The sequence below is a fragment of the Danio rerio genome, chromosome 3 (genome assembly GCF_049306965.1).
Source record: "Danio rerio strain Tuebingen ecotype United States chromosome 3, GRCz12tu, whole genome shotgun sequence".
Classification (NCBI taxonomy): Eukaryota; Metazoa; Chordata; class Actinopteri; order Cypriniformes; family Danionidae; genus Danio; species Danio rerio.
In genome coordinates, this window is record NC_133178.1 from 18,042,270 (window position 1) to 18,186,448 (window position 144,179).

General features: G+C 34.5%; 5 protein-coding genes and 1 non-coding gene across 9 annotated transcripts in view; 5 read left to right on the top strand and 1 right to left on the bottom strand.

Moving 5' to 3' along the window:
• Positions 1 to 24,168, top strand: part of smarca4a (SWI/SNF related BAF chromatin remodeling complex subunit ATPase 4a) — a 36,083-nt gene extending 11,915 nt beyond the window's left edge. Inside the window, exons 9-34 of one of the 3 annotated variants that reach the window (XM_021469728.3) lie at positions 81 to 254; positions 1,309 to 1,476; positions 1,592 to 1,642; positions 2,554 to 2,684; positions 3,553 to 3,607; positions 4,447 to 4,556; positions 4,662 to 4,809; positions 5,197 to 5,360; positions 6,578 to 6,644; positions 6,743 to 6,853; positions 6,931 to 7,173; positions 9,232 to 9,345; positions 9,588 to 9,695; positions 9,780 to 9,866; positions 9,964 to 10,010; positions 10,091 to 10,257; positions 12,877 to 13,040; positions 13,750 to 13,977; positions 14,083 to 14,160; positions 16,129 to 16,347; positions 16,778 to 17,040; positions 18,619 to 18,724; positions 19,276 to 19,377; positions 20,427 to 20,562; positions 21,080 to 21,216; positions 23,505 to 24,168. In XM_021469728.3, coding sequence (XP_021325403.1) covers positions 81 to 254; positions 1,309 to 1,476; positions 1,592 to 1,642; positions 2,554 to 2,684; positions 3,553 to 3,607; positions 4,447 to 4,556; positions 4,662 to 4,809; positions 5,197 to 5,360; positions 6,578 to 6,644; positions 6,743 to 6,853; positions 6,931 to 7,173; positions 9,232 to 9,345; positions 9,588 to 9,695; positions 9,780 to 9,866; positions 9,964 to 10,010; positions 10,091 to 10,257; positions 12,877 to 13,040; positions 13,750 to 13,977; positions 14,083 to 14,160; positions 16,129 to 16,347; positions 16,778 to 17,040; positions 18,619 to 18,724; positions 19,276 to 19,377; positions 20,427 to 20,562; positions 21,080 to 21,216; positions 23,505 to 23,537 — 3,411 coding nt within the window. In that variant the 3' untranslated portion in view covers positions 23,538 to 24,168. Of the gene's footprint in view, positions 1 to 80; positions 255 to 1,308; positions 1,477 to 1,591; positions 1,643 to 2,553; positions 2,685 to 3,552; positions 3,608 to 4,446; positions 4,557 to 4,661; positions 4,810 to 5,196; positions 5,361 to 6,577; positions 6,645 to 6,742; positions 6,854 to 6,930; positions 7,301 to 7,403; positions 9,346 to 9,587; positions 9,696 to 9,779; positions 9,867 to 9,963; positions 10,011 to 10,090; positions 10,258 to 12,876; positions 13,041 to 13,749; positions 13,978 to 14,082; positions 14,161 to 16,128; positions 16,348 to 16,777; positions 17,041 to 18,618; positions 18,725 to 19,275; positions 19,378 to 20,426; positions 20,563 to 21,079; positions 21,217 to 23,504 lie in introns of those variants that run through there. The other 2 variants (NM_181603.1, XR_012397681.1) reach the window with 2 other exon arrangements.
• A 17,265-nt stretch (positions 24,169 to 41,433) lies between these two features.
• ldlra (low density lipoprotein receptor a) lies at positions 41,434 to 66,038 on the top strand. 2 transcript variants are annotated; one of them, XM_005163870.6, is made up of 18 exons: positions 41,434 to 41,656; positions 47,087 to 47,209; positions 47,820 to 47,942; positions 50,436 to 50,813; positions 52,318 to 52,440; positions 52,530 to 52,652; positions 53,920 to 54,039; positions 54,288 to 54,413; positions 54,494 to 54,665; positions 54,772 to 54,999; positions 55,889 to 56,007; positions 56,093 to 56,232; positions 56,316 to 56,457; positions 56,554 to 56,697; positions 56,789 to 57,004; positions 57,133 to 57,213; positions 63,575 to 63,738; positions 63,834 to 66,038. In XM_005163870.6, the coding sequence occupies exons 1-18, from the start codon at positions 41,599 to 41,601 to the stop codon at positions 63,864 to 63,866; spliced, it is 2,613 nt and encodes an 870-aa protein (XP_005163927.1). In that variant the 5' UTR covers positions 41,434 to 41,598; the 3' UTR covers positions 63,867 to 66,038. The 2 variants fall into 2 exon arrangements, with proteins under 2 accessions (XP_005163927.1, NP_001025454.1); NM_001030283.1 differs by lacking the exon at positions 63,834 to 66,038 and adding an exon at positions 62,069 to 62,338 and having other exon boundaries at positions 41,599 to 41,656; positions 54,892 to 54,999; positions 63,575 to 63,744.
• A 12,802-nt stretch (positions 66,039 to 78,840) lies between these two features.
• On the top strand, positions 78,841 to 97,540 carry kri1 (KRI1 homolog). The gene is given in 19 exon segments (NM_001002041.1): positions 78,841 to 79,014; positions 80,241 to 80,317; positions 80,660 to 80,765; positions 80,851 to 80,953; positions 81,176 to 81,230; positions 81,728 to 81,777; positions 81,919 to 82,009; positions 82,108 to 82,185; positions 82,608 to 82,714; positions 83,044 to 83,176; positions 83,285 to 83,380; positions 86,602 to 86,772; positions 87,899 to 87,974; positions 88,467 to 88,585; positions 88,702 to 88,873; positions 91,873 to 92,003; positions 94,665 to 94,729; positions 94,885 to 94,980; positions 96,879 to 97,540. Coding segments are annotated over 19 exon segments (2,298 nt in total). The 5' UTR covers positions 78,841 to 78,938; the 3' UTR covers positions 97,375 to 97,540.
• LOC137490809 (Z30 small nucleolar RNA) lies at positions 92,059 to 92,157 on the top strand. The gene has a single exon (XR_011010870.1). It is a non-coding gene; the product is annotated as a Z30 small nucleolar RNA (small nucleolar RNA).
• A 714-nt stretch (positions 97,541 to 98,254) lies between the features above and the next one.
• Positions 98,255 to 106,315, top strand: spc24 (SPC24 component of NDC80 kinetochore complex). Its single transcript, NM_001024440.1, is given in 6 exon segments — positions 98,255 to 98,287; positions 100,044 to 100,237; positions 102,354 to 102,498; positions 103,961 to 104,065; positions 105,567 to 105,643; positions 105,737 to 106,315. Coding segments are annotated over 5 exon segments (609 nt in total). The 5' UTR covers positions 98,255 to 98,287; positions 100,044 to 100,062; the 3' UTR covers positions 105,844 to 106,315.
• A 975-nt stretch (positions 106,316 to 107,290) lies between these two features.
• Positions 107,291 to 110,736, bottom strand: s1pr5a (sphingosine-1-phosphate receptor 5a). The gene is given in 2 exon segments (NM_001007316.1): positions 107,291 to 109,623; positions 110,669 to 110,736. A coding segment is annotated over 1 exon segment (1,200 nt). The 5' UTR covers positions 109,419 to 109,623; positions 110,669 to 110,736; the 3' UTR covers positions 107,291 to 108,218.
• Between the last annotated feature and the right edge of the window lie 33,443 nt (positions 110,737 to 144,179).

Genomic DNA, 144,179 nt, shown 5'->3' on the forward strand with positions numbered 1-144,179 from the left:
AACGTGTGCAACACACTCTAAACCCTAAAATGAAGCAAAGGTAGTAGTAATGAACAACTATTCTCTTGCTTTGTTTGTAGGAGTATCTCAACAGTATCCTGCAGCATGCAAAGGACTTCAAGGAATATCATCGTTCCATCACCGCAAAGATGCAGAAGTTGACCAAAGCCGTAGCCACGTACCACGCCAACACTGAGCGAGAGCAGAAGAAGGAGAATGAGCGTATCGAGAAGGAGAGAATGAGAAGGCTTATGGTGAGGAGAGATGGTCTTTCTACAGCCTGTTTTTTGGAATTAAGATGCGTTTTCAGTAAACTGAAATTCACATGTTGTGTCTTGCATGCTCAAGTGATTTTTTTTCTAATGGAGACGTGCGTCAAGCATGTTAATATCTAAATAGTGATTCGCTTTCCTGCAGAGCAGAGTTTGAAACGTCTCAGATTTTCAGAATGCCGCAAGCGCACCATGCACCTTGTGACCAGAACCAACCAATCAACTTACACATTCTGTTGTACAAAATTCAGTTTTTTTTTTTTTCAGTGTTTTGAACACTGAACTGACAGTAATACAACAGGCTTAATATACCATTTAACAATAGCAGTCAGAGGAAAAACAACTAACATTTGATATTTATACACCTTCCTTAAAAGATAAGTAGAATAAATAAAATAATACAAAAAATAATAATACTACTATCAAATGTATAATATTAATAATAAATCATTGAAAAGTACACATTAAGGCTTTCGAGACATGCACAGTTCAATTTAGCGATAGTTTAAATTCAACTTTTCTTCATGTATAAAACTTTTATCAGCAAGAGTTTGTCAGTGGTGGTGCCTTTAAGTGTGCAGCTAATCACTGTTAATCAACACTTGTTAATCAACAACAGACTCTACAGGTAGACAAGGTCTAAAGCACATTTAAATTGTGATGGATGATGTACACCTTGCCTTTTTCACTTCCTTGTAGACAAATATGTATTGGCCCGTTTCTGCTGAGTCGTACGGTCACCTTTATCAGGCTTGCATTTCCACTGCCAAAAGGGTACCATTGGCAGGGTGTACCACAAAATTCAGTCAATGTCATTCTCGCTTGAGGAAATGTCAAAGTAAAGCTGTACGAGTTGTTCACGAGTGGTTTCTCATTAGGTGCTTTAAATAAAATGTATTATTATTATTAATATTATTATTATTGTTGTTATAAATATTATCATGGTTTTGATTTGACAACTGCTAACCGATAGAGTAAAAACTGTTAGATGATTTAAACGTCTGAAGAAAGTATCATCTGTTTGTGTTTCTCCCAGGCTGAAGATGAAGAGGGTTACAGGAAGCTGATCGATCAAAAGAAGGACAAACGTTTGGCGTACCTGCTGCAGCAGACCGATGAGTATGTGGCCAATCTCACAGAGCTTGTCAGAGCTCACAAAGCAGCTCAGGCCCTCAAAGACAAGAAGAAGAAGAAGAAAAAGAAGGTGAGAAAATGAAATGGATTTGGAAAGGCTGTGTAATAGAATCTAAATCTTGATGTCTTTAATTGTTTGTCCAGTAGAGAGTGAGATAATACTGTCTGTTTTTTTCCGCTCTCAGAAGCCAGAGAACGCTGAAGGTGGAGCTCCTGCGCTTGGTCCTGATGGAGAGGTGAGATCTGGAGTTGTGTTGGCTGGTCATTTAAGTTAATCTGTCTTTAGTGACAATTCAACCTTTAAAGCCAGGTTTTAACTACATTATATCAGGTCAAATTTGATGTTGGGTGTAGTGAATAAATAAAAAAAGCAATAAATTACCTGAATAATTCATTTCATTTGCCAAATGGGAAAAACAGGCTTTAGATTTCACCTCCGAAGACATAAATTATGATATCACTCAGTTGCTCTAATTTTATAACTTTTTAAAGTGTTTAATGAGTAATTAGGGCTGGGGGATTTGGCCTAAAATTAAGTAGTTACAGCTTTTTTGAGAGATGCCAAGGCTGTGCCGGACTGTACACGTGTGCTTGACAGAAGTATATTATAAGATAATTTAATAAATATAAGTCATAATATAATAAGTATAAATTAGCCATAACAGAGCGGGGTCACGTGACTCCACACATGGTACTAGGGAAAATAATTTTTAAAAATTACCTGGAAAAATTAGTTTGATTATAGGTTCCCATTGTTGATTTCAATGAATCACCCAGCCTTGAGAGTAATTAAATGAACACCAGTATAGCATATACATAATGAACAGCAAAATGTATTTAATATTTTTGCTTTTTATTTTTTTTATAACTTATTTATTTGTAGAATTACTTGTTTATATAAGATGTTTTTATCAGAAATGCAGTATCATCATTATAGTAGATATTGGTGCTACATAATGCTTCTGAAATGGCATGAATTCTTGTATATTAGAATATTTTATATTATTTAACCCATAATTTCTGTTCTGCCATTTATGTAAGTCTTTGAATGCATATAACTGGAAATGATGGAAATGTATTAGTCAAAAACAGTGGTAATGTTGTGCGCTAATCTAATACTATGTTTTTTTTTTTTCTTGTATTATAGCCTCTGGATGAGACTAGTCAAATGAGTGACCTGCCGGTGAAGGTGATTCACGTGGACAGTGGGAAGATCCTCACTGGCATGGACGCTCCTAAAGCTGGACAACTGGATACTTGGCTGGAGATGAATCCAGGGTGAGAGAGACACACTTTGGCAATTTTATCTAAATGGGTTATTTCTTGAGTATCTCATATAAAAATTGTTGTAAAGAGAACGACTGTTTTTTTTTTGTTTTTTTTTATCCAATAACCCAAACAGTATTTTTCTTGAATATAAAGTTGTAATAATAACAGTAAATTGCTGAAATTGGTCTGTGTGTAAATGCAGGAGAATAATTGCTGGTTTGAACATGTCTCAGATTAGCACGTTGCAAATTTGTACATGTTCTCCAGCCAATCAGATCCTTCTGATGCTGATGATACATCCTCAGATATTGTCACATAATTCTTCAGAAAAAAATTTATTACACCGATCAATTGTTATTTGTTTTTCATCATTAATTATCAATACTAAATAATTGAATACATGTTGATAATAATGTTGAATACAGTTTATTCCTGCTTTATAGTTTTGTGAAAACTGATCCATTTAACATTTTAGGATACTTTGAAAAGAAAGTTCAAAATAACAGAATTTATTTGAAGCAATCTTTTTTTTAAATACTTTCACAAATTATATATGTTTTTATTTTAAATGTAATATGTCTTTGATTATACACAAGTGCATTTGTGCAAAGTAAATATATATTTTTAATGGTACTTTTTTACAAAGTGGCAGTTTTAAACACTGATGATAACAAATGTTCACAGTCATGCATCACTAAAGACTGTAATAATGAATCTTTCTGCCAATCATCTTTCTAGCGTTTAACCCATATTTTTGATCAGATGAATGCAGCCTTTGTGAACAGGCTTTTTTTTTCTAAAGCCTTTAACATCTTGCTTTTGATCAGTAGTGTACAAGAATGGTTTGGAGTCATGCTGATTTGTTTGTTTTCTGTAGGTACGAGGTGGCCCCGCGCTCAGACAGTGAAGATAGTGGCTCAGATGAGGAAGAGGTGCTTATATCGGTGTTTTTGTTCAGAGTCTCTTAAACATGCTGCTTTCTGCAAAGGCTTTAAATGCACTTGAAAAGAAAACTGTTTATACGTGTTGTTTTTTGTTTTTTGCTGCCTTGAGCTGTCAGGAAATAGGCCATCAACAGGATAAGATTAGTAGCTAGTTAATCTTTGAGATAGTAGTGCCATGACTGGATAATTATAATAAATGGCTTTCCTAATAAACATTTTGAGCTTCTAATATTGGTGGCCAATATTAAATATCAAGATTTTAGTTTTCCCCCCAAAAATAAATGTATATTTGTTGAGCCAAGTAATAGTGTTCAGTAAACTATGTATATATAATGTTTATTATAGCGGATTATATATATATATATATATATATATATATATATATATATATATATATATATATATATATATATATATATATATATATATATATATATATATATAATTTAAATGATTATATATAAATATTTGTTTTACAATATTAAATTAAAAATGTAAAAATAGATTAATGTTTGTCTAGTTTGGTTTAAAATTCTTTATTAATTCTAATTGTGATTAATTTTATATATTTAATCACAAATTAATTGTAAGTGATTTGCGAAATTGTTTAGATTTACTTTCATTAGTTAATTTAATTTAAGCTATTTCTATATATGTATGTTTTTTCAATTTACAAATTAATTTTATTTAGCACAAGTTATATCTGATTGTTTAGATATTTTGCAATTTATGACTTGCCATAATTATGTGAATGTAAAATGTAGAATTAACAATGTCTCAAGATTTGTCCATCTTACTGTATGTCCATCTATTTTGATGCTTTAAAGGATGATGAGGAAGAGCCTCAGCCCTCTCAGGCCCCGACAGAGGAGAAGAAGGTGATTCCTGATCCAGACAGCGAGGATGTTTCTGAGGTTGATGCTCGTCACATTATTGAGTGAGTCATTGGATTTAGCCTGGCTACATGAGCTCTTGCTCATTTAATCATTCTGTTGTCATAATTGTAGTTATAAGTGAATGAAATCCATGATGTGTCTTACAGACATGCCAAGCAAGATGTAGACGATGAATACGGGAACTCTGCATTCATTCGGGGCCTGCAGTCATATTATGCTGTGGCCCACGCCGTCACAGAGAAGGTGGAAAAGCAATCGAGTCTGCTAGTGAACGGGCAGCTCAAACAATATCAGGTAGAAAAAGATATATTACTCTACAGTTTTTACTTTATTACAAACATGCTCTGTTTTAAAAATGTTTTAAACTAATTCCTGAGGTGCAGCTGATCACAGAGAGTTGGAACAGATCTTTTGGTCTCAGTGTCTTTGCAAATCCTATTCTGTGAACACGTTTATATGCATTGTATGCAACCCCCTCTACCATTCAGTGTGACCTTTTTTTCGACGTAATGCTTTTCTCTGAAGATACGTAACTTTTTCAGTTATTAATTATCATCACCGATCTCAGTTACCACAAAAGATCCCAGAAAATACTAAGATATGGATATAAAAACGAAAAATACACAGAGAGATTCTTGTTAATCTGGTGGCTTGTGCTTATTGCTTTCGTTCCGTCCACAGATTAAAGGTCTGGAGTGGCTGGTGTCTCTGTATAACAATAACCTAAATGGCATTCTGGCTGATGAAATGGGTTTGGGCAAAACTATCCAGACCATCGCACTCATCACCTACCTCATGGAGTTCAAACGCCTCAACGGACCCTTCCTTATCATCGTCCCCCTCTCGTAAGTCACTGGAGTTGCATGATACCAGAGGAAGAATTTGACAATATTTAGGTTTATGGATGAACGAAAAAATGTAAAAATATGAATATTCTGTAAATTATCGGGGTGATTTGTGAGTGCGTCTAGATCAGAGATGTCCAAAGTTGGCCTATGATAACCCATGGTTTGGCCCACTATCCCATCTGAAAAGAGAGGAAAAATGGGGGAGGGGCAGGGGTATGCCTTTAATAGAGATTGTCATTTCTAATTTAACACAATCTTTTATTTGTTTATTTTATTGTTAAGCTACAAAAAAGAAAGCTTGAATTAAATATTGGGAATGGATGAGATTTATTTAAATGTGCATTGAACTCAATTGTGTTATAAATAGAATTTATGTTAGTTTGTTTTCATTGTAATACGTTCATTATAAAATGTAAAAAAATTAGGGTGTATTAGCTAGCCCAATACGTTAAAGTCTATTTATTTATAAATATTATTTCAAAGAAATTGGGAAATTAGTCTTATAAATTTACTATCGGCCCTCAGATCTAAATTGTTTGTTTTTTGGCCCTTTATAAGAAAATATTTGGGAATCTCTGATCTCGATGGCAAAAAACAGTTAAATAAATCCAAATACATTTTTATGGGAATTAGGCTTTCTAGAATTGAACAGTTTTGGGTGTAGTAAGGATTTTTTTGGCATGTATTGTAGATTTGATGTTATGATTTTAGTGTCATTCATTTAAAATTGTTATTATAGTTAATAAAGTATTCTATTTAAATAGGAAATTTATTATAACTTATGGTATGTCATATACTATATTAGCACACCCTGTATATATATTTTCTTTATGGTATATTATGTACACTTTGCATTTTAATCTCAAGCATTTTTTTCTGGACAATAAAATATGCTGTGTAGAAATATTCATTATACACTTTTCCATCATCAATAGTGATATTTATTTATTTACTGTGAGCTGAGATGCAGCAAAACGATAACAAAATGTTCCAGTTATCCACATGATACAGCTCTTTACCCACTATGATTTGGGGTAATATTAGTACTTGAGAGGCAGTGCTCACCAAATATAAAATAAACTTGTATTGGGTCACACTGGGCCTGGGATATCTTTATTTTTAGCAGATAATCATGCACCTCTCTTCAAAAATAATCAACCCATGGGCATTGCCAAGATGCATGAATGATTAGTGATTTTTCTGTTGTCTTATAGGACTCTGTCGAACTGGGTGTACGAGTTTGATAAGTGGGCTCCATCTGTGGTGAAAGTTTCTTACAAGGTGATTTAAATCAAATGCTGTAATACAAAATAAACCACAACCGAAGAACCCTGTAGGATATTTAACACATTTTTTTTTTTTGCTTATTTTCATCTTAGGGCTCTCCTGCTGCTCGCCGTGCGTTCCTTCCCATTTTGCGCAGTGGCAAATTCAACGTACTGGTCACTACTTATGAATACATCATCAAAGATAAGCAAGTGCTGGCCAAGGTATTAACCTGACCTTTAATCATTAATCATTCTCAGACCAGTGTTTATTCAGTGTCTGATGATGCCTTCTCTTCCAGCTCCGTTGGAAGTACATGATCGTGGATGAAGGTCACCGCATGAAAAATCACCACTGTAAACTGACTCAGGTATTAAATACGCACTACCTGGCACCCCGGCGTGTGCTGCTAACTGGCACTCCACTGCAAAACAAGCTGCCCGAGCTGTGGGCGCTGCTCAACTTCCTGCTGCCCACCATCTTCAAGAGCTGCAGCACCTTTGAGCAGTGGTTCAACGCGCCCTTCGCCATGACTGGAGAGAAGGTAAAATGGTTTTCACAACAATAACAGTAACTATAAGGATAATGTGTTAAAGGGGCCATATACTGTATTGGTTTAATAAGTTAAAATGTTCTCTGATATCTACTTAGTAGGTTTATGGCTTCAGAAAGTAAACAAAAGAAATCTTCAGAAACGCTTTTATAAGCTAATTTATTATCTTAAATACCCCTAGAATATCTGCTCTACTCAACTTTGACCTGCTGCGATTTCAGACACTCATACACACAGAGCATGATGCAAGCTGAACACAGACAAATATAACCCAATCAGAGTAACCTTAACCTATTATGCTCACCAGATCTGTTGTGGGTAAAAACTAAATTATGATTAAACTTGACAAAAGAGAGTGAAAAGAGAGATGTATTGCATTGTATTTTGAGCTACATTCAAAGAGAAAACAGCCACGATTCAATATCAGCTTCTGTATGAACGGATGACAGTTGAGGTGAGTGATTTGACAAGATTCAAGAGTCTACATGTGTTTGTTAATACACATATGCTTCACATTTCACAATAAACATGATAAATTAACAAAAGATGTAACCAAGCATACCATATGCCTCTTCAGAGTGGAGAGGAATAAGTGTATAATCTGTAAATCTTGGATTTTGCATCCTGAGGCGAGTTTTAAACATGTCTTATGCTGTTTGGCGCTTGTGTTTTTACAATAAAAGTCCAACATGCATAGGAAGTGAAATACACACTTAAAATAACTAAGGGAGGAAAATGATCACTGGTATCACTAGAAAACGTTTGGCTTATCAAACACAGCCTGAGGTGTGCATATTAATAATTTCAGGGCTTTTGTTTGCTCTCAGAGCTGCAGGTGAGTTGTGTTCTCTTGATTATGTCAGTTGCTCATCAGGTCAGGATGAATGACCTAAAGTAAGGATGCATGCAAATACAGAAGACATAGCTCATGAGTCTCGTCACAGTTTGTTTTGTCTTCTGATTGGCCCATTGTTTACCTGGGTTTTACACTTGTGGAATTGACATTAATACGATGAAACTGGTGTCTGAGGCACACAGTATGCCCATATCCATATATTGATCGTTTATTATTTTACTATGCCTTGGTATACCCAGATTTTCATCATAAGGCACCTTTGTAATGTTAATTTTCAGCTTTTTAGAAGTGCACACTGCAGTTTTGTCATCTGCTGCTTTAAAAAGTTGCACTCAAAATGGTCAGTCTCAGGATTGCCAGGTTTTTGCAACAAAACTAGCTTAATTGCCAGTCAAAATTAGCCCAATAATATCAAAACACAATAAAATATGCCACTTTCCATTTGTAAAATGCATATTTGACATTGCTTTATGAATCATATATGGTTTGTTCCTTGAAAATTACTGTATATACGGTATATTCCAAAGCATGCTAATAGGACTTTTAATTTGCCAGTAACCTGGGTTAAGCGCTTCCGCTGAACTGAATGCAACTGCAAAATCAGCGTGTTGAAGGGCTGTTTTCTTTAAAAATCAGCGATCTCCACTAGCTGAGTGATATCCAATATGAAGTGGATCTCAGATTTTCTTTTATAATATGAGCATTTATTTTACCACAGTATATTCAATTTAGCTTCTGCGCTAACCTGCCGATTTTTGTCTCATTTTACACTTGAGCTACTAAATGAATGCCATAGTCTATTTAACTAATTGTATTTTAATTACATTACAACATCAATGCTGTAAAAGATTGAAAAAAATGGAAAAAATTCACAATAACAGGTCACCGGAAGTTTACCAGTATGGGAACAACACTAGCTTGGCATATACCCTATTAGTGTTTTAAAGAAAAGAAAATTGACAGCTTACCTTAAACATTTGCAACTGGAAAAAACTACTGAAAGTGATTTCAGCTATATTATTTAGATGTGTAGTTAACAATTGCAGAACTTGATACTGTTTTTGTTTTTAACATGCCTTACGGAGATATGTTTGTAGTTGGTTCATTAGTACATTTAAATGAGTGAGAATAAAGTAAAATTGTGTTAGTTTTTGTGTCATTTGGAACATTAAAGTTTTGATCTTGTAATAAAGGTGGACCTAAATGAAGAAGAAACCATCCTGATCATCCGTCGTCTGCACAAAGTGCTTCGGCCCTTCCTGCTCAGGAGACTTAAGAAGGAAGTAGAGGCGCAGCTACCAGAGAAGGTTTGTTCTAAGCAAAAGACGTTATTTGTATTCATTTTAATTAGATTTTTTTCCCTCACTCCCTTTTCCTCCTCTTTCGTAGAATGTTTACAGCATACTCTCTTTCTCGTTTATGCACTAATGTAACAAAACCACAGTAAAATGTGAAATTCAATTCTACAAGTAAAGGATTAAATGCTTTTTTTTTTTTTTTTTGGCTAAATCTCTACTACACTTATGTATGTCTGCCTTTTTGCGTGTAGGTGGAATATGTGATCAAGTGCGACATGTCGGCTCTTCAAAGAGTGCTGTACAGGCACATGCAGGCTAAAGGAGTGCTGCTCACTGACGGCTCTGAGAAAGACAAGAAGGTGACTAAGAAATGCTTCACATCCAGAATGTGTCTAGATGGTTCAACATCCATTTCTAGCATCTCATCTTTCTGTGTGTTACAGGGCAAAGGGGGCACTAAGACACTGATGAACACTATTATGCAGCTGAGGAAGATCTGTAACCACCCGTACATGTTTCAGCACATTGAGGTGATCATTTACTCACACATACTCTATTTATGAATTCATTTATATCCTGTTTGTTTATCTGTTAGTAATGCATGCATGCGTGTTATCTGTTTTGCAGGAATCTTTCTCTGAGCACCTGGGCTTCACTGGAGGCATCGTTCAGGGGTGAGCAGAACTACTTCTCTTATAATAAGAACACCTTTGTATTTTATTTGCATCTCATCATGTCTTCTGGTGTTTTACAGGTCTGATTTGTACCGTGCCTCTGGTAAATTTGAGCTGCTGGACCGCATTCTGCCAAAGCTCCGCGCCACCAACCACAAAGTGCTGCTCTTTTGTCAGATGACCACACTCATGACCATCATGGAGGACTACTTTGCTTACCGCAACTTCAAATACCTCCGCTTAGACGGTAAGTCATGTTCCTTGTTATTTAAGGTCATTAATAGTTCATTTAAAAGCATCACAGGGCCACCGCAGGTCCTTAAAGTCTTCAATTAAGTTTTCTTTTCAAAGGACCTTAAAGTCCACATGAACCAGAAGCAGAGGCTGTTAATGTCATTTCATTTTATTTTTTTCTGTATTGTGACGCAATTCCTAGAGAAACAAAATATTAAATGAAAAACAAGTGAGCATGGCTTTTTGTTTCTACTCTGAGCTGACTAGATGTGGTAAAGTAGCCATTTTATTCAGGAAGATCTGGAAAAGGGTTTTAGGAGAGTTTTACAAACTAACGCCCGACTCACTCAGTCATCAGTGTCAACGCATCTCGTTCACTTTGAATGGGTGACGTGAAGCATTGCCGAACTTAATTATGGATCCATCGCCGCTGCTTCAGTGGCATTGCTTGCTGCAGGAGTTTGGAATTTCTCAACTTTTCAATCACCAAGCTTCGGTCTATCAGATAATTTTATGCAAATACCCCAGCTCGTGCAGTTGCAGATTGCGGACTAATTTCATTGGCTGATTCAGCTATCTCGATCACGTCAGCCCCAACTTCAGACACGCCCTTTGTCAAGCATGAAGTTTCTGAAGTTTCGTGTAAATACACGATAACCGACGACAACTCTTCGCAATTTCTTTTTGTTGTTATAGCACTGTCAAAACTGACAGTTGGAGGGGCGTGTTGAACTATGTTAACCACACCCATTACCTCAGACAGAGGTAATCTAAAAATGTAACTGGAAGCAAACAGGAAGTGCATTTTCAGGTTTCAACTAGTTTACAAGAGCAAACAATTTTTTATTCTTCATGACATGCACATGAATTGTTCACCACAAAACTAGCAATGTGTGCTAACAAAATCTATATGATTAGTTTTAATTTCATGAGTACTTAAAGTCCTTCACATTCGATAGGTCTTAAATGTTTTATTTGCATTACCACAAAAAAATCACTGTATTTGTTCGATACATTAATATTTATGATCATTGGACAGACCCTTTTTTTTCTCTGGTAGTTGTGTTTTCAGAGAGAACTAAAGTAGCCAATCAAACCGTTCTTAGGCCGTACTCACACTAGGTACAGTTGCCTCGAACCGGGCCAAAGCACGCTTGTCCCCCCTCCCGTCTCCCCCGACGGCCCGCGCTCACACCATATCGGGCCTCGGCACGCTTACGTCATCGCTGCTGCGCTGTTCAGAAGCGCTCTCTATGGCAAGCCTTTTTAGCATTTAAATCTTTGTTCTGACTCCATAAATATATTTAGAGATATCTCTAATTATATTTTGACTAGTCATAATTATAATTCGACTAGTCAGAATAACAATTAGAGATATCTGCAATTGCAATTGTACTAGTACGAAATCAGATTGGAGATATCTGCAAATATATTATTACTAGTCATATTCCTCCATTGAAAAATATTTGCAGATATCTCTAAATGAGTTTTGACTAGTCACAATTGTAATTAGAGATATCTCTAACTGAGTTTTTACTGGTCATACATTTGGAGATGTCTTTAATTCGTAATATTTAGAGATATTTACAAATATATTTGAAGATATCTCTAATTAATTTACTAATAGTCGAATTACAGTTGTAGATATCTTGAGTTGGATTTTTGACAAGTCAAAACTCAGAGATATCTGCAAATATTTTTCAATGGAAGTCAATGGAGGAATATGACTACTAATAATATATTTGCAGATATCTCCAATCTGATTTCGTACTAGAACAATTGTAATTGCAGATATCTCTAATTGTCATTCTGACAAGTCGAATTATAATAATGACTTGTCAAAATATATAATTATATCTCTAAATATATTTATGGATAGTCAGAACAAGGTTTAAATGTTAAAACGGCTTGCCACACGCTCTCACTCAGCAGCACAGTGGAGATTTCTCTAGTCATATCCTTTCAGTCGTTTGTTATGCAGTGACATGCAGTCAAATATTTCGCCAAACAGTCCTTAGGGATGCGGGGACACGCAGTCAGATATTTTACCGAACAGATCCGCCACTTTTGGCGCTCATAAATAATCATAAAGCTCTCGTGCTGCAGGAATGAGGTCTGCTGAGGGCGCGCAGCTGGCGTGCAGTGAGGAGTTTGCGTCTTTAATAAACTACGGCAGTTTGCGATCACTGAACAGTAAGAATGATTAATAAATCCATATCAAACAGTCCCTTAAAAGTCACGTCTCGCTTTCGGTTTCGGGCTTTGGCGCGTTTCGCGCTCACACACAAGCGTACCGCGCCAAAGCCCAAGTGTACCGCGCTCAGGCACACCTCTTCCAACCGGGCCAGGGCCGGCCAAGTGAACCGTGCTTGAGCCCGATTCAGTGCACTCACACTTCTCAAACGATCCGGGAAACGGGCCTGGGCACGGTACGGATGGCATAGTGTGAGTAAGCCCTTAGCTATGAGTCCTGATGTAAATAATATATCTATCTACATGTATATTTGTAGCAGGTTTGGTGGTCTTAAATTGAATATAATTTGCTATTAAAAAGTCTCTAATTTATCTTGATAAACTCTGAATCAAGTTACAGTCCATTTATCACGCTAACTTCTTTCATTTGTCATTGTAGGAACCACTAAGGCTGAGGATCGTGGCATGTTGCTGAAGAACTTTAACGATCCTTCCCATCAGTACTTCATTTTCCTGCTGAGCACCAGAGCAGGGGGTTTGGGGCTGAACCTGCAGTCTGCCGACACTGTCATCATCTTTGACAGCGACTGGAACCCTCACCAGGTACAATACTGACATTTTTTGAAGTTTTGTAACAGAATTGATTGTCTTATATCTAATCACTGTAAAATTGTAATATTCTGACGATTTCGACTGTTCCGTTTATTCGATTTCATAAAATGTTCGCATAAACGTATAGTAGCCATTAGTGTTTATTAATTTCGTTATGGAATCCTATGGAATTTTTTGTTTAATACAGGAATCAAAACTAAATTGTAATATTGAGATGATTTTTAAATATTTTATTTATTAGATTTAATAGAATATTTGAATAAATGTAGAATAGGTGTTAGCTTACAAATTTTTCAAAAGCTTTGAAAAGTGCTTATATTTTGGATAAAGTGCTTAAAACTGCTTGAAAATGTTAATATCAAATGTTCATGTTTAGAACAATTGTTCATTTGTTGCTTTCATAATTTACTTGATCATTTTCATTATAATTTAATAATTTACAGACTTAATGGTTAATAATCAAGTAGCCAATTTTAACAACAAGAGTAAATTAGAGCAAACGAAAACATTTTCAGAAATTAAAAATGTCGCTTTGAATAGAATACTATACTGTTCAACACTAAGATATATCATCTGATATAATGTGATGCTAGTCATGCCACACTTGTTGGGGATAAACAAACAAACCTGAAAAGTGCTTAAATTTGACTTCATATTATTCAGTGTCTCTGAACACCTCTTTCTTTTGTCTATCTGATAGGATCTACAGGCTCAGGATCGAGCCCATCGCATCGGGCAGCAGAATGAGGTGCGTGTGCTGCGTCTGTGCACTGTGAACAGTGTGGAAGAAAAGATCTTGGCTGCTGCCAAATACAAACTCAATGTGGACCAGAAGGTCATCCAAGCCGGTATGTTCGACCAGAAGTCCTCCAGCCACGAGCGCAGAGCTTTCCTGCAGGCCATCCTGGAGCACGAAGAGCAGGATGAGGTTCGGATTCTCCTCTACAATGCACTGATTTTGATGTCTTGATAAAACCATCTGCGTTTCCTGTAGCTAACATTCACTCTTTCTTTGCTTTTTGTTGCGTCACAGGAGGAAGATGAAGTACCTGATGATGAAACTGTTAATCAGATGATCGCCAGAAGCGAGGAAGAGTTCGACCACTTTATGGTCAGCAGTGCTGCTTTTTTTTTTTCTCTTTCTTTCTCTCGTTCTCTTTCTTTCTTTTTAATTCTTTTCTCTTTCTTTTTTTCCTGTCTTTCTTTTTTCTGTTTTTTTCTTGTTTTTGTGTTCTTTCATTTCTTTCTTCTTTCTTTCTTTTTACTTATGTTGCTTCAGTGGCGTAGCACAAAAAGCAGAGGCCCCCCTGCAGGGATCGCTGACGGGGCCCCCTGATGAAGGGAGGGGGGGGGGGTAACGTCATACGTCAATTTGCATTGATCACTGACGTCATCACGTTCTACCGTTTCTGTTTGTTTAACAGCCTATGGTTCATAAAGGGGTATTTATAATTGCACTACACTTTATATAAGCATGTTAATTTAACTAAATTTATTGCTGTTTGAATACAGTATGTCATTATAGATGTGTAGTGAATGTGCAGTAATCTCTCATATGTAATAAACTCAGACAAGTTCAGAAACTGTCACTAATATCTGTGATTGTGAACAAGAAAAGAATAAACGGTCCAATTAAATTGTTAAAATAAAGTAGAAGTAGATCGGTTTGACTGTACAAGGGAAATACCTTCACACTGCCTGTGCTAAATCATTTGTCGTCGGTACGCAGAGGGGTGATCTGCTCTCGGGCTGCAGGTGGGAGAGGCTGCTGTTGCGGACTGACTGAGCCGCCTGTCAGTGCTGTGAGGCGGGGGAGGGGCCGGCGGCATCACACGCAGCTCGTTGAGAAGAGTAGGGACGGTACAGTATGGAAAAATGACAGTCTAAAAAAATCTCCAATAACACAAAAAAAGTCGCTAGATTTGTCGCTAAGGGGGTCTGAAAAGTCGCTAAATCTAGTGACAAAGTCGCTAAGTTGGCAACATTGGCGGCAAGCAATCAGAATGAAGTAGTCCACCGCTTGAGAAGTGTTCAGAGATCACAGACGTGTGAACTTTGGTTCCGACCAGAGTTGTTCCCAAGAGTTTGATTATTGCGTTCGCCGGTGGATTTTTAATTATTGAAAATCACGACGACGCGGGGCCCCCTAATCACGCAGGGCCCCCCCGCGATGCGTGCCCTGCGGGCCCGTCCGCTACGCCACTGTGTTGCTTTTTGTTCCTTCTTTCTTTTTTTCTCTTTCTTTTTTCTTTCTCTTTTCCATTTCTATTTTCTTTCTTACGTTCTTATTTCTTTTTTCTTTTTCGCTCTTCCTCTTCTTTCCTTTTTATTTTTTACTTTTACTTTTTTGCTTTTTTTCTTCTTTCTTTTCACTTTTTCTTTTTTTCATTCTTTTCTTTCTTTCTATTTCTTTTTTTCTAATTCTCTTTTCTTTTCATTATTTTTTCCTCTACATATTTTTCTTTCATTTTTTTCCTCTTTCTTTTTTTTTCAATCTTTTTCCCACTGCTTTTTTTTCTTTCTTTCCTTGTTGTTTTTCTTTTTGTTTCTTTTTTCTTTCTTTCATTTTACTTTCTATTTTTTACTTTCATTCTTTTTACTTTTTACTTTTTTCATTCTTTTTTTCCTCTTCTTTCTTTTTCGTTCTTTTCCTCTTTTTTCCTCTTTCTTTTTTTCTTTTTTATCCTCTTTCTTTTTTTTTTCTTTTTTTTCTTTTTCTTTCTCTTTTTCCTTTTTAATTTTTTTATTTTTTCTCTTTCTTTCTATTTATTATTTTTTCGTTCTTTTTTCTGCTTTTCTTTCTTTATATTTCTTTTTCTTTCTTTCTTTCATTTGTTCTTTTTCCCTCCGTTTTGTTTTCTTTCCTACTACTTTCTTTCTTTCTCTTTATTGTTCTTTTTTCCTTTTCCTTTCTTTTTTTTGTTCTTTTTGTTTCTTTTTATTTCTTTTTTCTTTTTCATTCTTTTCTTCTTCTTTCCCTTTTCTTTCTTTTTCTTTTTTATTCTTTTTTTCCTCCTTTTTCCTTCTTTTTACTTTTTCCTTCCAAAATCAAATTTTTCTCCTCCTCTCCAAAAAAAAGCGCATGGATCTGGACAGGCGACGTGAGGAGGCTCGTAACCCGAAGCGCAGGCCGAGGCTGATGGAGGAAGATGAGCTGCCCACCTGGATCATGAAGGACGATGCTGAGGTGGAGAGGCTCACCTGTGAAGAGGAAGAGGAGAAGATGTTCGGCCGTGGCTCCCGCCAGAGGAAGGAGGTGGATTACAGTGACTCTCTGACAGAGAAACAGTGGCTGAAGGTAAATGAGGAATCGCCACTACATTGTATTGGTTCTTATTAAGTCCAGTGAAATTAAAATAACATTCTATTAGATGCTAGTATCATACGTTATTCAAGCATATCTATAACTTCTGCCCAACTTCAGTTTCTCATAAAATCTTGACTAATCAAATTCTGTCTTGTATCTGACATGCCCTATCCCCTCCAAGACGCTTCTCATGTGCTTTTAATTTGATGCGCTTGAGCTTAACCTTTCACTGGCAGAGCTGTGATGAAACAAAATGCTATTGGCTGCTTTTTTAAAAGGGGAGGATCTACCGTCTGGCCCTCTTTTAATTTTTCAGATAAGATTACGTAAAACGTTGAATAAAAACATACACATTCCAAAGCATTTCACGGGACCTTTGAGAAATAAAATGTCAAATGTATTGATGTATATACATCTACAGGCCATCGAGGAAGGCACCCTGGATGAGATTGAGGAGGAAGTGCGCCACAAGAAAACAACCCGGAAGAGGAAACGTGACCGAGATCTTGACCTTCCCGGTCCGGCCACACCTAGCTCCAGTGGGCGGAGCAGAGATAAAGATGACGACGGTAAGAAGCAGAAGAAACGCGGCCGCCCTCCTGCTGAGAAACTCTCACCCAATCCTCCATCACTAACCAAGAAGATGAAGAAGACTGTGGACGCAGTGATCAAATACAAGGATGGGTTCGTTACTTCGCTATTTTTGCTTTCCATCACTGTCATTACATTTTTAATTAGAGAATGGTTAATCTATTATTTGGTGCATCTTGCATGCACATTTGGTACAAATATGTGTTGTGAAATTTGAGTACAACATTTCTATTGCAGTTATGATCCATGTGGGTCAGTTTGAAATGAATATTGTTTACAGACAGGTGCACTGATTTAGCTGGTAGCATTGTAGCGTAGTTGTCTGTTGTCCTCCAACTTCGCTTCCTGTCAGTATTTGCTTCCATCATAATAAAGGGAAAAAAAATCAATCTTTAATAAAATGAAAAAAAAAAAAAAACATTTATTGTCTCAGGAGGATTACTTTTTGAATATATAAAGTATTTAATACTATAAAAACAAAAAAATAAAATTACTATATTTACTCTTAAATAGTATACATTATTGTTATTTTTATGTGTCCAATTTTTTTGTTGTTGTTGGTGATTACAACACTTAAACATTTGCAGTTAATGTAAAAAAAAAAAAAGTATTTTCTTTTTTTGTGTGTTTACATTTTGGGTTATAAAAATATAATAATAATTAAATGGATTAGGCTAAGAATTATTTATAAAAACTCGACACATAAAATACAAATTGACCTTCATTTTGTCTTTTATTTTTTGGAAACTCATTTTACACATTGGCATGGTCTCGGTTTCAAACCACAAAGATGTTCTTGTTGATGTCAAAGCAATGTGTAAACTTTGCATTATGGTTATGTGACACATCAGTGAGTCTGCAAGTTTGCTGAAAACATATGAAGCTTTTGGCATCTGCTGCTTTATTCTATCTACAAGATGGCAGCTGAATCTTCCTATAATTTTAAATCAAGCTATGTAAGCCACAAATCACCTTGATATTTTCAGTTGCCATTTTTATTTCTAACTATTGTTGATGTGCAATGTCATTATGCATGTAGCGTCGTCTCAAATGGAATACTAACGTTTGTTTTACTAAGAGAAAATTCAAACCATTTCTCTGACGTTTGATGGTTGCCAAATTAGTGAAACAAATGACCAAACTACCAAACAATACTTACCATGAGTAAAACCGTTTTCACCATCGGGAGGCAGTATAATCACTCTCATAGGAGAATTAATATCAAATTAAATAATCCAACATCAGTGGCCGAAAGCTCTGCCCCTTCTGCTATGCTAGCAAAGCAGCGGTCGTTGAGTGCATGAAGTGTCCAACAGTCAACACTTAATTTTAACAGTTGAATAAGTGCATCATCTGGGTATTTAAAGTACTTATTCTTGTTAGAGTTTTCAGTGTGAACACACTACTTACTCTATTTAAACAACAAAATGGTGTAGAATAGTGTATAAGTATGCGATTTGGGACGCACCTATTGTCTATTGGTGTATCACTAGATTGTACCTAAATTTTTAACACTATACAAAGGCTAAACAAACACAGTCCTACCAAAACGATCCAATAGCAAATAAAAGCAGCATTTGCAGGTTTCCTAAGGTATTTTAAACATTAATGTACATTAGATTTAACTAAGCTCTTTCTATATTTCTTTCTTGTCACTGTATTTCATCACAGCAATGGGAGGCAACTGAGCGAGGTGTTCATTCAACTGCCGTCTCGTAAAGAGCTGCCCGAGTATTATGAACTTATCCGCAAACCTGTGGACTTCAGGAAGATCAAGGTTTGTCAACTTTTCATTTGTAATAACTAACGGATTAGATTTTACTTTGGGTCTTGAATAGTTTGGCTGTTTCACAAACATGGTTGAGAACTCTGGATGTTTCATTATGTAGTATTTTCTGATTTTTATTTAGATTTTAAACCTGAAAGGACAATTCTGACAATGTTTTAGGGTGTAAATCAACTCTGATTTATTCAATTATTGCATTAATAGAGTTATAATACGAACGCTTTTCATGAATTGGTTAATGAATGCAACAAAATATTTGGTCACACTTTATTTTGAGGGTCTGTTTGTTGAATTTAAGTTACATTGCATCTACATGCCAACTAATTCTCATCAAATAAGTACACTGTTAGGTTGGGGTTAGTGCAAGTTGACATGTACTTGCAAAGTTTCTGATAGTCAGTTAAATGTCTGTTGAAGGAGCAGTATCAGCAGATATTAAGCAGACAGTTTACTAATACTTAATTGGACCATCAAAATAAAGTGTTACCATATATGTGTGAATAAACATTTCAGTGTTAAATCCTTCTCTCTGCTGTACACAGGAGCGCATCAGGAGTCACAAGTACCGCAGTCTGAATGACCTAGAGAAGGACGTTATGCTGCTGTGTCAGAACGCTCAGACCTTCAACCTGGAGGGATCTTTGGTAATGTTCATCATACTCTTTAAGCCACAATCTTATTAAACACCCATCAAAAATACCAATTCGACCAAGTTTATTGTCTTTGTGCAAAAAAACTGATGTTTTTTGTGTAAAAAGATGAAAAATGTGTAAGTGTGTAACTGTCTTTCACACTGAAAAAGTTTGCTCTGGCCACCCTGGCGACAACGCTGTCAAAAATTTACAGATTAATATTTTTCTGATCCCATAACATAACCATTAATAGTTGTTTTGGAAGATTTAAAAAGATGTTTACCGCTCCCCCAGTGAGGGCTTAAAAATTTGCTACACTGATCTCGTATTTAGAGGGGCTATCACAGTATATCAGCCGATCAGTTATTCCCGCATAAAAAAATCTTGTTTTATATTATGAAAATGAACTTGTGTCATAGCTCACTGCTAGAAAATTGACTTGATTTCAACTCTCTTTGGCGGCCGCACTAGCGAAGATGTGCAACCGCTGGTTCCCATTGAAAATGAATGACTTCCGGCTACTTTTTTACGCTTTTTGTGTGCTTTCGGCTATTTTTCTGCTTTCGATGTGAATGCGCAGTAAAAAAAAAAAAAAAAAAAAGAAGTATTGTGTTAAGTATATCTGTTTTTGTACACTTTATTTTTTAGGTTTTCCACATTTTAAAATGTTTGTAACTTAATTTTTTTTTATAATAATTCCTTCATCAAAACACATTGTAAAAAATGCTGTGTTCAACACAATTACATGATGTTGTGTCAACAAAAATCGATTACTTAACCTAATAGAATTTACAAAAGTGGATTGAATATAAAACAATTAAGTTGTCTAAACTCAACTCGTTTTAAATAATTAGTTTGTCAATTTTTAAATGCATAAAACTTTAATTGACATTAATTTTCATCTTTAGTTGTTGTATTTAAGCTAAACATAATTGAATATGGCGCAATAGGTTATAATATAATGTTTTATATAAATGTTTTTTCCATCTACTGCATCAGTGTCTTTAAATTGGTACAAGCAACCTAAAATCATTAAATGAGTTGAGGGTTTGACATTTCAGATCTACGAGGACTCTATCGTGCTGCAGTCTGTGTTCACCAGCGTGCGGCAGAAGATCGAGAAAGAGGAGGAAGAGAGTGAGGGAGATGACAGCGAGGAGGAAGAGGATGATGTCGATGAAGGATCCGAGTCTGAATGTAAGTTGACAATAATGGTCTCCATTCACCAAATTGTTATGACTCATTTCAGTCATCAGCATTTAAAATTTAAATGGTATGAACATTTGAATTTATTTATGTATGTATCATATCATCTTTGCATCAAATTACAAAAAACAAATTACTGCTTGTGCGAGGCATTTGTAAAACAGTGTATGGGCAGGACAGTAAATGTTCTCTCCTGGTTGCCGTTATCGATCTCACACTATTTGTTTCCTATTTCTGAAAGTCTTGCCAAAACCATCTGGGAGTTTTGCTTTCATTTTTTTCAGCAAGTAGGATTGTAAAAAAAAGATTTGCTGTACTCTCGTATTCACTGCGCTCTACGTTTACTCCACTATAAAGACTTCCGCTACTGAGAAACCCAGACAAGTGAAAAGGGTCCATACTGCTACATGAATGAATCCAAATATTATCTGATTACAGTATAAAACACTTACAACTCTAATTTATATTAAGCCCAATATTAAAATATTTGTTTGTGTATATATTACAGCTCGTTCAGTGAAGGTGAAGATAAAGTTGAGTAGAAAGGACAAGGCGGAGAGAGGAAAAGGACGACGCCGAACCGGACGCAGCTCGCGGCCTAAACCTGTTGTTAGTGATGACGACAGTGAGGAAGACCAGGAAGAGGTACTTGAGAATAATCAATGATGATGATGATTATTATTACTGTTATTATTAATATCATTAATATTACTACTACTAATAATAATAATGATAATAAAGGAAAATATAATCTACATACAATACAAAAGTAAACATTAGTTTCCTTCTTTCTATTTTTGTTTTAACCCAAGCCCTACCCCAAGAGCTGAACAAGAATAATCAATGAAGAATAATTAAACTTAAAGGGAAAAAGTACACACACACACACACACGCACACACACACACACACACACACACACACACACACACACAAGTAACTAAATTTGCATTCAATTCAATGAAGAAAATGTTTTGACTCTTTAACTGCTCTAGCTCTTCAACCCCTTAACTCTTAGAGTTCACACCTGAAATTATGACGTATACGTATTAAATGCGGTTTGTTTGAAGTTTTTTATGAGGTTTCTTTTAAATTTGTTATAAGGCAGTGGTGCTCAACCCTGTTCCTAGAGATCGACCTTCCTGCAAAGTTCAGCTCCAACCCTGTTCAAACACACCTGAACCAGTTAATTAGGACCTGAACAGCACTTGATAATTATAGGCAGGTGTGTTTAATATAGGTCTCTAGGAACAGGGTTAGTTACGCCTGTTATAAGGTTTTGACCATTTAAAAAAAAGGTCTGTGTTCTAGGTAGTTAATAAGTTGCACTACTGTTATTAAAAGACATTTACACAGCTTCTTTTGTGAAAATAAATTGTTACTCTAATGTTTTTGAAACAAACTTATATTGTTAAAACACTGTTTAACATTTGTTCACTACTGTTTTTAACATGAGGACACTGTTACACTATAAAAAAAAAAAAAAGTTTTGCACATCTGGTGACACGGTGGCACATTTGCCTCATAGCAAGAAGGTCGCTGGTTCGACTCCTTGCCTAGGCCAGTTGTCATTTCAGTGTGGAGTTTGCATGTTCTCCCCTTGTTGGCGTGGGTTTTCTCCATGTGCTCCGGTTTACCCCACAGTCCAAAGACATGCGCTATAGGTGAAATGAATAAACTAAATTGGCTCATACACTCATAGTGTATGAGTGTCTGTGTAAATGAGTGTCTATGGGTGTTTCCCAGTAGTGGGTTGCAGCTGGAAGGACATTCGCTTCGTAAAACATCCGCTGGAATAGTTGCCATTTCATTCCTCTGTGGCGACCTCTGAATTAAAGACTAAGCCGAAGGAAAATGAATGATTGAATGAATAAATGTTGCACTTAAGTTTTTGAGAAAAAAACAACAAGTTTACATCATTTTTTTTGTGAGAAGACATTGTTACACTACAGTGCTTGAAAAAAGACACTATTACACTGTGACTACTAAAAATATATCAGTGCACAACTGATTGTTTAAAGTAACTATATAGTATAAATACTGTTTAAAATTCTAAAACATTGTTAGACAACAGTTTCTGAAACCTTAGTTTAAGGTTTCTATTTTCCGTAGAGTTAAAAAGCATTTGAATCTGTCTCGAGTTTCAGGAAATTTTACATAAGTTCTAAAACAAATTTAGTGGTATATGAAGAAATTTATTATAAATAATGTTTCTGAAACTCTTAAGATATTGACTTCTTTCTACAGAGAAAATATTCTTTAATGTGTAAACTTTAGAACAAGTTTCCAAAAATGATTTACTCTAATGGGACAAAGTCAGTTATAAGTGACGGCAAATTAAAACAAAGGTCATGATTTCAGCCTTAAATACTCTAGAAATAAATAGTAGTCATTTTTTTAAATGTGATTTCATAACTAGTCCCATAGAGGGTTAAAGTCAAATGAGATTGTGCTTTTTTTTTCCAAAGAGGGCGGAGCTACAAATGCCTGTGCTTTATCATAACAGTAAAATTGTGTCATGTCATATCTCTGTAAAAATGTCGAATGAAGTGTCAGAAGAAGGCAGTCTATGGAGACTACAGTGTTCATTTATGCATCCTAAAAAAAGTTTTAAATGGCCGACAGCTGCTTCACACTCGTCACTAATGGGCGGGGCTTTCTCCCTCTGACATGTACAAAGGGAGAATAACAATCAAAGTGTTTCTGCAGACAGTTTTTATCCAGTGGGATTATAAAAAAAATAAATGAATACATTTCTACGATTAGAGGCTGGCTGTATTCACACACTTTTGCCCCACAAATGTGTTTAACCCCTTATAAAAGTGATTTTTGCATAATGGGTCCCCTTTAAATGAAGAATAATTTAGTGTTTTGGTTATCTGTGGTGTGAGCAGGGGTTTATGCTTCGTCTTTTGTCTGATTTTTATCTTCCAGGAGCATTCGGCTAGTGGCAGCGAGGAAGATTAAAAACCTCCTTCGAGATGCCTCAGGACCAATCCCGTCTCTCTGCTGCAAAAACGTCATTTTACTTCAGATTCAGCACGCCTGCATTTCAGGGGCCTAGTTTTATCCTAGAACAGCACATTTTTAGAGACATGACAAGTATACGAAACGATTAAATGAGAAAATGACACTATATAAAATGCAGAGAGAAAAATGGCCCCTTCCATTTGCATATTTAAGCAGACGAAATCTTTATGTATAGCAGGACAGTTTAAGCGTTGAGCATTTGGTGTTACTTTCCACGTTTGTTTTTATGATTTTTGATTTCTCAAGGATGTGACATAAGATGGACAGATATCTGACAGACCAGACTCAGTGGACCAGTAAGAATGGATCATGTTTCATTGTCCTCTTATTGTTTTTAGCTGTGTGAACGTCACCCCCTTTATCCCCCTACACACCCCAGAATGCATGCTATTTGTGGTAAACGCAGCCAGTTATTTCTCTTTCCGTTTTTCCTCTGTTTAAATTTAGATTGCAAACAGGATTAAGGTACTTCTAGTCAGGAGGAATGGGGGAGAATAGGGTGTAGGATTCTGTACTGTGTCAGTGTCACTGGATTTACAAAATGCACAATAAAGGCATCTCAGAATTATTTCGGCTTCAGAGTTTCTGTTTTGACCGTGTTTTTGAAGTATATCAGAGTATTAAAGGCAGGGTGCGAGTTACAGGAGGGTTAGGGGGGTTCTGACCAAATTAATTAAGGCTTGATCCTCCCTAAAGGAAATCAAAACTGTTTAAATAGTTTGCTCTGATCTGTATCTTAAATAATGTCAATAATTGAAAATATTAAAATGTAAATATACTTTTGACCACCCCATAATGGTTTTTTTTCGATGCATAATTTCGCCAATCAGTCTGTGCGAGAAGCCATTCAACAGTCTGAAACTGCAGATCAAGAGGACCTAGAGACTTTATTTCCTGTAAAATAGGTTTGTATCTACATATACCTTAAAAGTAAAGTAAAATTAGATGCAGAGTTTGACCTACAGTAACCTCTAAAATAGCTAATCAGAGGTAGGTTAGGATACACTAAATATCCCTCAAAACACTAACCACTTCAAAAGGTTTTATTGATATATTAGGTGTAATTGTAAATGCATACATTCTCATTGAAGCATGTATTACAGAAACCAACACAAACCTGCGGAAAAGGTTGACTCTCCCGATCGTCAATGTATAATTCGCACTTATTAAAGGGATAGTTCAGCCAAAAATGAAAATTCTGTCATTTATTTATCCTTTATTTGTTACCAACCTGTCTGAGATTTTTTTTTTCTTTGTTGAAGACATACTGAAATAACGTTGGAAAAACACAGCCATTGACTTTCAGCTGTGTTCTTTTAATTCTTACTATAGATGTCAATGGGTCCTTTTTTCAATGTTCTTCAGAATGAGTGAATAAAAAAAAAAATTGATAACCTTTTACAATCACTTGAGTGTGAACTAATGTCCGTTTTCATTTTTGGGTGAACTGTCCCTTCAGAGAAAAGAGTACAGTCGTAGTTCCACATCGTAGTAACGGTACATTTTAAATACAACAAAATATTCTTCTTATCTAAGAACAACACATATGGCTAGAATCTTGCCTTTGTCAAAAGGGTTAAACCCGGTCCCAGTCTATAGCGAACATGTTTGTCTCAGTGAGGAATCTTTCCATAACTGCATTTTTAGTGCATCGTATACGTTTGAACACCAGGCGGTGCTGTTAGCCAAACCTAATCAGCCTCACCCTATATTCTATACACCCTGTGCCCGAGTGTAAATCTTCACAAAGCCGGCTTCGTGTATTGAACTCACCTTGGTCAAGTAGAAACAGTAAAACTGAGAGAGAACTGAGGAGCTGTATAAGAATGCAGATCAAATGTTTAGAACGCGACGTCACTGGCTGAGAATGACGTCAATCCCAGATGCCGAAAATAACAGATGTAATATTATAGAAATTTCCTATAATTCAAGTGTTTTTTGATGTAGGTTTATAGTAGATTTTCTCTATTTTCTTGAGCTAATATTTAATATGGAACTCTTCATAAATATTGTGGAAAGTTCCAAAAAATTATACATTTTGAACAGTGCTGTAATTCAAATGATCAGTCATAAATGCAAAACAATGTTTTACCAATTTATTCACCAATAATGAGCATAACTGCAACAAAATTCAAATAGACAAATTTGTCCTAAAGATAAAATTAGATCACTGCAACAACATAAATTCAGTTTGTTTATAGCTATAACAACAATATTTAAAATGTAAAAATCATTTATTTGTCATTCCAATGGTTTTCAATGTACATGCCGCCTTCCGGTTTTTCAGCCAGTTTCTTGAACTTTCGCTCTTAATCAGGAGAAACTTTTGGAAGTCTATAAAAGCTGTTTGGCATTTTTTATTTTGGCCGATTAAACAAATACGAACAACATAAAACAAACATTTTTAATGTTCTGACAGCGATTCCTATAAAAAACACTTTCTGCCCTTCATCTGAATTTCGCGAGTCATCAATGACGTCATGTGAAAACAGCCTATAGTCAAAAAAACATTGCATTGATGATTTTTTCATGCTAAAATCATTCAATATTAACTAAATACCATGCTTAAAATATTGCACAAATATCCTACAACATCAAAACTTTAACAACTTTTCATATAAAGTCCATTGGATATAACTTAATTTGCTTTTACTTTAAAGGCGATTCCTACGCTTAATAGATATATTTTTATATTATATTGTAAATATTTTATTTTTTTAGAACCCTCCTATTTCAAACCTTCCAGATTCAGATGCTATCCATTTCAAATAGTGTAGTGGTCCAGGGTCACTCCTTAATTTGTGTGTGTGTTTATATAAAAATGTCGGTAACGCTTTACAATAACAATACATGAATAATGCTGTATGAATATGTAAACTAAACGTTACTTTATTATGAATTAATGATGAGTTAATGTATGCGCTAATCATAAACTAACTTTAACTACAACGTGACTTAATTGGAATAAAGGCACCTTAATTACTTATACATGACTTATACATGTACATGTCGTTAATTAATGCATTATTAAGCTAAATGTAACCAACACAAAGTCATAAGCTGGTAATGTATAATTATGTCATGACTTTACTTGGAGGGGCATCATTAACTCATTCTTAACTACTCATGAGCTCTTGTGTTTAAACTGTTGATATTGACTGAACACGTTTCTATTGTTATTCAGTGTAAACGCACTAGACAAACGTGCATAAGAAGCTTATGAGTAGTTAAGAGTGGGTTAATGACCATGTACCCATCCAAGTAAAGTCATGATATAATTATACATTAACATACCATGAGGTGATGATGGTTAAATCAAGCATAAGTGTGGTAATTAATACATTAATTAACAAACAATCATGTACTAACAAGTATTTAAGGTAGCCATTATTCACAAATGACTCATGTTGTAGTAAAAGTTAGTTCATGAACATGCATTATTCATAGTTAGTTCATAATCAAGTCATGTTTAGATTACATATTAATATATCGTTATTCAGGTATTTTTATTGTAAAGTGCCACCAAAATGTATTTTATAACCTTTTGTTTATTGTATACATTGTCATTTAAATTATATTTACACATCATTACACCTCTGAACTTCTCTGAACATCTCAGAGACAAAAACATTCCATGTAAAATTGTGATATTAGTTGTGAAATATACCAGTCAGGACAACAGAAGCAGAGCAAAATATGCCTTTCGGAAAAATTAAGTCCAAAAGTCACATAATAATAAATGTACAGTACAGAAAAAACACTGTAACTCTACCCCAACATTGGCTGAACTCCATAAATAAGTAGCTAGACAGGAAGATCCATACTGGAAGAAGTTGAGAGGTGAGCTGAAGCCTGAAGGAGCCACAAAAGATTAGTGTAAGAAATAATAACAACAATGATAAACATTTTCTACAATTATTTATCTGTGTCATTCTCCATTTTTCTGTATGTTGGGCAACTTCACCCTGAAACACACAGGTTAATTTAAAGTAAGATTGTGCTACAAATAATCCATAGACAACCGATATTCCATTGTGCTTTATTTTTATCTCACATGAAAATAATGCTACCCTTATTTTACATGCGTTTCAATGTGACACCAATATGACAAGCAGCATATCTGTGGTGTTTTTAATGTATTTAGATGAAATGATCTTCGTCAACATGATGACCATTTGCACTCATACTCGTATTTCAAAACTCTTGAAGATGCTATAGTTGTGTGGACATTAAAGCATGACCTTGTTTTTCTTGCAAATGGTACCTTACTGTACGGGAATATTTAATGTATCTTAAAGAACCGGAAATTGCTGAGACTCTTATTTCAGTGTGTTGATGTCCTTCCAACTGAAATGGAATATTAAGTAGGGACGAGGCTTTCCTTTTCACATGTCATTCCTTCATAACAACTGTAAGAGGGACGTAGTTAAGAAGATTGTGTCTGAAGCTGTCAAACTGACATAAACAGAGATGAACTGACCCTCCAAACGCAGAAGAAAATGTTCAGACTTTGATTAAAGATTACCAAAACAAACTTTTTTTTTTTCAGTGGCACAGAATTATTGTTTACCTAAAAAATAACAATGTGCACATGCAAAATAAACATTATACATTTTGATTTCCTGCATACTTTAAGTAATTGAGTTAATTAGTGTTCTGAAAGTACACTCACCGGCCACTTTATTTGGTATATCTTACTGGTACTGGGTTGGACCCCCTTTAGTCTTCAGAACTGCATTAATCCTTCGTGGCATAGGTACTGGGAATATTCCTCAGAGATTTTGGTCTATATTGACATGATAGCATCACGCAGTTGCTGCAGATTTGTCAGCTGCACATCCATGATGCGAATCTTCCTTTCTGCCACAACCCAAGGATGCTTTCATGTTGTTGACACCAAATTCTCAGAAAAGTCTACCATCCAAATGTGGCAGCAGAAATCGATACTCCTCAGACCAGGCAACGTTTTTTCAATCTTCTATTGTCCAATTTTGCGAAGTCTGTGCGAATTGTAGCTTCAGATTTCTGTTCTCGGCTGACAGGAGTGGCATTCGGTGTGGTCTTCTGCTGCTGTAGCCCATCCGCCTCAAGGTTGGACGTGTTGTGTATTCAGAGATGCTCTTCTGCATACCTCGGCTATAACAAGTTGCTGTTGCCTTTCTATCACCTCAAACCAGTCTGACCATTCTCCTCTGACCTCTGGCATCAACAAGGCATTTGTGCCCACAGAACTGCCGCTCGCTGGATATTTTCTCTTTTCCGGACCCTTCTCGCGTTCTGATCAGCGGTGTTGTCGCGGGCGGTAGGGGGGAGGGGGGTGTCGCGGGGGCACTTTTGATCGTTTTGGAAGGGCAATTTCTTTCCAAGACTAAAAAGGGCATGTGCACTGCACAGGTTGAGCCCTATGTGTGCATGTGCCTGCTTAAATCACCTTTCTTCCCCATTCTAATGCTTGTTTTGAACTGCAGCAGATTGTCTTGACCATAAATGCATTGAATTGCTGCCATTTGTTTGGCTGATTACAAAATTGTGTTAATGAGCAGTTGGACAGGTGTACCTAATAAAGTGGCCGGCGATTCTAATAGGTTTCCTTTTAATTTTTGATGGCTGTACCCAATTTATTAAATCAATTCACTGATCGTTTATAGTTTAACGGAAGTTTCTTCCGTAATACACACACCAAGAGTGATGAGGCGTAACAGAAAGGTGGAGACTAGCTGGGTTTGCCCTTGAAACAGTCGTCAAAAGACACATAATGTGCTCGCTTAAATGCTTATTGTGCAACTGATTTTGTAATAACAGTATCTAATTGTTTGACATTAATAGAGTACTTTATGTCCAGGAATGCAAACTATTGTCAGCCAAACGCATGATGCTTTTTGTGTTGGGACACAACAGTGCTGAGTGCAGTTTATATGCGCTGTATATGTGAGCGGCTGATGTTTGCACATGCTGACTAAATAGCCTGATTTGCTCAAAGGCCAACTGTTACTCGCAGAGTGAGTCTGTTGATAAATGAAGGTGTGGCAAACCTGCTTATCAGTACTACACTTCCCTCGCAACACCTATGACACAAAAACATGACCAGGTCACATTTGATCTACAAGTGAAATGTTACAAAGAAATCTAATGGCATGACTAAATCATCATGGGAGAAAATGTGTTAACTTGTCATTAAAATAACGCCAAAAATAAATCTGTGGCACATTATGTAAACCATGTTTTCATTAAAATATCCTAAAACCATGAGGACTGTGTTATACATTGTACTTACAATCCCAAATGTGTTGAAGAATGTTGTAAGTCCACATGAACTGGAAGAAGCTGCGACTGTTTTTTTTTTTACAAATTTATTTTATATTGTGACGCAGTTACTAGGGAAACGGAATATTAAATGAGTAAACAGTGGGATTCTGCCCGGTTGAACATTTCCTCAGTTAATTTAAAAGGGCTATTGAAACAAACTGCTCTTTTTGTTTTTTGTATTTGGAAACTGTACCTCACATCTTTTGGCACTGAAGTTGTTAAGAAACTTTGATATGATGCTTCTGTTTTTTATCAAAAAAAGGTACTTTTTCATTTAAATTTGCATTTTAAAAGCGAAATTTTTGCATATTTTAATTATGTTATTACTTTGTTATTAACCTATTTATTTAGTTAATTAAGTTTCATATTCATAAGTATAAATTTTACAACAAAAGTCCCAGTTTACTGTGATTTAAAAGGAACTGAAATATTGCTTTTGTACTATTCTGCGTAGTGCTATTAGAAAGGCTTAAAACTGCCTAACTGTGCTCTAGTTTCAAAATGTTTGATTCATGTAAAGCTCCTGCTTGTTTGTAATTGTAAAAATTTTAGTTAATTATTCCTACTCTTGTTTTTTTTTCTTTTTTTTTATTTACTTTTTATCACCCTGGCATTGTTTTATTTTGTTTACTATATTGTAATGTATCTGTTATCTAAAGCATAAAGATAAATAAGTAATAATAATGAGTAAACGGTGGGCGGGGCTTGTTTTTTCTACAGCGAGCTTAATAGAGTAGTAAAGTAGGCATTTCATCCAGAAAGATAATGGTTTTAGATGAGTTATTACAACCTAACAGACTCCGCCTCCTCACCATTTCTGTTTGTTGTCAAAATAATAGTTGGAGGCAGGGATGAGAAAAAATACATTGAAATAAATTATAATACCCAATACCTCAATTTTACATTTATCAAAGTAGACTAAAAAATACAGCAGCCACAAAACGTATCAAAATAAAATACTGTATTTTGAAAATACTTTTACAAGGGAGCATGACATTTCTTTGCAAACCTTCCATCAACTTGCCTATTCGATCAATCCTTTCTCTGCCACCTCGTTCGCCTCTACTGTACACGAGGAGGTATTCATGGAAATGTAACTTGTGTTTCTCTTTGATTTTAGTATAGATTTTGTACAAATTGCATACAAGAAAGGTGTCTTGAAGATGATCTCTTTAATCACTGTAAAAACTATTTCATGCAGATAATGAGTTTTAATATAGCACCATATCTCTCTATTATATTTATACTATATCTATTGTGAAAATTGCCACCATCTCATAAATGTCTTATATTTTAAAATGGTGATAAATGAAAAATTTGTTATTTAAAATAATTTGCTAAATAAATCTAGTTGTTTAAAATATAAAAACGTAAAGCCAGGATTTCTGAAATCTACTAAAATCTCCAGTTTCAGTCTTTTTTTTTTTTTTTTTTTTTGCAATTGTACTTTTCAATAGACAATATAACACACGATATCTGTTTTTGCAGCCATAAAACCTGGGTTGTGAGTTTATGACCAGTGTGTAGACTGGAGTATTATTAAATATTTTTGCCTCATACTGATAAACTGTCAAAGTTTGTAATTAAAACAGTATAAAGAGCACCTGCAGATCAGCTACTGCCGTTTGAAACAAGCAATGACGTTTTGTAGGTGTTGCCACTTTAGCACTTATTTTTACGTTGTTTGTCTTATTTTCCTGTCTTATTTTGACTTGCTCCTGAATCTACCCCTGCTATTTGTCTGCTATTTTCTTTATATGTTTTCCAAAATTACCATCTAAACTTCAAGCACTAATCAACTTCTTCAATATTAATCCATTTTCTAGTCTAGTCTTGGCAAACAACTGAGAAAACACCACTATTAGGGCCACATTTTTGTGATGTCTTCATTCAGACTTCTTACAAAGTATTTGACAGTATTTTAAAGATAGAAAAATACAAGACACTGAAATACAAAATATTCAGCCATTTTCATAAACCCCTTCAAATACAAATTACAAAGTACTGTTTTGTAATTAAAAGACAAATTTGAAATACATGTATCATAAATACTTCCCATCCCAGGTTGGAGGGAAGCTCAACACCTCAGCCAGATGGGCCTACAATTAATTTTTTTTCCTTAATGAAATACACAGATGAATTGTTCACCACAAATCCAGCAATGCGAGATAAAAAAAAAAAAAACATACAGTTAGTTTTGATTTCATTTGTACTTTAAATCCAGAGAAATAAGCGATTTTAACCAGAGACGCGAATCATGTCCTAATCATGTCATACATTCCCAATTTGCGGTTTGATTTTATAGAAAACATGAAAAGACCAAAAACGATTGAATATGTTGTGTGTTTTATTAGATTGGACAGAGCAGCATTAAAACAGAATCTTAAAATGTAATTAGTCTGATAAAACATTAGCGTTTCTTCTCCAAATGATCATGAGCCGAAGAACTGGAAGTTGTGTATTGTGGCATAATAAAAGCTCTGCTGCCCGTATCGCAGCAAAGTTTCTTGATTATTACGTCGGAATGAATCCATAGTTAGTCACACTGCAGAGAAAATAGCAACTTATAATTTCCATCGGTCTTAGTACATAATTTAACTGCAGATGAGTCAAGCTTTACAACTCTTTAGTCATTTTTGAGAGAGACGCTAATGGTCTAATCTGCAGAGTTGGGCAGTAGCGTCGCTACAAGTAGTGATGCTACCAGCTTAACTACATTTCTCAGTAGCATGGCGGTATCATCAATACTTTTTTAATCAAATAGCTTTTTAGTAGCGAAGCTAATATATTAGTCAAGTAATGCAGTAGCATCCACACCAGCTACGTACAGTTTGCAGATCAATAAGTGACGGCACTGGCATTCACAGAACTGTGCAGGCCGTTGTTCAACCGAATACAGGAAATCCATATGATAGCAAGAATGATGATTTCTTCTTCTTGTTTTATGATGGTCAGAAGTTTCTTTTTTGGCGCGTTACTGCCACCTCTTGCTTTGGTTGGTGATGTCACCAACAAATTAGGCTAACACAAGAAATTTGACTGAGGGAGAGTAGTTATTTCTGAAGCAGGATTCCTCGAGACCATAACTGGAGAAAGTACATGCTAAATTGTAGTAACCTAAAGGCTAAAGTATACTATAGTAATAATATTAGTTCTAGATAGTTAATGATACTACATTATGTAGTGTAATTCATTAATGAAGACGTGTGTGTGTGTGTGTGTGTGTGTGTGTGTATATATATATATATATATATATATATATATATATATATATATATATATATATATATATATATATATATATAATATAATGCTTATTCATAAATATTTCCCTTTACTATAAATTAGTATAGTATTTTAAATGTGTAACACCTGGTGTTATTGAATTTTTTGTTTGTACTGTTATATACTATCATTTGGTTTTGTTTGGAGCATATTATTAGCAGTAAATAATTGAACTGAACACTTCTGCCTCAGATGTTTCACTGACAGTTACTGATTAACTTGGATTAAATTTACTCCTAATTAAAAATGAAAATGGAAAAAATAGCCTAGATGTAGCTAAGCTACTTTTGCCCTGTAGCTTTTAGCTCAGCTTGCTACATTTAACAGAGGGTAGCTTTTAGTGTAATTAAGCTACATTTTAAGTAGAGTAGATACATTTCCCAGAGGGTAGCTTATAGTGCAGTTAAGCTACATTTTAAGTAGAGTAGCTAGCTTAGCTCACTACATTTTTTCAAGTAGCTTACCCAACACCGCTAATCTGATTCAATGATCTTTGCTAAGCTAAGCTAAAAGTGCTCTCGCCTGACCTGGAGATCGGCTGAATTGATTAAAAAATGGTAAAACTATTTAACTTTAAGGGACTTATAAAATGAGCGGAAGGAAGAGCAACGATTCCACACTCAGTCATAGCCTTTGTTTGTTGTAAATACACAACCTCTAGTGGCCAAATTGTGGCTTTAATTCAAAATACTAATTCTTAATTGTAATTTTAAGGTTTTTGTGAGCCCCATTTATAAATCAGACATAATTTCATGCGGTTAAATTTGATAATCTGACATCTGACCAGAAAAACAAAGCATTCCTAGACTGTGTTTGATGATCCTCTGCATTTATTCATTTATGGGTTGTGGGAGGTCTGTGCACACTGGGACCCAGTGAACACAGAGAGCTTATTGTTAACCTCCCAGCTCCTTTTCTGCTCCGGAATGTCATAACCAGCATTCAGGGCAAGAGATTTTGACCAACATACTGAGGGAGTTTCCTAATAGAATCTTGTTTGTTCAGTTATCAAAGAGTTGTGCTCAAACCTGCTTATTTTAACCTCCTTCCAATGTGTGCTCTGCATTATAAAATGTTGATTCTTAAAAATAACTGTATCATGTGGTGAGATCTATTTTGACTTTTCTCTAAACTCAACAATTTTATTTCACATGACGGTTTTTTGATGGTTCTAACTTCTGCATCGTTCATTTTAAAAGTTAATTTTTAATGTTTGCTTCCAGATTTAGAGGCCTTATCTACTATAAATACATCAAAAACAAATTCAGTAGACTTGTTATTTTAATATTATGTTGCAGAACACAGTGCAACTGACATGGGATAAAGTTAAGGTTAGGGACAGTTTTGGTTGTATATGTGTCAGGAATTGGTCAACAGTGTAATCAAATGCATTTGCAGGAATTCATTTCAGATGTAATTGCAAACAGGTGCTTTTGAAATATCAGTGCACTGTAAAAATATGTATGTAGACAAGTGCATTGAACTAAATATAAGTACATAGTAGATAAGGTGGTATAAGTAAGCGCCATCTTGTTGTACCATCACAAAGAGGCAACAAGTCACTTTCCAAAACCTTTTCATTCAACGTTCTTCGCTGGTGGAATGATCTTTCCATTCCCACAAAGACTGCAGAATCACAAACATTATTCTAAAGACACCAAAAAAAAAACTAAAAATCTCTTGCAGAATCACCTGTGAACAAAATCAGCATCCCCTCTTCTCTACTTTCCCCTCACCACACTACACGACACCGCCAAAACATTATGCAATTCTGAGTGTACCTCACACAGGTGAGTGGGCTTGACAAACCACTGTAGAAAATGCACTCTCTGACACTTTGGTTCAATCCCAATTCTATTTTTGACCCCTACCCCTTCCCCTTTACAACCGAGGGTTAAGGTAAAGAGCTTTAAAAATTAACCCTAAAAATCGGGACAGCACTACAGCACCTGCACACGCAATCATTTGTCATCGCTATCTCATGCTTCATATGAGATCAGACCATCACGACTACTGTAGTTATTCCAGTTGTGCTATTTTTTTTGGTATTTATCTTCAGGAAATCACTGAAGACATTGATTATGTTATCATAACGATCTAATGTGACAACAAGATTGTATCTGTACTGTGTATTTACACAGTGGCCATATTCATCTATGTAAACACACGAAAACAACATTAACATTACAGCAGACACTAGACATTACTGACAGTGTCATCGAGTGTCAGAATGTTGTGGGACTGCTGTACAGGAGGTGTGATTATGGATTATAGATTGGAAAATTTAGCATTTTTTTAAAAAGCATAACAGTAAAACTTGAACGTGGTTATGAATGTATTAAATGTGTAATGTATTTGTCGTAAAAATTTGTGATAATGACAAAAAAAATACTAATTTGTGGATCTCCTTACTTCCGGGTTTAGCAATACTGCTGTTGTGGCTGGTGTATTCTGGGAAATTCTCTTACCCCTTGATTTCGAGCGTGGTCCTGAAAAATCTTCGTTCGAACGGCTATTCACCCCTTTCCCTAAACCTTCAAGTTAAAGAGAATTGGGACACCCCTACCCCTTGACGTGGACGTAAAAAATGAGGGGTGAGGGGAAGGGCTAAGGGATGGAATTGGGATTGGTCCTTTATCTGACACTTGCACCATTTTTATACTATTGCACAATACACTTCACTACAATCACTCCATATCTCTTAAAAAACAAAAACAAGCAAAAAACATTGTGCATTTATGAAGAGTGCTTCACACAAGTGAGTGGGCTTGACAAACCACCTGTAGAAACACTCTTCTCTCTAAAAACACTCCCACCTCCTACCTCTAATACTAAATTCTTTGACAATAAAGTTACTTTGAATCTTTAAGAAATTTTTACTGCCTTTTCTTATTGAATTACTAAATGCCTCCTTAACTGTAAGTTACTTTAAGACAAAAGCATCTGCTAAATGTGATTGTAAGCTCGCTTAATTCAGTTTTTTCTTTCACTTTGTGTTAGCAGAAACCGACAATATCCCTCTTAAAATCTTGTAAAAATCAAGCGAATGCACTATTCAGCACGTACAGTATAGTCATGGACACATTAAACTCTCAAACAAGCATGAAAAGACAGCTCTTGCTTTCTATTTGCAGAGCTTTATTATTGATATAAGATATTGCTTCTGATGCGGAGTTGTTTTCTTTTTCTTGCTTTCACATTGATTTTTTTTTGTGGTTGTAGCTTTTGGACCTGCAAACATGTGAAGCACCAACACACCAAACTATGTACATCATGACTTATTTTGATCTGTCTGTCTTTTACTGTTTAGACAAGTCGGGGAGCTTCCTGGTAGATGATGTTAGGGGAGCGTTGGGTGCATGACAGAGTCACAGATCCGGTTTCTGATCAGGGTGAGACACAGGCTCTTGTTGTTTTGGTTTTAGATGAAAAAGAGAACAGATAAGAGCATTCGCCAAACTGTACTTCTTTTTGAATGTATGAAAGCTACAAATCTTTGCCATCATATTTGAATAAATCACATTTAGGTGACTATTGAGATTTCCATTTAGGGTCAGACACTTTTTTTTGTTCATTAGTTGAACAAGTACACTGAAAACAAAAAGGTTCATTGCAAATTGTCGAAAACAGTTTATATAAGCTACATTGAAACAAACAAAGTTGAACATTATTACATTTAATTGGTTTAAATTCAGCCCATTAAAATTGTTTACAACCATTTTCCTTTAAAAAAATATGAGTTAATCCAATGAAAAAAAAATGTTTTAGTGTAAGCTTTCATCCCACTCCATTTCGATCATATTGAAATGTATTTTGGGTCCCACTTTATATTAAGTGGCCTTAAATATATGTACTTACACTGGAATTAACAGTTTGTTACAATGTACTAATTGTGTAAATACATGTATTTACTGTGTACTTATGCTTGATTAAATACATTTATGTAATTACAACTGTAATTAACTTTAGTAATTACATTTGTAAATACACTGTTGACCATCCCTTACACCTTAACCCACCCTTAAACCTACCCATGCCACCAAACCTGTCCATAACCCAACCTCTATCCCAACTCAAAAGCACCACAAGTGTTCTCAAATACATTATAAACAAAGTAAGTACATTGTATTTATTTTTTGACGTAAGTACATAGTAGTTAAGGACACTTAATATAAAGTGGTACCGTATTTTGTTTACAGAATTGTTTTAAGTGTATGATTTTTTTGTTCAAAATAAAATCAGTTTTCACCTCACCTTGCTTTAAAACAAACATGAACTTTATTTTTTATACAAGTAAAAATGTTAAAATAGTTATCTAACACTTTTGTTTAAGTACCAATTCTTACTCTAAACTAGTATCTTATTACCTGCCTGTTATTAAGGTATTGGCTAGTATATTCTGCAGGATCTTATTCTTCATTCCTAATCCTAATACCTAAACCTAACTACTACTTTAATAAGCAGCTTATTTGCCGATTATTGTGTCAAAAGTTAGTGGTTTATTAAGTTCGTGACTTGTTAGAGGAAAAATTGTACCTTTAAATAAAGTGTGACCCATAGTTATTTTAAAATCAATTATTTAAAACAGTTATTGCATACATGTTTTTCCACAATATTACTGAGTTTTTAAACAATTCTTAATTCTTTTGCCACATTTGTAACATTCTCTAAACTGTACGTACAGTCACAACTATTTGCTAGTGATCTATTACAAGTCTGTCAAAATAACTTACAAAACCTGACTAAAACACATTCATGTGACTCATACTGTTCAAAATGTTCAGTGGTTTTTTTTTCCACTTTGACACCTGTTTGACAATCCTCCATATATAAAAAATTCAAAAAGCTTGTGATTGTGCTGTGGGCAAACTCTCTCTCCCTCTCTCATACAGTATATGCTTCTAAGCCTAATAGGTTGATTGACAGCTTTGTAAAGGTTTCCGTTTTATTACAACTTGCCAATTTAGCTGACGATACAAACATTCCATGTCAAACACAAAAGTGTCTATACATGCAGGCCTGACCGATTTTCATAATTAAACGGATCATTTTGCATGTGAAAGAATGAAGGAAATGTTTGGAAGTTGCAAAGAGTTTGACAGTTTAACTGAGAATCAAGAGATCTGTTTTTGATCAACAAGCTATGTGCATTTAGTTATGTGCAAAATGCAGACTTGTACATCTTTGCACTTGTGTGGCAAAAAAGACTGCAATGTTTTTTTGAAATCAACAAATATGGAGTCGATCTAGGGCTGTACTGTATATACTTGCTGAATAAAATAAAGTTTTGCAAACAAAGAATAAAGTATTGAGCAAAAAATAAATAAATAATGCAAATTTTCAAAAAGCCCAAAGCGAAATATTTTTTTTTTTTGAGAAATAAAATTTAAATTTGCAAACAAATTTAGCAAAAACAAAATACAGTCCAGCAGGTCCGGGCCTGCCGTAAACGTCTGAGTTCTCTAGACTCTTTTTCAAATCAAAGCGTGAAGTGAAAAGTGAAAAAAGCATCGCAAACTCCCGGCAGACTAAAGAGCAAATCAAAATGAGCATTACAATTGACTAGACAGGTTTTGTAAAGGTAATGCCATACAAATGTTTTGCAAATATAAATAAAAAAAATTTTTTTCATTTGCAAATAAAATAAATTCTTTTTCTCTTTCTTTCTTTTTTTTTTGTAAATTTAATTTTTATTCCTCAACTTAATTTTCACTTTGCAGTACTTTATTTTTGTTAGCACAATAAATTTTTGTTTCTCAAAAATAAATTTTCGCTTCGTGATTTTTGGAGATTTACATTTATTTATTTCTGCTCAATATTTTATTTTTTGTCTGCAAAACTTTCTTTTATTTTAAAGGATACAGTTGAGGTCAGAATTATTAGCCCCCTGTTTATTTTTCCCCCCGATTTTTGTTTGAGGGAGAGAAGATTTTTATAACACATTTCTAAACATAATAGTTTTAATAACTCATTTCTAATGACTGATTTATTTTATCTCTGCCATGATGACAGTAAATAATATTTGACAAAATATTTATTAAGACACTTCTATACAGCTTAAAGTGATATTTAAAGGCTTAACTAGGTTAATTGAGTTAACTAGGCAGGTTAGAGTAATTAGGCAAGTTATTGTATAACAATTGTTTGTTCTGTTGACAATTAAAAAAATATATATCTTAAAGGGGCTAATAATTTTGACCTTAAAATGGCGTTTAAAAAATTAAAAACTGCTTTTATTCTAGCTGGAATAAAACAAATAAGACTTTCTCCAGAAGAAAAAAATATTATCAGACATACTGTGAAAATTTCCTTAATCTGTTAAACATAATTTTGGAAATATTTAAAAAAGAAAAAAAAATTAAAGGGGGGCTAATAATTCTGACCTCAACTGTAAATGGCCCTAGATTGACTCTATACTGATATGACATTAACATTATGTTGAGAACAAGAAATAGCCATAGGTAATAAATCTGAGAGAAAAAAAAATGTAGATATACACAACCTAATTCTTTTTACATCTTGTACACTTGTTCTGACTTTGACTACACTTGTATACTCTTTAAATTTCATTAATTTGGAGGATCACTCACTGTGTGGTTGCAAAGTAAACGAAACAGAATTCAAGGGGCCTTGCAAATATTTCCCCCCTTACAGCACAGTCCTAAAAAAGTCTGTTTATAATATATAAGGATTTCCCAGTACTGGGTTGTAGCTGGAAGGGCATTCACTGTGTAAAACATATGCTAAGTTGGTGGTTCATTCCGCTGTGGCGATTCCTGATGAATAAAGGGACTAAGCTGAAGGAAAATGAATGAATGAATGAACAATATATGAGGAGATTTCAGTTCCTTAAAGGGATAGTTCACAAGATAGATGCATGTAATCAATAGTAGCAAAAACAAAAAGTCTAGAAATCAATGGTTAAAAGTTTTAAACATTCTTTGAAATATATTCGTTTGTGTTCACCAGATAACAAAGTAGGGCTAGTTGCCAAAATGATGACAGTTCACCCAAAAATGAAAATGCTATGTTCCCCCTTACAGCGCAGACAAAAAAAAAGCCTTATAATATATGAGGATTTCCCAGCACTGGGTTGGAGCTGAAAGGGCATGCACTGTGTGAAACATATGCTGGATAAGTTGGTGGTTCATTCCCCTGTGGTGATTCCTGATGAATAAAGGAACTAAGCCGAAGGAAAATTAATAAATGAATGAATAATAGATGAGGAGATTTCATGGGATAGTTCACAAGATATTTTTAAGAATTTAGGAAGTAATCGATAGTAGGAAAAACAAAAACTATGAAATTCAGTGGTTACAGGTTTCCAACATTCTTCAAAGTTTTTTTTTTTTCGTTCAACAGAACAAAAAGTAGAGTTAGCAGCCAAAAATGATGACAGTTCACCCAAAAATGAAAATGCAATCCCTTTAACATCATTTCTGGCAGTGAAAAACATGCTCTGGTGGAAATCTTAACCTCAGTTCCTATGTAAGATAAACATTAAGCTACAGCAAGATCAAATTCCCAAAACTATACTCAAAATAGGACAAGGGAAAATGACAGTGCAACACTGAATTGTTTTGGTAAGCGTCCCAGTTCTGGTTTTAAGAAGAGTGTGTTCTGATGACGTCTGGACCAGTAGTTCAAGGCTGGACATTGAGTGCTTTTTTTGTTTTTACATGGCTGCTAATTTGACCAGTTAAACGTTAGTTAACGTTAACTTAATTACTGCTTGTAATTACACTTATTAGGTGTAGCAGGGTCATGTTTTTATTTCACATTTCTAAAATGGCTGCTGTGAATGTAGCCTACTCTTTTATGATCATAATATAGCCTATTAGATATGTCAAGGTCACAAAAGCACGGATGTAGCCTTATTTAGATTAATGATAGGCTATATTATTTTGCTTTATGACATAAATCAGCCTTGAGAGATTCGTGTGAAAGGACTGGCCAGATGTACCTGTTTACAACTCGTCTAGATAAATTAGCTTTATGCGTATTATCAGATCACGTTTTACGCACTGTTATTGTTCCCCCGCCATAAATGATAAGCCGAGTAGCTGAAAGTCTCTCTATACCTGGAAACTCGCATGAGAGGAATTGTTTGGGATGGATGCCCTTTAGCCACGCCCCTGATTGCGAAACTCTTAAATCACACCACCGAATCCCACCGCTACGTCACGAAACCCCGCCCACTCGCGCACCCCCGTTCAAATTCGAATAGTTCAAGTTCAAGTGCAACACAAATACCTGCGTTCACCGTCTGTGAAGTACACATTTCCCCGCAGCTTCAGATGAGCAAGAGTCCGTCCTTTTCATCACAACCATTTATTTACCTCACATATACCCAGTAAACACCGAACTAACAGAGAAACGAGGGCTTTAAACAGCTCGCTTAGAGACTATGGAGATCTCATTCATGCTTTTATTGGCGGTTACGTTATTCTGTCCCGTTCAGTCAGGTGAGTAAACAAGTTTACCTTTTGGTTCGGAAAATGTAATTATTTTAATACGTTTATTTGTTTAATATAATCGTTCATACTTATTATTTGTCTCTCTGTATACATTTTAATTCCAAAAAAATATGTAATTTCCATATTTCTCACATGCTGAAGGCTTATATTTTCGGTCTATATGAATTAGTGGGCTAAATATGTAATAACCAAAAAAGTTTCAGTATTGTGGTTATTTTTCTCCCACAAATGTGTTTGTATGTAATTGTATATCCTCATTTTTGGACTTAATAATATAAGTATTTCCTCTTTTCTTACTTTTAATACGTTTATCTATATATTCTGATGTAACTGTTTAGTGTTAACATTCGATACTACATTTATTAAGGACTGTTTTGCAATGTATACCAAAGTCAACATGCTCGACATGAATTAATTCTCACTAAAACTCACTATAAGTAGGGCAAAACAATATTGGCTCAGAGTAAGCACATGTGCATATAGGCTGCTGTCCTCATGTCTCAGCTATAGGGGCCTCATTCCATAGTATTTTCCCACATGAATTTCCCAGAAGTCTTTTGCAGTGTGTGATGTCAGAAGGACAGGAGTACCGTAAATCCAATGCATTCACCAAAAAAACTGGTTTCCTATATCCAAACCTTTATTTCCCAGATGCATGCATTACTCATTTGGACAGTTATGAAAACTGGTTTAGTATAATATATTCGATATATCGAATATAATGGCTGTTATGAAGTTATTTTGTTACGTGTTTCTGGATTGATGGACTGTTGTTGTGGAGGATTTGAATTGCTATTGTATTCTAGGAAAAAAAATTAAACACAATAAAAACATATACATGTAGGTTATTAGTGTGTTAGCAGTTTGTTTTGGTATAGTTATAGATATGCATTATCTCTAGATTATTCTTAGATGTAATTAGTTTATTGGAGCTGTTTAACTGTTTCAAGTGTACGCTAAGGTTATGCCAGTGCATCTCTTGAAAATATGTACAAATCACACCTAAATCTTTCTTTTGATTTATTTATTTTTGAGAAAATGCATATATATATATATATATATATATATATATATATATATATATATATATATATATATATATATATATATATATATATATATATATATATTGGCAGAGGGTGCTTGACACTATGATATTGCAAATGTTGTGTTGTCAAAACTGAACATTGAAGACCACAATTGTATTAATTTGAAATTAATCTAATTCATTTCATTTCAATGATGTTTTTTTCTTTATTATAAATTGATGTATTTTATATTAAATTAATTAGTGCTACCTGGTGAACAAAAAAGCCCCAAAATAGCCAATGGACGTATCCATTGTACACTGTATAAGATGAGATTGCGTATTCCTTTTTTTAATGAACAGTGTTTTCAGACATATTCTTTTCCACTTTCATGTTATGTTTTTTCTTCTTGAGAAGGTTTAATTTCTTGTTGTTCGCCTACAAAAGAAGCAAATTTGAAATGCATTTTAATTTAATATTGAAGTTTAATATTATTAGCCTCCTTTTTCGATTGGCTACAGAATAAACCTCTGTTGTCCAATGACTTGCCTATTTAACTGAACATGCATAGTTAACTTAATTGCGTTGTAATATGCAATGTGCACCATTTGTAAAGCTGCTTTGGAACATAATTACTGCGAAAAGCGCTACACAAATAAACTTGAATGGAACATTTGATGTGCTCAAATTATTAGTAAACTTTCACAGGAGAGACTCTAAATGTCTTATTCTCTTAGTTATGATTTTTTTTTTTTAACCATGAACAACAAAAGTGACACGGTTATTAATAAACACCAAAAGGTCAGAGCTTTAAGTTAGTCTAGTTTATTGTTTTTTGTGCAACTTGTACATGTTTGTGACAGTTGTTGCTAGATCAGATATGGTTGCGGCCGGAAGTTAACAAAAAAGATTTATGTTATTTATTAAATTTCCCATTAATTGTATTTTATTAACGTCTACCCCCCACCCCAACCCTAAACCCAACCATCACAGTAACATAAAACAGTAGTTGTACCAAGTATTGTTTATGTTATCTATTAAATTACCTAATAAATTGTATTTTTTAATGTCTACCCCTGCCCTAACCCTAAACCCAACCGTCACAGTACTGTAAACATATGAATTATTGTTATACAGTGTCATAAATAAATGCTGCTTTGTTGATGTGCATATCACACTTCCGGCCGGCCGAGCATCCTATCTAGACTTTACCATTTGTGACAGGTTTTGTAGGATTCACCCATGTGCACTACACATGTTGGCCTTTTACTTTTACCTGCAGATAGCGCAGATAACTCCATGAAGAAATCAGTCTACACGTGCATACAGTGTCACGCAGACTCTAGTGAAGCACAAGAACGATGCATTGCAAATAACCTCTCAAAAGATAAGATAACCTTCTCAAAGCCCACAACTTTTCTTGAAGACATTTGAGCATTTATCATTTATGATGCACTGCAGATTTCAAGGCAGTGTATTTGATCTAGATTTACTGGCCTTAAAATCATTGACTCCGCCGTGAAGATGACTTGATAGTAGTCTGTCTAGATAATTAGACACAAAGCAAAAAAGCCAAGTTGCTTTGTGGCCACCATCTTTAACCGTGTCAGTAAACAATGAGTAGTACATGGTGCCATGAAGAGATGACGTTTTATATCAACAGAAGGGAAGCTTTGTCTCTTGATACAGATAAGACTACTCTGAATGTGAACTTTGTGTAATCATTAATCACTTTGTGTTCGCATTTGAATTATAAAATGGACTGATCTGCCTCTGAATGCTGATTGGATGAGCTCAGTTTGAAATGGTCAATATAAGTTAATAATTTTCTACGTCCTACGGCAATAATGAACTGTACTGCTTGATGTTTGAGCTTTTCTTTGAGGTTATTAACTCTAAATGCGTTTAATATTTGTCTTATAAAGACAATCATCTTAATACATCAGTTGTTTATCTACGTAAGCCATTTAAGATGTTGTGTACATCCCTCAAAATAGTTTGTAAAAGAAAATTCTTGAAATGCTTTCCATATGTCATTCTTTCTAAAATAAAACCTGTGGTTGAGTTGATTTGTGACCTCCACACTTATTTCAGAAATGGTGACCCAGATGCACTGAGCCGTGGGGTAAAGCCATCAAAAGAGCATTTGCTATGCATCATTATTCCCTTCATAACTTTAATACACTATAATGAACGTCACATGACTTTTAACAGGTCCGCTTGAGTAACACAACTGCTTGCTTGGAGAGAATAGGTGTCTTGTGTTCAATTGAATTATCAATGTTTATGACTACATTACGTTTACATAGGTTTACAGTTTCTTAGTATTTTCATTAAACGTCAGCCATTTTTTTAGATTCAGCTGGTGACAAGTAGATCCAGAGCAAGTACCTTGATGTCAAAACGACATCAAATTGACGTTGACATCAAAAAACGTGTCAAACATGAAAACTGATTTGATGTCAAGATGTTGACGTTCATTTGACATCCACACATTGATGCCCTTTTGACCTCCAAAATAATGACACCAAAAATATTAAAAGTTTTATTCATCTGAAAGCGTCAATTCCAAATGTACACTGGATTTTATATCCATGCAAGGCATGTAAACTACCTTGATGTCAACACGACATCAAATTGACATCTAACATTGGCCACTTTCTGACCTGTTTTTATGCTAATATTAGATGTCAATTTGATGTCATTTTGACAATAAGATAGTCAGTTGACATCAAATCGATTTGCATTTTTGATGATGTTATGACATCAAGGTGCTCGATGCTTTTGTTTATTATCTGTGTTTGTGATATCACCGTTTTATACAAATGTAGTAGCGAACTTTCTGATGACTTCTGAGGATCCTGATGGTTCCCTCTCTGCTACGTAGCAATTGAAAAGTTGCAATCCATGTCAGAAATAAACTTCTATACTTTACAGTAATAATTAAATGTTTATAATTCAGGGTGTCCATGGGGTCTTAAAAAGTCTTAAATTTTAAAAACTAAATTTTAGGCCTTAAATTCTGTGAAATATTGTGTGTTGTTCATTTTTCTCTGTCCAACTAAAGCTACCTGATTGGGTCCACTTCCATCCAATCACCAACAATCCATTGTAATATAACCTTTTTTTATTATTTAGGATTTTTATTGCAAAGAGATACAATTCACAATAGCTGTTAGGCAATTTTTAAAGCAAATACTCGATGTCGAAATGAATTTCCCTAATCAGGGAAAGAAAACTAAAACTACAGTTTCTCACGATAATAACAGAGCAATATATGCCTTTACATTATCTTCTATTCAAAGAAAACTCTTTATAGAATTAAGAAGAAGTAAACATAATATGAAACTTAAGGATTTATAACAGAAACGCATAAGAAATGCATGATATATTTTTGATTATGTTTGTAATTGTCTCCACAACAAATATACTTTTAAGAATGTTAAACTTGTCATTTAAAAAAAATAGTATGTTGAAACAACTAGAGTTTTCTTGTTTTGACAAATTAAAGTATGTTGCTAAGAAATAAAAAAAATTTGTGGCAAGCAAAATAAAAAAAATTCCATTAGACCAACCAGGCCATTAGAAATAATCACTAACCCTGTATAAGTCTAAAAGTTCATTCATAATGGTCTTAAAAGGGTCTTAAAAAGTCTTAAATTTGACTTGATGAAACCTGCATCAACCCTGTAATTGTTATCAGCACAGTGCTTCATATTGGTTTACAAAGCAGGAAATACTTGACACCATCTTTGCCTAGACTTGTTGAAACTGATAATGTACTGTAATCAGCAATAGGCTGAGTATATTGTAATGTTTATATGTAAGCCCTTAGGAAGATTTTAATGTGCACCATAAAAGAAATTTATTTAGCAATTGTCATCTAATAATTTAGCTTGTTGTCTTTGATGCAACCTCAATTATGTTTAATAGAAAGACTAAATGTGCATTTAAAGGGATAGTTCACACAAAACTAAAATTCTGCCATCATTTACTTGGCTTTGAGGTAAAAAAAAAAAATCCTGTTGCACACAAAAGAAGAAGGCTTTTTAATGAATGTTAATAAACCATGCAACATGGAAACAAATTTTTTTTACCTGTTTTGGAATAAGCCCAAGTTGGAGAAAATGAGGACAGAGTTATCAGTTATGGGTGAATTGGTGAACAATTATTTAAAAAAACCATTTTGACAGCAGTGTCAGGCTGAGTCCCAAAACAGATGATCAGCCAATCAGCAGTTGGGGTGTGTCCTTTATTAATAGCGCATATATCACAACGGACGAGGCGTGTTTGTTTAGTTTTTTAAGTATCAGCATAGTTTGGAATAATTAGCGTACGGCACCCTTAGTCAAGGAGAATGTGTCACTTACAGTATTTCTCCTTCCAACAGGTGCCTTGACTTGTGATTCACGGCAGTATCAGTGTGGCAATGGAAAGTGCATCACGGCGAGATGGGTGTGTGATGAAACTGATGACTGTGGTGATGGCACTGATGAACTTCCTGCTGCATGCTGTAAGTCTTTCCACAACTAAATATCAAACAAAGAAAGTGTGCAGGGGCAAAGATACTATTACAGTGCATGCAGTAATAGAGTTGGAAGTAATTTTAGTAAAAGTATTTAAATGTGTTTAATGTGCAATTAAAAAAATTCTATGCACTTTTTAGTGGCTGAAATACTTGTTCTATTAAAATACGTTTGCTATATAGTGATTTCCTTAAATATGCATGATATTTAGAGCATGTTTCAACAAAAGTAATCTACTGAAAACAAGCAAACTTTTTCTTATTGTTTTGCATTTCTGAAAACTTTTGCATTTGGATGACAACATTATCAATACAATTCATCTTCACAGGGTTATATGTCAGGCCAGTAGTTGGCTATGGCGTTTTGTTTGCCATAGCCAACTACAACGCCCCCCACCAAAAAAATTCTATAATTTGTGGGTCTTTAAGTGTGAAAGTGTAAAAACCTAAAAAAGAACAGATCATTCACAATTAAATATCCAGTGTTAGATGGAATTGAAATTAAGGCATATGGTTATATTCTACATTCCTATACCACTCGCTTTTTTTCGCAGAAAATTTAAAGATGGTATTAATTTGTATTTTAAATCTGTTTCAGTGGCCAAGACCTGCAGACCCAGTCAGTTCAGTTGTGGTGGTCGACTAAACCAGTGTATTCCCAAGAGCTGGAAATGTGACGGAAAAGCAGATTGTGAGAATAATGCGGATGAGGAAGGCTGCGGTGAGCCACATCTTTAAGTCATATATATATTAGTAATGCTTCAGATCACTGTTTGGTGGAATTAGTTACAAAATAATTAATTAATATTAGCTACTAAATTACCTTTCCACTGAAAAAAGTAAAGAGTGGGTTTACTTTTTATTTTAGTTAATAAAAATGTAATTACCATTACATATAATGTACTGGCATTAATATAGGTCACACTTTACAATAAGGTTCATTAGTTAATGTTAATTAATGGATTTACTAACATGAACAAACATTGAACAATACATTTACTACTGTATTTGTTCATGTTAGTTAACGTTAGTTAATGAAAATACTGTAGTTCATTGTTAGTTCATGTTAACTCATGGTGCATTAACTAATGTTAACAAGCATGGACTTGAATGCTAATATTGCATTAGTAAATGTTCAATCATGATTAATAAATGCTGTACATGTGTTGTTCATGATTAAATGCATGAACTAATGAACCTTATTTTAAAGTGTTACCTATATATATATATATATATATATATATATATATATATATATATATATAAAAATATATAACAATAAAAATATAACAGTTTTGTAAACAATAGCTGACAAAAGTCTTTTAGCATCTTCAAGTTTTAGGAATAACAAATGACAATTTGACTTCTAGTTGATCATTTGGTATCAGATTTCATATAGTGGCTTATGAAAGGCAAAGGCCTCTAGATTACGCTTATTTTACCTAAATAAAATATGATCATGCCTTGATTTCTAATTATTTAATTAGGACATTAAGGTCTGACTGTGCTTAGACTAAAGTCCTGTCACTTAACAGAAATAATGTACAGTATAGAATATAAAGTCATGGTGCAGTGGAAACAGAATTAATATTGTGTCTGACTCCCATGAGCTTGGAGGACTGCATCCACATATCTCTGCAATGACTCAACTTATTAATAAAGTCATCTGGGAGTCCATTAAGACACTTCAATGCCTCCTCCTTCATCTTACCCCTGACATGCTTAAGTATGTTCATGTCTGGTGACTGGGCTGGCGAATGTGGAGGCTAAAGTATGAGAAGGAGCGCTATCCTGCTGAAGTATTTGAACTCTCCTGTGGTTTGTAATGTAATGGGCAGCACACGTCCTGATACCTCAGGCTGCTGCTGTTGCCATCCACTCTGCAGATCTCTCACACGCCCCATACTGAATGTAACCCCAAACCATGATTTTTATTTCACCAAACTTGACTGGTTTCTGTGAGAATCTTGGGTCAATGCAGATTTCAATAGTTCTTTTGCCGTATTTGTGATGATTGGGATGCAGCTCAACAGATGATTCATCTGAAAAATCATCATTCTGCCACTTTTCCTAGAAAACAAGTTATTATTTGTTGCTCTTACAACTGGGATCGACGACAAGACTTTTGTCAGGTAGTGTAAATTAATTCAGAGAAGCAGAGGAATGGAATTTCTGTCATACAAAAATAGTTTGCTGAATAATTGAAGAGTTAAGATGGAAAACCTCTAAGTGCCATCTGAAATTTCTATGTTGACTCCAATGTTTATGTTAGGGTATTTCATTTTTAAAAACGTGAAAAGAACATATTATTTGCCATAAAAGTGAAATTACTGAACCCACACACAGGAGCCTGAGAAAAATGCTCATTTTTGAAGAAAATTTTATTTTCCTCCTTTAGAGGTTTTTGCGTCTAAACTCAAATTCTATTTCTCAATTAAAGAAGGTTATATTTATCAAGGCAATTGCACATGCTTAAGAACAAAAATAAACTGAGGGTGAAATTAGCTAAAAATGTATGGAATAAATTCACAGAACAATTTTATATATGTGTTGCTGTTATTCACATACTGTATTATCCATGATAACCCAATTTTTCAACTAATGAAGGTTGGACTTGTGCGATTGCACGTGCTTACGAAACAATGACATAAACGTGATAATATTGTGTGCATTGTGTATAAATTATATATATATATATATATATATAAGTATAAATATGGTGTCATTAATTTGAAGTGTTTTGATACATAAAATGTTTAACATTTTTAAGTGTTAATTTTAAAAGTAAGTAAAACTGGAAGGTCATGGTTAAATTAAATTTTATAGAATTGAAATGAGTGATTAAATTACTTATCTGGTAAATTATGTTCTTATTCAAAGAAATTAGGAAAGTCATTTAAATAAAATTTTAATGACGTAATTACTAATTGGTTACATTTTTGAAGTAGCTTACTCAATTATACACTGTAAAGATGTGGGATCACACAATATGTAAAGATCACACAATTCCTACATGTTGTCCCAACACAAATCGATTAAGTTAACTTAATTGTTCTTACAAATTTAAGTAGATTGAACATAAAACATAAAACGTGTCCTAAAAAACATAAATTTTGTGGTGTTTCAACTCATTTCAAATAAATTGTTTAAACAAGCAGCAAAAGCAAATTTTGAGTGCATTCATGTGAGTTTAAATCTATACTGTTGTTTATAGATCCTCGGCAGTGTCACGATGGAGAATTCCGTTGTGGCAGTGGTCAGTGCGTTACGGCTGCATTCGTGTGCGATGATGAGATAGACTGTGAAGATGGCAGTGATGAAGTCTCCTGTCCTCCAACCACGTGTGGCTCCAGCTCCTTCAGGTGCAACAACGCCCAGTGTGTCCCACGACTCTGGGTGTGCGATGGAGATGCCGACTGTGCCGACAATTCAGATGAGTTGCCTGAAAAATGTGGCCCTGGAACATCTAAGCCCACCAAAAATCCCTGCACTTCCATGGAGTTCCATTGCGGAAGTGGGGAATGCATACACGGTAGCTGGAAGTGTGATGGAGGAGCGGATTGTTTGGATCACTCGGATGAGCAAAACTGCTGTAAGAAATGAAATGTGATCTTATATTTGTCATCAAGCACTTGTTAAAATAATGTTCCATACGAGTTAAGCTCGAAGTGACATGCCGATTATCACTGGATGGTATCCACAAGCATACCAGGGAATATCTGTGTGAAATAATCTGCAGGAATTACCTTGAATAATGATGCAGAACTAGAGTTTCATTCATCCATGGTAGTTTAATTATTAAATTATGAAACGCAACAATCTGAATTTCAGGTTTTGAATTCTGGAATATTGATTTGATTTTCAGAATTTCTTGATTTAGAAAACTTGAAACTGTATTAGTACAACTGGATATCTGCAGTCAAGTGTGAAAGTATGTCTACAAAAATCTGCCATAGGAAAATTCAGTTGTCTTAAATTTCAGATGTAAAATATTCAATTTAAGAAATTCAAATTCATAACAATTTTCAATGGCATATAATATTCAGTTTTATTAAATAAATTGTTAATAATTCAAATTAACACAATTCAAATTCAGGTTGTTTTGTCATATTTTAAAGTCCATACTCGTCACAGAACATATTTTGAATAAACAGATAACTGACCCGATGCACATCTCTGTTTACACCTGGGGTCCATTCTTCGTACCTCGCTTAAATGATCTAAGATAATTTGACAGATCCTGGATTTGTTAATCTTGATAACTGATCTCTGGCTAATTTGTTTCTTCAAACAAGTTCGCAAATCAGATTAAAATTTCTGAATAAACTGATCTGAGATCGCTTAATGTGTTGCGAAGGACATATCTATCGATCCTCGAAACTATGATCAGCAATCCAACGATTGGCTGATGGCACAGTAGCGTAATGACATCATCTGATTAATATTCAATTATCCGCGTGAGCTAAATTACTTAAAATTCATAGTAAACAGTTTATTAAATAATAAACGCAATAACTTTCTACCATTGTTGTGAGCTGCAGGCTTTACACTTTCATGTGTCAAGAGTATTTATTTATTTATTTAGCAAATTTTCTTTATTATAGTAGCCTAGGCCTATTCAATAGTTCACGTTTGTACCTAAAAAGTCCATATTAATAAATGTTCTCTTTGATCCCCTTACATAAGTACATAAGTTTTATTTATATCTATAACATGTTATCGTTATGGGACGTCTTGTAAGAAAGCACATTAAAAAGAAGGTATTCATGCTTCTTATGTTGCACTTTTTGCTTCTGTGTGAACAAAATGTGTACTCAAGCAGCCCCAAGAAGTGCATTTGAATGCATGATGATACCAGATGAAAACAGTACAAGTTCTAAATGCATAATGCATGCAGAATGTATATCTGATATTTAATGTACAAAAAGTAGGAGCAGGATTTTGGGCCAATGAGATTTTACAGTGTGTGGAGAAATAACAAAGTAAACAATAAAATGCTTATTAATACATTTGTCTTCCCACATAACTTAAAAGCATCAGGCAAGTCATTTTTCATTAAGAGATAATAAACTATTTTGCTTTTTCCATATGAACAGCCTTGCCAACATGCCGTCCAGATGAGTTCCAGTGTGGTGATGGGTCTTGCATCCACGGCAGTCGGCAGTGCAACCACGTTTATGACTGCAAAGACATGAGCGATGAGCTGGGCTGCGTCAATGGTGAACCAGACAGATATGATAGTCAAAACATACGCTTTATGTCTTTTCCTGATATGCGTTACTAAAATTTCTCTTCTCCCGATTTTCAGCAACTCACTGTGAGCCACCATACAGGTTTAAGTGCCGCAGCGGTGAATGCATAAGCATGGAAAAGGTTTGCAACAAGCAACGGGACTGCAGGGATTGGTCTGATGAGCCGCTACGAGAATGTGGTAAGTACCAGGGAAACCGAGTCGGTAGTTGGTCTACATACCCTTACAAAAACAAACCATGGTTTTACTATAGTGAAACTGTAGTCCATATGACTGTAGTAACAATGTTTTTTTGGTGCGTACTGTGGTTTTGAGACCATCGTTTTTAATATTGTACTGTATAATATTGTCAAATAATGATGCATAAAATGAAGCATAGTTTTACTATGGTGGATTTAACTGAATTATTATTACAATTATTTATTTATAATTATTTATTAACTACAAAATGAACTATGGTTTTAAAGTTACTATGTTTTTTTCTGCATAGTAAATCCATGGTTCAGTTTGTAGTTACTTTGGTTTTATTTCAAATACCTCATTAAAATCATGGGTCATGGTTTAATTACTATGGTTTAACTTCAAATGCTGTAGTATAACCATGGATCATTTTACAGTCACTATGGTTTACTTCAAATGCCATAGTAAAACTAAGCTTCATTTTCTAGTTATTATGGTTTCACTTGTTTTTTTTGTTTATATTTGTGTAGTAAAACCTTGGGTAAATTTATAGTTACTATAATTTTAATTCAAATACCACAGTAAAGCCATTGATCATTTTATAGTTATTATGGTTTCACTTTAAATTCCATAGTGAAACTAAGCTTCATTTTGTAGTTACTCTGGTTTTACTTCAAATGCTGTACTAAAACAATGGTTCAATTTGTAGTTACTATAATTTACATCAAATGCCATAGTAAAACTAAGCTTCATTTTTAGCTACTATGATTTGACCTCAAATGTCTTATTATAACCATGGTTTATTTTATAATTACTGTGGTTTTACTTCAAAGACCATAGTAAAACCACTGTTCAATTTGTAGTTACTATGGTTTTACTTCAAATCCTATAGTAAAGCCATGTTTTTTTTGTAGGTACTTTTTTCTTCGTCAAATGCCGTAGTAAATCCATGGTTCAGTTTATAGTTACTATGGTTTTACTTCAAATGCCACCGTATAACCATGGATCATTTTATAGATACTATAGTTTTGCTTCAAATTCCATAGCAAATCCATGGTTCAACTTGTAGTTACTATGATTTTACTTCAAATGCCATAGTAAAGCCATGAATCATTTTGTTGTCATTATGGTTTTCTTAAAATGTCGTAGCAAAACTGTAGTTCATTTTTTGGTTCCTTAGTTACTGCAATAAAACCATGGTTCATTTTTGTAAGTGCATTAACTTTAAAAAAAGATCTACAATATATACATTTTTCCCAATTCACAGACTCTAATGAGTGTCTTTACAACAACGGTGGCTGCTCTCATATCTGTAATGACCTGAAGATTGGTTATGAGTGCTTATGTCCTACTGGCTTCCGGTTGGTGGACAAGAGACGCTGTGAAGGTAAGAAACTGAAATTGGTTCCCATACTGAAATGGTTCAAAGTACGTGCCACCTCAGAAATTTGTGCTGATCCAGTTCAAACAACTATTGAATTTAGACTTTAAATTTGTTTGCTTTTTAAAAGTTGGATATAAGCTTTGAGTTTGCTTAGTGAGTTGACATGCTTGCTAACTTCAATGATTTAGTGATTTTACAGACACCAGTTTGATGCAACAAAACGACCCTTTAACTTTATTTGATTTCTTCAGACATCGATGAGTGTGCCAACCCAGACACCTGCAGCCAAATCTGTGTCAACCAGATGGGTAGTTATAAGTGTGAGTGTGAGGATGGCTACCAGATGGACCCAGCCAGCAAGGCCTGCAAAGCTATTGGTACAAGTTTTACCCATCCACCTGGACTTTTAATATGGCCTCAATCTGACAATCTCAAACTTTAATATATATTTCAACAGGAACTATCGCCTACCTATTTTTCACCAATCGCCATGAAGTAAGGAAGATGACTCTGGATCGCAGTGAATACATACGCGTCATCCCCCGCCTGAAGAACGTTGTTGCACTAGACATGAATATTGCTTCCAGAGATATCTACTGGTCGGATTTATCCCTGAAAAAAATATACAGGTAAAAAGATCTTTGAAGATCTTCATCAAACAGACGTGTGGAAATCATTTGCTTGTAACCGAACAGACTGGTGCCTGGTGTAATTGTATCAGCTCTTCATTTCCAGAGCCCCAATGGATACAGCGGACAACTCATCCCAACACAGCATTGTGGTTGGCAGTGACTTAGATGCACCAGAAGGTATCGCAGTGGACTGGATCCATGGAAACATCTACTGGACGGACAGCATCAGGGGCGCCATCTCTGTGGCAACAGCTGACGGAAGCAGACGCAAGACGCTCTTCAAAGAGAACCTGGCCAAACCACGTGCCATTGTTGTCGACCCAATTAAAAAGTATGTCACCTCTTAAAGTCCACATAAAAACAGAATTTATATTGTTTTTTTTTTTGCTAGCGCACATAGTTATTCAATAGTTGTTCAATGAATCTGAGGAAGTTAATCAACTGAAAACAAAAATTGTTCTGGTAATCTTCAATCAAAGTCTGACTAATGTCTTCCTAGTTTGGAGTGTCAGTTCTTCTGTTTTTTGTCAGTTTGATGGCTTCAGCCACAATATTCTTAACCATGCCCCTCTTACTTTTAGTTTGCAATGAGGGAATGACATGCAAAAACAAAGCCCTGCTCCTTCACAATATTCTGATTCAGTTGAAAGTACATAAACAAAAGCCACAGCCATATTACCCTGCAGCCCATAACCTGTTACTCACTGAAGCTAAGCAGGGCTGAGCCTGGTCAGTACCTAGATGTGAGACCACATGGAAAAGCTATGTTGCTGTTGGAAGTGTAATGAGACCAGTTGGGGGCGCTTAACCTGTGGTCTGTGTGAGTCCTACTACTCCAGTATAGTAAAGGGGAAACTATGCTGTCAGTGAGCACTGTCTTTCGGATGAGACTATAAACCGAGGTCCTGACTCTCTGTGGTCATTAAAAGTCCCATTGGACTTTTCGTAAAGAGCAGTGGTGTAACCCTGGTGTCCTGGTCAAATTTCCTCTATTGGCCCTTACCCATCATCGCCTCCCAATCATCTCTCGAATTGGCCTTATCACTGTCTCTCCACTCCCCCTATAACTGGTGTGTGGTGAGCGCACTGGCGCCATTGTCTTGTAGCTGCTGTCGCATTACTTACTTTTTTACTTACTCAGCAACTTCTAGTTTATGCAGATTTAAAATCTAGACTGAAAGTATGCGGTTAAACGTTAGTTTCTCTCTAATATTTTGTAGCTTCATGTTCTGGACCGATTGGGGCACACCAGCCAAGATCGAAAAAAGTGGTCTTAATGGAGTTGACCGGAGCACTCTAGTTGCGGACGACATTGTGTGGCCCAATGGAATAACCCTAGGTATGAACTTACCCACAAGCATGCTAACTGTTGACAAAATGGTAACTTAAGTGTGATCACTGTTCTCACTCTTTCTCATTCCTAGACCTATTGACCGAGCGTCTGTACTGGGTTGACTCCAAACTCCATACTCTTTCCAGCATCAGTGTGCAGGGAGATGGTCGGCGTACTCTAATCATTGACCAAGGCAAACTTGCGCACCCTCTGAGTCTCACTGTTTTTGAGGTATGTATTTGGGAAGTTCTTGTTAAAAGACACCTTGTTTAGGAGTAACCCTCAATGCTCACCCAAGCTTTCCTCATCTTCAGGAGAAAGTGTTTTGGACGGATGTAAGCAATAACGCCATTTTAAGTGCGAACCGCGTCACCGGAGGAGACATCACAAAAGTGGCCGAACACCTCTCATCTCCAGAGGACATTGTTCTTTTCCACAACCTCAAACAACCTACTGGTGTGTTAGCCAGAGAATAATCAAAAATTTGCCTTTAGAGTACTTTCCGAATCACTATTAACTAAGTTGGTTTCTTTATTCTTCATGTCCTCCCAGGAATCAACTGGTGCAGGATCAATAACGGTGGCTGTGAGTTCTTGTGCCTTGCTGCCCCTCAGATTAACAGATTCTCACCCAAATACACATGTGCCTGTCCAGATAATATGATGTTGGCCAGAGATATGCGGAAATGTGTACCAGGCAAGTCAAATTTAGTAATTGTTGTTAGGATTTTCAATTCCTACAGGATACCGATTCCTACATTCAAAATTTTTGTTTTTCTTTTAAACAGCTGTAGTGACAGCTGCAACTCCTGTCAGGCCTGAAATACCCACAACCATTCGTCCTCAAGTTCCTTCAGAAACGACACCAAAACCTGCTAGGCCTTCCACTACCAATTCACAACCTTTACCTACTCCGGCTCCCAAGATCCCTAACAGACCCACTCAAGCTGCCACTTTGGTGCCTTCACAGGCCACAACTAAACTTCCCTTTTTCACCCAGACAGGTATGTCCTGCTTTACCACTGAAGAAACTCAAACCTGAACTCAAGACCTCAGAAATTCTTGAACCCCTACTCAAAGATATTACAGTGAATCTGTAATTTGTGAAAACAAATTGTGATTTCTCTATTAGATGTCCACTTTGGTGATGTTAAGGCTGTCTCTGATACGTCATCTTCCACACTGTGGGCCTTGTATATTGTGGTTCCTCTTGGTGAGTACTTCAATCTAAATACTAAGAGACCATGTAGAGATATGATGTGAGGTACCTTGTGAGGTAACTAAAAAAGCATTTAAAGGTGTAATGCAGGGGTACCCAACCCTGTTCCTAGAGATCTACCTTCCTGCAGAGTTCAGCTGCAACCTTGATCAAACACACCTGTCTATAATTACCAGGTGCTTCTTCAGATCCTACTTAGTTGGTTTAGTTGAGTTTGATCAGGTTGAAGCTAAACTCTGCAGAAAGGTATATCACCAGGAACAGGGTTATGCACCTCTGGTATAATGGATGTGTTTTTGACACATGTGCCATTTACACTAATGTGTTTTCGTTTTGTTTCTGGCATCCACACTACTTTGGGATGAACACTGAGAGTTTTAAAAACACTGAAGATCTAGTTTTATTTATTAAATGTCACAGTCTGTCAGGAAGGATGATGTAGCAAGAAGTGCAACAAAAGATGATTCATTAATAATTAAAATAAAACAAAAGGGTTATATAATGGGTTAACAAGGAAGGTGGGAGTATAGACAGGACATGCACATGACAAAGAAACAACACAAGCCATGTGCTCACATAAAATGAGACTAGAAATCATTAAAGTGAGACTCAACTCAAGAGAGAACTTATTACCTGCGTGTTCACATGAGACACTAAAGGACACAGCGCATGTAAACATGAACCACGTGCTAAACACAACACCAATAGAGGACTGAGCGCAAGACACGAGTACACGATAAATGAAAACACTCACCGTGCACTCACACACGCAACTTGCATGTTTCATGCCGGCGCCAACCAAAACCGAAACACACTAGACTGAGATGCTGGGAATGAAACGCCACGCTGCAGACAGAACAAACACCAGGATGAGAGCGCGTGTCGCAAGCAGCCCAGACATCGCACACCCGCATCAAGTGGCTGAGACGGTGCTCATACAAAAAGACACACAATGACAGAAAATGAGTACTCGACCTGAGAAAACTCGAGCCGAGCACAACATACAAGACAAGACAGGACTAGGGTCTGGACTCTGCCAGCAAAACAAGAATTAACAAGACTGAAGGGGCAGAATCCTGACATTGAAATCCTGATAATCTGTATCAGTATATATAAACTTAAACGCAAATCTTTGGAAATGGATGACTGGTCTTTCGAACTGCAAATATGAATGCCAGTGTGAATCGTCATAGATTATGTGTTTTAGCTTGTGTATTGTGGACTAGAGGTGTGAACCTATACTGGTGTCACAGTTTGGTTCGATTACGATTATCATGCCTTCGATTTGGTTCAATTTGATATCTCGGTGCATTGACGATGCTTTCCATATACAGTGTTATATTTTAGGGGGGAGGCTATAACAAGCTGTTTGTATAAACACACAGACACACAGCACCACACTGTCTCTCATTCAAACACATACACAAACATAGACAGCACCAAACAAACAAACACACACACACACACACACACACACTTAAGCCCTCGCAACAGAGAGAGCTTGCGCTGAGCGGAGCAGAAAAATGAAAAAAAAAATAAATGAAAAAAAAGAAGCACTTTTCGACGGTCCCTTACTGAGAGCTCCTCTTAGCGCGAGCTCTCCCGGCTAAACACATATTGCGAGGACTTAAACGGAGCAGTGCTCGTAATGTTGAGCGAAAAAAAGGAAGACAGCTTTGAAACATAACCAGCTTTGTCTTTTTGTAGGAAACACACTTTAGATTTTTTTAGGGTAAGAGGTTTTTGAGTTATTGCTGTCTATAACTGAATGTGTGACAGGAATATCGAAAACAAAACCAACTGAACCGCGCTCATTTCTGGCGCCCCCTGGATATACAGCGCCCTTAGCATTTGCCTATGGTGCCTATGCCACGGGCCGGCCCTGAGTTGGCTAAGTGTTGTAAATACTCGCGCTCACCTCCCTCGCGACAGAGAGCATAGGAGATAAATGACGTCAGTACATAATAACCGGTTATGATTATTACTGAACCGATACCGAATTGTCCGCATCTGCATCGAGGTGCACCGAAGAAACAATTAATTTTGACACCCCTATTGTGGACAGAGATTACTTTTTTCTATAGCACAATAAAAACGCCAGTCTGAACAAGGAGAGTTTTCATTAGAAACTGCATTTTAAAAGGAAAACACAATAGTGTAAACAGCACCAAAGTCTCTGCCTGAAGGTAGGCAACAAAGTTACAATCAGGATGTACTCCCACTAGGCTGTGCAAACTGTGTCGGGGTGTATTTCCCGGTTCATTTGACAAGTGTGAGTACTCCAAATCAGGTCCAGAGCTCGATTGAGTTGGGCTCAGTTTTAGTTCACCTCAAACAGAAATAGTGATGTCATACTTTAGATTGAAAGAGGTAGTTGATATTGACTGGAAGCTGATTGCACTGCCTACTTGCAACTTACTATAAAAAAGTGAGGGATTAAATGGGCGACAATTCATCCGAGCCACCAGCAGTACTGACAGAAAGATATCACACTTTCGGATGTTCAGTTTAGCAATCTAGTAGATGCATGAGAATAAAAATGGTAATGAAAAAAAAATAAAAGTGATGAAAAAGTGAAGTGCTGGTTTATGTTCGGTTTGTAGTGCCTATCTGCAGTCCTAGTGTCAGTTTCCCAATTTAAGTAATGAATATAGACTACTTATAGCAGGGGTGTCCAAACTCAATCCTGGAGGGCCGGTGTCCTGAAGAGTTTAGCTCCAACTCTAATCAAACACACCTGAACCAGCTAATCAAGCTCTTACTAGATATACTAGACACTTCCTGGCAGGTGTGTTAAAGCAAGTTGAAGTTAAACTTCACAGGAAACTGGCCCTCCAGGAACGCGTTTGGACACCCGTAACTTATAGCTATTGATATAGAGAGTTATTACATGTCTGTCTGGAATACCTGATCATGATTGGTTTAATTATTGGCGACATTCAAAGTTTTGTTATTCTGAGATAACAATCGCTAAATAACACAGCTAATATCAGTCTTATACAACAACCGATAAGCCTGTAGGGCTTTACCCCTAGCTTTTTCTCTTGCACAAAGACACTGAATGCTCATGCTAGTTTGCAGTCATCTTTAGTCCTATTCATGTGTTCAATCATTGCTTTTTGGACGATGTGAGGAGATAACACAGTCTGCTTTTTTTGTCACCGCTAGCTGTTTAACATCAGCTTAAATTATCATGACCTTAAAGCCCAAAGTATACTTTGTTACATTTATACAGCCTTTCAAAGTACTTTTGACTCATATGCACACATAGATATTCAATGTATGTGCATTGCGACAACTTGCCTCTCCTGACCTATTCTTTCATGCTAGTGTTGTACAAATGAGGGTACTTTCAAACCTCTTTAAACAACCTTTTGCCTATTATTGTTGAAGCTTAAAATCATATTGGTCTGCTCTGTTATGAAATATTTCTTTGATTAACTTGTGAATCAATGCCCCCTCCAAGGCATGGTTGCCAAGTTGTGGATAAATTAGTTACAGCAAAAAAGTGAAATGTGAATTTGTGATGCCAGTACAGTATCTGTTGACCCTCAAATTCAGGTACTTCATGAAGTATACTTTAAATTGAAATCAATATCATTTTCACTAGAGGATAAGGTTAATTTCTAACACATTAAGGCTGAATCAAGCTTTCAATTTTGATTTAATATATTTTAGCCAATTTCTGTAGGAGCAACACATGTATTCATTACAATAAGGGCAATCCCTTTACACTCAGGTGCAATGTGTTTACAAGGCAACTATTATTATTTTGATCTGTTTTCTCTGTGTGGGTGTGAACTTGCGAAATAGGTATTAAAGTGTATTTTTTTAAAGCACTGCCTGTCATGTTCATGTAAACACTTGGCACATGTTTAGGGGAGTGTAAGATTAATGGCAAGAGCATTGGTAGCATTGTTGTTGCTCAAGTGTTTCAGCAAAGTGTGGATTTTCTTTTAAGTTACAACCAAAAGTGGACACACATCTTATACACACCGCAAATTATACATAAACACATCATTAGCTCCCAACAGGTACTGTTTACTATTAGGTTAAGGAACAAAATGCGTTATACAGATTCTTTGGGCTGTTTTTAATATACAGTTGAAGTCAGAGTTATTAGCCCCCCTGTTTATTTTTTTTTCCCCCAATTTCTGTTTAACGGAAAGAAGATGTTTTCAACACATTTCTAAACATAATAATTTTAATAACTGATTTATTTTATCTTTGCCATGATGACAGTATATAATATTTTACTAGATGTTTTTCAAGACACTTCTATACAGTCTAAAGTGACATTTAAAGGCTTAACTAGGATAATCAGGTTAACTAGAGGGGTTTGGGTAATTAGGCAAGTTATTGTATAATGATGGTTTGTTCTGTAGATTATCGGGGAAAAAATAGCTTAAAGAGGCTAATAATATTGATATTTATTGTAGCCGAAATAAAACAAATGACACTTTCTCCAGCAGAAAAAAATTAATCAGACATACTGTGAAAATTTCACAGTTAAACATCTTTTAGGAAATACTTAAAAAAGAAAAAAAATGAAAGGGGCTACTAATTCTGACTTCAACTGTATGTACACAGTAAAAAAATGATCCATTTTGGGACCTTGAGCTCTGCTCTGTTGACTTTTGATGTTGAAAATTCAACTCTACAGTTTAACAAGGGGACTTTTATTGACATTTTAGTAGTTTAAAATGATTTAATGTATAGAAAGTAGAAATGAGTCTGTAAAATAACAGAAAATGTACTGGCAGTTCATTACAAGATTTTTTCTTAATATACAACACCAATCAAGACAATATATCCCTTTATTTATTAATTCATTTTCTTTTCGGCTTAGTCCCTTTTATAATCCACAGCGGAATGAACCACCAACTTATCCAGCACGTTTTTAGACAGCGGATGCCCTTCCAGCCACAACCCATCTCTAGGAAACATCCACATACACTCATTCACACTGATACGGACAATTTAGCTTACCCAATTCACCTGTACCGCCTGACTGTGGGGGAAACCGGAGCACCCGGAGGAAGCCCACACGAACACAGGGAGAACATTCAAACTCCACACAGAAACACCAGCTGTGGCTTGAACCAGCGACCTTCTTGCTGTGAGGCACTACCTAGCACTACCTACTGCGCCACTGCGTCGCCTAATGGTTTTTCAACAATAGATAATGTTACATGTGGAAAAGTCACTAAATTGCTCACGTCTTTGTGCAGCAATAGACCGTTTTATTTTAATAGTCTCTGGCACATATTCTGACGTTTCAAAAGCACATCTGACTCGCTTCATTTCTGTTTCTTTCAGTATGATTTAATAGCTACAACAACTGTGACAATCTCTTAAAAAGAACGACTCACAAAATCAAATTTGCCTGATAAGACTGAAAAACAAACAAACAATAGATTAAAAACCCCAAATAGCAACCAGGAAACATTGAAAGAGTTTTTGACCACCTCATATAGTGTCTAATTGTATTGGAAAATGTTTTTTTATAGCATATTTCATTTGGTTTTATTTGTATCTCTATTTAAATGTATTCTTTGCTGGTCAGATATCTACAAAATAAACAAAAAGAATAGATTTTTGGTGAAGTGACGTGCAAAAATTCTTTCTTCAATTATGAATTAACTTCAAGTAGTTTATTACATATACAATATAGTATTTCTGACGATTTTCTTTATAATTTGAGTTATGAATTGCAGTATCGCAATACTACTTGGTATCATTATACTTCAGCTGGTATAGTATCGTAACATGAATTAATGGTATCGTGACAACCTTACAAGCAAGAGAAATATAAATTCTACAAGAACAATTGATACAGCACAAACTAATTTTCATTTGTTATGCATATTAAAGTATTAGTTTATCAAATGTTGACCACTTTTTATAGTCTAATTGTGTTGTAAAATGCTCTTTTTGTAACAAATTTAGTTTGGTATAATTTTTATCTTTGTTTTAATGTATTTTTTGTTGATCAGATCTACAAAAAAAAAAAAAATGTTAGGTGAAGTGATGTACAAATAATACTTTTCAATTATGAATTAACTTCAAGTAGACCTATTACAACATAAAATATAGTATTTCTGATTTTTTTATATAATTTGAGTTACGAATTGAGTTATCGCAATACTACTTGGTATCGTGATACTTCAGCTGGTATAGTATCGTAACATGAATTAATGGTGTCGCGACAGGCAAGCAAGTGAAATATAAATTTTACATGAACAGTTGATACAGCACAAACTAATTTTCATTTGTTATGTGTTTTAAAGTATTAGTGTTTTCCTCTCAAAACTTCTATTCTAAGTCATTTTCTTTTTTGTTTATCTTCTTAAAGCACTCCTCTGTTTGGTTGTGGGTGGCGCTGCACTGTTTTGGAGAAAATGGCGTCAGAAAAATACCAACAGCATCCACTTTGACAACCCGGTTTATCAGAAGACCACAGAGGACCAGGTGCATTTATGCAGAAACAACAGTTCTGATGGCTATTTTTACCCTCAGGTATGATACTTTATTTTAAAGAAGTGCATAATATTAACATTATAAACCCAAAAATCTTGTGTCTAATAACTGTGGTCTTTTTTTGGCTTTCACAGAGACAGACTGTGAGTCTGGATGATGAAATCTGATGATGAACTTGTTGAAACGATCCATGCTGAAACTGACAATGTTTCAAGACTGGAGGCAGTTTATACAGTTTTTACCTACACGGAGGTCAGTTCTTCAGCAAAACAGCATTTGGGGAACAATAGAGAACCAAACCGCCTTTCCACCCACACAAGACATTCAATGCAAAAAAACAACAATCCAGTGCTGACAATTCAGGGAAAACCAAACTGAAAACAAAGAAACCTCAGACAACAACAAGAACCTCGGCTTATCAAGGCAACTTAGCACTTCACTATATAGAAATTATATAGCAATCCACTTAACAGCACTTAAAAATGGAGGGCTTATCCTTATCAGATGTCCATAGGTTATTGTAGATAGTGTATGTATTAGTACATTTTAAAGAGTTGCTTTTATTTGTATTTTAAAAGTTTTCAGAGGCATCAAAAACCTTTATCCAAAACATTTGTATTGTTTGGTTCATGCAGTATAGTAATTGAAGATGCAGTATGTGTTAATATATTTAGGATAGTACATTTACTGACATAGGATGTGCAAAGTTTATTTTCCTAAACATGTCTTGTTTTTATTCTTAGGTCAGCAATGCATTTAAAACTTATGGAAGCCAGTTCCACTGAGTAAAAATTAAATAAATAAGTAAATAAATACAATACAAAAAAAAGTTATAAAATCAGAATTCTGAGTTATAAAGTTAAAATTCTGAGTTATAAAATGGGAAGTCTAAGTTATAAAGTTGCAATTTTGAGTTACATAATAAGTTAACTCGTAATTCTGACTTAATAACTCGCAATTCTGAATTAATAACTTACAATTCTGACTAAATAATTGGGAATTCTGACTTAATAACTCGCAATTCTGACTTAATAACTCGCAATTCTGACTTAATAATTGGAAATTCTGACTTAACTTGCAATTCTGACTTAATAACTCGCAATTCTGACTTAATAACTCGCAATTCTGACTTAATAACTCGCAATTCTGACTTAATAATTGGGAATTCTGACTTAATAACTCGCAGTTCTGACTTAATAACTCCCAATTCTAACTAAATAACTACCATAAACTCACAATTCTAACTTAACTCGCAATTCTGACCTAATAACTCGGAATTCTGATTTAACTCTCAATTCTGACTTAATAATTTGCAATTCTGACTTTATAACTCGTAATTCTGACTTAATAACTCGCAATTCTGACTTAATATCATGGAATTTTGACTTCATAACTTGCATTTCTGACTTTATAACTGGAAATTCTGACTTAATAACTTGGAATTTTGATTTTATAACTCAAAATTCTGACTTAATAACTCGCAATTCTGACTTAATAACTTCGAATTTTAACTTTATAACTTGCATTTCTCACTTTATAACTCCCAAATCTGACTTTATAACTCGCAATTTTGACTTAATAACTCTGAATTCTTACTTTTTATCTCAAAATTGTGACTTTAAAACTCAGAATTCCAATTTAAAAACTCAGAATTGAGAATTTATAACTCAGAATTGTGACTTAATAGCTCAGAATTCTGACTTAATAACTCAGAATTGTGACTTTATAACTCAAAATTCTGACTTAAATTTTTTTTTACGTTGTATTTATTTATTTATTTATTTTATTCAGTGGCGGGCTTCCATGGAAACTGCTTTTTCTTGAAAAACACACCTCAGTAAATGAAATCTGTCTGATATGCGGTATTGATATTGGGGTTGCTTAATAATCACTATCATAAAGTCTTTTGTTTTTGCAGTCAATGATTATTTACGACTTTAATTCTACTGTGGTGAAAATAAGGAAGCTTAAACTCTTCAGAGAGTCAGGGAATGTACTTTATGTTTTTTAGTAAAAGCTTTTTAAACATGCAGATGCAGCACAATCGCCTTACGTCCTCAATGTGAACGTGTACATAATGTAAATATCTGTACTATTGCATTTGTAAGAATTACAGTACTGTATATAGCGAAATGTTTATTTATTGTTTTTTTTTTGCAATCTAAATCTTCATTTGATAATCGGCTTTGTGCCATGTCCGTTGTTTAATTGTTGAATGTAAATGATCATGTTTCTGTACATTCCGATGAGCTAATTTAGTTATGTGTCTTCTGAAAAGCCAAATGCAGTTCTAATAACTTGTGTTATTTTATCTTGAAATAAAAATATACATACATATATTTAACTTGCATATTTTTTATAATGTAATTTGTCACACTTCAATTGCTATTTTCAGGATTGCTTAAAGGCATAGTTAAAAAAATGAAAAAAAATCAGCTGTTAGTTTACTTAATTCACTTTAATAATTGTTCATTGATTTATTCTGAGATGCAAGCATTTCTATACGTTAGTACAACATTAAAGGGCACCTATTTTGCCTCTTGTTCAAGATTTAAGATAAGTCTTTTGTGTCTCCAGAATGTGTCTGTTTCAGCTCAAAACACCCATCATATTGTTTATTATAGCTATTGGAATGTTGGATTTTCTGCTCTGGACACAATGTAGCTGTTTTTGTGGTCTTTAATGCTAAATATCCCCGCACCACGTGTCTGTCAGTGTGCCTCAATCTCCACCTTGGCTGCGTCAGATAAACAGTACAGTGACAGACATGAAGCAAGCAGATCTCATGTAACGTTTGTGAGAAATACTACAGTAAGAACTTTCCCAATGATTATTTGATATATTTGTTGTGGAGTTAATTCAAGCCTTTTTGCGATGAGTCACACACAATGTTGTTACAAATTTCATGCACACACACACACATACACACACACACACACATACTTTGTCTTCACAGGGCAAATGTGACAGGATACACTATAATATCCACTGCTTTATGGATATCTGTTATGTTTATGTACAAAATAATCCTGATTTAACGTCTTTAAAACTGGAATTGAAGCGTCTTCTTTTATAATTGTACTGAGGTGCGGCTGTGGTGATAAAACGCGTAAAACAATGTAATTCATCACAAACATGCACTGTTTTAAAAACATTTTAAACGTGTCAAACTCCTTCATGATCACATTTAATGATGATTGATGATCACAAAGAGCTTAACAGATCTTTTAATCCCGGTTGCTTTGCGCACGTCCTGTCTTGTTGATATGATTATAAGCATTACTATGAAGACATGTTAATACGCAGATGCCAATCAATTTGGTGGGCGGGGAAACTCCTATGTCATGTTGCGGTCAGCCTCAAAATGGGAGGGGTTTGGATCCTATTTTTACGTCAGGAAATTAAAAAAAAAGAGACTTATTGTCTTTCAATCACTTCTTTATGGCTGTGGACACACTATAGCTGCACACAGTTCTGTCCAAATAGCCTACAAAAGATGATTTTCATCATAGCTGCCCTTTAAAGAAAATTTTGCTGAAATCATTGTGGTCATTATTGATTTGTAAAAATCTAAGTCAACAACTACCGGCCCTTTAAAAGTGAAAAAAAAAAAAAAAAAAAACACAGACAAAACAGCCCTCATAAAATTAACACTTTAGTAATTTGAAGGAATTACTATAGTATTTGAATCAATCTGTTGTGGTAATTCTATAGACAGCTAAAGTAATACAAACAAATTTACTACAACTATATGTATTATACTATAAAACACCACATTTTACTGTAGTAAAAACAAGTATACTATAGTATTTATTACAGTTTATGAGTACACCATAGTTAATAGTACTTTGCAGTCATTATCAAAGAGTTGTAAACAGTAGAGCTGCACGATTTTGGAAAAAAAACGTACATTGCGATATTTAATTTGAAATAACTCCAAAATTGTCATGTTTTCTAAACTTTTATACCTGGTCAACTATAATCCTGACTCCACATTCACACATTGTGATTCATTCATTCAGTTTTTTTTTCAGCTTAGTGCCTTTATTAATCTAAGGTTGCCACAGGGGAATGAACCGCCAACTTATCCAGCATATGTTTTACACAGCGGATGCCCTTCCAGCCGCAACCCATCACTGGGAAACATCCATTCACACTCATTCACACACATACACTACGGACAATTTAGTTTACTCAATTCACCTGTACCGCATGTCTTTGGACTTGGAACCAAACGAACACAGGGAGAACAAACAAACTTCACACAGAAATGCCATCTGACCGAGCCGAGGCTCGAGCCAGCAACCTTCGTGCTGTGAGGTGACAGCACTACCTACTGCACCACCCCACATTGTAATATGGATGCTAAAATGATATATCGTGCAGCTCTAGTAAATACTAAAATCTATATAGAGTGTAATACACTGATTTAAACACTATAAGAAATGCTGGGTTGTTTAAACCCAAATTGGGTAAAATAAGGACTAACTCAAACATTGGGGTAAATTTGGCCCGATAAATTAATTTTTTTATTAAAAATTACCCAGCCGGTGGCTTAGTCTGTATTACACAAAGAATTGGGTTGAAATAACTCAGCATTTTTAGGATTGAAGGGATAGTTCATGCAAAAAATGAGAATCTACTCACAATTTACTCTCTCTCAAGTGACTCCAACCCTTTATGAGCATACTTTAATACTTTGAAGAACCTGAAAACCTGTAACCATTGACTTTCATAAATGAATACTATGGGAGTCAATGGTTACAGGTTTCCAACTTTTTTCAAAATATATTTTTGTGTGTAAACACCAAAAAACAAAAACAAAAAAAAAACTGTCCAAGGCATTCGAAAAATGTAGATAAAATATTATAAAGCCTTTATTGACATGGCTATTGCTTAAAACCTATGCCAACTGCCTTAATCAGATTACCCTTTAAGGAAGAGCCATGTCAATAAAGGCTTTTTAATAGTTTTCCACATTTTTCAATTGCCTTGGACTGATTTTTGCTGTTCATTCTGATAAATCCCTTACCCAAAGAGCACCGACACGTTATGTAAGCTACCCCTGAGCACTTTTTGTTTGATTTTGGATCTTTTTGTATGTGTTCAACAGATGAAAAAAACAAGTAAAGGGTAAGTAAATGATGAAATAATGTCTAGTTTTGGGTGAATTATCCCTTTTGAAATATTATTTACAATAAATGAATCTAGTATTATACATTATTATTACAGTTTTTATTCATTTGTTTGGCTCATTTCTTAAAACACGAATAACATTCTCAAAACAACACGGACAAACCTCCAAACCACTCGATGATTGTTCACAACAGAATTGATTTTCCTATTCATTTCATCAAATAGCAAATGTCTAAGTACATCTTTGTAAATTATTGAGTATAAGAAACCTATAGCATAATTTCCTAGTGAAGAGATCTGGTTGATCTAAGCTGAGTGGAATGGTTGTTCACTCAAAAACGTGTCAGCGGTATTTTATTGTATAGGTCATCACATTCACAATAGTCTGTCCAACAGTCAAATATAGTCAAGAACATACAGTAACACCAGGAATACCATACATGAATCTATGTCTATCTTTATTTACAGCACTGTAGGTGTTTTTTGTTTGTGTGTTTATATTACAGTATATTATTCTGTATACAGTACAAAAGCCGAAAGGGAAGAAAAGTTTTTAATTTGGGTCAATGTCTGCCAATTTTACATAAATCTATTGTCCATCGCTGGTCTGCAGGTCTGACCAAATTTCATTGCAAAGCCTCTAGTTTCTTCCCGATGTTTTACCAATTTGCGGTCTAAGACCACAGTCTGAGTACTAACAACCCTGCTCACCACCCTTTCACTCCAGCCGGCCAGCTTGGTAGGGTGTTAAGCTGCACTGATTGCTTTTATCAGTCGTCGGTTTCTTCAGGGCCCCATCTAAGCCCATCAGCAGAAACCCTGTTATCAAGGTTCCGAATAGGTAGATATCTTCAATATCCTCTAGGGGAGGGGTGGACAGCACTGTTCCTGCAGAGCCACCTTCCTGCAGATTTCAGTTGCAACCCATATCAAACACACCTGCCTGTAATTATCACGTGGTGTTCAGGTCCTAATTAATTGGTTGCGGTGTGTTTGAAATGGGTAGCAACTGAAATCTGCAGGAAGGCGGCTCTCCAGGAACAGGGTTGTCCACCCCTGCTTTAGGGACAGAGCGGACAGGCACACAACACACCACTTCTCACACCCGTCCATCATGTATTCATATGCAAAAATCCACGCAGGACAGTTGGGTTCCCCTGAACCCAGACTTCTTGTCGAGAAGATGGTGTCAATTGCATTCAGAGACCAGTTGATCAAATCCATAATTCCTTATTTGTTTGGAGAGCAGGGCAAGGAGAGTCTCAGAGATAGAATAAGATGAGACAAGAGGCAGCCAGGAGAGATATGGGAGGCAGAGGAAAAAGTGTGACCGCCATCGTTTTGGGAGATATGAGCTTTTGCCAGTGAGCTATATCGTTGTGCTGAACTGTAAGAAATGAGCAGGCCCACACAGAATCTGCGCGCACAGAAATCTGCTGATATTTAGCCCATCATTGAGTCTATTTATTAACTTGTGTAAATGTATGCAAATTTATATTTATTCAGTTTTTAAGTTAATTTCAGTAAAAATGGTGACTACTATGAATGTGTTCAAATGATTTATTTACAATTCAATTTATAAAGTAATATTTTCTGTCTTTTAATAGAGACATTATATGAGAGACTTGTTTTGTTTACCAAATATTTGACTCTAATTGGATTTGCATTGTAAACATTAAATAAAAGTTAAAAATGTATTATTTTTGATGTCATATATTAAGTTTTTAATTATGATACTCCCAAAATTACTCCACATAAATCCACAGATTTTCCACAAAATTCTCAGCAGAAATAGCAAAAAATGTCTGCAGGTTCTGTCCGGCCCTAATATGAGCCAAACCAACGGATGGAAACTGTAATAACCGATATTGAACATTATTTTTCCTGATAATATTGATGACTTAAAAAAGTGAAACGACAAGTGGAAGATTTTTAGATTCAGCTGTAATTTACAGGTAATTATGTTGTAATAATGTTCAGTTTCCTAAACTATGTGTTATATATATATATATATATATTTTACAGGAGCCAGTATTGCTGTATAATTTAGAGCTGTAACAGATCAAATGGCTTCAGTAGTTTGAGTTAGAATGAAAACAGCAGGCCGATGAGGATCAATTTCAGTGGAAAAAAAGTATTTCTTCTTCCCAGAGATCTGAGGCCCAGCCAGGCCTAAAATTCCTTCTGCAAAACACAGCCATGACAGAGGCAGCTGTGAATGTGAACTTAAAGGCCTCATTTTACACATGACTGTGCTTATAAATAAAAGCCCTCTCCTGTCAAACGCACACATAATTCAGGTAGATTTAGACTGTCCCATAAAACCACCAAGGGCCCACACTAAAGCCATGACTTTCGGGAAATCAGAAGATTTCTAAGAATGCGGTTTCTTGGAAAAGACTCGCACAACCCACGTCTCGTTTTTCCAAACACACTTGGCCCACAGGATGACACTGGGGGAAAAAACGGCATCTGGGGAAAAAGTGGGCCACGGATTGGTTGGGGCCAGTGGGAAGGGGGAACCTCCGCGACCTCTGCATGTTTTTGAATGCAGCTACTAGGCAAACAGCTCCACCTCCAACATGGTTTTGTTATCAATCACGTTTCTGGCTCTCCTTTTAAGTATAGTGTGGGGCGAGCAGAAATATCAGACACGGAGTGAGGTGGGTGGGATTTCACATGAGCAGCTTTATTTTACAGGCAAAGTTCAAGGTGTGAATTGTGGGTCAGTTACACATGAGATAAGTAACATTATCTGTTTACAGTTTTGGAGCTGATTTGATTATTATTATTATATTTATTTATTTACAGCTTTTAAAGTTGAAGCAGAATTGATCCTCCATAAGCTGCGCACTAAGGACCCTGAACCACAATGGCATGTGCACTTTTAGCTTAGCTTAGCATTAATTATTCATTCGGATTAGACCAGTAGCATCTTACTCAAAAGAGTTTGAGCATTTCAGTTAAAGTTTGACTCTGTTGAAACAAGATATTCTACAGATATTAATTTACTCACAATCAAGTAGTTGTAAACTTATAGGAGTTTCTACCTTATATGTTGAACACAAAACAAGATATTTTGAAGAATGTTGGAACAAAAAATACAATGGAAGTGAATGGCTGTTCACTGCTCATAACTGAAAAACTAGTCATTTCAGTTTTCAATCTATTTTTAGATTTTTTTTATTTAGATGTGATCACTGTTTTGTGCTATTATTTTCAACAGGCTAAACTGTTTATTTCATTTAATGTTCTATTATTTTTATCTTCATTCAATCATTCTTTTTCCTTCGGCTTAGTCCCTTTTTTCATCAGAGGTGGAATAAAATGCCAACTTATCCAGTATATGTTTTACACAGCAGATTCCCTTCTGACTGAAACCCAGTGCTGGGAAACACCCATACACTCCTATTCACACACTTACATACACACTATGGACAATTTAGCTTAATCAATTCACCTGTACCCCATGTCTTTGGACTGTGGGGGAAACCAGAACTCCCGGAGGAAACCCCCGGCATGGGGAGAACATACAAACTCCACACAGAAATGCCAAATGACCCATCCGAGGCTCGAACCAGTCACCTTCTTGCTGTGAGGTGACAGTGCTACACATTATTATTATTTTTCCCCCCACTAATGTTAAAGCAGAATCGGTCCTTCATAAGCTGTGCACTAGGGACCCTGAACCAGAATGACACATGCAATTTTAGCTTAGCTTAGCATAGATCACTAAATCGCATTAGACCAGTAGGATCTCGCTCAAAAAAACAACAACAGTTTGAGCATTTTCATAATTAAAGCTTGACTGTTGAGCAAAAAACAAGATATTCTGAACATATTAAATTATTCATACTCAAGTAGTTGTAAACTACTTGTAAAAAAAAAGGAAAAACAGGTCCTATATGAGGTCCTATATATATATTTCAATTAATATGGAAAACAAGTGTATGTTTTTACCAAAACTAATAATGGATTTTTTTTTAAATGCGTGCTTGTGTAAAACAATATAGTTTGCACAAAGAAATTATGGGGTTCCTCTCTCAACCACATCGGTTGTTTAGAGTTTCATTTTGGGCGTTTTACGTTATTACTAATGTGGTTCAAACGATGGATCTGCGACAGAGAAACTATGCGTTTTGAGAAACACTCATCACTACATCATTCTTTTCCCAAACGATGCATAGTACTATTATAGTTCAGCTGTGAGTTACGTCGTTGTTTGGGAAACGCACCCTAGACTGGAAGCCCAGCCAAAACCAAATACAGTTAAGAATTGTTAGCCCCCTTCATTTTTTTCTTCTTTTTTAAATATTTTCCAAATGATGTTTAACAGAGCAAGAAAATTCACAGTATGTCTGATAATATTTTTTTCCTTAGGAGAAAGTCTTATTTGTTTTATTTAGGCTAGAATAAAAGCAGTTTTTAATTTTGAAACACCATTTTAGTGACAAAATTATTAGCCTCTTTAAGCTATATTTTTTCTCGATAATCTACAGAAAAAAACATCATTATACAATAACTTGCCTAATTACTCTAACCTGCCTAGGTAACCTAATTACCCTAGTTAAGCCTTTAAATGTCACTTTAAGCTGTATAGAAGTGTCTTGAAATATATCAGGTAAAATATTATTTACTGTCATCATGGCAAAAGATAAAATAAATCATTAATTACAAATGAGTTATTAAAATTATTATGTTTAGAAATGTATTGAAAAAATCTGCTCTCCGTTAAACAGAAATTGGGGAAAAAAATAAACAAGCGGTCTAATAATTCAAGGGGACTAATAATTCTGACTTCAACTGTATGTCCAGTTTAAACCAGGCTGGTCAAGCTAGCTTTAGCTGGTCAATTCCAAGCCAGACCAGGTTGGAAATAGCTGAAACCAGTCTGGAAATAGCCAAAACCCCTCTAAAACCAAAACCAGTCAACCAGAGGCTGGTTTAAGCTGTTTTTTTTTTCAGCAGGGGCTCTAAATGATCTTGTGTTTTTTTCTTTTAGTATGAGATGCCCCCTCAAAAAAAAAAAAAAAAAAAAAAAAAACTAATTGTTTAGGGCCCCAAGAAGTGTTGATAAAATTGTAATTTACTCCTGTGGTGACTAAGCTGAATTTCCAGTCCTCAGTGTCACACAATCTTTCAAAAAGTATTATAATATTACAAAACGTTTCATATTATAATCACTTTTAAAAACAATTTAACAGCTTAAAGTTGAGAAGAACATTTATTTATATCTTTTTATTTATAACATAAGAGCGTTGTAATCAATTTAAGTTGTCCTTGCTAAATATTTATTTGATTTGATTTTTGTCTGGCAAAAAACACATCGCACTGATCCAAAAACAGTATGTTTCAGCAAATCTGTTGTTTTTGCCCTCTATAATTTATGCCCACCAAATGTTCCAGTGCTTTAGGATTAGTGTCTTAGTTTATTTGGCTTTAATTAATTTCTAAAAACACAAAGCGTACATCATAGTGTGTCCAGAACAGCATGTAACTGTTTTCTTTCAAATAATCTCCCAGAAAAAAAGAGGCCAGGATCTGACATCAATGATTAGCTGCAGATACTCTGGACACAATGTTACTGACAATGTTTATTTAGTGTGTTTGTCCTTTGGCAAAAAAGCATCCTCACATTTATATCTTGCTTCTTAAATTTCATCTGCTTAAAAGGGAAATTCTGGGGTAAAATAAATCAAAGTCAAATACAAGTTCCTTCCTCTTAGCCATAACTGGAGTTTAAAGAAAGGAAGTCGGCACCACATCAGCACTGGAGGGTGAGGAAGGAGATTAGAGCAATGAATGGTGGGTAAAAGCAGAACTCTGAACTTGCCCTTATGTTTTAATTTACTTTGGCCTCTTGCCATTTCTATATGTAGAAAGGGGACTGTTTACCTTTCTCTGTAGTCGTCAAAAACTACCAGAACTGGGTCTGTGTAGAAACCCGAACTGGTGCTTGTTTCTAAATATCAATAATATGATTACTAATTAATATATAAATATGTATCGACGTCGTATGTTTACAATATCATTATTATTAACGAAAAATAAAAACTTTGCTTTATTTGACCTGAGGTTCTGCCCTCTAGTGGTCGACTGAAACATGACACTTTTCTTTCCCCAGAGCCCACAGACAAAGGACTGTTTTTGTAGTCGGGAACTTACTTAACCAATAAGCGAGACAATCAATCCGGGGAATAAGAGGGCCCAACCAATGCTAAGAAGCCTATTAATCGCGAATCAATATTATAACTCTTTTATAAATTTTCTATTATATGTTGTAAAATCTGTCTATATTTAACGGTAATAATCCTTTTCAAAACATGAATAGTGGAGGTTCCTTCTGATCTACACATGCAAATATTCAAATCTAACCACAAATATGGCCCATTGTATATGGTTAGTTTGTAAACTTTTTTTTTTTATTGCTTAGGGCCCCCAAATAACTGTAGTCAAAATCATCTCAACTCCATTTTACATTTTCAAACCTTTGTTTTGTCTCTATACTTACCATAGTTATACTCCTCTTGGTCTCAAACAAAGGTCTCGTGATGGAATTTGTATTTTTAAAGTCTGTATCTGACCCTAGAAACATTACACTCGAAAGACTCTTTAGGTTGGCTATTTCTTTATATTTTGAAATGAAACAATATGGTATTTGAACCATTATTAATTCCTTACATTTATATTTGTTGGACACTCAAAGCGTTTTACACAATGGGTAGAATCAGTGTGCAGCATTCACCTAAATGACGCAACAGCAGCCATATTGTGCCAGAGGAATTTCCTAATTATGAAATGTGAATGGTTAGGAGGTCAGAAAGACCATGATGGCAAATTTGGCTAGAATGCCAGGGTTAAACTCCTACATCCTGGGATTTTTAACATCCACACCTCTGTTTAACGTCTCATCCGAAAGACAGCACTTACTGAGCAGTATAGAGTACTCTTCCCTATACTGGAGCGTTAGGACCCACACAAACCGCAGGCTGGCCTCACTAACACCACTTCTGGCAGCAACCTAGCTTTCCTATGTGGTCTCTTTTCCAGGTATTGTTTCCAGGTACTGACCAGGCCCAGCCCTGCTTAGCTTCAGTGGATGACCATGTGAGAGTTGCAGAGAGTTAGCTGCCAGCAATTAAACACTTTTAAGTCATCAATAACAGGCAATAATTGATATTTTATACAGAAGGTAGGTGGTTTATTTGAAGGTAAAAAAAACAGATCGAAATACACTGTGCTCAAAACAAACAAATATATGATGCAAATGACATACAAAATAAACTATCATCATTAAATAACACTTTTGAATATTTTTTTAGTATTATAGTTTTTTGCAGACATAGAAAAACAAAGAACAGACAGACAGACAGACCCATCATGTAGCCTAACAATAAACTCTCCACAATGTAAAATAAAGCATGGAACCAGGGAAAATAGTAAATAACAGAGCAATAATTTAGCAAACACACATAAATAGATAATACATGCATTCAAACAACACATAAACCATAATACTAATTTGTTGCATTATTCGTCTTTTTTCTGTATAACTACATTCACAAAAAAGGGACTTTTACTGCTTGTTAAAACTACTTATTTAAAATAAATTGAATTAACACAATTCTTTTGTTTTTTAAGGACAGCTTAATTGTTTTATCTCCACTCCACTTCATTTTGTAAAAAACATGAATGAATTGTGTGAAACCCAGCGTTTTTTACAGTGTACTGATGAAAATCAAGAAATTTTTTATAAAAACCTTTAACATTGCCAAAAAGTAGGTAATGCCAGTGACAAAATGAAATGTGATCTTTAAATAAATGCACAAAAGAGGTAAAAAAAAAAAAAGGTTTTCTTTATGACAACACATAAACAATAACCTAATGATTTTCTTATATTTTCATTCATTTACTTTTTGGCTTAGTCCCTTTATTAATCAGGGGTCGCCACAGCGGAATGAACCGCCAACTTATCCAGCATATGTTTTACACAGCGGATGCCCTTCTGCAACCCATCACTGGGAAACATCCATCCACACTCATTCACACACATACACTACGGATAATTAAGCCTAGCCATTTAACCTGTACCGTATGTCTTTGGACTTGTGGGAAAAACCAGAGGAAACCCACACGAACATGGGGAGAACATGCATGCTCCACACAGAAACGCCAACTGACCCAGCCAAGGCTCAAACCAGCGACCTTCTTGCTGTGAGGCGAACATGCTACCCAATGCACCACCGTCCAGCCTGCGTAAAACATATGCTGGATAAGTTGGCGGTTCATTGCGCAGTGGCGACCCCAGTTTAATAAAGGGACTAAGCTGAATTTTTTTTTTGAAAATATAAGAAAATCATTAGGTTATAGTCTGTGTTGTAATAAAAAAATATATAATTAATGTGGTCCAAGATCAAACGTGATTGATTTTTAAACATTTTCTATAACAAAAGAAGACATTTCTGTATAATAACTCAAATCTATACCCTTAAAACAACGTTTTTATAGTATCAAATTACTTAAGTATTTTATTCTCAGATTATCACTCTTTTTTTGCTCACCTCTTTTTTATGTATATCTGATGCCCATGGCCCGCGGACCAATGTTTGGCCCATTGTAACCTATGATTTTGACTACCATCCCATCTGAGAGGAGAGTAAGAATGATGTAGAGGGCTTAACCGAATGCCTTTAACACACTTCAGGGATCTGAACTCTCTTTTTTGTTTGTTTTATTGCTGTTTTATTGTTTCAATTAAATGTTGTAAATGAATCTAGTTTTTTTTAAAACTGTAAATACAGTCACTCAACAGATGGAGGACAGATGACATCGTCGAGCAAATCAAAGCAAAAACTACAATAATTTTGTTATAAACTAGTTTTGTTTTAACTGTAAAAAGTTAATTACAAAATGTAAAAACACTGTATTAGTTAACATAAAATACTTTATTAGTTAATATAAAGCATTGTTTTAGTAATTTAGGCCCACATAGTATCTGTGCGCGCAGATTTCCGCAAATTTTTAGTCCATCATAGATTCTGTTTTTATACTTGTGTGTAAATTTAGATTTATTCAGTTTTAAATCATTACAGTATAATTATTGACTAATATGAAAATGTTAATATAATTTACTCACAATTACAGTTTGTACAGTTGTACAGTTTAAATGATATATTAAATAGAAGACTTGCTTTGTTTACCAAAGTGGATCTAATAGAATTTGCATTGTAAACATTAAATACAAGTTAAAAAGGTATTACTTTTAAGTTCATAGGCTTTAGTCATGATAGCCTAAGCCTACTCACAAAATAATTCTGCACAAATCCGCAGATTTTAAACTAAATTCGGCGCTGAAATAGCAAAAAAGGTCCGCATTCTGTCTGGCCTTAATCATTAGAGAAAATTACCTATATGGCATATACCTTCAGCCATTTCAATGTGGTGATGCCATTGGCCCATGAACATTTCCTGCTTGTTGTAAGAGGCGATTCAATTATAACTTGGTGTTATCATAACAGGTGTTAACAGTTATCATAACATTATGTGGAACTTTTTGGACTCTCAGAAGCTATGGAATTTTAAAATGTAAAACAGGAAGGTCCGGTCAATATTGTTATTGTTTACATCACTCAAAATAGAATAAAGGTGCTTCGGCCCACTAGCCTCGATCAAGTTTGCCTTTTAGCTTTTTATAGGAAAAAGTTTGGGCACCCCTGATTAGGTGGAGACTGCGTGGCTTATGAGTTATACAACATCCCGCCACTAGGGAGCGATGAAATGTTTTGGCTTCACTTTTCAGGACATGTGTTACTCACTCGCGGCAACAAAAGCTGCTTGTTTTTATCACAGACTCCAAAAAAAAAATCGTTCTAAATATATGACAGAAAGGACCGGTTTAATTTCTAACAAGGAGTAAAATGTTAGTAGAAAAACAATCGACGAAAGGAGGCGATAGTTGAACCCTGAACTATATGACGTAGGAGAGGGTCGTAGGTCACGTGCCCATGCCGTACAGCAGAGCAACATGTCCAACGTGAGAGTTTGAATTATCGAGATATTAATCTGATCTCAAATCAGAAGATACCGCACAGTTATACGACAACATGTCGGATCTCAAGATTAACAAGAAGTTTGCAGAGAAGTATGAGAAATATCGCCAGAAAGAGGAACTGCAGAGACGTAAGTTGTACTAGCATGCGTTATTTACTACATGTTGAATACGAAAGTGTATATTTATATCAACAATAAGTGTGGTTTTCTTGAGTTTTGTTGTAGAAATGCTTTAGTTACATTTATAAACATCAATAATCTTTTATCTACGTTTATGTCCAAGTGAAGTGAAGTGAAGTGATGTGAAAATAAATACAAATACCATAGTAACTATAACAGTTTAAACAATATGGTTACTGCAGTAAAATTGTGGTATTATTTGCCTCTTCCTTAAAAATATGACTCTCTCTCTCTCTCTCTCTCTCTCTCTCTCTCTCTCTCTCTCTCTCTCTCTCTCTCTCTATATATATATATATATATATATATATATATGAGGTTAAAAACTCACCCCAAACAAAACAACTGGTACTATAAATCTCTTCCAAAGCACTGTGGTATTAATATCAAAGCTATTGAGAAATTCTATCTATCTATCTATCTATCTATCTATCTATCTATCTGTCTGTCTGTCTGTCTGTCTGTCTGTCTGTCTACCTTATTGTCTTTCTTTCTGTCTGTCTATCTATTTTAGGCACAAGTGGAGATTGAAATGTCTTAATGTTAATGTTCCTTGTTTATGTGCTTTTATTTTACAGTAGTAGCAAATAGTGTGGATGTTATTTTCACAAAAATATTCTTGAGACATGAGACTAACCATTTTAATTTTGGGAGATGCTTTGCCTTTACATTTGTTAAAGGGATAGTTTAATTAGTTTTTTTCAGTTAAATATTAAATATTTTAAGCTGAAATTGTGGGCCCATATATTAAATGCAAGTAAATGCATAACGGTACTTTTAGAGATTAAAAAAACAAATACAAGCAAAACCAAACTAATGTTCATGGCTTCTATAGAGGACTTATAAAGTGAAATGATTGGTTTACAACTTTTTTTTACTTAATGTAGTAATTACCATTGAACAGACCCATCTTCAAACCACCTCAATGTATTTTCTGGACATTAGGTTATTAATTTTGTTTTGCTTTTGTGTGTTGTTGTAGCCATTAATTTCTAGCCAAAAAGTATATATATATATATATATATATATATATATATATATATATATATATATATATATATATATATATATATATATATATATATATATATATATAAAGTCTACATCACTCCATATCCTGATATTAAGTACATTAACAGCCAATTGCATTACTATAATGTTTCTGCTGAATGTTCCAGTGAAGGACCGTTATGGAGACCAGGAAGAGGAAAATTCATCAAACTCCTCCGAATCTGACTCTGATGACAGTGAAGTGGTAAAATAATCATTCATTTTCTCTACTGAAACTCTTTTTCAAATGTTTAGGTATTCTCATTAATAATATAATTTCAGAAAAGTATTTTTTTTTTTTGCAAATTCTAACTAAGGAAATCATATTAGCAGCCAATGACTATCAAAGTGCAGCACTGTCCACAGTCAATTAAACAGTGCTAGTGTTGTTTTGAAGTCTAACTTACATGTGATTTCAGACCGATTATTCAAAATAATGTGGTAAAGCATATAAGGATTGTTAAAATGAATGAATGTGTGAATATAAACTTAACTCTACCTCAGTCTATGTTTCCATGTCTAATACTCTTATATACTGTACATACAGGAGCTGGATCCAAAGCTAGACAGAGATTTTTACAGAACTCTCTCGCTTCTGAAGAAAAAGGATCCAAAGATCTATCAGAAAGATGCCAAATTCTACACAGAAGAAAGTATGTAAAGATCTTTATAGTACAATGTCTGCTCCAATTTATGATTTGTATTAAGATGCTGTACTGTACTTTTTGTTTTAATCAGCATCTGGGTCAGGCAGCGATGAGCAACCGTCCACTTCGAAACAGTCAGAGAAACCCATGTTCCTTAAGGACTATGAGAGGAAAGTCATCCTGGAGAGAGGAGGGTAAGAAATCATCGGTTTAGAAATGATGGACTTGGCTGAAACTTTTCACTGTAATATATCTACTTTTGTATTAATCAGACAGTAAATTGTCATTGTTACTTCGCTTGCATGGTTGGGAGGTTAATGAAAATAATTGGCAGATTAATTTATTTATTCACATTTCTAATGGTTCTCATTCACTCAAAGTGTTTGTATAATGTAACCGAGTGTGCTTCATTGCAGAAAATATGAAGACGATGACAGTGCTGATGAAGAAATCTCCGCAAAGATGCAGGAGGTAAACATACTTAAGATATTAGAAATCAGCGTAGAACAAAAATGATCATTTATTTTATGCCACATTTTTGCTCTGTCTTGCAGTTTATATAAATAAAAAAACTTGGAATATTATTAAAATGATAATCATAATTTTAAAGGGTAAGATATTTTTGTCAGCATTAGGTAATTTTAATAATATTTTTTTAATTATTCAGTTATGTTACTATTTTTAATAGTATTTCATTTAAATAATTTAATAATTTAATTATAAAACTTTTCAATGTTTTTTTCTTGTTGTGTATATTGATTTAGTTTGTAAATCAAAGTTAGTCACATTGCAGATGAATGTCGACTTGTTGGTTTGTGTGTTTTTGTTTTCATTATTTAAATAAACAATGTATAGATGAAATGAATTCAAATGGAAATGACCTCCTCTATTCATTTAAGTGCATTCTTTAGTGCCTGAAACAGCTTGATTACCATAAACAACTACATATGAATGTGTTTGTATTACAGAGAGCTGCATCTCCCACATACATCCAGGAGCAAAAGGAGATACAGGAAAGGTATTAAAGTGTCCCCTGTATTTTTATTAAAGGCCAGCTGCTCATTTCCGATTAGCTCCTGCAGATTCCTCAGTTTTCATGATCTCTGCTTGCATCAGTTTCTTCATTTTATTCTGTTCTGTCTGTATTTCTCTTTGTCAGTTTGCGCAAGTTTGTTCAAGACAGTGATGATGAGGACAGTGATGGTGACGGACAGTTTTTGACACGGAGGACCAAAACACAAGAGGAAAAAGTGCTGACACTGTAGCTTTCGGCTGGATGGATGTCATATAATTGTGTTTAATAAAACTGTATCCAGTGATAGGCCTGTTGTTTATTTCTGCGTTTAAGGACAAAGAGGAAGCTGACTATGTGGAATGGCTGAAGGGTCAAACAGAGCTGGATGAGAAAGAAGAACTTAAGGACATGGTCAGTGTTTTTTTAAGATATTTGTGACCACAAAACTCAAGTTGCATGAGTATATTTGTAGGAATAGCCATTCATTAACATTTTTTCATGCCCAAAATCATTGGAATATTAAATAAGGATTATATTCCTTGAAGATATTTTGTAAATTTCATACCTTTGAAATATCTCACTTTAATTTTGGATTACTAATATGCATTGCAACCAGCTTAATTCCGGCTGATACCAGATTTTCAAATATCGCCCAAATTCTTGGGCAATTGTCCAATTCTAACAAACCACACATCATTTCAAAGCTTATGTATTCAGCTTTGCGATTAATAAATCTAAAAAAATCGTTTTGTGGTTCAGAATCAGATTTTAGGATGATCTGTTTGGATTTTAAGTATTAGATTTTGGACTGACTGATGTGCATGTTAATTCAGAAATATCTGCGGGACTACTGGAACAATCCTCAGTTAGATGAGAAAGAGTCTTTCCTGCGGGACTTCATGCTCAACAAGGGCTACATGGAGGAGGAGGATGAAGAGAGGTAGGTTCTGACTCAAGTATTGCACTCATACAACAAAACCAGTAAAAAAGATGTTTTGGATCCGTTTGTTTGTCCCAGCATGGCTGCATTGTTTTATATGCAATATTTTGTAAAAACAGTAAAAATGTAATTTATTTCTTTAAATCAAAGCTGATTTTTCAGAATCACAATATACTATAATCTCTACAGTGTCAACTAGCTATAGATAAAAATCTCTCCTTTTGAACAATTAATTAATTCCTTGTCTGGTAAACATTTTAATTTCTTAAAAAATATCCTTAGCCCTTGAATGATTTTATAAGTTTCTCTGAATCTGTGAATGGTTTTAGGATCCCCACATATAATGAGCTCATGCAGGATGATGTGGATGATTCTGAGGATGAAGGAGAATCATTTCTGCATAAACAGGAAGACTTTGAGAGGCATTACAACTTCCGCTTTGAGGAGCCTGATGCTGGAAAAGTAGGAAGAGTTCATGATCAGACTGATTTGTATTTGTGTTCTGTTCATTTCCTCAAATGAGCTCTTTTTTTTTCAAGCATTACCCATCAACCCACTGTTTCTCCACAGGTCAAAACATATCCCCGCAACATTGCAACTTCTGTCCGCAGCAAAGACGACAGGAGAAAGAGGAAGAGAGAAGAGGTTAAAGAAAGGAAGAAGAAGGTAAACATGATTTTTAATCATTTCTTTAAAGGGCCATGAAACCCCCTCGTTTCAGCAGGGTGTTTTCACACCTCTACTTTGAAAAAAGTCAGAAAAGTGGGCGTGTCCAGCTCTGTTTAGGGGGGAGTGTCGGAGGAAGAAAAGTGGGATGGTGTGGGAGTGTCTATTTGGGCACGCGGGAGTTTCAGAGTCAAAATACACACACTCACACACACACACACACACATGAGAAAGTGATGCTGTTTAACCTACATGGACATCTGTAGTCGAATTATTTGCCAAATTATTAAATGGTGGACTTTAACTGCAGTTTGGCTCTTTCATTCAGGGAATTCATTCATGCCCCTCGCGACACACAAGATTTTTGATTCGAGGAGCTGCTCTAAGCATGTATTTTTCATGCAATGTTTCATACCGCACGGCGAATGAGAGAAAAAAAAAACCTCCGCATTTCCCGGAAACTTAGATGCACACGACAGGTAGTGTCAGAAAGCCGCGCGTGTTATTCCGGTCACTAAATGCGGTAAAAACCCTACACGAGGTTAAAGTTTGGTTGTGGTGCTAACGTGTTTACACTCTGTGCAATAGTTTGTTAGATACAAACAAACTGAATAAACAAAGAGCACTGGTCGCTCACTTACCAAATCTGTAGAGACAGGACAATCACCAGCAACTAGAGCCGCGTCTTTATGAAGAGAATACTACAAACGAATCCAGATCTCAACGTTTGCAGATGAGAACAGCTCTCAGGTAAACAATAATCCTCCTTAGACACGTAAGTTATTGTTGTCGCGCGTCGCGTACACTTAATCCACACGTGACTCTGAGCTCTCACAGAGAGAAAATGAAAACGAAACTTAACTGCAGCAAACTATAAAAGCAACACTTCACGCTTGTTTTGCCAACACAACGTGGCGTCTCTGTCCTGAAAACACGGTGATAGTAATGAATATTAAGTTGCACAATAGAGCGCGCTGATTGGTTTGAACCAAGCCTTACTCATGCATTAATGCAACACACTGTAAGACGTAATAAGACTCACTCTGGCACAGACGCCCAGTCTGCACGCTGGAATACAACGCTATTATGTAATGACCGTGACGCAGCTTCAAAAATTCGTTTCAAACCGGAAGTACGAATTTGCTTGAAATAACGCAAAAACAACCAATTTACACTTTTTAGTGAAATATAGGTGTCCTTATAGTGTTTTTAGCAGTGTGGGACACATATACGACTGTCAACAGCTCAAAAAATGTGTTTTGGTGTTTCGTGACCCTTTAAGAAAAGGTCTCTTACACTTATCAGAGATGCTTTTAGGTTGATTCAAATATAATAAATTGTATTGTGTAAAAAGCTTCAAATGTTGTAAAATGCATAAAAAATGTGTCAAAAATGACTTTCCATATAATTTTATGTGGTCTGTCAGAGCATATTATTCAAACTAAATGCAAATGTAAGTATCCATGCAACTAAATTACATACAAATCCAATGCAATTTGGGCACACTAAACGGGAATGTGCAACATATTTGCCGTGAACACGCAGAATTGACTTCAAACGTGTCTTCAGCTCAAGTTCAAGATATTGAAGCAAAAAACATCCTGTGAGTAGTTAAGAGCAAGTGACGTGGTGCTTCATGTTTAGCAGGGCTTGAAAATAAGGACTGCCCAATGGCCAGCATGCGAGTTTGCTCTGGATAATACACAGGATGGTTACTTGCCAGATCAGACCAGTGTTGCCTTGTCACTGAAGTTTAATGTGGCTGAGACTGTTTGTCAGTTGCATGCAAATACAGTCTTAAGGCTGATTTGTACTTCTGCGTCAAGCGCACGAGTGTGATACAGAGTGGTGCAGCCTACGTGTTGATGTATAGCCCTAAGCTGAGGCTGTCAGTGTCAAAATGAGCGAGTTTGCACCACATGTACATTAAGGAAGCATTCAGGAAAAACAAAACACCAGCAAAGAAACTCGACACAGAGGAACATTAACCTCACTGCCAACTAGCGTTTCGGAGCTGTTATTGCAGAACAACAGAAACATTGCGCACAAGTATAAATGCACAGCTACACGTGGGTCACGCCGATCACTTGACGCAGAAGTATAAACCAGGCTTTTGGGTGCTTTCACACCTAGACCTTTGTTTTTGGAGGCACAGCGACTTGCTGTGAGGCAACAGCACTACCTAATGCGCCACTGCGTCGCCCTATTTCTGCACTGACACTTTGAAAGAAGGATCAACATTGATCTGCTTCATGATTTGACTGCAGTCTCGGTTCATCTGTTATTTCTCTCTAGAATTTAAGCCTATAATGCAAAATTCTAGCCGATGCTTTTTTTTTTTTTTAAATAGATTTATTAATTTAGTAGATAGATTTTTACAAACATGACAGTTTAAATGTGGCTATGTATGAGAAAGTCTGACCTTTTTGATTTATATTTGGTGATGATGTCTGTGGGTGTCGTTTTTGCTTTTATTTATTTATATATATATATATGTATATTACACACACACACAGAAAGTTATATATACATAACAAGAAAAGTTATGTTGTATAAAAAGTGTATGTATACAATTATCTATGGCTTTTAATGCATTATTTAAAATATTTGGCTAAGAAATAGCTATTTACTTGGGGTCAGTGAAAATTTTGGCAGGGCAAGTAAAAATTTTCACCACTGGCTCGATTGGGCTAGTAGAAAGAATCCTTAGCGTTGAACCCTGTTTAGTGTGAACCCATTATTATAATAAATGCCCATGCTGCTTTATATCGTTTATTGACCATAATCTCCCATAATGCATTATGCAACCCAGCTCAAAATTAGTTGTTGTTCCATAGATATTTTTCTCTTAAATGGGCCCAGTTTAGAGAAAAGTAATAAAAAGGATTCATATTAAAATAACTTTGAGAATTAGCATTTATTTGACATTTTTTACGGTTTGTCGTTATTATTTTGTAATGAAATAAAGAGACTTTTTTTAACTGAATGTTTAGTACTAACATTTATACAGTCCTACAGTTATAACCAGTCCTTTAAAAGCAGCCACATGAAGTGGTCTTCTGTAAAAATAAGTTTTACACCCTTCTTTCCTGCAGTGAATTCAGCAAACATGGATTTTTAGCTTAGTTATTTTCTCTTCAGTGTCACATGATCTTTCAGAAGTAAGAAAATTGAGAGTTTAATGTTTAATTTCTCACAATTTACTTACTAACCTCCTGCAGGAGAAGGAACAGAAGCAGCAGCAGTTGAAGGAACTGAAGAACCTAAAGCGAGCAGAGATCATGGATAAACTGAAAAAACTGCAGGAGCTAACTGGAAATGAACAGCTAGCCTTCAATGATGTTGACCTGGACGGAGACTTTGACCCTCAGCAACACGACCAGCTTATGCAGGTTTGTCTGAAACAACTGCAGAATTGGAACCAAAACTCATGATTTAAAGTGTCCGATAATCCATTATCTTTGGTAATAATAATCCAATCCAACAAGCATTATTTTTGGTAATATCGTAATAGTTGTTTTATGAATCTGCAAGCTGACTTTATCAGTTTATTACAGGTCACATTAGCGTAAGTGTCAGCCGTCCCTATAACAATATGCATGTGTTTTAAAATGAAAAAGTGTTAATGTGGAAAATGGCATCTCATAAATTACACATGAAAGTAAGAAATGGGTATGGCAGGGCTGTGCAATTAATCGAAAATCCGATTACGATTTTGCCTTTTAACGATTATGAAAAACCATTAATCGAGGTAATCGAGGTACATTATCATTAATGTAACTTTTGCAGCACGGGATGCGCATCATTCATATTTTTAAAAGCGAGAAAGAGCATGTGCTGTTGTGTGTTGGCCTCGGACAGCAGAGCACACACACGCACATCTAACGCCATCTTAATGTGAGCGCTTTAATGATCAAATACATGCACATTTGTGTCGGAGCCCGGTGTTTAGTGTTTATTCATATTAACCGTCATTTGTTTAATAAACACACAAGTTGAGAATTCAAAGACACGTGAAAGAGAAACCATATCAGAGCTGCACTATTCTTAAAGTGCTAGCGCGCAATATCCCTGCTGCTGCAGACTGTTTTTATTATTAAACAATTATAAAATCAAAAATACAGTGAAGATGCTTAAAGCACAGTTTAAACATAATAGATTTAATAACTCATTTCTAATAACTTATTTAGTTTATTTTTGCTATTATGTCAGTACATTATATTTTACTACATATTTTTCAAGATACTAGTATTCAGCTTAAAGTGACGTTCAAAGGCTTAATTAGGGTAAATATGCAAGTTATTGTATAACAGTAGTTTCTTCAGCGCTCTATCGATTTTAAACTCTTTTTGTAAAATTTAACTTAATTACATTAGTAAAGCATGGCAAGACTGTTAGTAGTGATAATAAGTAAATTAATATAATGTGAAATAAAATGTAAAATGTAAAGTAATGTGTGACTGCTTATAGTGATGCAAGTGCAAAAAAACAACTACTGTTTTTAATTCCCATCTGCAGAAGGTCTTTGGTGATGAATACTATGAAGAGAATGAAGAAGAAAAACCACAGTTTGAAGGCGATGAGGAATTTGAAGGTAACACTGTGAATCTTGATTGCAATATTTGATGTTGTTCACTCCATGTTCACAATCACTACCAACTTTTGAGAAAAAAATACTTTCAGCAACGATGGTAAATTAATCTTTATAGACAAAAAAGATTGATTATATTATTACAGTTTTAGGTTTTTTAAATGAATGATGTTTTATTGAATCTATTATAGTCTCATTTTATTTAGAAAAATATTTGCCAAACAACTATGTTTTACTGTTTTTGATATTAATAAGGAACATTTGATACATCTCCATATATATATATATATATATATATATATATATATATATATATATATATATATATACTTATATACTGTATATATATATATATATATATATATATATATATCAAAGCAGAAAACATTTTTAAAGAATGTTTTATCAAATATATGCAAATATATGGCTTAAATTATTGTTACTTTTTAATAAATGTATAAATAATGAATTTTTTTTCTTTTTTTTTTTTTAAAGAAAATTGGAACTGGGATACATGGGTGGGAAAACAGCAGAATGAGGAAGAGTATGACCACAAGGAAGACTATACTGCGGAGGAACACTACCAGCCCAACTGTGATGATCCTGACTTTATCGTAAGAGTAGACTTTTTAGCATGCTTTCTTATTCTTAACACGCAATATAAATGCTGCACCGAACTGATTTGTTCATTGTGTATGGCTATTAATCATACCTTAAATCTCTTGAATAGATGGATGCTGATTACGACCCAAGCCAACAGGCCGTTTCTAAAAAGAAAAGAAAAAAAGAGAGAGAGGAGAAGAAAAAGAAGAGCAAAGAGGACGTCCCACTCATGGGAAAGAAGAGGAAAAAGTCCCACTTTGCAGAGATCATCAGCAAAAGCAAGCCTGTCTTTGATCCAAGTGAGTGATAGCTGTTAACACAGATTGTTCAGACAAAATGAATATTGTAATCATTTACTCATCCTCCAGTTGTTCCAAACCAGGTTGAGTGTCTTTAGTTTGTTGAAAACAAAACAAGATACACTGAAGAATGTTGTTTACTATAGTGAGTTTTGTTCTTAACAAAGATGGCATTAGCTTCTATTTTCCAACATTTTTCAGTAGATCCTGTTTGGTGTTCATCAGAAGATAGAAGTTAAAAGTTTAGAACCACTTAAGTGTGAGTAAACTATGAGTAAATGTTATTTTTGTTGTTGGTGCGATTCGCTTTCACACAGCAAAGTTTCTAAACAGACTAAAACAGTTAAAACGAGTCACGTGCAAGTAAACTCTTCTCATATTGGTCAGAGTTTCAGGGTTTATTATTCTGCTCAGCTGTCAAACGTGGTTATTTTAATTTATGATGATGAGCAATAAGACATTATGAGCAAGACTGCAGTCAGATCATGAAGCAGATTGGTGTTGATCTTTTTTTCGAGGTGTCAGTGCAGAAATAAACAAAACAACAGGTCTAACAACATATTATAAGATTAAAATATGGAAACAAAAACATCAGATCGTATTTTCAGTACCATTTCCTAACAGATACACAACTCTCTTTAACATCATTATGCTTTCACTTTCTTATTCAACATGAAACTTATATTTACCAATAGGAATGACATCCAGCCCTGCTCACCATTCTCTCTTCATATAGCCATATATATGACTATTACATAATCATAATGCACTGTGATAAAGCCTGCTTTATTGAATCATATTGCTTTTTCATTACAATCGATTCCCTTCAGAGTGTGCTTCAATCAAACTGAGACCACCTCATTTAGACGATCTCAGACCGTTTGATTTGGCATGAATCCAAACGTGATTGCTGCATTCACATATGGCAAACGCACCGTGCTAACTGAGCAAATGAGACAGGTTCCGAAGCAAATGTCTAGGTGTGAAAGCACCCTAAATGTCTTGTTTAATAAATTTATAGAGCACTTGTTTTTGATTTGATTTTTGAATGTTGTAAGCTGTATAATTTGAAATCATTGAAATCATTTGACTTGGTGAACCTGGAACCAAGACACAAGACGTATCATGCGTTTAGTTTTGAATGAGGAAAAATGTAACAGTATGGATGTTGTCCTTCATTCAAATTCAAATTAAGGAGACAATCATCGATTGCTATAGACCAGGGGTGTCCACACTCAGTCCTGGAGGGCCGGTGTCCTGCAAAGTTTAGTTCCTACTCCAATCAGACAGACCTGGGCAAGCTAATCAAGCTCTTACTAGGCTTTCTAGAAACATCCATGCAGGTGTGTTGATGCAAGTTGGAGCTAAAATCTGCAGGACACCGGACATCTCTGCTATAGACCATTTCAATGTGGTGATGTCTTTGGCCCATGAACATTTCTTGCTTGTTTTCAAGCTATTTCATAACTGTAACAAGAGGCAATTCTATCATAACGGTGTTACAACTGCTATCATAAGAGTTATTTATCAGTATGTGGATGTTTTTGGAAGCTATGGAAATTAAAATTGTTAAACAGGATATATGTTAGGACCGTTTTTATTTACGTTCCTCAAAATGGTCCATAGACTGACAGTTTTTCAGGGGGGGAGCTCGGTCCAGGTTTTAACAGTTTCTGCAGCTTCATTGTTTCCCCATTCATAGAGATATAAGCTGCACTTGCATGCCAGAGAGGCATTTCAAAGATGGCTGCTGAGATAAAGAATTTGCCTTAATGGGACTTTGCTGAAACTGTTATAGTTGTGTGTTTATTTTATAATTATGCAACTACTTAGACAGTTTGATTATTTGTAATATTCATTTGAGTACCCACCAAAATAATATAAAATTCACAACCCGGATGTGAAAAATTCAATTATTGAATCTCAAATGGCATCTATGCACTCATGCACTACGTACTTATGCACTTACACACTCAACAGCATAGTATATGAAGTGTCGTCCCATATGGAGCACTAATGTTTTTTTACTAAGCGCAAATTCAAATTGTTTCCTTTATGACGTTTATCAGTTGCCATGAGTATAACTACATTCTTCATTGGGAGCTGCTATAATCAATCTCATAGGAGAATTTTGCTTTCACCATCCAAAATAAATAAAGTAATCCAACATGTGCGTGTGATAGCTCTGCCCCTTCCGCTACGTGAGCAAACCTGCGGGTGTTGAGTGCGTGAAGATTCCATCATTCCACATTTTATTTTACCGGCTGAATGAGTACATCATCCGGGTATCTAAAATGGACTTATTATTATTATTATTATTATTATTATTTTTTTTTTTTTTTTAAGTTTTCAGTGTGAACACACTACTTATTTACACTACTATTTATGCTACAAAATGGCGTAGTATAGTGCAAAAGTATGGAATTTTGGATGCAGCTAAAGGCTATAGAATACACAAGTCAGGTCACTCGTATAGTTTTGAATGTGGAAACAGTCAATATGGCTAATGAAGTCCCGCCTTCTAGTAAAGGAGCCAATCATTGATAGTTATAGACTGACAATTCTCCAGGGGAGGGTCCCGGAACGACTTAAGTTTCTGCAGATTTTGTGTGATTCGAACATTTAGAAATTAAACTAAAGAGACAGTTATTGTTTAATTTTATTGGTGATTCCTAATATGAAATGTAATCATAAGCTTGGCAAGCAATTTTGGAGAATTTGTTTCCCATTTGAACAGAATGCCTGCGCATACTGGCCGAGTAACGTGTGCGCTAAAATTGTGTATTGCACATGTGGTTCCAGTCAGTTTTGATCACAGTTAGAAATAAATGCGCTGCCCTCAAGCATTCGCATCAGTAATCCCTTGATTATCCCTTACATATCTGCTTATCGGATATCAGCAAAGGCCAGTATCATGCGTCTCTACACTGTCTGTCATCGGTCGAACATACAGAAAATGTTTCAGCCTACACAAACCCCATTTGTTCCCCTGTTTCCAGACGAGAAGAGCTTCGAGCAGTACTTGGACGAGTACTATAAACTGGACTTTGAGGACATCATTGATGACCTGCCGTGCAGATTTCGCTACCGAGAAGTGGTAGCCAATGACTTTGGGCTGAGCACTGATGAGGTGAGGAGCTTCAGGCATATCCACACGAATTTAATGTGTTTAATGAAAATAAGTTCTGTGCTGATGAGCTGTGATTGTGTCTGACCTGGTATTGCTGTTCCTCCGGGAGTAACTCTGACCAGGGTCTGAAGACTGTAATCTTCTCTCTGAGCAGAGCTGCGTTGATAACCACCAGTGCAGATTAGCTTTAGGCTCACATTTTAGAGGATTTGATTTAAGAAGATTTTACATGCACTGCCATTTCAGGTAAATCTTTTATTGGAGATGCTGGAAGTTAATATAGATTTATAAATGATGTACAGTAAATCCTGTTAGATTTTTTTTGTTATTGCTTTTAGTGTTTTATTACTGTCAATTGTTTTATGTTAATTACTATCTTATTATATTTTCACTCGTACTTCTTTTTAGCATGGGCACAATACATTGATCATAAATTACAGTGAACCTTCAGGTAAAAATAAAGATACCATTAAATTCTTTGTACTAAATGACAGTTTGGGTTATTCCAGCAGCTACTGATTTCTTTCATTTATGTGTAAACTATTATTTGTTATAGGAGCTGGGCAAATAAGATATATGTAATACAAGTACATGCATAAAACTTTAGTTTTTTGATTATATATTTTAATTTATATATAGTTTGTATCATATACATAAATATTTTATATCTAAATATGTATAAAAAACATTTTCAAATATATGCATGCATGTGTGTATTTATATAAACAAAATAAATATTCACAGTACACACACATATATCTTATGTGATGTTAAACCTGTTTTAAATCTGTATATTAATGAGAAATGACAAGTGGAATTGTATGAAGTGAGTCATTTGTAAATTAAAGAAGTAGTTAGCATTTTGAAAGAACACATGATCAGGTTGAACATACGAGATGCAGAATCAGACACTCAAGACTCACACATTTGTATTTATCAAAAGGGGATGAAAAACCTACTTAAGAATATTTTGATAATAAAAGATATTTTAATACAATGTGTATTTTTAAATGATATTAGAGAACGTTTATTAAAGGTGCAGTAGGTGATCTTCCACAATGCTAACAGCTTAGCATAAATCTCTGAATCACAGTCCCTCCCCTGCCGTCTAGAGCCACGCCTCCTGAAACACGAGCACAGCTAAAGAACCCTCTCTCGTGTTAAAAGCGACTAGTGCTTGTGTGGCTGCGTGCAAGCCAAACTGACATGCGATTTCAGAGTGAATATTAGAGTTGCATGGTAAACAATATAGGGAGACACTAAGCGGAATAGCGGTATTTACTTGTGTTTTGTTGTTAAACTAATTAAACTCTACATTATCAATGCTGTAACAGGTCACTTATGAAACTGAAAACAGTATTATCAGTCTTTCACCGGAAGATTTTAGAGGCTGAACAACACTTCTGTGAAGATATAACCCATTTGTAACAACAACATCTAACGTTACATCAGCTTTGCTTGAAGCAAAAATGGTTTGATGTCTAAGAGAAATCCTTCAGACATGGTGTCATCCTTTTTCCAGCGTGCAAAGGTACCTCCAATATTGATTCAGGTTTTAAAAAAGTTTTGATTTAGCAGGTTTTTACCGATCGCACAAACAGCGGTCCGCTGGAGCTGCTTACAAACGCCTGCGCAGTTGTTCAAATCTGCATTTGCTGACAGACAGTTTGAGCTACTTATCATAATTATGAGAGATGTCGGCCCGACTCTGTTTATTAGATGAACATTTTTTAGTTTTATGCCTTATCCAAAATATAAAAATACATAAAAATACATTTAGATGATTTACTTTAATCATTACTATTAAATTGTGAAGAGACTTTCAACCAGCGCAACAAAAAAGGCTTCTGAACACAACCACCTACTGCACCTTTAAGGAAATAATTTAAGGGTAATGTTTGAAAAGGTGTCTTCAGGAGGATTTTTAGAATAAATCATAAATCAAGCTTAAAGATTGTATATGACTCTTAAGTGTTTTTATGTTTTTGTACAACGAATGTTAAGAAACTGATATGATTGTATGTTATATTGTATATTTAATAGTATATACAGGTTTTGCCATGAATATAGCAATGCAGCTAATTTAAACATTCATACTTGCATACATACATACATACATACATACATACATACATACATACATACATACATACATACATACATATATATTATGTCAAAACAAACTTTTATTTTGGATGTGATTAATGGTGATAATTTTTTTGCCCAGCACTGTATATTCTATAAACTATTTTATAAACTTATATAAACTGTAAAATAATTAATAATTCACTGTTAAATGACTATTATTTATTTTCTGTTAATTACTACCTTATTTTATTTTGTAAAGTCATGTTTGTATTCAGCAAGGACACAATACATTGGTCAAAAATGATAATAGACTGATTAAAATTAGTCATTAAACATTCTGTTCTGATTGTCAGAGGTATTACCAAATAAATACTGATTTCCTAATTCCTTTTATTTAAGTGTTTAATTTTATATCTGCCAGAAACTTTAAAAATAAATATTTTGGAAAAATACACAGTTCTTATTTTGGTGCATCCTTTAATATAATAAATATTTTTGTGCTATAATTTATTTAAAAAAAAAAATTTCAGAAATCAGAATAATATTTCTTTGTTATTCTCACTCTTTCCATAGATTCTGAATGCAGGTGATAAGGAGTTGAACCGCTGGTGCTCACTAAGGAAGACCTGCATGTACAGGTAGTGTATAATGGTTGTTTTTGTGATGGATATAAATAAACTGCATAAAAAAGTAATATTAAATGGGAAATACCTGGAGAAAAATTAACAGTTTATTTTGGGATTGTTCATTTTGTCCTTCAACATTGTTTTCATAGATTTTTCTTATTATTTAGGTCAGAAAGGGAGGAACTCTGTGACCTGAAGAACTTCCAGATAAAAGCACGCAATGTCAAGAAGAAACAGCAAGTGTTCGTGTCTTTGTTTAATGAGTGAGTGTTACTTTAGACATCACATTAATGCACACACATTTTAGATTAGTTTTTTTATACATGAAACTCTTCCAGATTTAGCATTTTCAGGATCATGTGCATGATCCATCATATGATCTTTTAGGATGGGCAAAGTTTAGAGCTAGTCAAGGGTTTGTTGATCATGGTTTTATTTAAAAGTTTCACCACTTCATTTTAAACATGGATTAACAAAACTGTGATTAAAACATAAATAAGTGATTAATTCTTATTCATTGTTGTTAAATTAAACTGCAGCAGTATTACTCTTTCATCTTAATTCATTTATTAACTGACATTTAGTGACTTGAATGGGCTCATGCCAGTAATGGAAAGGTAAATAAAAAATTAACCCATATTTGCTGAGAAACTTCTGCTGTAAATTATGAGTCAAACCATTAGTTATTTAATTTAATGGTGCAATGGTGCTTTTATTTAGAAAGAGTTGAAAGAAGAATTGGTAAAAAAAAGGATGCCTGACTACAAATAAGGGCTGCCTTTTTGTGATTCTTTAAACCTCCTCAATATCAAGTTTAAAATATGTCCTTAGCTAACATTTAAATCTGAGCTTAAATCCATGATCAAACTGAAACTGTTATATGGATATAAAAAAATTCTTAATAGAACCCTTCATTCATTCATTCATTCATTTATCCATTCATTCATTTTCTTTTTGGCTTAGTCCCTGTATTATTCTGGGGTTGCCACAGAGGAAAAAACTTTGCTACCGACTGCGTGCTACCCACTGTGCCCTCGTGACTTCTTTAATAGAACCATCAATACCAATAGAGAGATAATAATAATTTTAAAATAAAATGTAATTAAAAATAATTAAAATTAAAAAGGTATATATATAAGTTTGCATCAAGAATAAAACATACTTACAGCATAATGACTGTAATTGTTTCATGTGCCCCTGACCACAACATTTCGCATTGGTATATTTTTAGCAATAGCCAAAAATACATTGTATGGGTCGAAATGATTTGTTTATGCCAAAAATCATAAGGGCCTATGACATATTGTAACTTAACTATAAAAATATAAAAATATGCATTTATATGAACTTTAATTAGAACTATTTTAAAGTTGATTTTTATCAATATTTAGATATTTCTCGAAACCTCAGATTCCAGATATTCAAATAGTTGTATCTCAGCTTAGTCTTGTGCTATTCTAACAAACCATACATTTATGGAAATCAAAAAAGGACTGTAAAAAAGGACTGTTTTTTATTCCAAGCTCATGTTTTGTGTTTGCTTTTTTTTTTTTTTTTTTTTTTTTTTTTAAGCAAGGTTTAAAGTTTGGTGCAACAGAATTATTACCAGGGTTCCCACACATCTTGAAAGTATTTGAATTTCAGCAATGTAAAATTAAGAAGGGTCCTTGAAACTAGAATTAAATTTAAAATTAAATTTGTTTTTGGTGTTATTTAAACAATTGTCACGCTGCTGTCAAAAACAGAATAAGAAAAACTAGAAGTTTTTAAAATCCTAATATCTTTAACAATACATAACAAATAATACACATTTTATAAATATTTTCGAAAAACACATATGAATATTAATGGTTTTGAATTTGACAACAACATGGCTGTTTAAAACTATCTGAATTTTTAGAAAATGACACCACTTAAATATTAAGTGTAAGTTAATGCTAAGTACATTTGGGCTTTCATGGCACTACATATTCTGGGGGTGTGAATTACAAAGGTGCTTAATTTGAAATTAATGGTGCTTTAAAATGTGCTTGAAAGTCTTTAAATTGGCTGTTTAGGATAGTATGGGAACCCTGTGTCACATAAACCTCGATCTAATCTACAGTACATTAAAGTTTAATGATTGTTGTGTGTGTTTGTGTGTTTTTTTTTTTTTACTTAGAAATGATGGTCAGGAGGAGCAAAAGGATACCAAGGGGAAGGTGGGAAAGAAGAGGAGGGATCGTCTAAAGAAAGCCGAGCTCACGGAGAAGAGCGACACCACTGTGACTGAAGAAACAGCTGAACCTCCTCCAGCAGAGCAAGCAGATGTCCAGGACCTCAAAGCGACCATCGCAAATGATGAAGAGGAGGATGACGAGGAGTTCCTGGTTCCTAAGAAAAAGATGAAGACGGCAGAGACTGTGGTAACCAAGAGGAAAGAGGCAGATGTTGAAAGAACTGAAAAACCCAAAAGACCCAGAAAGAAAATGCGTCGCTCAGGTGGACGGCGGCAGCTGAAGTCCATGACGGTGAAGATGGCCGGTCGAGAATTCAGCAGACAGAGACTACAAGCCTACGGGCTCAATCCAAAGAGACTCCACTTCAGAGAGCTGTACAGACAGAAACGGAAAGAGCGAGAGAAACAGGAAAAGCAGCAGAAGAAGAGCAAACAGTGATGCTGGAAATCAACACCATTTTGATTGAGCTGTTTTTAAGGGACCAGGAACCGCTGAAAATAGGAAATTGCATTATTAACATGTTCATTTCAATCTTGAAAGTTTCTGAATCATTGCTGAAAGCTTTCTCTGTTTTTCTTTTTTAATTAAAAGAGTTTTTGTGGAATTAGAGCCTTTTCTTTCACATTCCTTATTGAAAGTGGAAAAAATGTGTATTTTAGTCCAGTCTTCTGTTTTAGCTGTAGTTGTTCAGTTTTCAGATAACGTTACATTATAACTAAATATAAAGCTGTGTTGATTCAGTGAGTGAAGACTTCTTTTTAATACTTTTATTTTCTCCATTTTCAATGATGGTTAATCATTTTAATAAGGGTTTTATTTAATTTGTTAAAACGTTTTACAAAGGAGGTTATATACCCAAGACTTAAGCAGGAGTGTGTTTTTTCAGTTTTTTTTTATTAACAAGGATATATTTAAGATAGATTTTTATTTATGTTGACAATGACAGGACAGTTTTCTAATTAAATAAGTTCACACAACTAAACATGGATGAAGCATCGACCAGAAACTGAGCATGTTTTGATTAGATGTATATACTTTGTTTTGAAAAACTTAAGAGCTTTCGCCCTTATAGGGCCTGTTCAGCACATTTTGTACATTCATAAGCTTATGAATGTACAAAATGTGCTTAACAGGCCCTTTAAGGGCGAAAGCTCTTAAGTTAAAAAAAAAAAACAAACAGTTTCATTAAAGTTAAAGAAGCCTAGTAAAATAAGTTTTTTTTCAAAATCTGCATACTCCGTACCAATAGGTGGCGAAGAAGCACTAGAAGTCGATTCGCTAACTGCTGAATAAACGAGAAGAACAAGGAACACCCGCCAGTTTGAAATCGGGATTTCGGCGTTCAGTCTGGGTGAGACTATATAATGTTACTCTGAAATGTATAAATATAAACTACGTTATTATACAATATACGTCAGTGTTTCAACGCGTCATGGCGAATTAAGTAACAATGGTTTTGTAGATGCGTTATTTTGAGCTCGCTTAGACACAACCGTTGTTAGTTTGGTTGATTTTTCGGGTAACGTAACATTGACTGTTTTTTCTTACAAAACAGTTATGACATTGCTAAGCTAACTTTAATTCTGTGACAAAATCAGATATTTTTAATGTTCGTTTTCCGTATGTCATACATCGACGTTTTTTTTTTTAATCTATTTTTTATGCCAGGCAAACGTGCTTGTTTACATTCTGTGATGTAACGTACTAACGTTAAATTGTGGCTGATTTGTTACCTAAATAAGTTATTTAGCTGGCTAACATTTTAATTTTGTCGAATTTGTAAAGAAGTTTTTTAAAAGCATTTTAACTTTTTAAACTATACTTGTACTATACTAACTTTAAACTATAAACCAGTAATCTGGTAATGTTTTGAACTGTGTGCCACGCAAAGTTATAATGTAACCATGTCAAGTCCATGAATGAAAGAAACAATTTATGGTATTTTTATTTTTCCCATCACCACTCATGAATGTTATTTTAAATTTAAGTTTTCATAAAAATATAAGTTGTTTGCCCTTTATTGGTGTTTCGATAAAGTTAATCCACATTGCCACAAACGACCTTTGGTCTAAACACCGCTTTTTTGTTAACCGAGTTCTTATTCATTTTGCTGTACAAATTACAATAAAAAGGTAACGTTAATTGTAATTGTATTTTCAATGTGAAACTGATTTATAGTGATATATATAAATTCTTATATATATATATTCTTATTTTTTGTAACGGTAGAATATTATTGAAGGAAGACAGCTGGAGAGCCACGTATTTTTGGTCAAAGAGCCACATGTGGCTCGAGACCTAGAGGTTCTCTACCCCTGTTCTATGTGAAGCTGCTTTGAAAACAATCTACATTGTAAAAGCGCTAAAATTGAATAGAATACAGCCAACGTTACGGTTGATGCTTCATATTTGTTTATCTTTGAGTTGTGCATGGACATAAATTAAGGTTTTGTTCAAACCTGCATTATTTATATATAATGTAGTATTAGTAATAATACTAATACTTTAATATTATTTTGTTATTTATTGTAATTTTTCAAAAAGGCATTTTGATATCTATCTGTCTATCTATCTATCTATCTATCTGTCTGTCTGTCTGTCTGTCTGTCTGTCTGTCTGTCTGTCTGTCTGTCTGTCTATCTATCTATCTATCTATCTACACACACACACACACACACACACACATACACATCCAAATGGCTCTTCAAAAATAAATGAATAAAATGCATTTGCTAAAAAATCAGAAAAAAAGGTTCAAAAGAATACACATTTTAAACTAAATAGTTCTAGAGAAAAATAAAAGTAATCTGTAAAAGTCTCTGAATAGGAATAAATCCTACTGGTAAGCTTTGAATAATATGCCATTTTAACATTTTAAGTTAAAATTGTTTGCAAATAACATTTTAGGTTTTTGTTTAAAGTTGAATTACTATATTAATAGCAACCAGTGTTTAATTCTCTGTTGCTTTAAACCTGTGCTGATTTTGTATCACTGTGTTTAAATATTTATGTATGTTCTGATAAATAAATAAATGTTCTGTCATGGCACATAAGCTCACCTTCTTATGCGATACTTTTTAACTTTTTTTTATTCATTTTTTTTACAGAAATATCACTAATGCAGAGATGTCCCATAGCATTTCGATGCATGATGATGACCTTGAGAAATTAGGAGAATCTTTGAATGAGATCATCATGAGCAGTAAGGCAGAAAGTGTTCTTCAAGCAGCAAGGAAAAAAAAGCAGGAGTTCTTCGACCACTACATCAAGACTAAGAAGACGCTTACTGAGCTCCTAAATGGTATTACTTCAGCACTGATACACATACAGTTAATACACAAATATACTTCTTTAACTGTTAAGTTTTTAGAAAGTAGCTAAACCTATGGTACCTAATAACCTTAACTTTTCTGATTTTGATTGTAATGCAATGATATGAAATAGTTTTTTTTTACATCCTGATTAATATAAACTTTGTAAAATACATCAAAAATTCATTGTATGCCTTTGCTTGTTTGTTAAAAGTTGTGTTATATGCTGAATTAAATATATTGTCTAAATGCTAAAGTTGTAGGACTTATTGTGAATTCCTGCATGTTTAATTTTTTTATTGTTATTATGACCTGGACTCAGATATGCATTATAGTAAAATAGAAACAATCAAGCCCTCTTTGATCGCAATTTTTATTTAACAAGTGACATGCAGGTGCTGTTTCATAAGAAAATGTTATTTCTTAATTCCTCCTGTTATCCAAACAAGGATGATATGTCAAAAATCAGTTTATATCAGGGATATTCGAGGTATTTAAAAACTTTAAACATAAAACTGGAAATAATTTACTTACTTTGAATAAATAAATGTTAATTAAGAAAATTATACGTGTATACATTTAAAATTTTCGCAGTTGGTAGTAAAATTTGTGTTTCATTTTTGTTCAATGTTTAAACATTTTATGTTTAAAAAATATATATAAAGGCATTTTTTAAAAAAATCTAGTAATATTAAAAATTTACTGAATCCTTAATAAAAATGTAAACATAAAAAACTTAACTGTTAAAAACTGATAAGATATAAAAAAACAATAGTTTTTAAAATAAATTTATAATTATAAAATATCATTAAAACAACAGCAATATTTTACAGTTATAAAAAAATATTACAATTGAAAGCAATTTACTTAAACTTTGAAACTAACTAATAAATTCAAAATTTAAAAACTTAACTGTTAAAATCTATAATGTTTATAAATAAAATTATAAAAGCAGTTTACTGAAACTTTAACTAAACGTTCAAAAGTAAATAAGTTCACTGTTAATACAGGGTGTTCACACGGTCTAAAAAAGCGTTAAAAGTTGATAAATCAATTATGAGGAAATGAAGGCCGTTAAAAGGCATTAAAAAGTCTTAGTGGTGTTTTTACGAGGTCTTACATTTCGTTCAAATGTTTGACTCCAAAAAGCATATATATATTTATTTTTCTCCTAATATTAACAAAGACGTGCTTGATCTACGCAATTGGTTCGGGCCAGGCTCCTCCATCTGGGTGATGTAATGTAATTTGCGAGAAACGCGGGAAGGTGATGTGACGCTCTCCACATGTAGCGAAACTATAGAGCAAAACAGATGGGAAAATGTAAGTTTGCGTACCCATGGTTAAAAGATGAGTTTAAACAGTGGGTGAAGCCTGTTGCTGAAAACAACCGCTCAATTTATTCTTTCAAGTTTTTTTTTCAAGCTTATCGCAGTTCTGTTGTATGGTTGTGCTCCATTGATTTATTTAACTACAACTGTTTATTAACAACTGTTTGTTAAGTTAAAGGTTTGATATTGATTAGAACTTGAAGTGGTGATGAGGTCTTAAAATACTCTGAGAATGTCTTTAAAAAGTCTTAAAGGTATTGAAATTACCTTTAGGATTCCTGCATATACCCTGTAATAACTGATTAAAAAAACTACAGTAGATACTCAATGGTAAAATGTAATTGAAACAAAAATATTTTACAGTTATGAATAAAAAACTAATTAAATTAAAAACAATTTACTGACACTTTAACAAAATTCAAACATAAAAACTGCCCACTGTTAATAGCTTGTTAGAAATTAAAACTACAGTAGATACTCAATGGGAAAAAAATCATTGAAGCAACATGAATATTTTACAGTTATATAAAAAAACTAATAAAATTAAAAAAATACTAAAAATCAAAATGTAAAAAGCTGTTCACTGTTAATAGAACTGTTAAAAGATACTAAAATAGTTCCTTAATGCTAAAATATCACTGGTGGCATTAAACCACAAATATTTGCATAATACCGGTACAATCCTGAACGTTGTTAAAGTAGTTTGTTCATCTTGCTTTTTCATGCACAAACAATTGGCATATAAAAAAAAATCCTTTTTTCTGTCTTGTCAAAGATCTTGTGCACACAGAAGAGGTGGTCGGCCAGAAGCTTCTGGATTTAGACCAACAGAAAAGCCAGATGATGCAGGAGATCATGAAGATGGAGCAGGAGGTGCAGAGGAGCCAGTCTAAAAGTCAAAACCTGGACTCAGAGCTGGAGTATCCTTCAGTAGCATTTTTTCCTCAAACTTAAATAATCTTTTTGTATAACTGCCTGCCATATTTAACTAAATTGCTGTAGTGCTAAAAAACTGGAAATAAATTGGTGTAATGGCACAAATGTTTATTTGTGCTTAACCATAACAACCTAGTACACTTCTAATTTGGAATTTTTTATATTTTGCGGTTCCCTCTTCCACTATTCCATTAGAATATATAATTATAATTCTGAGAATATACAATGTATAACTATAATTAAAAAAAATTATCATTGGAACAGACAATTAATGTTTTTTAGTGTGAATTTTTAATTGTATGTTAAATGGTGAATTTGAATGTAGAACATGTTTGAATGTAGAACATACAATATATATATATATATATATATATATATATATATATATATATATATATATATATATATATATATATATATATATATATATAAATTTATTTATTTATTTATAGATTTTTTTTACATTTTTTTTGATGAAAAGGAATGTTTTTCACATTGATTCATGCATATTTTAACAAGGACAGTGGACTGGCTTTAATTAATAATCTCATCTGGGATAGCTCATCCAGAAATGACAAATTTCTCACCTCCAAGTAGTTTCAAAACATTTATGGGTTTATTTTGTCTCTAAAACACAAAAGAAGATATTTTGAAAAAGGTTGGAGACGGTAACCATTTAACATTCATAGTAGGAAAAGAAATACTGTGAAGGTCAACGTATACCAGTTTTGAATATTTTTATACATTAATTTTCCTTCAGATTAGTCTCTTTATTCTTTAGAGGTCACCACAGCTGAATTAACTGCCAACTTATCAGCATATCTTTTACACAGCGGATTCCCTTCCAGCTGCAACCCAGTACTGGGAAACACACATACACTATGGCCATTTTTGATTTATTCAATTCACCTATAGGGCATGTCTTTAGACTGGGGGAAACCCACACAGGAGTGCCAACTGGCCCAGCCGGGACTTAAACCAGCGACCTTCTTGCTGTGAGGCTAACCACTGAGCCACCGTGTCACTGTTTTGAGTATTTTATTAAAGTATTTTCTTGTATGTTTAACGGAAGAAAGAAACTCAAAACGGCATTTTACAAGTAGAGGGGGAGAGTAAATTGACAGAATTAATTTATAGCAAGGCAATCACACCATACTTTGATTAAATCATTCCAAAATGTATTTCACCCTGTTTGTTATGAATATGTTTCACTCTGTAAGAAGAAAAAAGCTTCTTGAATAAAGTAGTGTCTAGTAAATGCATAGTTTTAAATCTAATATAATTATATTTTTATTAAAGTGTGAACATTTAATGCTCTTTGACTGTTTTATTTTCAATTTACTAGAATTTCGTCTATGTTAAGCTGCTTTGACACATTGTACATTGCAAAAGCGCTACAGAAATACAGATGAGTTTAATTGAATGTCTCCTTAGCACATGGATAAGATTCTTGCAGAAAGAGCTGGAAAGACTCCGAGATGCTGAGCAAGAAATCCAAACCCTGCAACAGGAAGTGGATGAGGACACAACTGAGGTCATTCCTTCAGCCATGTAAGACTTATTATACATTGTTCTCGCTCTGCTCTCAAACATTTCCTATGCCAAACATGTATCTTAATATAGTGCATAAATGTTTTTAAATGCTTTGTTAGCCAAATAAAAACAGCTCCCTTACAGGCTTAGTTCACCCAAAAAAGACTATTCTATCATTTACTCGCCCTTTGAGTATTTTTTTTTTTCATCTGTTAAACACAAAAGAAGATATTTTGATGAATGCTGAAAACCTGTAACCGTTGAATTCCATAGTACTTGTTTTTCTTACTATGGAAGTCAATGGTTACAGGTTTTCAACATTCTTCAAAATATCTTCTTTTGTGTTCAACAGAAGAAAAGAAAACTGTTTGAAATCACTTGAGGGAGAGTGATAAGTATGATTTCTTTTTTTTTTTTGTTAAACTATAACTGTCAACCTTTACTAGAATTTATAGAGTAAATCAAATGTGATAAAGCAGTTATTAAACTGTTCCATATTAAATAATAACGTTTGTGCAATTTAGTGATTAATTTGTTATTGCTTTCATTCTTTGTCAAGTCTGTAAATTTTTAATAACAAACCTGGTTTTTGCAAAGGTTGGTCTTGAGGTTTGTTACTTTCAGTTACATTCATTTTATTGTGAGACCACTTAAAGTCAGAAACTGCAGTGAAACGCTTATTAAACACATTTAAAGGCCAATTCACATCTCACAGACAAATGCCAACAAACAAGTTGCCCGTTGTATTTAGAATGTTGTGAAAACAATTCCTGTCATCAGAGTGTCCACAGGGGTCTCAAAAATGTCTTTAATTTGTCTTTAATTTAATTTAACGAAAATTTACTCTTTAAAAAGCCTTACATTTACTGAAATTTTGTCTTGTAGGTCAATAATTGTAGCTTAAATAATTGTAAATGGGTCTTAATTTTCCTATGTATGTGTAAAGCTGCCCAACACGCATCCAATCACCAACAATTCATTCTGTATAGAACTTTTGACAAAACTCTGTTCACAGTATTGTTTAATTATCATCCTTACAATAATATTTGTTTAAAAGTTCTCTGTGTATTTATAGTCTGTATATGGTGAGGGCACTGATTTGGACAGACTGTTGTGCATACATTTAATTCATTATAGTTTTTAAAGATATGTTTTATTTAAAAAATGTGTGTATGTGCTACTAGGTTTTGCTTATTTTGACTATTTACTCAAAACATTTGGCTAAGAAATAACAATATATAATATAATATAATATAATATAATATAATATAATATAAAAAGTCCTGTATAAGTCCGAAATTTCATAATGGTCTTAAAAGGTCTTTAAAAAGTCTTAAATTTGACATTTTGAATTCTGCAGAATCCCTGTGTATGTTCAGACTTCCTCAACATTTGTCACATAATAATTAATCGAAAGATTTTTCTCAGGGCTATTACTTGCGATAATTAAATAGGTTAAGTACTTACAGGTTCTTTTTAAGGTTATGATTATGATTGTTTTGTTGATTGTTTGATTCAGATATGTTGCTCAGCTCTACTCTAAAGTGACCAAGATAAAGCTGGAGTTTGACACAGAGCCGCACATACTGAAAGGAGGTAATCCTGACACATTTACAGCATATGCTGAAGGTCAGTGTTATCACTTGGTATGATTTTAGAGCTTACAAATTCCTTTTGTCTTCTTGATAGTTCACTATGGTGCGGATGTGGTGACCCCCATCAACATAGACACCTCCACCCGTACACCCTGTGAGGTCAGCGATGAGCTCTGGAGCCTGGTTAAGACAGAATGGTAGACCTGCTGCATGTGAACAGCGTTAGCTTGTTTACTGTTTGATATATATGTGTGTGTGCGTGTATTTTTTGTATGTGCAGGTCTGTTAGTAAATATTTCTCATTTTCGCCACAAGATGTCACTGCCTCACAAATTCCCCAAGCTGATTGACAATGCACAGTGCGTTAACAAAATAGAAATGTGAACCTCTTTATTTAGAAACACATTTTATTGTTAAGCCTTCAGATTTCCACAGAGCAGTGAATCTGATCCTATCAAATTTAGGATCTTGTTTTTTTAAAGAGGACATTTAGATCACTGAAGTATGGTTTTTGTAAATGACAAAAAATGATTTTCAAGAGTTAGCATATATGGCTTGTATCTTGCATTCATTTAAACTTGTTTTTTTTTTGTTTGTTTTTATTTCAGTGTTTTTGTAAATAGGTACTTTTTTGCAACTTATACTCCTTTCTAAAATAACATTTTCGTCTAAATTGTTGTTGTTTGTTTTTCGTATTTATTTATCAATGAAAGCCTCTATCTGTCTGTCGTCTATCTATCTCTATCTATATTTCTGTCCGTCCATCCATCCATCCATCCATCCATGGGGGTGGTGAAGAGGCAAATTTTAGTCATTACTTGCAAAAACGCTCCCAACTCTCTTTTTTTTTTTTTTTTTTTTTTTTTTTTGGACTGTTCTACTTTTACTGTTTCTACTTTCACTTTTTTGGCACGACTAAAATTAGCCCCTCCCTCTTTTTTTTGGACCGTTCTACTTTCACTGCTTCTAATTTCACTTTATTGGCATATTGAATTTCTTTCATTGCACCTATGGATGGGTGTTCTATTCTTTTAAAAGCCTAGTCATCCTACTTGGTTCGCGTGACCAGTTTAACCTTTGCTTGTCTTACTTTAAAAATGAGTCACATCAGGCCCTTCAGGTGCAGAGACTAGCAGTTTCAGCTTTGGTAAACATCCGGACTGGCACGAGCATACATCTTTTTTTCTGTAGGGGTTTTTCACGAAGCCAGAGCAGTGAGAAAATGTTGTACATGTGGCTCTTGCCCTGTGAAATGACAAAACCACAATATTGTCATAGTTTAGTTTATGCCTGGTTAACATGTGGTGTGGGTGTGATAGAAGCAAATGGAAATTAGCTTGATTCAATTTAAGAGAATAGTTTTGTAATTGACTTTAAAAGTTGCATATGTGCATTTGTTGTGTTAATTAAATGTTTTAGCTAAATGAAACTATTACTTTCCAGAATAATCTGCTCAAATCATAACAATGAATAGCTTTTCTATCGCTTGTCTTTACATACACCTACATAATATGTATAAGTTTGTCTTTAATGTTTGTGGGAATCTATATATAATGAATATTTTTTGTGTAATCATTAGAAGCACACTCTAATTTATGTAGTGCAAAATGAGTCAGTTCCTCTGGCTCAAAAGAACACAAGACAAATATTTAAGAAACACTTTTAATTAATGCACTTAAAGGTTTGTCTTAAGGCTTATAATTTAGGACCAACAAAATACATTTAAACACGTACTAATGCATCGTTTTCTGTACACAGACACTTTTTCTTTTTAAATTACAGAAATGCAATATTGCTTGAATGTCAGTGCTGTTTTTATCATGACAGATTGCTACACATAAATGTAGGCTTTCCATAAAATAGCATACAAAACTTTGTTGCAATATTTATAAAATATACAATATTTATATATAGCTTGTGCCACTGAATGCCATTAGAATTTCCTCTTTTGGTAAATGCAGACCACGGTGTATGGTGAGCTTAAACAGGAATAAAGTATTTCCCAAAAATACCATTATAAGAACGAAACCTCTTACAAAATGTATTTTTAAAATACCCATGAACAAATGTGCTTTATCAACCTGTCATTTTCTCCACAAAGTCTCTGAACAATTCAGCTGTTGTTTGGAGGTGGAAATGACTCGTTACACAAACTCATATTTTTTTTACAAAATAAAAACGAGAGTCTCGTATAACATCAGAAGACGTCTTTTCAAAGCATTTTTGTGCAATGCATCGTTCTGCTGCATAGCTGCTTGTTATTTGCTGTTCAAAATCCTATTTTTACAAAGGCACTGTAGCTCTTGACTTGCAAGTCTGACCCTCAGACAGTCCATTTTAAACACTGGTGTTTATCACAGTACAAAAATTCCTCTTGTCTGGTCAACCACTTTCTCTGGCAGCCGCATAGCTTGCTTGAATGCATGTGGAGGAAGCCAAGTCTGAAGTCCAAAACAGGACTTTTATGAGTTCCGACTTCTGCTTCAGACTTGTTTACTTGGCAGTTTTATTTAAAATAAATATTCAAAGTAAACCAGAACCTGGTTTATTCAAAACTAATGCATTCTTCTTTCTCCTCAACTCTTAAGTATCCTTGGGTAAATGGCTTTAATAGTAGATGGTGTAAAGTTCCCTGATGAAACTGTGGTCTCCAGGCCTTCCAGCCTGTGTGACGGCACTTCTGCCCTACTGGTGCTACAATCCAGAAACGGCATGCCAAACTTCTTGACCTGTCCATCTTTTGTTAGCAGACAATAGCTGCAGACCAGTCTTAGAATGGCTCTGCGCATGTCTTTACTAGTCAGGGTGTAAATGATGGGATTGAGGAGCGAATTGATCATGGCAATGCCCAAAAAGTAGTCTGCCTTGAACAGCACCTCACAGCTTTGAGCAGGGCAGGAGAAGTCCAGCAGAAGAAGCACAAAGAGGGGCAGCCAGCAGGCGATGAAGACGCCAAGAACGATGGTGACCGTCTTCAGCAGAGCCAGATACTTCTGGGACTTCCTCGCCAATCCTTTACGCTGCGTGCCAAAGCCTAACCGCTGGGTGTTGGACTTGACGATGCGGAATATCCGCACGTAGAGCACCACGATGGACATCAGAACTAGGGTGAAAACAGTGATGCAAAAAAGGATGAAGCTCTTGGCGTAAAGCGGCAGGACAGTGGAGCATTCGTCCAAGTTTCCTATGCAGTTCCAGCCCATGATTGGAAGAATGCCGAGGAGAATTGACAAGAGCCAACTTGCACCGATCAAACCGAACATCCGGCCACGCTTGGCTCCTTGGTACGGCTTCATGCGGACCATCGTGACATGCCGCTCAATAGCTATAGCGAGGAGACTGATGACAGATGCAGCAAGAGTGATAAACACACCACCTTCTCGAAGAAACCACAGCACTGGAGTCATTTTGAGAGTGTTTGCCCCTGAAGTCACGATGTTCACCATGTAGGTGAAACCGGCAAGCAGATCAGACAGCGTCAAGCTGCCGAGTAAGTAGTACATTGGCATGTGGAATTTTTTGTTCTTCCATATTGCCACCAAAACAATCGCATTTTCCACTACAATGAGAAGGCAAATGATGAGAAACGCAATGGCCTCGGGTTTCAGTCCATCCCGGTATTTATTCTCTTTTAGCTTCCCGGTGAAGTTGTAATGGGCCATGATAACCGCATTGCTCTGGTACTCCCGAAACATGCTGAACATGTAACCTGGGGATGAGGTCATGGGTGGTGGAGTCGGTTCGATGGCAGCACTGGCAGCGTATGAAGCTTCCATTTCACTTCTGCTGACCTTAAAAGACTCGCTGATGGATCTCTGTTGAACAGGTAGTCCTTATTGCCATATTCCACCAAATCACATAAAGCAATCTCTTAAGGATTTAACAGGGTATTATAGTATCCTTAAGGCGAAATATGCACTCCTTTCCTTGTTGATGCTTAAATCATAGCTTTGCTATATCCTCCAATGCCACCAGAGGGAACTGAAATAAAGCATTCGAAAATAATGTTAATTGATGGGATTACAACAATAATGTTTAATAAAATATAACTAGATATTTGTTAACATAAAAATGCATGTACAATGAAATATAAATTTAACATTTATCACATGCTGTTTTAAATAATGTTACTTTCATGCTTAATATTTAATAGGTGTTTTCAAATAATGCACTGTTATCTAAATTAAAGGACATTTTCATCAGATTGCATTTAGTTACATCAAAAATATTTTTTTCCACTCACAATTTGGGTTTTACTTCAAAGTAAATTGTGTAAGTAAAACAGTGTATAAATTAGAATAAGTCAGCAGACTAAAATAAAGTACAGTAGCCTACTGGAAAAAGAATTGATAATACTTTTACATGAAACATTGTCAATGTTACTAGTATGTCATTTCATTTGGCGACAGTTTATTTTACAGACTTTACATTGGATAGTTATTTAATGTTGACATGATCTGTTTGTGCTATTAAAGTAGGTCTCCAAAATGTGCTATTTATAATACAGTTTCATTAGTTACAGATATACTTGTTATATCGTATTTTCCTGTAATGATAGAAACTATTATCGTGTTAAATACACTATCATCTACGTTGTTTCCCCCGTATTTTATATTTAGCTTTCAAACTACACACTATATGGCGACAAAATCTGTTTAACGAATTAACAGGTTTGCTTTAGCATTAAACCTTTTTTCCCTAAGCGCTACAATTATTTAAATTTTTAAAGGATAGTAGGACTATCCCGGGAATTATTCATTGCATGTAGATTATAGTAAATAATCGCACGACTATTGGGCGTTTTGCGTTAAACAATTCAATAGTTTATTCAAAAGTTTTGCTCTAACGTTAGATTAAGACAAACACGATCACTCCTTTTAGTCAATTTTTGGGCTAGCAAAGTTAATCCAGCAGTTTGTAACTGCACGAAAAGTCCCTGCAAAAGTTTACTCGCACAGTTCTCTTTCAACCAGTCGGTCAATCGATGTTTAAATGAAACCTCGTGCACAGATGTAAATTCACGTACCTTTTAAGTTGGAAGTATTGAAGAATGAAAATGACAAATGCTCCTTTATTTCTCCCTCATGTCCTGCGCACAACCGACTGAGGCAGCGGGCAGCAGCTGATGTGAGATCTGAACCTTGGATCGGGACTCTTCTTGAAGTGGGCTGGTCTTGGCTTTCGGCTGTTCTCCTCTTTCTGCTCTGTCTGCGGTTGCTGAGACAGCAACTTACTTTGGGTAATGAATTGCTTTGCAAACTTGAAGATACTTTGACGTTTTATATGGCTTTGTGTTTTTTTCTTATCTGCGAAGTTAATTAAAAAGTGCACAATTCATGCAAACGTATTTACGATAAATAATTCGTGGACATCATAAAATTAATTAATTAATTTATTTAGCGTTTTACAATGTAGCTAGATAGTTAAATCAGCTTAACATAGCAGTTAAACTGAAACTCTGTCAGTCCAGTTTTCAGAGTTGAAGTTCAGTTTAGTTCAGCTCAGTGTGGGTTAAATTACACTGCTGAAAGTTCAAACACTGAAGAGCAAATCCATCGACGCAGCTCCAAAAGACCCCAACAAAACTTCACCAATTGACGAAAGTGAAGGAAAAAGGCTAAATTAATGTGAAGAATACAAATATTTGTAATTGAGGTCAATTGTTTTACATCAAAACAATTTTGATATTTGAATATGATTCACATTTTAAATCAATGATGAGTCAAGTCAATCACACACACACACACACACACACACACACACACACACACACACACACACACACACACACACACTTGCATATTACCCTGTGTGTGTGCTGTTAAATAATGTTTTTGTCATAGGCCTACTAAAATCTGCTTCATTTAAATTTATTTCTGTTTGTAAATTAAACAACATCAAATTTATGTAGAGAGTACAAAATGTAATTGTTTTACTTCTAAAAGTTACAATTGAATATAGATTACATTTATGAAGTCCAGTCACACACACGCACACATTAGTGTGTAGAAACTGTTAAATTATATTTGTTAAATCCTAAATTCGGTTTCATTAAAAATATTTCTGTTTATAAATTGGGGGTTATCATCTTTATTTGTTTATAGTTAAGATCATAATTCCTGTTCTGGTTTGTTAGCTAGTAAAAGGAAATGCTTATTTTTTTTTAAAATTGCACTTAAAAGGATAGTTAAAGGTGCAGTTACCCAAAAACAAAAACGCACTCACTATTTACTCAAAATCGGTTTCAAACCGGTTTTATTTTTATTTATTTATTTTTTTCTACAGATAAAAATATTTTGAAGCATTTTATGCTTTCTTTAAAATATCTTCTTACATGTTCACCAAAAAAAGAAACACATCCAGGTCTGAATTGTTATTTTTTTTTAAATAAAAAATAACTACCCTGTAACATTCTGGAAAGTTTTTTATTTATTATTATTATTTTTTAGTTGCCTAAAATTTAAAATTGCCAAAAATAACCCGAAACAATGTTATTTAAATATTAATCAAATAACAATGTTAAATAATATTTGTGTTATTTTAAAAATAAACATAAAGCCTATAACAAATGCCATTTTATAATTTTTTTCTGTAAATGTTTGTTTTTGTTTTAATTTAATAAATAATGCATTACCTGAATTTATATTTAGGCTACCAAAAACTGAAGAGTGTCTGCCTGAAGGGCTACCAGGGATTTTGAAATGTTGTGAGCCCTGAATATTGTAATAATATATTATATTGTAATACTTTTGTTATAATAATATTTTATTATTTTACCACTTTTAAGAAGTGATTCAGTAAAATCAAATTAATTGCAACTCATTTTCCAGTTTTGAGCTGACCCCAAAAATACATTTTCATGTTGGCACAATATCAGAAAGTGTCACTGTTTCAGCATCCTCCTTTCAACAAAGTCTTGAATTTTCAACATTTAATAGTTGGCACCGTCGACATGTCAGAATGCAATTTGAAAGTGAAAATAAATGAAACACCCGTGAATCACAAACTACCAACAATAGCTGTAAATGTTGCAGCACAACTGTATATTTGAGCATGATTTCTTTTCTATACAATCTTTGCAAATGAATTGTTTCCATTTGAAAATACACTCATAGCTGTGATGCAGGATGTTTTGAGCTATATTGTTCTCCACAGTACTCACTTCCTTTATTCTGACGTGCAGACACTGTCCAACAAGCCATATGACTAAATAAATAAGTCAGAGTGTGTGATGCACAAATACATAAAACGTGAGCCGTCTAAAAATTGCATTGGAATTACATAAGGCAGCTGTGAGTGTGAGCAAGCCAGAAGCCGGATTCTGCTTTCTTAAACAGGAAACTTTGTCATTGTACCTCGAAGGGAGAGGGATTTCCTTGAGAAACACTTATGAGGTCATACTGGGCCGTGTGGAACAAAGCACTCCATGAGGAACACGCCGTCCCCTCTGAATAGCCACTGCACTTGTAGTTTTCCAATTATGCAACCATGACTTTACAGAGTTGGCGGAATCATATAAAAGAGGGATTATTTGGGTTATGACATAAGTAATAGCAGGGTTCCTGTAGGTCATGGAATTTTGGGAATATCATGGAATTTTTAAAGGACCATTTAAACTTTTTTTTTTGTCCTATTATAAAAAAAATATCAGGAATTTTTGTTTGTCGTTTAAAATGTTAGTTTCCATTTTTCAAAATAACATTTTTCGATACTATATCATTATTATTATTAATATTGTTTATATTTAGCAATTTGACACATATTGTTATGATTGCTGGACCTGGTAATTAAGGCTAACATGACAAGATAATCTGCATTTTAAGAGCATTTGCCTTAATTGATCACTCCAAAGTTTAAAAGTAATGACAATAAAGCTAAATCTAAAGCTTGTAACACTACTATCGAGCTATCAAATATGGGAGAGAGCACTTTGTAGCCATTTTTATTTTCAAAAATTGAGGTAAATGATCAATTGTTGTTCTAATAGTGGCTACTAAATTCTTGCAAATTGATATTCAAGCTGAAACAATTTTAATATTATTATTTTAACATCATTTTCAGGCTTGTAGCCTGGGAGAGTTCGGGTGGCTCAACAAAACCCACTCCCCTGCTGACAAATCAAGAATTTGGCTGCTATATCAGCTCGTTTATTCCATATTTGACAGTATGCCATCATAAATTGTGAAAATAACCAATAGAACAAGGCTTTTAAAATAAATTCAATAATTACAATGGACAAAATTAGACTAAGAAAATGAGCTGTTATTTGCCTATATGCTACAGTTTTTAATTTAAAAAACAAGTTTAATTCCCAATTGTTTTTTTTTTTTAAATAATGGATGATAATAAATAATGATGATAATGAATAATGATGATAATAAACTTTTTTTTTTTTGGACAAATAAGCATTTTTTCATATTTCTTTGTTCAATTATTTTGTGTTTAAAATTGTAATCCTATTATTAATAAATTTTTCTTCACAATTAACAGCAAGAAAAAACATAAGCATTGTCTAATTGACAAGCAGCACCTAATTATGTTCAAAAGAATTTGAAACGGCAAATTAGATGAATTTATACCCCATTTCGAGAGTAAAACACTTGTACTTGTTGATGGTTCACAGAACAAACATCATTATACAATAACTTGCCCAATTACCCTAACCTGTCTAGTTAAGCTAATTAACCTAATTAAGTCTTTAAATGTCTCATTAAGCTGTATAGAAGTGTCTTGAAAAATATCTAATAAAATAATATTCACTATCATCATGGCAAAGATAAAATAAATCAGTTATTAGAAATAAGTTTTTAAAACTATTATGTTAAGAAATGTTGAGAAAAAAAATCTTTCCATTAAACAGAACTTGGTTAAAAAAATAATAATAAAAAAAATAAACGGGGGCCAATAATTGTGACTTCAACAGTAGGTAAGTGCAGTGTGTGGGTGAGATGAGGAAAGTGTTTCGATGTGATCCGGTTGTGCTGTGGTTCTGTGACTGCTAATGTTGGTTGCTTTATGGTTTAAAAATATAAATAACAGGTAAAGTAGCTAGGTTTAATTTCGATTTAAATAAATTAAAATTAAATATTAAGCTAATATTTTGGGCATTTTTTGTGTGTTTGGGTGGGTTTGGACGACTTTTGGGCTGGAAAAAGTCTGCTTTATCTGGCAACACTGTAAATAAACACTTAAAATAGGATTGTAAGCACTTTGACAAAATCTAGGAAATATTTTTGTTGCATCAAAAAGCGTGATTATGATCACATCAAATGCAAATGCAACAAAAATTGTGCTTAAAATGTCACTAAAATGCAGTGTTTGTACCTGATAATTTAATAGAAAATGAAGCTAATCACTGCAAAAAGGTCTACTTTTGGAAAAAAAAGAACCAGCCCTTTCAATAGGCTAGCTAGGGTCCTGATTTTAATATTATATTATTAATGTATAAACACAACAAACGGCCTGCTTTTTCATTGAATTGACAGAAAATCATGGAAATTCAGCTTTTTGGTCAGTGAAAGTTAATTAGGGAATGTGATATTTGACCTACAGTGTGATTTTTCTACAGTAGAAAGAAAAAAAAGTCCTGGCAGAAGTCCAGCACCTGGCTTGTTCACCTGTTCATAGGGCAGTGAGGCCACTCATTTTCAGGCCTCTGCACATTCTGATGCTTTCCAGATTGCCAGAAGTGAAGGGAGAGTTGCTTAATCGGTCCTTTCTCCTTTTTCTGTGCCCTCAGGGTCCCCTAATGGCAATCTCAGAGGGGCTCCACCTCCTCCAGCCAGCAGACAGACTCATCGCTCCTGCTGTGTCTGGATATCTGGGCCTCAGCATGTTACCTACATTTACACACAAAGGCCTGATAATCAAGCACTCTACTCTGATACTCCCCGCTGAGACTGTTGGCTCACCCTGATTCTTGGCTCCTGTTTCAGACATTTGAATGTCTGCTGCGCCTCTGATACAGATGTGAAAGTTGCAGACTAGAAGTAGGTGCAATTCCAGATGAAAGTTTTTTTGCAGTATTCTTTTGTCAAACAGTGGTCATTTCATCAGTTGATTTATTTATTTTTTCTTTTTTTTTTCATGTTGAGGCTAGCAAAGCATTATACAAAACTTAATAAAATGGTCCATAAAAGGTAAAAAAAAATGGAAATACCTCATAAATAATAATAAACTCATATGTAAATATGAATAAAATTGATCAGAATTTAAATGTTTTGGTTTTTGTTTAAAATGAATGATTTAAAAAGTAATTTAATTAAATTAATTTATACGTAATTTTATACTAATATATACAAATTCATTACAGTATTGGATATTAATGCGAAAAAATATTAAAAGAAAATTCAAATACTTTTATAACAACATTTTGAAAATCACTAATGATTAAAAAAGGGATTTATTTATAATTGTCATAAATAAATAATTGTTCACTAATATATAAAAAGTACAAATAATTCAAGTTATTTAATGTTAAAATATATTTAATATAAATAATATTGAAAGGAAACTTAAATATTTTTATCATAAAATAAAAAAATCACCAATGATTAAAAAAGTGAAATAAAATAATATATAAATAGTTGGAGACTAATGTATAAAAATTTCAAATAATAGATAATTTATTTAATATATTACAATATTGCATATAAGTGATATTGAAAGGAAATGCTAATATTTTTATTATAACAAAATAAAAAAAAACCACTTTAATGATTAAAAATGGATTTAATTTAAATAATATATAAATAATTAATATAAAACACTTCCAAATAATGCATAATTTATTTAATGTATCAAGATATTGGATATAAATTTATTTATTATAATTAAAAAAATTAACTTCAACGATTAAAGTAATTTATTAAAATAATATATGCATAATTGTACACTAATATATAAAAATTCTGTATAATACATCATTTAATTAATGTATTAAAATATTGTATCGAAATATATATGTAATATTGAAAGACAATTGAAATGCTTTTATTTTAATTTTAAAAATCACCTTAATAATTAAATGAATTTAATTTTAATAATGTATAAATAATTGTACACTAGTTTAAAACAATAAATAATTTATTTAATATATTAAAATATTGTAAATAAATATAAATAATATTGAGAGGAAATTTAAATATATTTAATTACCAATTTTTAAAAATCACTATGATTTAAAGTGATTTAATTAAAATAATATACAAATAGTAATTATAAAATGATTTCAAATAATACATCATTTATTTAAAATATTGCATAAAAATAAAAATAATTTTGAAAAGAAATTCAAACACTTATTGTAATTCAAAAATTCACCAATTATTAAAAAAGTGATTTAATTAAAAAAATATATGCAAAATTGCACACTAATATATAAAATTTTTTAATAATGCACAAATTATTTGATATATTAAAATATTTTATATAAATAATATTAAAAGTAAATTCAAATATTTTAATTATAACAAAATAAAAAATCACTGATTAAAAAAGTCAATTAAAATATGTAGATAATTGTACACTAATGTATAAAAATGACAAATAATAGATAATTTAATATATTAAAATATTGCATAGAAATAATATTGAAAAGAAAATCAAATACTTTTATTACAAAACAAAAACACCTTAATGATTAAAAAGTGATTGAATTAAAACATGAATGCTTTAGTAGATTCAACAATGCTATAGTCAAACTACATGTGTGCTATCTTGCTTGTTGTGTTTACTTTTGTCTTTATTCATCACTCATCATTGTCATTGGCTTGAATGGGCCATTCAGTTCTTTACTGTTGTCTTTACTGTATACTCTCGTATTCAATTGAGTGAAATATCATTAGCTAGGTGTTAAAATCTTTAATCCTAATGATCTAAATGAACTGTTGGACACTGAAAGAGAACACAAGGTTTCTGCCAAATCAGTCAGTGTATCAACTCAATTTGGCAAAATCGCATTAGCTGAATACACAAACATTAAACAGCTCAGCCTCCTCTTTCAATGCCTTTTATTGTTGTTATTTATGGTTGGGAGTGATGGAAAGAAACTCAATTAACTGAGTTCTGCTGTAGCGGTGTGGGAAAATACCATTAAATTCCAGTAGTTAAACTCACTGGCTTGTCGCACAGAGTGTCTCATTGGCCACTGGAATTATTGAAGTCATGTCAAGCCAAACACATTTTAGATGACAGTTAAATAAATGTTATTTCCTGCTTCATATATTCTCTATTTGCCACATTCAGCATCATTATCTGTGATTAAACATTACGTATTTGACCCCTCCAACGAATTCAAAAGAACAATGTGATTTGTATTGGTGTGAAGTCGATGCTTATCAGGATTCAGCAAAAATGGGTGAAGTGTTTCATGGTTGAGGGAGCGAGTTCAATGTTGACAGTTATATTTGTGTCTTGTTGTCGTTGGCGGAAAGGCTGGACCTATGAGGTCATGAGACTTCCTGTGTCCAATTGGGGGGGTTTGTTTGACCCTGCCTAACTGTCCAAAGCCTTAAAGCTACCAGGAAAAAAATCACAGACCTGCTCTACGTCAGCATTGGTGTTTTAAATGGAAAGACCAACCCTCCTCTGTTCATTTTTCTCTCCAGTTCAGTTCAATTCGAGTTTATTTGCGTTCTCCTTAAAGCCTTTTTTCTTTGACCGTTTTAGGACTTTTTTTAGTCGGTTGCCTATTGGGAAATGACTAGGAATAATAAGCTCAAGAAACACTCGCACCACAAAGAAGCGTGTTTAAGACTCAATATGAAAATTTAAAGATTGTAATAATAAAACACCAGTTTACAACATCAATCAGCATTAAAAACTGAGTTTTTATGGCTAAAATGAATGGAAGCCTGGAGGTAATACGTTTCTAATGGTTGCACCCATTTTTATGCTAAAGAACAAAGCCAATAGTGCTTTTCACAGTGTCTTCAGATCAGCTTTACAAATAGCTATCGCAGTAAACCAAAATCAGAAAAACTAAAGGGAATGTCTATAGCAGTGTTTCTCAACCACGTTTCTGGAGGACCACCAGCACTGCATGTTTTTAGATGTCTCCTTGACACCCATTAAATGTCTTTCTGTCTCTGCTAATGAGCTGATGATCTGAATCAAATGTGTTTGGTTAGGGAGACATGGATTATGTGCAGAGCTGGTGGGCCTCCAGGAACTGTGTTGAGAAACACAGGTCTATAGGTTGGCCCAATTGACCACAAAACCAGTCATAAATGTACATATTTTTTGCCAGTTTTTTTTTTTTTTTGTTAATTGAGGATTATGCAGGATGAATAAATTATATTTCAGTTGAAGTATGGTTTGTTGGGATATGAGTTAGGTTGGGTTATAGTGTTTTAATTACTTTGATTTAATTAAGACATGTGAGAGAGGCTTTGTGTCCTGGTTTGAGTTGCATTTCTACCAGTGCTGTTAGCAATATTGTCTGAACTGATGGAATTGGGATTGGTGAAAATTACAGATCCATTATACCATTCCTTCTACAAAGGGCTTCAGGGGTAATACTTTTTATTTTCAGCATGATAATGATCTGATAATTGCAGTGTAATCCTATTTGAAGAAAGAAAAACAGATGACGAAACACAGACGGTCAAGAAATGACCTCCACAGGGTCCAGACCTAAATATTATAGAGTCTGTATGAGATCACCTGGACAGAAAAAGGAAGATAAGATACTCTAACCTAAAGAGAGACTCTGAAGTGCTGAAAGAAAAGCATTATTTACAATGGAAGCCACAATAACCCTAACAATAACACATTTTTTTTTTGTTGCATTTCTTAACTCCTAATTACGCTAATTAACACACTCAATGCATTTTTTAACACATCCCATAATTTCTAAAAATATCAACTTCTACCAAATGGTTGATATGTCGATTTATGGTAAAGCTTGCGAAATTAATACATCTATTATGGAAAATTTAATATTATGGAAAATGTAGGACCAAGTTTTTAAAAAAAAAATATTTAAAATAAATATTTTTTGAACACTAAATCATCTTCATTAAAGTATGATAAAATATTTTCAGATTCTCATTTAACGTGTTTTCTTGTTTTTCTTCTTTTTTTTTTAATAATAAAACCAAAACCAAGTTTAGTAGTGCAACAAGGGACCATTTGGTAGAGCGGGCAGTCGAAGGGATAAACAGACTTTAGTTTGAAGAGGAAATGTTGTGCTGTTGTTGTTTTTGTACATATTTCCTATATCTTCATTTTGTCTTTAATAAAGAGACTGATTGATTATATATTGTGCAAAAGCCTTAGGTCAACAAAGCTGTTTAAGACTTTTTCACAATACTGTGTATTTATAAAAATATATGATTTATTAATTTCTTTTACAATGAAGAAGTCTATTAATTATTGATAATATATAATAACAATTAAATACAAAATGTATGCAGTAGGTGTTTGTATACAGGGTTGGCATCATTGTCTCCCAATTATTTAACAATGCTAAATACATGAATGAAACATTTAACTTTTTTTGGTTTATATTGAGATTGAAGTTTAGAAATTTTCCATTTAATGAAATATGAGTATCAAAATGGCACTTTTGTATTGTCTTTCTTTGTTTTAAATTGTTGCAGAAGAGCAGCAATTGATGCTGGCATAATGTTATTGAAAAAAATATGTTGTGTTAGTTTCTCTTCCATTTGCTTGTTGTTTTTCATTCTTTGGGGTCTCGTTTTGGGGCCTGGCTGTCTGTCTCCAAAACGGCTTGACCATACTGTGTTCAGTAAACAGCCTTTGGCCAGAGTGCTGGTTAAATGCAGTGAATCTTTTGCAGCCACAACAAACTTTGAATGATGGGCCCTTTGTTATTAAAGTTCACCCCTATCGTGATCCAGTGGTGGGATTCTGTTTGACTGACAGTAATGCACAAAAACAAACCATCCATATGGAAATATTTAAATCTAATCCACCAGTTCATAGTGTTCACAGCTTTTTGGAGCACATCCCAAATGGCAACTTTTTCTCTCAGAGGCAAACTTCAAGAGAAAGAAGGCTTGTATTGACAGGTCTCAAGCTGTAAAATTGATATTACGTTTGAATGCATCTCCGCCTGCAGCTTTCATTGCCAAATCTGAATTTCCGTTTATGCAAAATACAAGCAGACGGAAGAGAGAGTTTCATGGCAGTGCATGTTGTTGTGGTCAGCAGGGATTTCTGGCTAAATAAACACCGGAAGAAACCGCCAATTGGGACCGTTTTGATTACACTGAAAGCTAACATGTATACCATAGACTTTATATAGTGCTACAAACCTCCTCATTTCCTGGATGAACCGCTTGACCGAGTCTTCTCACTCGGGATTTGAGGAAGAACAGAATAAAACTCCCGTCATTAGTTGCATTTTGCAGCCCATTTCACAATACTGGCTTTCGTTCTTTTTTTAACAAACTTGTTTAACAATAGTTTTTAATAAACACATACTGGCAGTATTACAGCGGTTTTGAAAATCTCTTCTTTAATTATTATTGGTCTCAGCTAGGCATGGGACAATAACTGGTTTCAAGGTTTATTTTGGTTAAGAAAAGTCAAGGTTTTAAAACCGCTAAAAAAAAAAACTTCTGTTATACTGTTCCTAAGGAATGTGTAAGGTTTTTAAAATATTTAAAAAATATATATTTTTTGTAAAGAAATTAGTGTTTTTTAAGCCAGGGGTTCCCAATCTTTTCAGCCTGCGACCCCAAAAATGACAATGCCAGTGACTCGTGAACCCCCAATATTCTCTGAGGTGGTTATAAATACAGAAACCTTGCTTGCAATGGCGCACACACTCCAATAGACCCAATTCTATTCTTCGTTTAATTTTTTTAAATGTATGTCAGTGCTGTAAATGGGCCAGAAAGTTTAACCTGGTGCCATAAAATCAGTCTGCTGCATCTGACGCTATTACTGTGTCTTTAATATTATGTAATTACCCCAGGGGTCGCCGCAATCCAATAGAACTAGTAACTATAAGCTACTATAGTAACAATATTGCATGCAACTATAAACGACTATTTTTTTCTCTTCAGTAAAAAATGGTAATTCTAGTGGTTAATTGAAAATAAATAGATTTTTGGAAATCACCAGGCGACCCCTCTTCATTATACCGCGACCCCTAGGGGGGTCCCGACCCCCACTTTGGGAACCATTGCTTTAAGCTGATAAAAAAAGCAGAGAGCAATTATTTTTTTAAAATTATTTAGCTGTTCTAAAATATTAAAAATGTTTTCCTAAAATAAAATATACTGTGTTCAAAGGTAAAAAAAAAGTTTTTTTTTTTTACCCAGACATTTAAAAGAACCTATTTTAGAGTAGTAATCACAATATAAACCGTTATATTTTACCTCAAGGTTATCATACTATTAGAAACTAGGCCTGTTGCGATAGTCAATATATTGACTTATTGCGTGATATATGAAAATGAGGGTGTTTAATTTTAGAGCTGGGATATATTGTCTATTTTATTTAATAGATTTCTATAATAGAAATGTAAGATGATGATGATTAGGCCACATAATATAACAAGCCAAGTTTTTTTGTCAAACATGCTGCATTCTGCTTTTTTGTAGAAGGCGGGGCTTAGGGGCTGATCACACCGAACGCGGTTTTACGTTCGAAAATCGTGAAGCGCACCACACTGGATTTTTTTGCTTAGGAAAAAAACAAGCCTGGTGTACTTTGTCACTAGGCAACGACTAGAGGGCCGATTACTTCGAACGCCTTTTTTGCATTGAGAGGTGCCTTTTTTGAATGATTTACTAAAGGCTGTGATCGTTTTGCAAGCTGCTTATGCATCCTGTGTGCCTCGCATTTTAACCGCCTGTTGCACCTCGCGTTTTTGCCCTTGGGTGTCATGCATTTGCAGTTGAAAAAAGTCATCTCTGAGCCGAGATAGTGTTACGTCATTCACGCCCGTTTCATTTTCTATTCAAATGAAAGCAGAGGTGGGGTTTCCGTTGAGGTACCTGCAGTGTTTGTGTTGTCAAGATGACTACGGAGACTTTTGAAGATGGAGAAGAGACTTGGTGGTTGCTGTTTTGAGCTTTATAAATCACAAATCTTGAATATCATAATATTATTAAATATTAAAATTATATTATTATCAACAGCAACACCCTAATACCCAGCTGATTTAGTCATTGCCTAGCGACATAAAGCGCACCTTTCATTTTTGTAATGTAAAAGCATGTTTTGTGTGATAGCCCCATAAATCAGCTGGGTTTTCAGTGTTTTTTTTATTTTTTATTTGCATGTTGTTTGGTAACATCGTTTCTATTAACTACTGTTTTGTTCTTCAGTAGTTTAAGGATAAAATATGGTAATTTTAATGGTTTAATAAAATGTATTTGATGTTTAGAAATCGCCAAGCGTTAAAATGTATTTGATTTTTGGAAATCGCTCCCTCATTGTCCCGCGAACCACTTAACTAAGGCATAAAAATACAAAATGAGTTAACTTGTTTAACAATAGTTTTTAAAATACACAAACTGGCAATATTACAGTGGTTTAAAACATCTCATCTTTAAAGTCTATCGGTATCGGCTATTTAAACAAAGTGTTGAACAATGTGGCTGTAAAAACGTCAATCAGAAGACTTATTTTCACTCTAATCCAAGAAAATGTCTCTGAGTATATAAACAGCCAAAAGGGTGAGAAAATGTAGAATTTTTAAACCAAAATGTATTGGTGATGACAAGATTTATTTAAGGGTGAGCTTTACCTTCAACAGCTCCCCCATTTTCTTCTTTGTTCTCTATCTTCACATTCTCTGATAAGCTCTATAAGTCACCAGAGATAATGCATCATTCCTTTCCCATAAACATACAATTGCCGCCCTCTCCATTGACAAAACTGTTTAGTTTTCCTCCACAGTTTGTCAGCATGAATTCACATACTTGTTGTCGGCCTCAACTACGACACTAATGCAGTGGTCTATGATGATGTGCAGTCCAGAGCCCCACAGATCCGCACATACGGGGGCCGTTGTTAGACGGCTGTTTTTGTATTTAGTCATTAGTTTGGGATTCATTCCTATGAACGAAAGATGGGGGGAAATTTTGCTTTCCCACATTCAAAGCGGGGGGATTACAGAAGTGGGATGGTTGTGAGTCATGAGAAAGCCCTCTTTATAAATCCCTGAAAAATAACGCCTCCCCTTGAGGCTGCTGTTTATGAAGCACTGCTGTTTTTCTAGTTGCACTAATGATACTTTGCGGCATATAAATTGCATTCTGTTTTGTCAGATTATAATGTGCTTGGAGAAAAAGTAACATTTTAGTTTTGCGTTTTGACATTAGTGGTTAAGTTTAATATGGATATTTGTTGGTAAAGTAATTAATTCTTAAGCTAAAGTCTACACTGTATAAATGCTGGGTTCCGCACAGTACCTTTATGTTGTCCCAACACAAATCGATTAAGTTAACTTAATTATTTTATGTTCAATTTTTAAAAACGATTAAGCCGTCTCAAAAACCCTTAAGTATTGTATTGTTTTAACTCATTTTAAATGAATAGTTTGAACAAGCAACATAAGTCACAGTTTTTGAGTGTATATCAGAGTTTTACATGATACACAATGTTCAAAAAGATCTATGTAAATGACAAAGAGGCTGTATTATGCATGCCACACCAGTAGTTGGCAATGAAACGTTCTAAAAAAATAGACAATACATGGGCCTTTCTAAATCTGCTTCTCTCTCTCTTTCAAGTTTAAATTAAACATAAATGCCTAAGCATTTCAGATATATATGTAAAAATGTGATATATTAACATCATCAAATCAATAAAATATTCAGCGAATGAGAAAGAAATGACAGAAAAGGGAATAAAAGCAGACAATATCTCTAAAAATAAAAATAATCGCAAGATTAAAACATGTAGATTATTTAAATACAGGCAAATGCCATTTCGTCCTTTCCGAGTATTTAGTAAAGTTTTTCTGAATTACTTAGAATAAAGAATTAACTATTTAATGTTCTCGCTTGTGCGACTGTGCTCGCGGAAAGTAGGCTTAAGTAAAAAAGTAAATCAAAAGTGCATACGATTATTGACAGATTTAAACCGAAAGAAAAGGCTGAATCCTGGACATTTTAAGAGATTAAACTCTGGCCGGACTAATTTTTTAAGTCCCAAAAAGACGCGTCTCAATGGGGCACATAAGACTCTGTGGGAGTGTTGACAGCTCTCGTGCACACAGAATGAAATGGGTAGGATAGGAGATTGTCCACTACTTAATTGGTTGCGGATGTTTGGTTATGTTGAGTGGAAACAAAAAAAGAGTTAATATAGCTGGACAACTCACCCAAGTGAAGTAAATGTGTGGAATGCACTGGGCCCATTCGCACATACAGTCCTGTAGTCTATCATTGTTAATTATTTGTCAAATACTCATGCCTATAGATAATAACACATACAGTTAAAGTCAGAATTATTTGCCCCCCTGAATTATTAGCTCCCCTGTTTATTTTTTCCCCCCAATTTCTGTTAAATGGAGAGATTTTTTTTCAACACATTTCTAAACATAATAGTTTTAATAACTCATTTCTTATGACTGATTTATTTTATGTTTGCCATGATGACAGTACATAATATTTTAGATATTTTCAAGATATTTCTATACAGCTTTAAGTGAAATTTTAAAGGCGTAACTTTGTTTTATTAGGTTAACTACGCAGGATAGGGTAATTATTTAAGTTATTGTGTAACGATGGTTTGTTCTGTAAACTATTGAAAAAATATAGCTTAAAGGGGCTAATAATTTTTAAAAAATTCAAAACTCCTTTTATACTAGCCGAAATAAAACAAATAAGACTATCTCTAGGAGAAAAAATATTATCAGACATACTGTGAAAATTTCCTTGATCTGTTAAACGTCATTTGGGAAATATTTGAAGAAGAAAAATAAATAAATTCAAAGCGGGGCTAATAATTCTGACTTGAACTGTATAAGCGCATGATGCACCTATTTCACAAAATCATGTTTTTAACGTTAACAAAGAGCTAATTATTATATATTTTTTCAGAATCCGTGCATTTTTAGCCCCCGAAATTCTGTTGTGTAAATGACGAGACAAAATGATTAAAACGTTTGTGTTGTGTAAATGTAGGTATATTAAGACTTTCAAAACACTAGATCACAAGTGAAGTTGAAGCCATTTCTTTAATGCTTTTGAATGATTCTTTAAAAGAAACCATTCAGATGAGTCAATTGAGGACAAATCGAACATTACGTATAAGTCTGTGTTTATAGTTGCTTACTTTAGACTAGATTAGTTTGTACTTTAGTCCTATTATGACTATTATGTTTCCAAAATGTAATACAAGGCTAACGTGTCAAAGTTTTAGCTCAAGTTACCTCAAGGTTATTTAGTATACCATTCAGTAAATGCCACTTTTTGGGTGGAAGCAAACTCCTTTCTAGGAGAGGAAAATTTAAATTATATATAGAAAATGCTTTACATTCCAACTGCAATTGGTATTACATTTATATTTAAAAGTGCAGTAGGTGATCTGCCTAAATGCTAACCGTTTAGCACAATATATCTCAAATACAATCCCTCCCCTGCCGTCCAAAGCCATGCCTCCTAAATTCGCGAACGCGCACATTAAAGATGACAGAGACCCACTAGATCATGTCTATCGCCAGTTAAAAAACTTTAGTAGGCTACTTTTTAATACTACAATTCTTAATGAAAAACTGTATTATATCTTGCACATTTTCAGTTTTGTAGTTTGCAAGCAAAACTCTCTCAAGAACTGTCCTAAAGCAACTACTGTATTCTTAATCGTTGGTCTACGGCATGCAGGAATAACACTTATTTATAAGTCATACTTGCATGCTATTTCAGACCGAATATTCAGATTAGCATTATAAACCATAAAGGGAGCGCGTCACAGGCTGTCATTGTTTACCAATGTGATGGGAATATAAAAGCAACTTCAGCTGAGTATGCGGAACAGCGCTATTTACTTCTGTTTTGTTAAAACTAATTAACTAATAACTAAATACAAATCCACATTATCAATGCTGTTAAAGGAACTTATGAATATAGTCACATTAAATGTTTGCTGGAAGATTTCAGTGGCTGAACAACACTTCTGTGCGTATAACCCATTCATAAAACAACTACAGAACATTACAAACTACAAAACAACAGAACATTACCTGTCTAAAAGAGATACTTCAGCCATGGTGTCATGCTTTCTCCAGCGTGCAAAATTAACTCCAGTATTGATTCAGGATTTTAAAAAGTTTTGATTCAGCATTTGATTTTACTGCTGTCACTCGTGTCTGTCCATGTGACTGCAGTCCGCGTGAATGCGCATTAGGGGTCTGTGTGAACAGAGTTGCGCAGTTGTACAAATATACATTTTTTGACAGACGGTTTAGGCTACTTATCAGAGTTGTGAGAATTATCAGCCAGATAATCTTATAAAAACATTTATATCTTTACTTTAATCATTACTATTGCAATGTGAAGAGACTTTCAACCACCGCAACAAAAATGTTTATGAAGACAATCACCTACTGCACCTTTAAGTATAGTATATGGGTTTAATGGAACATCATGATAAGTTTGGGGAAGCAAGACTGTAAAAAGCTTTTAGTTGACTTAAAAACAGGAGTAAAAAAGTTGTCTTAAAATGATGCAAATGAACTTTGCATGTTTACAAAAATAAGTTGAATCAATTAAGTTTCAAGCTAACTCCTCTTTTTTTAATCAACTTGTCGCTATTTTTAAGGCAACGACTTAACTTTTTTTTTTAAGTCGACTAATGTTTTATTTACAGTGATTTATTTCCAAACATTTCAAGTGTTCCTTTTAAACTAATAGTTTTACAACGAATGGTGTTAAATATCTTCATTAACAGCCCACACATGTAATATTTACTCATTATGACAAACGGTTGCTTGCACTGTAATAACACAGAACCGTAAACAGCACATTTGTGCCACAGTTACAAATTAAATGTTGTTTGCTCCTTTAATTTTAAGTTTAATTTCTTATTTCCCTGACCTATTTAAAATGTTGCTTAAATATTGGTTGCAAAAATCTGACTGTCCTGTAAGAATGAAGTATAAGTGTTTCATTATGTTGTTTAGTAAGATGTGCTAAAAAGATACAAGGTTGTTTTTAGCTTGATTGCACTTTGATGGTACACAATGCCATGCAAACTAAAGATCAAAAGATACTCTGTGTTGGTGGTGTTGGGGAGTTGAGGTAGGTGCAAAACACTTTCATAAAGTAAGTGGCACACAAGGTAACTTCTGAATGGAATCATAGTGGGCTGTAAACTAAAGTGGTGCTTGTTAATGTTTTTCTCGTATACAAAAATGAGCATACGATAAACTGTAGGTACATAATTACTACAAAAATCAGCCTGTTATCATGAGGAAACGTAACTATTTTACATTTTTTCAGTTTAGTTGCTAATTGTGAATTGAATTTGTTCATTCAAGTTCAGTCATTTGAAAATGTACGATTTTAAAAAGGTGGTGTGGCATTCAATACAGCCTCTTAATCCTACTGTCGTTGGGGGATAAGCAAATTGTACAAAATTGTACAAATGAGATTGAACAAATTCATATGAATTAGCCACTGAATAAATTACGAATTGTCATTGGATTTTATTGACAAAAACAGTAATATCATGTTATGTAATATGCAAATTGCTGGCTGTAATCTAAAGTGTTATCATTTTGTGTGCGTGTGTGTGTTTGCATTAATTTTATTTGTCTGTAGTCCTGCTAATCTCTGAACTTCTCTTATGGGGGCGTGATGTATGCTGCATTAAAGAATGAGAAAAGTCAAATACTATGGAAACAATTCAGCGCGCAATGTTTTTCTAAGATGCTAATGGCATCCACTCCCACAGAAGTGCTGGAAAGTTCACATGTTCACACACGGCCTTTCTCGTCTTTTTGAGCAATTCCCTCATAATCAGATCCAGACGCAAATGATTTGGCACTTGAGGCTGTTTCAGCTCCAGTGACCAAAAATATCTGTGAAAAAGAGTTGTGCTTAAATCGAGAAGACAACTAGGGGGGGTCTGGTGTAGTAGAGAGATCAAACATAAACACATTCTTTGAGAGAAATCATGTATATACACATTGTGATCTAGAGTTTATTTGCTCGGAGAAACGAGAAATGAATCAAAACAAAGATCGAAAGTGATGTGGAAACCGTTCGCTGCTTTAAGCCCAGAGGATATAAATTCACACTACATTAGGCTTCGTAGATGGGGTAGAAATACAATGTTTAGACTGCTCTCATCCAAATATCCTGTTTTGTTTGAAAAAGATGGCAGCCCGAAGATGAAAACCTCTTCCAAGTGCTTATAAAGATTCTTGAGTGAGGAAGGAGCCGGGTGGTTGGTACGCTGTGGTTGGTTCAGAACAGCCAGTGCTGGTAATTAGTTGGGATTTACAATTACAAACATTCGTTATCTAGCACAATCACGTCACTAGAAGCTAACAACACCCACAGGCTGGGAATGCTAAATGGTTGAAAGAGGCCAGACAAGCAGATTTAAGTTGCTTCTATTATCGTGAGTGTTCTATATGGTTTTATACAGTAGACAAGGAGAACTTTAAGCAATTATGCAAGACTTTTAATGTTTGTTCTTCAAATGGGGTCTTGTAGAGTCCATTTATTGGGTTTTAAGAAAGAAATGGTGCATATTTAAAGGGTGCGATAGGACCCAGATTGAAAGACCCCCTACAATACATTACGCATCCTATGGATCTTAAAGTAACACTCCAATTTGTTTGGAAATATTTCTAACTCAGCTAAACGGTTGAGTTTTACCATTTTTAATCCATTAATTTTATCTCTATGTCTGGCAGGAGCACTTTTAGCTTAGCATAAATTATTAAAACAGATTAGACCAATAGCATATCGCTCAAAAAAATGTATAAAGATTCCCAAAACATATACTAAGACCAGCAGATAATTAAAAGTCGCTATTGTTTGGGCCAATACTTTTAGGAACTATTCTAACATTATATCCTAATAATCAAGGAAATTTGCTTTTGTACCATGGATGCAAATGAAATTATGCAGGGCTGTTAGTTACCTAGCTGGGACCTATTTTTAGATGGTGCATGATATCATTGCACATGGTACAACAGCATGTTCTTTGATTATTTGGCTGGAATGAGACCACAGTTCCTAAACATATTGGTCTAGAAAATAGCATCAATTCAGGTTCAATCGATCTTGTACACAATGTAACCACAGAAATGTCAAGACTTAATTAGAAAAATTGCTGAAACTCTTAATTTGAAATTAAGCGAGATGCTAATGGTCTAATCCGATTCAATAATCTATGCTAATCTAAGCAAAATTTGCTTTTGCCCGAACTTGAGATCAGCTGAATGGATTAAAAAACTGCTAATTTTTACTATTTAACTCTACATGACCTTCAAAATGAGCTTATGAGTGTTCCTTTAAATATTTATTATTGCGTTAATATTGGATGGATAATTTTTTGAAAAACTGTTCCAACTTGCAAAGGCAAAGTTTGGAGAGACCATGTGCTGTACATGTTTTCCCACTGCTTGCCTCACTTGTGCAACAATTTTCCAGAATCCCAGCTCCACCTTTTAATATTAGGTGGAGGAGTGGATTAAACGGCTTGTGTCTCGCTGTTCTCCACAACAAGCCTTTATTCTTTCATATATGGCATGAACTCTTAAGAAACCTCGTAAGCACCCATATGGACATGACTCTATCCGGTAACAATGGCATTGCTGCAACAGGAAGTGAATTACTCTTCCTTTGGTGGCTGTGTTGTTATTGGCTGACTCAAGTGAGCCTCTGGAAATCATTAAAGCTCATGTAGTCTGAGTGAACTGTTCATTAACAAAGAAAAAAAAAACACTGCTGGTTTACTCTTTGGCAAAACTCTGAGGTGTGAATAATGTGGGTAATTTTTGTATAACACAAGAAAGGTGTACTTTCTGTGAACTCCTTACTTGTTTGACTTTTGAAATGGCTCTGCGCTAGTCCTGAGATTAACTATTGACTGTCTAAACCTTAAAAAAACATTTGTTTTATGTGTTTTAAGACGAGTGTTACAAGACAAGCCCATTCACAGGCTTATGGTTCACTAAATGCAGAGATTTTGCTGGATTGCATTGACTTATTGGTGTGACAGTGGTTATATAATTTAAAAATGGAACAAAGTTTTGTTATCCTAAGAATACTTTCTAGCTGGTGTGGATTTGAAACCATGCTAGCAATTTAGCATCTATCACTAATTGCATAAAAACTAAGCCCACACGGCCTATCTGCAGATTTCAGTAGATTTTCAGCCCATCAAGTCTATACTAACAATTACATTTTACTTGTGTAAATGTGTGTAAATTTATATTTAGTTTTTAATTTTATTTAATTATTAATTTTACTAATATTATTGTGCTATTGTTATAGTAATATTAAAATGTTCATTTATTTTATTTACAATAGAGTTTTTGAAGTAAAATCTTCTGACTTTTTGTAGATCTATTATATGCATGGCTTGACATTAACTTTTTTGATCACCAGCAACTGTGGCTAGTAGTTTTCCAACATTACTAGTCACTCGCCATTTTCACTAGCCACAAGTTTGTTGTCCAAAAATAAATAAATATATATACATTATATATTTTTTTTTGCCAAAATTTTTAAATAACCTGTCAAAACAAGCAAAAAGGGCGACGAAGTGGCGCAGTGTGTAATGCTGTCGGCTCACAGCAAGAAGTTTGCTGGTTCGAGCATCGGCTGGGTCAGTTGATGTTTCTGTGTGGAGCTTGCATGTTCTCCCTGCGTTTGCATGGGTTTCCTCTGGGTGCTCTGGTTTCCCCCACAATCCAAAGACATGTGGTACAGGTGAATTGGGTAGGCTAAATTGTCCGCAGTGTATGAGAGTGAATAAGCGTGTGTGGATGTTTCCCAGAGATGGGTTGCGGCTGGAAGGGCATCCGCTGCGTAAAAACGTGCTGAATAAGTTGGAGGTTCATTCCACTGTGGCGACCTCGCATTAATAAAGGGACTAAGCCGGAAAGAAAAAAACGAATAAATGAATGAACAAGCAAAAAATGGCAGTATAAATGCACTTTTATTTGACTTTTATTTCTTAAAAATACAAATAATTGGCATTATAAAAAATTATTACTGTCATATATCTAAAAATATGGCTAAGTCTCACAGATCATCAGTTAACTACACATAAATGGGGAGTTAATCTCCCATTAAAGCAATGCTATTGTAAAAAATATATAATTAAACCATAACCAAAAATAACTAAGCAAAAGAAAGCAGGTGAAAAACATAAGTGTCTGATAATGAACATATTATCATGTGCATATGGTTGGGTCAGTTAATAATCCGTTCAAAGATTGGTTAAAGCGAAAGTGGCAACTGCTGTTGGTAGCACAAATACATTTTTAAAAACATTTGGAGCTCTTAAAAGCAGCAGGACAGTGGGTGCATGAGCACCGCTTTTTGTCCAGTTTATTTTAAAGAGAACCGATCGCACCATGGCTGCTTTGCACCAGGAAACCGAAGTATGCACACTTTTTTAAAGTTGCGTGCTTTCTTTTGCTGTCGCGAACACTATTTTTGTCAGTCGTGCTGCTTCTTTATTCTAGGATCACATTTGCATGCATATTGGGCCATCTTTACTGTCGAACCCTGCTTTTAAGAAAACTACAATGATTTTTTTTGTTTTAAACCAGCCAAAGTGGCTAGTATGAGAGGCTGTCTAACCTGCACAGCTGAAATCTACCTGCATTTCGCGGGTAGGCGGGTGTTAATGTCAAGCCCTGATCATATGAGAGCTTCCCCAATTGGATTTGCATTGTAAACATTAACTTAAAGTAAAAAAATGTATTATTTTTTTCATATATTAAGTTTTTAGGTATGATACTCCTAAAATTATTCTGCATAAATGCGTATATATACGCTTATAGCAAATATAGGTACAGACAAAACTATTTGAATTCATCAAAAATACACACAACACATACATACAGTTAAATCGTCACCAAAATGAGTATTTGATAGTTCATTAGAAGCAGATGTGCTTTTCTGTCTTTGTGTTTACATTTGTAAAGAGGCGAATTAGGAAATATACTCAGCTGGCCGGACAGGACTGGAATGCTGATGTCATTCACATAATGTCTTCATGTCAAACATGCTTTAAGATGGAATATAAACAGTTTCCATTAGCTGAGGGGCTTTCATTTCCTCTCATACCACAATAGACAATTCATCACTGACGCGATGACAGAGGAAAGCAATATGGCTAGTTTAACATTCTATTAAACAGACCAGGGCTAGTTGTCATGTGGGAAAGTTTTTATTTTTTCAATAGTAGGTTTTTATATGCATGAATTTATTTTTCTAGTAGTTTATGTATTTTTCTGTCTAGGTCTGTTTGGAGAAAGCTAACATATATATATATATGGAGAAAGCTATCACATATATATATATATATATATATATATATATATATATATATATATATATATATATATATATATATATATCAATGCTATTTTTAAATGTTAGCATTTTGATATTTCATTGGTTGATTTCTTTTTATGCTTTAAAAAAAGTCCCATGAACTATTGCTTTCTTTCATAGCCAGTATTTTACAGTATGCCCATAGAAATTTAGATTAAACATACTGTGCCGTTCCCATTAAAACGTTATCTTGGCCTTGCACCATGTTTAGAATTTCCTTCTAACATTTCTTTGTGTGTGTTTCTAGTGGTTTTGGAGATGGTCTGGACTGTGTTAAGTTAATTGACCAGCTGGCCTCTCCCTAGATGCGCATAGGGAAAGTGATGGTGGGGGTCCTTATACAAATATGTGAGTCAAGTCTTTCTTTCGCATCTTCCTCCAAACATCTCTAAATAGACGACCTATTTTTTGAATGTTCCACATGTCACTTAAACCCACTCTATCTCCATATCAGTGGCTCGCAACTGGACTGTCACAGGTCTGTTCTTGTGGGGTTGCAGATGGCAGGGTTTTAAACCTATTCAAAATATTAGCATTTAGCACTATGTTGGAAACTGGTAGCCTATGACATCCCCAATAGGGAAAAAAATACAATGGAAGTTGAAGGCTACCGATTACCAAATTTTTAAAAAATATCTTTTGTGATCAATGAAAAAAAGAAATCCAAATAGCTTTTCTGACAAGCAAAGTGTGAGAACACAATGAGAGAATTTTCATTTTGGGTGAACTATCATTCACTCATTCATTAATTTTCCTTCAGCTTAGTCTCTATTTTAGAGGTCGCCAGGGCGGAATGAACCGCCTACTATTTTTAACATATGTTTTACACAGCGAATACCCTTCCAGCCACAATCCAGTGCTGGGAAACACCCATACACAGACTCTCATACACTACGACAATTTTTGATTATTCAATTCACCTATACTACTTGTCTTTGGACCGTGTAGCATCCTAAGGAAACCCATGTGAAGACAGGGAGAACATGTAAACTCCACAGAAAGGCCAACTGACCCAACCGGAACTCGAACCAGCGACCTTCTTGCTGTGAGACGACAGTGCTAACCACTGAGCCACTGTGCCGCCCCATGAACGATCATTTTCAGCATAATAAATAGCATTCATTACGCTGATTTTAAAGTGCTGTTTTTGATTGAGAGTGTATCAAAGATTTTTATTCAGATCTCAGTATAGGACTTGGTCTTTGATGGCCAAATAACTGAAGTGAACTGACTGAGTTTTGCTGGAAATAGAATGTTTTTTTTTGGGTACTTCTTGTCTGTCTTTTTTTGAATAAAACATTTTCAAAGAAGCTACTCAGGTCATGCTCAGCTGTCTTCTATTGTAGTGAAGTATGCCTTTTTGGACCTCACATTTGATTAGATCATCCTCACCCTGTTTTTTTGTTCGCAGTTAACCACTGACCAAGATAAAACTTACCATTTCCTCATTACTCATTTACACTAGTGAATTTGGTATGGTACAGTAAGGTACGGTATGCATTTATATCCGAGTCCCCTGTCAGAAGTACCAAAATAGTGAACCATACACTGTAAAAAAACAAAATAAAAAAATCATGAAATTTACTCTTAAAAAGCTGGTCAGAATTTTAAAGTTAAAAACCGCATAAAATCGCAGAAAATTCACAGAAGGCTGCAGAAATGTTAACTAACCAACTGGTCTGTATTTCCCACTGGCTGAAGGACAACTGTCTAACTCTAAATTACAACAAAACAGTTTCAAAGTGTTTCTCCTCAAAAAACAGAGCACTAGATGCTTTTAAAATCCAAATTGACCAAAAGGAAATTAAGGAAGTGAGTGAATTTAAATACCTAGGTGTCATCATAGACTCGAAGCTTAAGTTTGATGCCCACATCAAGAAAATGTCTAAGGCCATTAAGACAAATTTAAACTGTTTTCGTATGATAAGACCATATATATCTCTTAAAGCAGCACAAATGTTTGTGCATGCTATGATATTTTCACGTATGTCTTATTGTGCAATAATCTGGGGACAAGCAACCCAGTCAGTTGTTAAGCCTGTAATGTCTCCTTTCAAACAAACTTTAAAAGTAATGGATCCGAAACCAATAAGTTGGCACCATTGTCAAATTCTTAAAAAATATAATTTGTTAAGTTTTGATAGTTTTTTAAAGTTTTCGTTTTTAAAAACCATGTTTAAGTGCATACATGGTCTTGCTCCTAAAGTAGTTTGTGAGTTAATAAATAAATTCAGTAGTGATGGGGCGAAGACTAGAGGGGCAGTAAGTGGGAATTGTAGAATCCGCAGATGCAGAACCGCTGTGGGTCAGTCATCCTTTTCAGTAAAAGGTTCACATCTATGGAATGCCATGCCTGTTCATTTAAAGTTACAATCAGAACTCCCAGTTTTTTCTGTAAAGCTGAAAGAATGGTTGAAATCTTTACAGCAATGTGAACATTAAGTATTATTCTTTCAGGTTGGTCCCATTTACATTTCTCTTTATCCATATGGACTTGCATCTTATGTTTATGGCTCTGTAAATATTGTACATGTTTGCTGTATTGTGTTTTATTCTTGCCGGTTTTCTTTATTATTATTATTTTTTTTTTTTAAATTTTATTTTTTTATGTAAAGCCTAACCAGGGACAAGGGCTGCAAATTAGCTTTATGCTATATGCCTTATGTACACAACCTTGGTTATCTTTGTATAACAATGTCAAGTGTATTGTCCCTGTAAAATAAACAAGCAAATAAAAAAAATAAAAAAATATTTAACATTTTACTGTAAACTGCTGTATTTGATTAATTTATAGTGTTATGCACCAATGTTTTGAAGTACTAACATTGAAACATTGTACCTTTGTTACACAGACAAAAACACAACCAAAACCATGTGGTGATGAGAAAGTCATATGATGAGTGAATGAATCATCTCAAACAGCTTGTCTACAAGCAGAGAAACATACTAGAATTCACACCCCTACTAAACACCATCATGATAACACACATAAAATGTAAGTAATTTATCAAATGTAACGGTCCCACTTTATATTAAGTGGCCTTAACTAATATGTACTTACACAGGATTTAATAGTTTGTTACAATGTACTTATTGTGTAAATACATGTATTTACGGTGTACTTATGCTTGATTAAATACATGTATGTAATTACATCTGTAACTAACTTTTGTAATTACATTTGTAAATACACTGTAAACCATCCCTTACACCTTAACCCACCCTTAAACCTACCCATACCACCAAACCTGTCCATAACCCAACTTCTATCCCAACTCAAAAGCACCACAAGTGTTCTCAAATACATTATAAACACAGTAAGTACATTATATTTATTTTTTGATGTAAGTACATAGTAGTTAAGGACACTTAATATAAAGTGGGACCAATGTAACAAACTCTATCATGTATAACTGATGATAAATAAAACTAAAAGGAATCATAGTAATATCAACAACAACAACAACAAAAAAGAAGTATATTAAGTAGGGATACTCCGATCAGGGTTTTTGCAGCTGATACCAAGTGCCAATTCTTTGTCATGGTGATCAGCTCATACAGAGTACAGATTCTGATGCTTTAAGCATTATGCTTAAACACATTTTTCCTCCAAGTATGATGCATAAGTGGAAATCATGGCCAACATGGTCTACCATTCCACTTTTTTAGTACCCTCTCAAAAAGGCACCTAAAATAATAGTATAGTACTACATGGGTGGAGCTAGCCTCGCTGAATTGGTTTACAGAGAATCATCTTTATCATGTGCAATACAAGCCATGAGAACTACAACACAGGAATTGACATTTTTAAATGCATCGTAATAATGCAAATTTTATTGTCTTCTAGTGACAAACAGCCACAAGTCAAGAAGCAAGAACATGAACCGTCGTATGTCCTCCATTGTTGTTTACAAGGGCCATTTAAGTCATGTCTAACTGTGTGGAAAGAGCAAAAGGCGCTGGTTTGTCACTTCTATTTGCACATGAACTTGCTGTTTGTCTACATTTAAAATATAATAAACATCAATGCGCAAACGACGCTGTATGTGAATGCCAATACAGCCTTCTTTGAGCATGAATAAAGTCGACTGCAACATTCCTCCATATACCACGAAAACACAAGTTTATTCTACTGAATTGTACTGCTCAGTGGAAAGGATACATTTATAAAAGGACACACTTTTCTAGAAGCACTTTTAGCTTAGCACAGATCATTGAATCTGATTAGACCATTAGCATGTTACTATTTACTATTTTGACTCGCTTTTTATTAGCTAAATCTTGACACTTCTGTAGTTCCATTGCATACAAAAAAACAAAACAAAAAACATTCCCTTAAGTCCCCTAAATGTTTAATTATAACTGCTGATCCAATGTTATTTTTCTAGATTCTTGATGAGTGATTTTCCAGGATCTTGCTCTCCAGCTTTGTCTTTGGGGATTTAAATGGTAGTCAGACATGTTTAAAGTTAGCAGACAGAAGTGGCCCTGTAGGATTTCCTGAGGAAACGAAGAGAAATAGGGTCACTGAGTTTGTTGTTTTCCATCTATGTGGACTGATATCTGTTGACCCAATCTGTCACTTGCTGAATAATATTATACACACTTTACCTGAAACTTTCACCCTAGAGCTTCTTTTCTCGCTACACACTAACCACAGAGATTTGGCTGCTGATAAACTACAAGAATATTTGGAGAACATACAAGAAGTTGGTTAGCCACCTTCTTCCAAATATCCACTCATACATAGACAACTCATCTTTCAGATAGTTTCATTAATTTTTTTCTTCTTCTTTCATTTCATTCACATCAGGTGTGTTGTTAAATAACACATTTTAAACAACTGTCATTGCTTAAAGTTCTTTACAATGTCAGGAAAATATATTTATATAAAAACACTGCACCTTATTAAAATCTCAACTCAAAATAAAAGCCATATACGTGTAAGCAGGAAAAATCACATGGATTCAGATATACTCAAATCAGATTCAGGGCTTGTTCATTTGTGAAACCTATCCAATATGAATCTGATCTGTGTCCTTGTGTCTGCAGTGTAAGCAGGTAGATTGGATTTTCACCTGTCATGTGTCAATGCGAGTTGTACGTCATTAAAAACCATAGTGAATGACATTTATTTCAGAGTGCAGCAGAGTCCCAAGCCTTAAATCTCATACTCGAGGACTAAAAAAGCTTTTATATTGTCATGTAGCACAAGTGTTTTAGCATGTTAACAAGAGGGAGAGATAGCCAGAGCTCAACATTTGCCACATATCTAATATAAACTAATGTAAAACTGTTGCATACATCACGTGTAAAAGTCATGCCATGGACATCACATTAGGATGCCTAGTAGATTAAAAGGGTATTACATTAAAAGAAGATGGCCAAATGAGAACTTTTTGGTCATAAACTATAGTAAAACAACTAGTCAAAAAGAATTTAAAAAAATTAAACCCTGCGAACAGATTGAAAAGAGCACTCTTTAATTTGCAGCTGTCAGTCAGCGCCCGCTCTTTTTTAAAATTATTATTATTTTTTTCATGGTCGTTGCGTTTTGGCCGTATGCTGTGTAAATGCAGATAATCAGATATGAGTCACTTTTAAAGATGATGTAAGCCGGTCATCAAACAAAATCAGATACAGTTACAAAATCGGAGTTGACCATCAAGATCTGCAGTGTAAATGCGGCAAGCTGTTCATTGTAAATGACTCGAGTCCAATTTTGATTGGATCCGGGTGAACATGTAATCAAACCTGACTCGGACTTGGACATTTTGTACTTGGAAAATATCACAATTACTGTCGAGACCACATCAACCACAAAACAAAAAAACAAAATAATAAATAATAGCATGAAATTATAACAAGAATTTAATGAACTCTCTGAGCATTTATTTCCTGCAACCCATCGCACCGGCAGGCAGCAGTAGCACGTATTTTCATTAATCTTGTAATCGTAGGTAGTGTAATGTTATAAAATCGTAGTAGCTAATGTTATAAAAGATTATTGTGCAGGCATCTCCCAGCAACTTTATTGCCAAAAATACTATAAAGTACAAATTCTCAAGTTACTGTAATTAAGTAGTTTTACTTAGGAATTATACTTTAAGTAGTTTTAAAGTTTGTACTTTTACTTTCCCTTAAGTACATTTATAGTGCTGTATCAGTACTTTTGCTCCACTAATTTCCTTCAACCTGCAGTCACTACTTTATTTTTATTTCTTGTATATGGTGATTGGCTAAAGCAGAATTAGCACTCATTTAATTTCCGTCCAATCAAATTAGACATAAAAAATTTAACAGAACAACCTCTAGACAATAAGATATAAAATTGTAACACAATGACAAGAAACTGTTAAGATGCATGTCACTGATGATAAGATGAAGGATGTTTACTGTATAAAAACTAAAATAGCCTTAAATGACTACTAAATACACTACAGAATGTTACGCTTTTACACACATGCTCAAATTGCATGTAAACGCATGAGGCTTTCACAGTGTAATATTCGCTCCTCTAGAGTACTTTTAAGTGTGCTACTTTTTACTCATTCTTTGACTAATATACAACAGATGCCTTTACTCTACTTGCACTATATTTTTAGGCAAGTAATGCTACTTTTACTTTTTACTTTTATTTTTCAGTTCTCTTTCCACCACTGAATGCCTATGACTAAGATTAGTTTACGAATCATTGTCGGCTGAGACCAAAAAGCTCCAGGTGGAAACACAATGAACAGGTGAGCTTAGCAGAGAAGACGTGAAACTGTCACATAAGTACTATGAGCTTGCAACACCTTCTCACCTTCAGTTCACAGAAAAGAACTGACGAGATATGTAGTTCACATGGTGTGATCTTCAGCTCTGTTTCCACCTAGTCTTAAGATGTATTTTTGTCAAAGCTGACAACACTAAATACAGGGGTAAAGCAATTTCAGATTGTGCACTTTTGACCACTTTCAGATGTTGTCAGATTTTGTAGATTTGCTTTCATAGTTTTAAAGTCCCTGTAAAATCAAAATAATTTTTTGATTTAAATATCAGTATGTTAGTTTTAATATATCAGTAATACAATGAACTCCAAAATTCTGTTTTTTTTTTTTTTTTTTTTTTGTGTGGTAGTGAGCAACAGCACAGGGACAGACATGAAGCAAGCAGATCTTGCGTACCATTTGTAAGTAATACTACAGTAAGAACTTTCCCAATGATTATTTGATGTATTTGTTGTAGATTATTTCAAGCCTTTCGATGTGTCACACACTGTCGTTACAAAATTCATGTGCGCATACAGGTAACACATGCACAGTGTATGCGTTTAACTTTGCACTGTTTTTGCATGGCAATTGTAACAGGATACACTTAAATATCCACTGTTGTATGAATATCCGTTATGTTAAAGTTTAAAATAAACCTGATTTAGCGTCCACAAACCGGGATTGAAGTGTCTTCATTTATAATTGTACTGACATGCGGTTGTGGTGTTAAAAAAGGTAAATTGGCTGTAATTCATTACAAACGTGCGCTGTTTTAAAAATGTTATAAACGTTTAAAACTCACTCTTGATTACATTTGATGATGATTGATGAGCACAGAGAGTTGAACAGATCTTTTAATCATAGTTGCTTTGCGTACATTATATCTCATTGATATGATTATATGCATTGCTACAAAGACATGTTAATATGCCGCTGTCAATCAATTCGGTAGGTGGGGAAACCGCACTTGTACATCATGTTGTGGTCGGCCTCAAAATGGGAGGGGTTTAAATCTATTTTGACATCAGGGAATTTAAAAAAGGCTTATTGTGTTTCTATCACTCCAATATGACTGTGGACACACTGAACCTACACACACTTGTCCAAACAGCTTACAAAAGATGCTTTTCTTCATAAGTGCCCTTTAATAAATTGACAACTTGAGTTTGCCTTATTTTATTTTGTGTAAAAAAGACAGTTTTTTTTTAGGGAAATGAAATCCGTAGTTTATATATACAGTATGAAATCAATAAAAAGAGTTTAAAAATAGTAAAAATTCTGACCTGACAGATTAAAGTTTGTTTTTAAAGAATGAATATCATGAAATGTTTTGTTTTCAGAGAAGTAAATGAATGCACTGTTGATTAATAACTTCTGCAAATGCCAGATACAAGTTTAATATGTCACATTGACTTAGGTGCTAAAACTTGAAACTGTGGCTTTCGGGGTGGAGTAGCTGTGACTTTCAGCACCCTCTCTGCGGCTAGCTTTTTTTTGAGCTACGATTCTCAGAAACTGACAATGTTATCAGCAGTAGCTCTGATACTTCTTGATATGTAGTATGAATGTGATATGTATGTGTTTTCTGGTTTAATAGGAACAATGATTGCAAGATTCAGAAAACTATTCATTTTGCTTTACATTTACAGACATTTTTTTTTACTTTATTAAAAAATGTGCTTATCTGCATTTGGGAAGCAAGGGGTCAGATGCTATCAGCGTCTGACCCGATAGTGCTAACAGTGAGGATCTCCATACACCGCTGTTATCGAGTCTGTTATCAAGAACATCCTGTTATTTCTCAGATTTGTTGTATTTCCTTTTTTATCTGTTGCTGATTATGTTTTGACCTCTTGTTTAGGCTCCTGAGCATGCAAGGCCATTTCCTCAAGACTCATTAAATGCTAGTCCCATGCTTCTAAGGGATTTGAGCTGAAAGCAGACAGTTTTGCTTGGATATTGTGAGATTGTTACTTTGTTTTGCTTTTCAGAGTACTATCAATGCCATGGCACTGCAGTACAAATGGCATGTCCCATAGCTTATCCCATAGAAACCACACATAGAAACACAGTATTAACTGCATTGAAACCTACTGCAACATGCCAAAAAGCACTTACCAACTACTCATAGATATTTACTTTAGAAGTCGCCTACGCTATTGTTGTCTGTTGGAATGAATGCGTCAAAAGAGTCGCCATTTTAGTACAGGGTAGCGCTCCTTTGAAATAAGTGTGGGACCACAGAAAACTGACAATGATCACCTAAGGTTCACCTCATGTGCTTTATTCAGTATGAAATGCTAACAATGTGAGTTTGAATGCCATTTTATGTGACATTTATTGCCATACTACTGAAAGCAGCAGCAGATAGTTCACCTCAAATCTTGAAAATAAAATAAACCGTTTGAAATTGAACTTCAGAACTGTGCAAACCAACACATATCAGTGAATCAGCATCTACATTTAATAATGTTAAAGAAGTTTAATAATGTATTATTTAGATCATAAACCTTAACATTTTATTGGAGTGCAGTAAGTGCACTATTCTGTGCTTCTGAAGGGCTGTATTTAAATTTCTGTTTTGTTTTGTCTGGTGCAAACAGCCAATGTGCTAATCATTGCAAATCTTATCATGTAGCATGTTATTAGGACACAGGGTTACAATGTAACCTGCACACCTGATGTTTATGTTCGTAATATTTGTTAATTGCTTATTAATAACCTCAGGTGGAACTCTGAATCTGCATCCCATTTCAGAGTCTGCTATTGTACACCAGAGGTTGCATTTTCGTCATGGGTGCATGCTTTAAGAGCCTTCTGGACTGAAGGAACGAAATGCATTGTTTTTTTACCAACGCTACCCTGGGGTGCTGAAATATAATTTGTTAAACTGAGATTGAACAAGTTAAAAGAACCAAAACAAAGACAGACGTTCCGACATGGATAAACATAATTAAACAAGTATGTTCACATAGCATGTTTCTTAAATATCTGCAAACATATCTGCATACATGATATCTTAATGCTTTAAAAGAGTCAAAAACTTACACACAGCACCTTTAACACTTAGCGAGCTGTCTATTAGTAATGAAACAGAGTATTTTGATTTCTCTCATGTATACTAACGTTAATTTACTCACTCACTCACTCACTTTCCTTCTTATGCTCTTGTAGTCAGATGGAGAAACTGAAATTGGTATTTTCTAGCACTTATTTCAATGCTGTAATGATATGGCGATTATATACAGGAACTGAAAAAGAATCATAACATCGATGAGGAATCGATTCACTGAATTGAAATTCAGGAATTCAGCCTTACTTTTTTTTTTATAGCCACAACCAAACAACCGGTTGCAATAAGTGTCATGTTGATGTTTTAAAACAGCTAATTTGCAACAAGGCGCTAGATAATCATTAGCAAAACCCTTCCTTTTCTCACGGTGCAGAGAGTCTCAAGTGAAAAGCACTTTGCATAACTTTTGCATCAGCTCTGGAAAACAGCCCACATTTAGCGTAGGCAAGCTGAATCAAAGTATCTCATTTAATGCAGTCGATTTGCATTGTATGTTTGATGTTTTACAACCACATTCTTTCCTTTTTGGTCATTGAGGTCATGCGAATATATTTCCGCACTTGCGTCTGAGGCTCAGTTTCACACTTCTGCAAGAATGCTTCTTCCTTTTTTTTCTTCATTTTTTGAAGTGCTTGTTAATGTGGACGCTCATAAATGTGCCAAAAAGTTATTTATAAATCTAGAATGCATTGTGAAGTGCAGAATCAGATGTGCTACAAAGAGGCGTCTGCGCTTTCGCTGGAAATACTACATGCTTAATGCTGAAGTTACAGTGAGAACCACGCATCAGTTAGTTTCCTGTGTTATTCTGGCATTAACCTCTATGCAGGCAGTAATTTAGCAGACCCCAGTATCCACCAGAGATTCGTCTCTGTCTTTAATGGGGCAATTTCCCAAACCTCTCCACCCTTTACACCCTTCTCACCCCTCTTTTGTTCTCCTCCCTTTTCTCAGCTTCTCGCGCTCTCCTCCTTTTTCTTGGCCTTGGGTCTGATCTGTTGGTTTTGGGGGTTGGAGAGTGAGGCCTGTCATTACATGATCTCTCCAGTGGTCTTGAGGAAACCAATCCCTGCTGTGTCCTTTACATTTGAGACCACTCTGAAACATATGGAGGCCTGGATGAGGGACAGGAAGCTCTTTTGAAAATATGTCAAGAAATATTGCTTTGACGTCTGTGGCGCTTTTTATCGC

Coding starts and splice junctions, on each gene's coding strand:
- ldlra (NM_001030283.1), top strand. CDS start 41,599: ATGGAGATCTCATTCATGCTTTTATTGGCGGTTACGTTATTCTGTCCC. Junction 54,040..54,287: donor GGACAAGAGACGCTGTGAAG/GTAAGAAACTGA, acceptor TGATTTCTTCAG/ACATCGATGAGTGTGCCAAC. Junction 57,005..57,132: donor TCCCTTTTTCACCCAGACAG/GTATGTCCTGCT, acceptor TTTCTCTATTAG/ATGTCCACTTTGGTGATGTT.